The sequence below is a fragment of the Lytechinus variegatus genome, chromosome 12, assembly GCF_018143015.1.
Source record: "Lytechinus variegatus isolate NC3 chromosome 12, Lvar_3.0, whole genome shotgun sequence".
NCBI classification, from domain to species: Eukaryota; Metazoa; Echinodermata; class Echinoidea; order Temnopleuroida; family Toxopneustidae; genus Lytechinus; species Lytechinus variegatus.
The window spans coordinates 3,489,026-3,633,204 of NC_054751.1; the positions used below are offsets into that span (position 1 = coordinate 3,489,026).

A 144,179-nucleotide genomic window follows, 5' to 3' on the forward strand; every position below is an offset into this window, starting at 1 on the left:
CCGCCGCCTATGTGTACATGTACATAGGGAGTGCATGTATATGTACCCTTGTTGTCAGATTCTGTTGGTTTTGCCCAAATAATGTATGCATGTACACCCCCCCCCCTCCTAATTTTCTTTTCAAGTAGAAAAAGGAAAAGAGAGGCAATTAAAATGAAATGAAGAAAAAGAAAGTATAGGAAATTTACACTATTGGGAGAGATTTGGGTTCTTTGAATTTATGTAATATATCCCTATTTCATGTAGTCATTTGAAAGAAAAAAAATTCATTGCCCCCCACACACATGCCATCAAAATACCCTGGCACTGCCCCTACATGTACATATATTCATGTGTCTCCTTTCTCCAGATGTTCTGCGGGAGTTTCTGAAAAACCCTACCATACCACTCCCAGTTCACGTCTACAAGACAGGGTGGTTCAACAATCCCTATGTCAGGGGGGCATACTCCTATGTTGCAGCTGGATCCAGTGGTGCTGATATTGATGCTTTAGCTGAACCCGTGTGCATTCCTGGGAAGAATGGCCTTGATCGGCCTGCTGTAAGTTGATTTTAAAGCTTCATTTTTAGACAGTGTTTCAGACAATCCTGAAGATTATTTACAATTTGAAAGAAAATTAAATTCATATAATTAATTAATTTTCAGTCCAGACAGAATGACTATATTCATACATGTAAAACACTGACAGTGATTATAACTGTTTTTGTATTTTCATTTGTTGTATTTTGCCCCGTTATTATCATATTTTTGGGTTTCGGTTATCATTAGCGGAAATACAATGATTATTCATAATTCTTACCAGTAGGTAGCCAATACATATACATTACATCAATACCACTTGTTGTTATACTTATTTAGAATTTTGAATATAAAATAGTTCCTATCAACTTTACACTTAGGAAAGAAAGATATATTCTCTTCTCAAGTTTATTTGTACAAGTTGAAACTATAGATTTTTTGTATGTAATCTAATCTGGTCTCGTGTACACTCTCAATTTTTTTTTATGCATGCATGTACTGTCAGTCTTGTGTGACTGGACTGTTAAAAATGCACAAGTGCAGAAGGCAAAGGCATCCTTTTTTCCCCAAAGCAAACTGGTATTCAATTTCCCAGGTCCTGATTTATGTATTTGGGGATTTAATTTTGATGTTGACAACCTGTTGAACAGATTTGATCGACTGGAAGTGCACACAAATATTAAACATGGAAACTGCTTGGGACATACAGTTTTTTATTGAAAAGACAGCTATTAAGAAATGGAGGCATGGTTGGTGAACCGATTTATACCAATCTGTAAATTTATTGGGGCAAGACACGATCTACATGTACATGTTTGTGGGAAACACATTGATCTTTTCATATGTTGTAAACTTATCATCACAATCGCATTCATTTTTAGTAGAGTATTGTGTCTCATGGTGGGGGAGGAAGAGAGACAGGCAAAGAAAATGACAATTTAAAAAACAAATTCATTAATCAATCTTTAGAGATACATGTACACTGTTCTGTGCGAGATCACTGAGATGTCACCACACTTAAAGGGAGGAGAACTTCAGAAAAGGAAGAATAAAAAGGGGTAAAAATAGGGAAGAGTAAAAGAAAAAGAGAAAAATTTTAAATGCATGTATTTTGAAAACAAACTGCTGTTAGAATGTGGTGAAACTGCATTATATCCAGAAAAATTGTGTGATTATCTGTCTGTTTTTTCCCCTGATGTGACTGTAAACTGTATTTCATGTATGATGTATCCGTCATCATTTTTATTGTAATGCACAGTTGAGTACATGAATATCCAAATACAGAAATCATTATTATTAATTCATTTTCACATTACATCAATATCAAAGAGAATATTATATTCAGTGTATATTGTCTTACCTATTTGAAAATTATTATTCTTCCATTTATGATTGTTCTTATTTAAATGTAAACTTTTGTCCATGATATATATACATGTACATGTACCTGTCTTTTACATACCTGTAGATGTCAATGCATATGAGGATGGCTAACCATCCTTGTCTCATATCAGGATCAGTGTTTTTCTATAGAATTTGACCGGAAAGAGAAAAAAATTGTGAAATATAAACACAATAAAAATGCAACTTCAGCTAATGTGTCAGTTTGAAGGGCAGTCTATTAGGAGATTACAGATGATAATGATCTTAAAGTGATATATATGATCATTTTCTGCCCCTGACATACATGTACATGTAATGTGTACTTTTACAATAACATGACAGTCTCTTTTTTATTAACTCCACTTGTAGATCTGCTTTGCTGGAGAGGCAACCCATCGTACCTTCTACTCCACTACCCATGGTGCAATGCTGTCCGGGCAGCGTGAGGCAGAGCGTATTATCAGCGATGTCGAGCTCTGCGCTTCATCCAAGCCTGTGATGTATGATAATGATGAGAACATACCTAAGAAAGTCTCCATCGATGTGAATGATATGATGGAAAACCTGGCTGCATTTTGAATTATACCACATTCTCGTCTTTCAGACCTTCTTACACAAAGCTTAGCGATTGATCATACAGTTGGATTGTAAGATTGATTGCATATGATGATCAATGTAATCATTCTTGATAAGATTAAGCCCTATAATTAATACTAAGTTTTGTGTCACAGGGTCTATATATAGATAGAAAGGACATGTATTCTAATTTTTTTCATTAACACATTAACAGTATTAAAGATTATATATGTTTGATTTTTTTTAAGAATAATCTTGAAAGATATAAGATGTAAATATAATTGAAAGATAAAATTTATTTAAAACAAAATTACATTAATATGTTGTACTCGATTAGCCCCCTCAAATTTGCAATGTAGGCTTAGAAAAGAAAGCAAGAGGGTGTATTTTGTTACAAGGGATAAAAAAGACCCCAAGATATTGCACAGTGCATTAAATATCTCATTTGCCCTTGATAATAATTAATTTTCAAACACAGACTTTTCTTCTCATGTAAGAAAATAAGTATGAAAATAAAAGTTGGTAAAAAATTATTTTTTCAACTACTTTGCATTAAAAAATTAAGATAAATACACACAATAACTGAGGCTGTACAACTTCCATGTAACTGACAACAAACAATATATGATTTTTCAATTCATTTGTTTTTATTCATTCTGTTATTGTTTTTTCTTTAAATTGCCGTGTATGCCTTTCACTGCGGTTTGCCCCGGAAAATTTATGCACTTTATTGAGAGTTTGGACAATTTATTTTCAGTGGTAATGATAATCTACAGCGTTTATATCGTGCCATATTTCAGGTAAACACATAGAAAGGTGCTGGCTCATCCAATTAATTTAATTACATGTAATACTCATCTGCTGTAATAAGTGAGTATTTAGGGTCGATTTGAAGAGTTCAGTGCTTTCAATTTCACTGGTTTACAACAAGATGTGTGTTGCGTTGTAAGGCAAGCTCAATTCAAAGGAAATTATAAATCATTGTAACCCACTGAAAGTGACTTGGCCAAACTCTATATCAAAAGACTTCGATTTCAGGGGCAAAGTGCTGTGATCTTAACTAGTGATGTAAGATCTCCGCATTAGTTATGCAAGATTTTGCATCCAAATGGTGACCTGTTGTTTGAAGGTTTGCATGGTGGCATGTACAATTGCTGATGTGGTTTACGGTACACCATGTGGAGTGTTATAGAAACAGTGGATAGAAGAAGAGAAGAAGTGGATAGGCGAGAAAGTGGAGATTTGAGAATAGAGTATTCTTTTTTGAAAATAGTCCTGAAAAGGACTGTAAACCAGAAGGAATGTTGAGTGAGAACAGCTTGAGTAGTAGAGCTGATGAGGAGATGCTGGCTTGAGTCGGCGAGTAGAGACGGTGACCTGTTTTCTTGAGACCTAATAAGATCCCCAGTCTTCGTGATTTCCCATCAGCTAAGGATGAAATCATTTTAGATTAGAAATTTTGCTGCTATTTAGCATCTTAATGCAAACTGTGATATTGACAAAATTTTATGATATGATGATTGAATTTGAAGATGATATTGATAATGTGAAAGCCAAATCCACCCTGTAGAGCGCTCAAGTCGCATGAGGAATTAACAGTTGAATGAAAAAGGTTTTGAGAAAAATTTGGAAAGACTTGATAGAGACATAATAGGCTACTATTAGGGCCATTTTTTTTATAAAATTCAGTTATGTTAAACACAATACAGAAATTTTGTGAATTTAGATAAAGAACCAGTCACTAGTTATGCTTCATCATACTTCAGGAAGTTCCACCCTCCATTTGGTAATCATACAATGTTTGTTTAGTCATGCAGTGTTTGTTCAGTATGTACAGTTGAGGCCAAAAGTTTACATACACCCTTGGAATTCAGTGAAATTTGTTCGCTTGCCAAACATTGTAAAATTTACTCTATCTTCAGAAATATAAATACTACCATGACAAATTTTGGTATCAAATGAAAGAGCATCTTAAGTTCTTTCACATGATTGGGATGCCGTTGGGATTAAGATACTGTAAATTTTATGATGTTTGGCAAGTGTTTACTTTTCTTTGAATTTCCTGGGTGTATGTAAACTTCTGGCCTATACACTGTACATCTGCTTTGGCCTTGATTTACAAATTATACAGATTTACCCCAAAAATGCCCTGCCTTGTAGATTATTCTTTCAAAACTTTTGTTCACAGTAGTCTTGCAGAATCTGCTTTTAAGAGCAGCTTCAAATATTTTTATTTCAACAGTTGTTTTTCAGCCTGTCAGTTTGTAGAAGATATTTGTTTGAAATTTTTGAGGATGTATTGATTGCCTTTGATGTCGTCTTATCTGATCGATCTGATAAGATAACCATTTAGCGGTAATATGATCAAATCGCTTGCATTCTATTTGACCAAATGACCAAATTTTTTTGATGATATATATGTTGTGATTATTCATTTGCTGTTATTATGGCTATTGTGTATTCTATGATAAGGTTCAATATTAAATATATTATGTGTAATCAGATGAATGGTTTTATACAGATGTATTTGATGACTTCTTAATTCAGATCCATGAATTCCAGCATAACTCTGTCAAGTTGTAGGCAAACTCATCCAAGTATCATTTCCAAAAGAATAAAAGAAAGTTTTAATTTCAAATGACCCTTCAAAAAAGGAAAGGAGTTTCCTATTATGTCACTTAGTTTTTAGTGAAGGAAGATCTACAGATTTCTCATTATTTTGATCACTTATTCCCTCCCCCTTTCCCGGTCACGCACCCCCCACCTGGATGTGCCGAAGTCAAAATCTGCCCAAAACCAAAAGATCAGCAATGAATAAGAAGGCAGTGAATATTAACACTGAAGAACAAACATGATCAGCGACAAGTGAATTATATAAAAGTATGCCCAAACATGATCATAGATAGTTATTTTACCTCTTTCCTTGCTTGTTCATCATTTTATCGCACAAATCACAATCACCTTGACTGTATGGTACTTGATGTTGGAAGTTAAAATCACCGGGAACGATAATTGTTCCTCGGCATTTGTTATCTAGTCACATGATTTGTTAGGCTTACGCATGGATTCTGTGTACAATAGCAGGAAGGATGTGGGATGATGTAATGTATAGGAACGCATTTAGGAACAGCAGTAATTATGTGTTTATCCTTGTCCAAATGACTTTCAGTGCTTGCTATACAAGAATCAACTATGGATGGTGATGTGTGTGTGTGTGTGTGAGGGTGGGTGCGTGTGTTTGTAATTGAGTTTTTAGAGACATCTATCAATCAGAAATGGATCATATGAATATTCATCTGTGTTGGTTGAAAATAAGGGACAGTTGAACTTTTGTTCTTAACAGGTAAATAGAAAAATGTCTGAACAAATGGATCCTGTGTCATGAAGCTTTGTTTTAATAACAAATGCACAAATTGTATAACAAGTTTACTATCTGCCACTGGAATGGAATAGAAAGCAAATTTTCATCAAAACAAGTTTGATGAAACTAGCCCATGATTGTTGTTGGACTATCCAAATTATGTGATCAGGGCTTTGAACCCGGGGCTCAAACCTCTGCATGAATTTGTTACTTTCCCTATGTAGCTTGGATTTCAGGCCCATTGTTTGATTGTTAGATAAGAAGCTCTACCTCTTGTATGGATGCCGGGGGAGGGTACTTACGAAACAAGGCATACAGGGATGTGCCGCTTGAATGGGTTGCTTTTTTGGAAGAAATCCCTTAACATGGTGTATGGTTTTATTCTGGAAAATCCCTAAATATGGCCCAATTTTTAGATACTGGCTTTAAACATGGGTCCATATTCTCCTCCAATTTGGGGTGATATAACCTTTTTTTTCTTGTCAAATTTTATGGATGACTCCATCCTGGTTTATAGACAAAAATGTTGTTAAAGGGGAAGTTTACCTTGAGGATAAGTTGCATGGTTTTAATAAAAGTAGATAAATTTGAGAAAAATATTGGTGGAGGTTTGATGAGAATTCACTGGAGAAGAAGAAAGGAATGAAATTTTATAATCTTTGATTTGTGATGTCATATGCAACCAGCTAACCCATATGATAATAATAATGATAGCCAATTTTTATATAGCACTTTTCCCAGAATGGCTCAAAGCGTGTTACAGCATATTAGTACCCCGGTCATTGGATTCATTTCAATCCCGCACGAAAAGTGCACAATTTCCACTCCCTGGCGCTGGCAAATATACGATGTCTTTCGCGTCCTACCGGGTACCTATTTAGCACCTGGGTCAAGAGTGGCAAAGTGTGGATTAATGCCTTGCCAAAGAAAACTAGACCACAGAGGGATTCGAACACACAATACGTCATGTAATATAAATTTTATATATAAATGGAATACCAGAATTTCATTTTTTTGAATAGATAAATGAATTTTTTTCTTACAGTAGAGGATATGAGATGATGTATCTGATGATTTATCCCTTACAGAAATGAAATCACTTTCATTTTCGTTAAGAAAATGACATTTAAAAAAAAAGTTATATCACTTAAGATATGACGCAGCTGCTCACATATTTATAGATTTGGCAGTTTGGGGGTATTTACGGAAGCTGCTCGCAGAGACATTACAAATTAAAAACCTTATTATCCTCTTATTCTTAGGTGAATGTTGACCTACATTTTGTGCTTTTATCAAACCAAATTTCCGTCAGGGTGAACTTCTCCTTTAAGCAAAAGGCCTTGTCATTGGAATTGGATGACCATATTCACACATAAAGCTAACCTTCCATTTGAATCAGATATGACAAAAGGGCACACGAACTTGCTAGAATTTTCACACAGGGAGTAGTCAAATTTACCCCCAAAGCTGATTATTGTCGAGCACATCATGTTCAGTATCATGGACAAGTTTGAATTTAAGAGCTTATCGTAGTGACATCAAAAGGGATAATAGTTTGCGTTGGCAGAAAGAAGTAATAAATAAATTGAAATGTTATCCGCAATAAGACCAAGCATTGTGTTTTTTTAATGTCATGAATAACACTTTTGATAAGTCTGCCAAACTTGTTCACAGTAGGGGCCTCCATGAACAATGTATAATCTTTCCAGAAATATACTTTTAAAAATTAAATGTGACTACTGACAAATACTATAGTAACACTGTGGATGAACTCCAATATAAAGGGAAATAGAGCAGCTTTCTTATGGATTCGTATCACAATACTGCCATGTAAATGTTATGAGCTGGTGTCAACAACCTTTCTTTTAGTTTAGGATTTAAGGTGGAAGGGTTTGGGGGGGGGGCAAATTTATTCAATCAGACGCCTTGTGGACATTGCTGTGATTGATAAAAACCGACAAGTATGGAAAATATTTGTAATAGACGATAGTGTAGAAGGCAAACACATGCACATAAAATTGACCCATATAGGTATTGTATTTGATTACCAGAGATTAAATAGATCAGATAAAATAAGCAACTTGCTTGTAGTCTATAGAGGGCAATTCGGGCAAACCACAGCGATCAAGCAGGGAAAGTACATATAAATCTGTTGAATAGAAGGACTGCTAAAGATCATATGACTTAAGAAGTTGGGCAAGGTATGGGGTAGCTTGTTCGTCTTGTGTAATGCGAATATTGTCTAGCTATTTAACACTCATACTCATTGGATTTGAGAGAACTTGGAAAGAATATTGTTTTAAGCTTGAGTTTGACAATATACATGTATACTTCATGATACCTCTAAACTAGTTTGTATTTAGATAAATGAATTCCAGTAAATCTCTTTGAAATGTTTTTGGTCAATGAACAGTACTGAACTGTACATACCAGTGACTGTGAATTTCATTTCCTTGATTATACCTACACCATAAACATTTATACAATTAACCAAAATCTTCTGTTGACCATTCTTCCATTTTATCTTTTTTTGAAATGAATACTGTTGCCCACCTTTCGACTAATGAAGTTATTAGATTAAATCATTACCGAATGCATGTATAATTTACTTTCATTATCTGAGTGGAAACTTTTTTATTTTTTGCCATGTTTTTTCCTGTAAAATGTTTATATCAATAGAATGTCGGCTTGATATTTCTCAAGTACTTTTTTTCATGTGCTTTGTTTATGATTTGTTGTTGCTATATATTTACAGATAAACTGGGACTTTATATCTCAGTTTTATGATTGAAACTCTATTTTAAAGAAAATCATGGTGTATATGTATTTATGATATAGGTTCGTGAACTGTGATTCAAGATCATATTTCCCATGTGTGGAAAAATGTAAAATCTGTATGAAATGATCAAGCTTCACCAAATTTATGTTATCCATTCTCGTTTCTCTTTATTAGAATTATGTTTTTTGTATTTAGCATCATAGTCATGGTTTTGAGCTTTAACTGTCGGGAAATCTGCTGGTGAATATAGACGTGAACATGTATGTCATTTAATTGGTCAATCTATAGAGACTATGAAGTGTATATACATGTAGCATAAAAACATTTTTCATAACATATATCATTTCTATGTACAACTGTTACTCTGTTTGTAGTAAGCCAGCAGCTTTTGTTGTATTATCTGTTTATATTATGTAAACTATATGCTTTTGAAAATCATGCATATTATTGTGAAAACAATCATATTGTAGATTTACTTTTTATTTTCATTACACATATTTGTTATAGTACTCTACTGATGATGAAGTGATCATAATACAAATAAAACTATATATTTCTCTAGTGCACATATATTTTATCATCTTGAAATTATACAATTATTATTTTGGCTTTATTGTCACTCTGTTTCATAGGATTTCTTCCACTGGCATACAGATGGGAAGGGGGGGGGGACTTCGGGGACCATGCCCATCCTCCCCACCCCCCCCCAAAAAAAAAGTTCCACAACCACAGCTTTAAACCCGACTTCAGAATACAGGCTGCAATGTATGAATAATTTTCAAATGTTTGACCATTTTGTTCAGCCATTCCCTACTACTTAGACAACACATATAGTGCTTAAATGTATTTGGCTGCCCCTTGCTACATGCCCTCTTTTCAGAGTATTCATAAGAGGAAAGTGGTTCATGAATGACTATTTATTAGCCAGCTAATTAATTAGAAGAGAAAATAGGAAGTGTTAATCACTGATGTACGTCATCAGTTCATATGCACCTTGTATAGTAATTAACGTACCTGTTCAATATCATAAGAGGCTGTAGAATTAGAATTGTAAATGTCATTAGTGAGTGAGCATTCACTGAAATTGATATTATGGATGCTTCATTTCGAGGCCTTACTTACCCATCTTGTGAAAGGAGCTGGTATACCTCTGGCTTGTTTCATATCGAGTGAAGTGTGACTTATGGATGGGGTGTTGCAAAAAACTTGCGATCAATTGCAAGTCTATCTTTAGTCCCTAAATCAATCATATGTCTTGCAGTTAATTGCAAATTAGTGATTGATTGTTAATCTGCTCCTTGAAACAAGAAGTTTAATCTGATTTGATACAGCTAATGTTGATCTATCGGCTGTAAAATTGCAACATAATATTTGTAATTGGCCCTGGTAATTACATGTACTGTATTAACTACTGCTGAAGAAGTACATGTATGTCTATCAATTCTTGTCATTGTACTTTTGCATATTTTAGAGATGTCATTTCTTTTTGGTCCATACAATCATGTAAGTCACTCTTGTACAAATTTGTGAATGATTTTCAGAACTGTTTGCAACTTCGAATAAAATTTGCGCTTTGCTGATAAAGACCACTGCCAATTATGCTGCATGCGAGTTCTACTTATTGTTTTGTCCTGTAAAATATGTATGGTATGTTTCTTTATATAGTATATAGGATAGATATCAAGCAGATAAACAGATAACTATAAAATCCACTACATACTTTTCATTTCAAACACAAGTACATATATGGTATCTGTCTAGGTAATAGAAACTTGTCAGTGCCAACACCTTTTGTGAAATTGGCTTGTAAAAATGACGGTTGATTTTGTAATAGTCGAGGTGTAGAAAGGGAGAATGAAATTGCAAAGAGAGGGAGAGAGCAAGAATGAGGTTTTCTTGAAAGAAAAACTATGAAGTTTTATGGTATTTTATTTTTCAGATATGATGTGTGCAAGTGGAAAATGATGAGTGAGAGCTTGACTGAACATTCTTGGCAACTTGAATGTCATTATACACAAGCATTGATTAAATTTAGTGTTGTCTGAATCATAATTAGCAGTGCTCAAAATAACGATGTTCTTTTTCTTTCTTCTATACTTAAAGTAACTCCCTCCTCTTTCAGACCCTCTGATTTTCTTTGTAATGTAGGACACTTAATCATGCATTTATCAGATCAAGCACATACAATATTGCCATTAATTAATATCATTTTGCCCCATAAAAATTCAGCTGGATAAAACGGTCAAAGTTCACTCTCTCTCTCTCTGCTTTCAGCACCCATGCCAGCAACCAATCAGAAGGAGATGCAATCAAACACAACACCAAAAATTAAGTTACTGATCAACTGATTCACTAATTGAGAAACAAACTTGTATTTCATCTCTTGTAACTACATTGACATGCATTGAATAAACTTACAATCTCTTTTCACAGGTTGAAGATCTTTACTTCTCCATAACCAAATGATCCACCTCAATCCTGTTTTCATACTACACCTCCATCATTTTATTTCTCAAAATAAGGAATAAGCACTGATGTACAAGTTACTATGGTTTAAGCAAGGGAAAGAATTTATTCTCAGTACATGAACCACAGCTGGTTTATTTTCATATTTTTGAGCAAACAAGCATGCAATCTTATATGTTTATTTTCATTAAACTAGATACATTAATATAGAATTGATTTTTTTTATACCATTGAAAAGAAATTATAGCATTGTATGGGATAAAATGTATAAGGATCTTGTTACATTTCTTTTGTGGCAAGCTTGTTGGTTAAGTAACACTTCAGTTTTCTATTATCTAGAAATATATTGTTTTTTTTGAAAGAGAAAACAGTTCCCAACCTGAATAATCTGAAGATAATCCATTGATGTTCTGCTTATTTATTCATTAAAAGTATTCTATTCATCTCTACAATGTCAACTTATATTTAACATTACTATAATAGATGTCAGTTTAACTGCAGTTGTAAGCAAATTTATCACGGGGGGGGGGTAACATTTAGATATACAATTACTAGTAACTTTTTACACATGGTTTGTGTTGAACAGGTCTGACAGGAGATTCTCACCTCACCTTCAAAAAATAAATGTAAATACAATAAGTTATTTATCACCACAAAGAGACTTAGCAATTTTATAAAAAGAAAAAAATACAAATTATGAACGCTATTCCCTTAACACAATAAACAAAGTTGAAAATGTTCTTATATTCTAGGATACTGCCATATTGCACACTGAAATATCTGTCCCTCAAAGCATTACAAATAGAGGTGATGAACTCTCTTAAGGTCTATTACTAGGCTTTGACTCCTAATGGCAAAAACAATTACTTTTCTACCCTTTTATTTACATAATTGGTCTAAATAAATAAGGTCACGGCATTTGATACTGTACATGTACATATACGTTTGCTTTGGGAAGCATTTAACCTATTGCCAACCACAATCTGGAGGTTACTGAGCAAAATCCTATGGGAATTACAGAATTAACAAGTCAACAGATTTATGCAGGAGCAAAATTATTTTGTATCAAATCTTCAGACAGGCTCTGTATTATAAAGCATGATGTATGGCCTTGATAGTGTAGGGATCCTTAGTTGAATTACCATGAGGTCCATCTATATCACGATTAAAGATCTTTTATTTTTGTTGCCTATTCCAAGATTTCATCAAAGGTATTTGTACTGAGAGATTCATTTGTTAAAAAATCTCCCACAATGTCGATAAACCCTATTAAAAAGTGAATATTTTCTTCTTTAATTTGCTGTTTAATATTGGTACACATATTGTATACATACAGATAAAGTGGTGTTGTATGAATTCTAATTCACAAAGTCCACGCATTACAAATTGGTCTGAATTAAAGAATCTATTTCATTTACATCAAACCAAAGTATGTATTCCTTTGATTTTACAACCAATATATTACTGTTTCATAATCTTAATTTCTACAAGATTACATAATACATTTTTTTTTATAAATCACCTTTTATTCATAAAAAGAGGGAATCAATTACAATAAAAGGCCCAGGTTATCAGTTTTAAACAAACGTAATACAGGGCAACAATATTTTACATAATTCATTACAGCTATAAATCAACTGTGCTACAAGCTTTAATGTGGCACGGCCAAAGTTGTGTTATTTCTTCTCAATAATTATATTCGTTAATTCATTTTGTATCCACTACAAAAATAATAACATTTTGGGTGGTGAAAAAAAATCAAAGTTTGAACTTTAATCTCAATAAGAAATAAAGCTTCACAAATGTGTCTGCTTTATTCAATCTCCTATTATTCATATTTTTCTTTTTTTCATTTTCTTATACTTACTGATTTGGAAATGAACTCTGGAAATCTGAAAAAACACATAATTAACCCAATCATAGTTTTATGATTGCTGGGTAATATAATATACCTATGTAAACATGACTGAAATGGCTTTAAATCACTGATTCAAGCGGGGTGAGCACATGTGGGTAACACAATCGATTACTTTAGTTGAACAACTACACATAAATACATTAATCATCACATGATATAAAGCATGTGGGACTACATGGACATGCTTTATGTTGATAGGACCCTAGCATAGAGCTGTTTGAGCTGATGGGGCTGTAGATTGAGGGAGTAAGACGTCGGTTGTTGTCCGGACGCTAGAGGGATGTAGACTTTACCTAGATTGGTTGCTTGGTCTTTCTCCTCTTGGACCTGACATGACAACAAAAAAGATGAGATAAAATGCATAAATATTTCTGTGAGTGTATCACAAAAAGTTAAGTCAGACTAAAAGTCACGCTCAAGTGTTTATGCTTGAACCGACTAATGTGGTAATACAACACGCACTGGAAATGTACATGTTTAGGCTATTCATCATCAGCAGCATCAAAACCACAATATCATTATCATTACCAGCATCATCATCGTCATCATCATCATCATCATCACCACCAAAGACATCATCATCATCACCACCACCACCACTACCACCATCACCAAAATCTCCCCCATCATCATCACCAACAAACTGTTTCATTTCATTACCTCCATTATGGATTTCCATTACCCCTATCCAAATGTTATTTACTTTGCTCATCAACATCACCACCATCATCATCACCATCACCATCATCACCATCATCATCATCACCATCATCATCATCACCATCACCATCATCACCACCACCACCACCACCATCATCAAAATCTCCACAATCATCATCACCAACAAACTGTTTAATTTGATAATCCGCTTTTACATAGCGCTTAATACATCGAAACAACGTGTCTAAGAAACTTTACAGATATATTATTACCCCGGTCATCAGATTAAATCATTGCCTCCATTATGAATTACCATTACCCCTATCCAAATGTTCTTTACTTTTCTCACCTTGGAATATTCAGTTGAAGTGAATTGACTGAAGGCAGATTTGACATGCGCCCCAGGCTTCAGTGATGTCACCAACTTCTGCACCTCAATTTTCAACTGCAAAATCAAAAAAATAAATCAATGACAGTTTGCAGTTTCACTCAAAACTGATCATCACTACTACCACTTTCATCTAAAATGTTTTAGTTTTTCCTGTGATAAATCAAAACAGAGTTCAGGGCCCTGTCTTACAAAGAGTTGTGACTGATCCGATTGACTGTAACTATGGACGGCCAGCAATGTCAACATCTATTATGCATGTTTGTTCAAAATATTTTCTAGATATGCTGTATATTCATGCATTCATCGTTATCTTGAACATTCTGTGTGCTTCTCTTTGTTTACAAAGGACATTGTGCACATTTCTTTTAAAAAAAAATTATGACCCTGTAAGACAGGGCCCCAGAACAGGGTTGGTTTCCTCCTGGGGGTCTTCAATCAATCTTACAATGGATTTCAAAGTCAATTTTAGTTCACAAAATGGATCATTCTAAATTGATAATCATTATCAAAAGTCATGTTTTAGTTTTTTTTCTAGGATATTCAAAAAGACGTAGTGAAGATACTATGGCCAACTCTTACAAAGACTTTCAATCGATCACAGCTGAGGAAAGCCAACACTGGCAACATCTGTGTTAGTCCAAAGTGTTTTCCAACTATAAATACAGAGCATGCTTCGATTTCTTGACAAATCTTTCTGCTCCTCTGTTTCCAAAGGGATGTTCATAGTTCATAGCGTGCATGCTGTAAACTATGAAAATACTTACCTGATTTTCTTATTTACGAGATAACTCATACATCTACTTGATTTGCTAGTTCAGCCCTCTGGACTGCCATACCCGAATAGAACTCCCAAGGATTTAAAAAGCGCGAGCGCGCCCTCTCCCGTTCAGGCTTACTACCCATGATCACCGCGCAATTAGCGTCCATCTTCCTCACCTTTCGCAAGCCCATACGTTGAAACATGTTGCTACGCAAGGCGGAGGGTCGGTGGGAGGGTATCAAGTAGATGTATGAGTTATCTCGTAAATAAGAAAATCAGGTAAGTATTTTCATAATTTACTTCAATAACTCCATACATCTACTTGATTTGCTAGACCAGCACGGACTCAAACCGTAGGGAGGCATGTTTTCAATTGTAAGCCTAAGAAAATTTAAAAGAAAAAACAAAAACAACGAAATTTAGGGAGAGGGGGAAAAAGCCGCAGCTGCTTTAAGCGCCGAAGCAGCAAATCTCGCCTCGCTGGACGGAATGTCCTTCAAGTAGAAAGAAGTGAAGGAGTTAGTTGAGCGCCAAAAGGCGGCCCTCAAAAATGTCCTCGAGAGGAATGCCCTGTATACTCAGGAATACTAAGTATCATGGGCCCTCGGCCTAGTGTCAGGAGAACAACATCACCTGCTGACTAGAGCGTAAGAATTGAAATTTGTTGAAAATTTCAACAAGAATCGTGATCGGAAAACTGAAGCTTTTAAGGCTCAGTAAGTGATCAATCGACCAATCTGAGAAGGCGAGATATCTCAGAATAAGCCTCCGCGTGGGAGAAAGCGCCCAGAATTCGATATCTGTCTCAAATGCGTGAGGGCAGAAATCTGCAGAATTCTGATAGAGAGCTGTGGTAAAAAGTTACTAGCGGTCCGAAGGGGACTAGGAACGACGGAGAGTAGGGATTTAGGAAGAAAACCACTCGTAAGGCAGACAAGGGTCGAGAAAGCGACTGAGTGCCATCCTGTTAATAAGGAATGCCGCGGACATGTTGCCTATGTAGAATAGAGCAGTCTGGTCAAAACAGCTCAACCGGGCGTGTCAGGGATACAGCGCGGTACACATCACGACAAAAGTGTGTTAGACCGAGTGATCGAGAGAGAACTCAGGATCCCCTTTCTCCCATACTGATTGAAGCACCCATCTGAGGGTGCAGTGCCCGCGGTGGAAGAGGTGGCTTGGCTCAAGCCACCATCGCCGAGAGAGCCCGTGAGGCTAGGCTGCGATGGCTGTCCGCTGGGCGGGGGAATCCCTAGCAGCAGCAAGTGTACGCCAGAGGGAGCTGGCGAAAAAAAATCTGTCACGATATTACGTGTAAACGACCATCAAGAGATGCTCTAAACGAACAGACATCGCCAGATATGATACCTCAACCGTTACATTCCCAACGGAATCGAATGAGGTAGCAACGGCCCTGTCCTATCAAGTTAGGGACGGAAACTGGCTAAGAGTGTCGAAGTCCTCGCTTGAAGAAACAAGCGAAGGAGACTTGAGGAAGTAATCACAAAATTTCCATCAGTCTGCGGTGAGAACCAGTTGTTTATGAAAACAGTCACAAGGCCTGTTTCTCAGGTGATCGTAAGAGCGAGCACCGCCGGCGCCGGTTGCGGCAGCGTGGAACAGTCCGATATCGGTAAGATAAGGAGCTCCAAAAAGCTGCGGGGGGGGGGCGGCAAAAATGACGCCCTAAGCAGCGGGGGATGAGAATCTAAATTTCTAAAAGAAGAACTCCAGTGAAGTAAATCACTTACATGGAGAGGCTCATCCACAGTCGGCCCGAGAGAAGGCGGGTCGTAGTGATCGTGGTTAGGAAGGCATAAGCATACATCCATCCACTGTTACATCATCCTCGGTCGTGCGGTGACCCTGGCCACATGCCTTGCATGGAAGGAGGATGAAAGCAGCATGCGGGGCGACTCGAGTGTGCCGTGAAAAAATTTCTAAGAAAGAAGCCGATTCGACTAACGGGCACGGTAAAGACATCCACCGTAGACCACTCCGCACAAGGAGGGAGCGGCGGAGACGCCCGCAAGATTGACCCACATAGAGGGCAGTCTATAAGATAGACAGTTAGAGCTCGACCGATGGTCTGGCGGTGTACAGTTTGGTGTGAACTCGCCGACCCGGTACGGTGGGTGTGCCCAGAAAGTAGGCATAGAATGCCGACAGAGAATCCTGGGGCTTTAAACAAGTTTGAACGCGCGTACATAGCCAACAATCTCATGAGATGTACGGCGGTTACTTTCCTCCGAGATGATGTTTACCCAACCGGGAAAGACTCGGGGAACAGCTGTGAATGTCAACAGGAGGGATATCTAGCATATGAAAAGCTGATTCCTTCCACGTATTCGGTGCGGGTGCTGCCGGCGGTGTCCGGGGGGACGACCGGTGATGGCAGCTCGGGCAGGGTTCGTACGAGCCGCCCGAATACGAGACAAATAGGTTAACATAACCATAATGCACCGGGTGGTGAAGGCATAGCGATTATTAAGCACAGGAGAACTTTTAATCGCCGTGACATTCAGATCCGATATACATACTCATAAGCTCGGAGAGCTATGAGATAGTGAGACATACCGCTGAGCGGTGATGGTGCTCATATCAGAGTCGCCCTCTCTTCAGCGGCGATCGCTGGAGAACGGGTGTCTGTACTAGCCCTGACTCTGGCGTTGCAAGGGTAGGAGCTAAGTAAGACAGGGCACCCTTACTTTCGAATAGAAAGTGAGGTTCAGGCCAGAAAAGCGACGGTCCCGTCGCCTGGGCGGACGGTCCGCGGACGTGATAGGTTGTCCTCTCAAAGCAGCCAAACATTCTCACGAGAGAAGTGCGGCATGCGGTATGTAAGAGATTCATACCTCCAATCTACGGGCCCGCTTAGGGGGAAGAATGGAGAGAGTTACCGCTGAAGGAGTCGTCGCCGTATGTGAGCTTGACGTAGAGGGCGAATTCGGGAGTACCTGCATAATAATCGCCCCCCCCCCTGCCTTCTCGCTAGCCTCGAGAGGCTTGAAAATTTCGAGACGGCGGCGCCGGAGCCTGGCGCTTCCGGGCAGCAGCAGAGCGGGGGTGGGTTTACACCCACGGAGCTGGCGGCTTCCTCGTCGTAGGAGCCGCCTCGTCTAGAGCGACCCCGTCACTCTCCGAGACCCCCAATTCGGCCGATTGAGCTCGGAGCGCCTGAAGAGGCGGGGCGAGAAAATATGGACTCCCTTGCTTCATCAATACCCCCGCTCGGAGGGTAGATGTGAGGTAGATACTTGTCAAGCAGCGCCTGAGCGCTTACTGAAAAGTCGACCGCGGGATAGGGGTTGTCCTCGTAAAGGGAGTCTCGCTCTATGGACTGAACCGGGGGGTTGTCCAGTAAGCGCCGGGGTGGCCCCGCGTGTCGGCTGGGACACGTGCTCTGAGATCGACGAAAATGCTGGAAAGCACACGCGATCTTGGGGCACCCGGTTAGTCGGTGCACTGGCTGGCGATTTAACAGAATCGCTCGAGGATTTCCCGGGTGTCTGGTGGTTATTGCCCACTTGTCTCGCTTGATGCTCAGGGGCATCAGCGGGGTGAGTAGACGTCGAGGGTGGGGTGAACCCGCACTACTCGAAAGCAGAATGTAGCAGCATGAATAGCTGTAACATCTGACCAACGACACAAGGGTCTGAAGGAGGGACGCCCATGGCAACAGGGCTGGCCGACCTCACCTTCGACCTCTTCTTCTTCGTGGCCTCCGCCGGTGTGGCCGGGGCAGAAGAAGGCACAAGAGGCACGGGTGATTTCTTACGATTTGCCGCCCCTGGCAGGGCGGCCGTCAACAACGAAACTTCACCCGAATCTGACGGGGTCAGATTGTGGTCACAGTCTGATGTGTGACGCCTCTCGCGGTAGCAGAATGTAGCAGCATGAATAGCTGTAACATCTGACCACCGACACAAGGGTCTGAAGGAGGAACGCCCATGGCAGCAGGGCTGGCCAACCTCTCCTTCGACCTCTTCTTCTTCTTCTCTTTCTGCGGGCTCCGCCGGCGTGGCCGGGGCAGAAGAAGGCATGAGAGGCACGGGTGATTTCTTACGATTTGCCGCCCCTGGCAGGGGCGGCAGCCGACAATGAAACTTCACCCGAATCTGACGGGGTCAGATTGTGGTCACAGCCCGATGTGTGACGCCTCTCGCGGTAGCAGAATATAGCAGCATAACATGTATGACTGTAACATCTGGCCACCGATAAGAGGGTCTGAAGGAGGAATGCCCATGGCAACAGGGCTGGCCGACCTCTCCTTCGACCTCTTCTTCTTCTTCTTATTTTGCGGGCTCCGCCGGCGTGGCCGGAGCAGAAGAAGGCACAAGAGGCACGGGTGATCTCTTACGATTTGCCGCCCCTGGCAGGGCGGCCGCCAACAACGAAACTTCACCCGAATCTGACGGGGTCAGATTGTGGTCACGATCAGATTGTGGTTACAGTCTGTGTGACGCCTCTCGCGGTCAGGGGCTGGGCGATCTCTCCCGATGCTGTCAACGGAGGACGACTTATACGGCAGAGATCCTGACCTGTGCCGGGGGGAGAGAACCGCACTCTCCCTCCGGACTTCTGGTGACCCGGTAGCCGGTGGGTCGCATAGCCCTATGGGTGCTGCGGCGGCAGGACCTAGTTTAGGCTTGGAAGCCTTGGCTACCACTTTTTCCTTTGTCCGAGACCGTGGCACCACAGTCTCGGCCTTCCTTCTCTTAGCATCCGACCGCAAATTCGGAATGCTGATCGACGCACCCTCATACTCACCGCCGCTGGGCGCTCACCGCGGCGTCCCTCCTGCTCGCCTGGAGGCGGCCGACTTCTGTAACTTGCAATCGGGGCGGTCCCCGTGGAGGGCACCAGGTCCTCTGGGGCTGTGTTAGTCCCATTCAAAGATACCTCTCTCTACCCTGAAAAAGGAAAAACAAGAATTTTTTTTTTTTTTTTTTTTACAAAGATCTCGCTTAGATTAAAAGTGGAGACCGGAGTGGTCTTTCCCTCCTCCTAAAAGGAGTTTGTTTGAGCAAACAGAACAAAACAAGAGGGGAGGGGTAGGGAGGAAGAAGAACCTAAGAATAGTTTAGGTATCTGCCTGTAAGAAAAAGGAGGTCGGAGACTTTGAAAAAAGAAACTCCTACAAGGTTCCCCTACTATATTCTCTTTTTTTTTTTTTTTGTGCCCGAAGGAAAAATTCGAAACAAAAATTCAAAAATGAATGCAAGTTCAGAAGAGAACGAAGTTTCCACCTGCAAAGAAACACAAAAACAAGCATTTCAGAGCAGGAAGAAAAGGGATTGAGAGACAAATAATTCCAGATAAGAGAAATTTTACGATAATTTCCAAGAGGAAAAAAAAAGTAACCTCCTGTGGAAAGGTAAAGAAATTCAGAACAGGAGGAAGGAGGAACGTCTCTAGTAACGATTCCAAGAGGAAGAACGACACAGTAAATCCTCAAAGGGAATCGTAGAGCCCGCCTGTCGAAATAAAAAAATATATAAGACTAGGAGGGAAGAGGGAATTGAACGAAGAAAACAATTCCGGGACAGGTCAAAAAAATTTCTAACAGGAAGGAGACCCCACCTGTAAAGAACAAAAATTTTTTTTTTTTTTTTTTTAGGGGGGATTGAATAACCGAACAATCATCAGGTATAATTGCGTAAGCCGAATTAAACAATCCCCGAAGCGTCTGTGAATAAAATATTAATCAAGAATTTTATTCAGAACAGAAAGGAAAAGGAATTGAGCTTTAGGATGCGCCTGTGAATAAAATATCAATCAAGAAATTTATTCAGAACAGAAGGAAAAGGAATTGAGCTTTAAGATCCGCCTGTGAATAAAATATCAATCAAGAAATTTATTCAGAACAAAAGGAAAAAGGAATTGAGCTTTAAGATCCGCCTGTGAATAAAATATCAATTAAGAAATTTATTCAGAACAGAAAGGAAAGAGAATTGAAGAATTAATCAATCAATAATCAATCGAAAATCTTAATAAATCAATTCCAGAAAGCAAGGAAGGAACAGAGTTGAAGATCCCAACCTGCAAAAAGAAATAACAATAACACCCTCGACAACAAAGTGTAGAGGCTGTCTAGAATTTAATTCAAAAACGGCACCAAAAGCCACCACGCTTTGAACGTGAAGAACAATAACCATGACAGGTGGTGAAGGCTTGCTGCCACGTAGGCAGGCCAAGCCCGGTGCCTCGCGAACGCGCTAGCGATGCGGCGCGACGAGAACTCAAACGTTAGAAAAACAATTTAAGTGTCTCCAAAAACACGTCTAAAAAGTCACGCCAAGTGTAAATTCTGAACACAATCTTACACACAAATGGAAAGATTGAAATTAAAAGGGAGAATGCACCACAGATAAGCGAAAATAATATACCAAAGCTCAAAAAGATTTGAGCTCTTAGGAGACTTATCTGAGCACGTCTTGACAGGTGGCTTGCCGAAAGCAAAAGAGGAAGATGGACGCTAATTGCGCGGTGATCATGGGTAGTAAGCCTGAACGGGAGAGGGCGCGCTCGCGCTTTTTAAATCCTTGGGAGTTCTATTCGGGTATGGCAGTCCAGAGGGCTGAACTAGCAAATCAAGTAGATGTATGGAGTTATTGAAGTAAATTTTGATGGAGGCTAATTCTGTTATAACTTGTCGTAGGTTGATCAACATATCAAATTACTCAAAATTATATTATCGATGCAGTGATATAAAGAAATGGCGATCTTATGCTCTATAGTGCCGTGCGCGCGCAAATTTTTGAAATTCTTAAAATGGCCTGAATCATACTCTACTTTAGTCAAAAAGTGATTTTGAGCATTTTTTAATTTTGACAAGAGCGTATGCGCACGTCGTGACCTTTACATGACCTTTGATGACATGGACAGTCAATTCTTGACCTGAAGTTAATGTGATTTTACAAAATGGCATCTAGACGTTATGATGACCTTTTGATCTTGAACTTGTTTTATATACATGACATGATAAGTTCCCATATCTGATATTTTGAAGATAATTGATGATGTAGATTTGGAGATTTTGTGCTAACAAGGGCGGAAAAATAGAAATAAAGAAATAAAGAAAATTTGTACGAAATTAATAGTTGATCTGTCACCTAATTATGCAACAACAGCGAGGAAGAATTACAATCAATGTTACCTGAGTGAGGTTCTTGCTAATATCTTGGATGCGGCAGTTCCTATCAACCAGCTGGTGCTTGGGCGTGGCCTTCTCCAGGGCCGGCACGGTGCCTGGTTTACGGTGGCTTATATCAACCACAGTAGGACAGGCAAGGTTGTGTAAATCCTGCAAATGTCAAGATCGACATTCAAAGTTAGTTTAATGTTGAGATCTTACAAGTACAGATATCCCTATCTCTAACAGACATGTCAATTTATTTTGTATATACCCGTCACTGAATGAAAGCTTATTGGACTTTTTTACAAAGAATATCGATCTAATATAGTTAAGTCACATAATCATAATCCCTTAAAATTATATGCGTGGACTGTTTGTTAAATTAGAGCTCTTAATTATCAAAGAATGGCAAAACATTTCTCTATTATATTCTAATAAAAAAACCTGACACTGATTTTAACACAATTTTTACAAAATTACAAACAGGGCAATGTAATTTTTTCTACCTGCAACCTGGGGTGGGGCATTAGCTTGCAACAATGTATACACTAAAAGTTGCCAAAACACAGATAAGCACATGTGGAACAATGTTAGTAATTGAAGTAAAAAACCTGGGCTAAAATACCATGATTATTTCTCAGTAAATACACATTTTCTTCCAGATTATTTTCAATCATGGGCAAACACTTGGGTGATCAATTCTGATCAAACTCATTTAAGATTTTTACCACAAGCTCCTGTTTCATAAAGACTTACAACTATTGTAAATTTGCCACAATTATAATTACCATGGAAACCTTGATTATGATAGGCTGCTGAGCCCTGTTACCAAGGGAATAGTTTACGAAACGGGCTACAGACCTGCATGAGTTTGCGAGTGTTCCTGGTAAGTTGAGCCACATCTTTGCTGGGTGATGCAGTGGTGTCCTCCTCTTTCTCTGAAGAAGCCTCGGTCTCTAGCTTCACAAACCCAGTAGGGCTGGCTATACCAACAGGCTTCTTGGGGACTTTCAGAGGTGGCAATTCATCCATGATACTCTACACCAAAAAAAGAAAAACAAAATTTAAAGATAAGTCCACCCCATCAAAAAGTTGATTTGAATAAAGAGAGAAAAATTTAACAAGCAAAACAATGACAATTTCATCAAAATCAGGTGTAAAATAAGCTAGGAACTTTTTAGGTTTTACTGAATTCCACAAAATTGTCATATGCACATCCTGGTCGGTATGCGAATGAGGGACTGATGATGAAATGAGAGACCACATACAGTGCTGGTCAGTTCACTACCCCTTGAAAGCTACATAAAGTGAAAAGATATGAAGTCTCTATATCAGATGACCCAGCACTGACTCAACTAAAACATGTACATCCCTTCTCAAATACAAACTTTAAATGATGGCAATATAAGGTTCATCGCGAAATAACAAAACATACCTTCATTTTCTGAGCCCTCAATCTAATATTCTCATGCTTAACATGCCTGAGGGCATAGCGTAGTGTTTCCATCTGACAAAATACAAAGATGAACATAAATATTATTATTGACAATCTTTGAAATGTTATATATATTTATATTAATGCAACAATCTTATCAAGATTAAATAAAAAAAAATCAGAATGTGTAAAACCATCAATAGAAAAATTTAGCACTCCATGGCCCCAATTCACAAAGGTGGTTTTGAAAACCATGGGTTGAATCCATGGTTTATACAGATTTCCTATTAAATTATGCTTATTTACTGCAAATATTTAAAAATGTCCAATGCCAATGCACACTTTCATAATGAGTAATGAGTCCACTCTCAAAACGGTGAACTTAAGAATAAAATAGAGAACTTAACCATGACAACAGGCGTCAATTTGGCGAACTTTGACAAAAGCGTGCATTAGCATTGGACATTTTTAATGTACAGATGTGGTAAATATGCATAATTCATACAGGCAATCTGAATAAATCCTGGGTTCAACCAACGGTTTTCAAAACCACCTTTGTGAATTCAGGTCCATAAGTCTGTGATCAACTTTAGAAATAGCCTAATCAGCTTTTCATAAAGTTATCAAACCATTTATAGCAAATAACTGATAAATGCTCAGCATAAATGTGTTTTTCAATCATTTCAGTTGCATCAGCTTAATTCAAAATATTTAGATCTTGACTGACATTCTTTCAATAAACACACACTTCAATTTAAAGTATGTCACAATTCAATAGATATTTTGTGAAATATAATCAAACTTCGATCTCATTACACAAGTCATACAAATATTCTACATGTAGCAGTAAGATGAGATATAATCACAGCTTTACAATGTACCTCTTTGACAGTTTTCACACATTTTACCTGTTGCAGTAACATGGGAGAATCTTTGACCATGACCTGACCTCCGCCCCCTGACCCTACTGCAGGGCCGGCAGGTGAACCAGAACCTATCACAGAAAACAAAACGACATTCCAGTCTGAAAACTAAAACTGACAGATTTATTGTGACATTTGTTTTAATATTGTTGAAGAGAGTGATCACGAATTTCCTTGTTGACCATAGTAGATTGCGAGACAAATGAATATTCTCTAGCGATTATTGTTGAAGTACTTTAAGCAATCCGCCTAATGGTTCATTCATTGAAAATTTACATGATTAAAAAACCAAAAGCTGAAACACAAATGTTTACAAAATAAAAATTACAAATACAGTGAAGCCTACCTTTAATGACCAACCACAGGAAATGCAAAACATGACCTTTAAAGATTGTTGACTGCTATAGATAGGTTCTTAAATTCATAATCTGACTTCATGGGAATCAGTTTAAGTGGCCACTACAGGCAGGTGGATGCAATAGTCAGGTTAACACTAACACAGCTTTGGCTACATATTAGGCGGTTTCAAACCGCCTCGATCACAAGAATCCCCGTTAAATTACGAGAACTTTTTAAGGCTAAAAAATACCCGTTAATTATTCCTGCATTCACACCGCCCCGAAACACATCCTTCAGGATAAGTTCCCGAAGTTACGAGCATGCGCAGTGTGGTCTGATAAGCAGGCAAGGCGCGAGATTCAAAATCACTAGCCCAGCAGCCACCCACGCCGCCGCGCCCAACGACACGCTGGGCTAAAAGTTCCCGTAATTTGCTTTCACATCGCCAAAATACCTGCGACCTTGGAAAAATCCCCACGAAAGTTCTCGTAATTTCGCCAAGTACCTACTATTTAGCGGGTATTTTCTTTCGGGGAAATTACGCGTAGTTTGCTTTCACATTACCAAAATACCTGGTATTTTCTGATTGGGGTAAATTTCCCGATCAGAGAATACCTGGAACTGGCGAACTTCGAGGCGGTCTGAAACCACCTAATGAAATGATTAATCAAATTATGAATATAAATAAAGAGATGAAGATAGAGATGTAAGGTCATCAAACACTGCAAAAGACGAATGGAGAGTGTCTATACCTTGTCCAGCCCCTCCTGACATAGCCACAGCGACACCAGACTGTGGTGTGGTCCTGGTAATGCTGTCAAGCAATGTCCTCTTGGATAGTTGAGTCAGCCTCTGCTTGAGTTCACTCTTCTCTTGCTCAAGAGAATCAATGTCCACCTGCATATGGTCTAAGGTAGCCTCAAACTCTCTGCATTGAAAAAGGAAAATAGAATAAATGAAATATCCATTTCTGTTAACGTCCTGACTTTTTTTAGTGATAAGTAATATACATGTATAATGATCCGCATATGCATTATCAAGGTTTATTTAGTAAACCTTGAATACTCTTCTGGTAAAGGAGGGTTCCATGCTAAAAGGAGGGCTCCCTGCTAAAAGCGGGGTTCCCTGCAAAAACCTGGGAAAACATTACTATGTATGACACATCTTTGTATTATGCATAATATGCATATGCATATATGGTCTCAGGTGTAGACTAAAGCCTGTCTGAAGGTTGGTAAAGGCTTTGTAAGTTGAATTATTATTGAGTATCATCTAACATTCAGGTCATTAAAAAATGTATTGGAAGTTTATTTTACATGATTTTTTTTATTTGAATTATTGGATATCTCTCTTGGTAATACTTTTATTTTCACTGATAAAACAAAATTTCCTTTAAACACTTATCTTCTTAAATTACTGAGTATCAGAATGTTACAGACAGTGATTAAATCATGAAGGTTTCAACCAGTTCCAGCTCGAGACGTGGCTCTATATCAATATAAGCCTGACTAAAATGGCATAGTATGTCCACTAAACATGTTATTTCCTATCATGATCTACACCATGTCACTTTTCATATTTGTACAAATTGTAATAATGTAATAATTGACTGTCACAAGACCAGTGACTTGGCAAATTTTTGTAAATTTTACCAAAACCTGAGAGGCTTTGAAATTCTATGCATGAAATGAAATTGAAAAAATATATAGAGTAACAATGTCATTTTCAGTTGCTCCTCCCACAAGCTTACTTTTCTTTTTTCTTTGCCTGTTCTTGAGCCGAAGACAGCTTCTGCTCAACCTTGCGGACCTTGTCCTCAGCATCACGGCTTGCGTTCTCTAGTTTCTTCTCAACCAGACCAAGACGGACCTGACTTGTACTCACTTCATCTTGCTGTAGATAGAAAGGAGTAAAGGGAATGGTTACAAATGGTTTGCTTTTTTTCACCATTCTCATAAAGTTTGTGAAACTAGCTCACTAAATATTGTATTGAGCCCTCACTTTTATAGAGAGCTTCAATATCAATGACAAAGATAATAGTCACATAATTCATTCCTTTTCTTCTCATTTTCAGAACAAAAATGGCTTTTTAACAAATTATCACTGCATCATACATGTATAGACGGCAACCTCCGCCTCGATAATACAGGAAGGCTAGCCTAAGCTTAAGTAAACCACAGCTATGAGATTACGAATCACCTTCAAGTGGATCATGCATACCTTTTGTTTGAGTTGTCGTTTCATTTCTTTCATCTCACTTTCCTTACTCTCGAGTTTATGACCAAGTCCTTCGGCATCACATATCTCTGACTTCACTTTTACTGCACGGCGTTCAACTGGGGGTTGGATCTATTTAAATAACAAATAATGAACAAATGGATGAACTGAATTTGTTAGGCCTTTTAATCCACTGTGACGAGACATAAAAAGTTACTATCAATTTCACTTTCACTGCAAGTCTTGAAACCAAGTACCCACACATTCATTTTCCTATCCCTCCTCATCCTTCTAATTTTCATCATCATCATCACCATCGTCACCACCATCACCATCATCATCATCACCATCAACACCATCACAACCACCACCACCACCTTTATCTTCTTCATCATCATCATCACCATCATCATCATCACAATCGCCATCACCATCACCATCACCATCATCATCATCATCATCAATCATCATTACCATCACCATCATCACAATCACCATCGCCATCACCATCACCATCATCATCATCATCATCATCATCATCATCATCATCATCATCATCATTACCATCATCATCATCACAATCACCATCGCCATCACCATCACCATCATCATCATCATCATCATCATCATCATCATCATCATTACCATCGCCATCATCATCACCATCACCATCACCATCATCATCACTATCATCATCATCATCACCACCACCATCACCATCATCATCACCACAATCACCATCATCATCACTATCATCATCATCACCATCACCATCACCATCACCACTATCATCATCATCATCATCATCATCATCATCATCTTCATCATCATCTTCATCATCATCATCACCATCATCATCATCCTCATCACCATCATCATCATCATCACCATCATCACCATCATCATCATCATCATCACCACCATCATCACCTTGTCTTGTGGAATGTTAGCATCATATTCTCCCTCTTGCATTGCTGTGCTGATCTTATTCAGAATCACCATGGCCTTTACCAGGCATTCCCTACAAAGACACAAATAACTGATATAGTATACAATCTCTAAAAAATGTCCATTATCAAGCATTAAAAGGGATACTGCAGTTGACTTGAACGAAAAGGGCAAAATACAAGCAAAAGCTGTGAAAATTCCATTTTGGAAAAAAATATCAAACCAACAAAATGGTAGTTTGTATATTAAAAAGCAAAAAGCAATGATAACAAAATAATTAACAAGTAATCAAGAGTCAAACAAAAAATGCAAATATCAGATTTAAAATTGCACAAAATTTATATAAATCACCTCTTTATTGATCAAACATATAAATTATATAAAAAAGGTCATAAAACCCAGGCTATCGGTTCTTACCGAACATGATAAAGGAGGACAATAACATAAACTTAAATGTAGATGTGAAAATAAACTTAAATATGAAATTAACCCCCCCCAAAAAAAAAAAAAAATAATAATAATCTAGAAGCTAATGGGAATAATGACATGTATTTTGGGTGAGATTTACCCCAAAATAAAATAGGCTTTATATGAAATATCAGTACTTCACAGACTTTAACAGTACCTGAAGCTCTGGTATGGTCCCTTGTCAGCCTTTCCAAAGGCAAGTTCCGATGACCTATCGGCAAGTTGTTCCAACTTCTTCACAGGTATACCATCAGTATCTGTGGGAAAAATGACAATGAGACAGTCTTAAAATATGTTTCATGCTTTAAATAATGCTCATGTGTTAAATAAAGGGTTTATGCATATATGAGCATACGCAGGAATGTGTTGGTATGGCCGTGACACGATGTTTCCTCCTACAACAATTGCTCCAGTCTTAATATCTCAGAGGGCATAGGTTTGGACTTAGGTTTTAGAGTTTTCGGTCCAGAATAATGCAAAGATAAGGATTAGGGCTTATTTACTTTGGGAGTATTTAGGTTTCATATTTGGCTTAACGTGCAGGTTTTCCATCAGAGCAATTGTCGCCAGAGCAAATGTCATGGAACCGGTATGGAAGTACCCCACACCAACGACAAAAGCAAAGCGATCCATGGGCTAGATGTTCCTTTGACTGAGCAGGAGCCCAGATATCTCAGCAGGTAGCATACTGAACATGCAAGCCAGGGTCCTGGGTTCACAACCCAGTCAGGACATTGCGATTTACTCAGATCCTTTTTTTTCAATGAACAGACTGTGTTATACTGTATGAACCTTGTGTGGTAAGTATTACAGGAGTACATATAAAATCTTTCTCTTTTTTTAAAGGGAAAAATAGGATTGATAAAAGAGAGAAAGAGAAAGACTAAAGGGGATTGGTAGGATGTAGATTGAACTTCCAGGGGAGAGAAAGGGAAAAATATATATTTGATGGATTATACCTGACTGACCCTAGTAAAACCTGGAAAATTTTGTTCCTTCATTTAAATTTGATTGCGCCCCACCAAAAAAGTGCAGATCAATCATACTTGTCATCAATATTCTTTATATTTTCATCATTTTTTTACCTCTATATAAAAGATCTACATATACATGTATGTATTTCACATTCCCACCCCCCCAAAAAAAATTGATCCATGGCTTTTCCTGTGTTTGTTTGGAAAACATTTTATTTTTGTATTTTCTTCTATTTTTCATTAGTTATTTTTTATTGATTTATTTACTTTATTTATTTTTTATTTATTTATTTGTTCTTTTTTTTTTTTTTTGGGGGGGCTACATGACAACCTTAAAGAGATAATACAAACAGAAAAGAATACTACATATTAAGTGTAAAACAAGTGAAAATATAAATCTCATACATTTATCAAGTATTATAATTTTCATTAAATAATTAAAAATAAAATCTGAATTTGGCAAAATTTCAGAAACTGGTTTCAAACCTAATGAAAGGTAATGGATTAAATTCTAAGTCTTGATAACTTTGTTCAACTTCCAATAATTTCATTCTGTAATGATACACAAGGTATGTAAATCATTTACCATTAAGCTGAAAGGTACATGTATGTGCAAATACTTATCAACATTATATTGCATCTTACAAAGTACTAAAGTGTGTGCAAATATATATCATTGCAGTTATTGCCTGTAAATTAGCAAACCCCATCATGAATACATTACTAGCAACCAGCATCTGTTATGTGCAGCTAATAAATAATGCAATAATGGGCAAAAGTGATATTTTAATTGCAAAGTTAACTGATATTATCATAATATTGCAATCATAAAATGCATTGTAGCGAGCTGTACAATATGACCATTAATGCCATAGTGGATATATGTAGTTAGTATACAGCATTCTTTGTCCATGAATAATTAGGGCCCTGTATCACAGAGCAGTGTGATTGATCATGGGGTTCATCTTACGATTGATCATAAACACAATCAATGCAATCACTTGTAGAAATCAACCCAATGATCAATTGCTAAGCTTTATGTTACAGGGCATAAAGTGCATGACAGTTTTCCAGCTGTTTCATTTAGAAACAGAATTGACAAAGTAATTTCGATTAAATTGCCACTTTTTATTTTGTTTTCCATTAAAAGTAAATTGTGCTTTTGATTACACGTTTATCATGCTAAAAGAAGTTACGCTTGACAAATATATCAAGACTTAGGCTAATGAGGTAAACTTTTATAAGATTTTTTTCTCTACTCGAGTATAAATTTGGCATAAATATGGTAATACATGTAGGCCTACATCATATTTTGATAGAAATAACAATTCTTTCCAATTACATACAACAGAGTAAAATCACTAGATAACAATCCAACATTATCTAACTTTATAGAAAGAAAAAAAAACAGTGCAATAGTCCGATAAATAAGAAAAATAAAAAGCATCTGAAGTGTACATTATGGTATTGATTCTCTAAATAATTCCTTGGAAACATCAAAATCTGCTTGCACTGCTCTGTAATAAGGACTGGGTCATTATAAAAAGAGGGGTGTGAATCAAGAGTTATCATGCAGGGACATGGCATTGGTAAAATAAGTCATGAATGCCTGGCAGACCTATACCCACAGCGGGGTGATTACCACAATTTACTTGTTAAACGGTTGGGATACCGCTTCTGAAACTCTGAAAAATTGCAACCAAGGACACAGTCCCATGATTCAATTTCCTCATTAAAGTGGACCAGTCCAGAAATGATGTTGCTTGCTGAGAAGCAAATAAGGATGTTAACATCATTGTTTATTTCCATACCCTTCTGGCTCTTGTGGCAAACTTGAAAAAACCAAAGCAAAAGGTGTCACTGTTCACAAACTTACTTTCCTTTATTTTATTATTTATTTATTTTTTTTTTGGGGGGGGCATGGTAAATCTATAACCAAACCTAATAATAATAATAAAAAAATTAGTTTGATTTACCAGTAGCAAGTTTTACTTGTGCTAGGCTGGTGTGTAAGACCACTTTTTGATAAAAATTTCAATACAGTTACTTGAAATGATTTTTTTCCATCTTTGCACCATAACACAAAGTGATCTAGAGCCGCCCATTAAAAACACATCTTTTTCATTAGATCCAGGGGCCCGTAACACAAAGCTTCAATAGCAATGATCATAGAACACACTCTACGATTGATTCCATTGACTACAATGTACAATCAAGCATGAAAATCAAGTGTATGATCAATCAGTAACCTTTGTGTTCCGGGACCCAGGTGTGCTGATGGCAACAGCAGATGAAAACTAAGGACTCCTCTTCAGCTGGCCATCTGCTCCCCACACCCCTGCGGAACAAACTTTCAACCCTCTTTCAGATGGTCATTTGTTGCACCCCCACCCCTCTTCCCCCTTCCTTACCAGGTCTTAAATCAAGAGCACTGAGCACAAGGCGACATTGGACTTGAAATCACAAGAATGCCATTATCTCAAGAGTTTGGGGAAGGGGAGGGGGGAGACCACACCCTTCAATTCTTTGGCACTGTACATCCTTAAACCTGTCCACACTGCATTGTCTGGAAACCTGATAAATCCATTCAAAAAGGCCTTAACTCCGAAGTATTGAGGGGGGCATCCCCCCATCTCCCAACACTTGTTACATCCAGAGTCACCAGACCCTACTTTAGGAGGGACTTGTCTGAAATCCTAATATGTTCATTCAAATTGACCAAGATGCATTTTGTGAACTAAAAATCAAGGAAGAGTGAATTCATCTATAAAAGGGAGAGGGGAACAACACCCCTTTCTTCTTGGACACTTGTTACACCCTTACACGGAAGTCTGGAAAACTAATAAGTTCATTAACAATCGGGCATAAGCACACAAGTATTGAGCAACAGGCGATAGTGTGGGCTAGAAAGAAGGGAAGAGGGCACACATCTCTAGGTGGGGGAGCAGCACCCCTTCCTTCTCTAGAACTTGTTACCCCCTTCACCCCTGTCCATACTGCATAGTCTGAAATCCTAATTCCTAATGTTCATAAAAAAAAATCAGAACTTAAATCATTAGAATTGAGTAACAGGTGGAGACAAATCAATGCAGAGAGTGCACTTATCTCAAAGGAGAAAATGGAATCACCCATCCCTTCTTGGGGGCATTGATTAACAGGCAATGGTGGACTTGACATCACTGGTTGTCACCCTTCCTTTCTTGAGCACTTGTTACACCCCTACACGTGTCTACGCAGTCTGGTAACCTAATAAGTTCATTAAAAATCAGGTCTTAAATCACAAGTATCGAACAACCGGCCATGCTGGCGTGGACTCGAAAGAAGGGGAAGAGAGTGCGCTCATCTCGCCGAGACCGGGCACTGACATCAAACTCAGAACACTGAACTGTCCTCACCGCAGATACGGGGGTTCGTTACCGACTGCCTCAACCAATGTCCGGCAATTGCACTCTGGCCGAGTTCAAAGAACGAGGATGAGTGCGGCGTGACATCGAGTGACGCCGCAGACCGGCAGCTCCTCCAGAGCAACAAACCCAGACGGACAAGGATGCAGAGAGAAGAGATGTATCCTCCCCCCCCCCAGTTCTTGACAAAAACATGTTTTTCAGCTCTCTCTCTTTATCTCTCTCTTAAAATCTAAAGGAAATAAGCAAACCCTATCCTGTCTTATAGATTATGCTAAGCTCCTTTAGGATGGTTCTCAACTTCTCACTCAATTACTCACTCTTTTCTTCCTCTTTTTCCACTCTTCTCTCTTCTTTTTTTTTCATTTATCCTCCTTGAACCACAGCATGCAATCTAAACCTTGCCCTACTTTTCTCCTTCCCAGAAATAACTATTCTCCATAACAACTGTACAATATTCTGTCTATCCTACTTGTTTCTTTCATTCTTACTTCTTTCTCTTCCCCTTCTCTCCCTCTCTCTCTCTCTCACAAACACACACTTAATCAGTCTATCCCTCTATCAATATCTCCTGTTCTAATTTGCATTTCTCACTTTCTCTTCTCCGAAATATGGTGATGTTGTTTGGTTGTTTTTGCTGGGCCAGGCGGTTGCTTTTGCTCGCGGGGCTGATCGGTGGTGAAACCGAACACCAGTGCCTTTTCTCTTATTTTTCAGACTTGTCACAAAGTTAAGCGCGGCCACAAGAAATCCCAATATCGTTTCCTGTTCAGATAAAAAATTCTTACATGGAGGCAACTTGTTTTTGTAAGAGTAAATATAGCCAACTCCTGTTGGAATCAGATAACACTTTCTTGATATCAACCCTTCTAAAAAATTATTCAAATATATATATTCCATTCTATTTTAACATGATGGGGTAAATATCTGAGTCATTTCCAGTCTCATTTTGCTTTCAAAATAAGTTAGAAAACAACATACATCTTTCCGACAGAGGTAAATTGTCTCCTTTAGCTTAGCAGCCGCTACCCATTACCATGTGGTCCAAGTTGGGTGATTAAGCACAGGCAAGTCCAGGGTTCAAACCCCAACCAAGGCAATCATTGCCCCTTAGCCTGACATTGAGTCCTTTTGGAATGTGATGTAAAAGGTTGGTCCCAGACGTAAAAGATCATTTCAAAATGATACATATCCGTAAAAACCCGAAATAAACATCCACTCTATTAGATATTTGTCAATTTTCTCCTTAAGTTTATCCTTAATGCTAAAAATAACCCTACTAATTGAGGATGTTCATGTACTTTTCCTCCCATATCTGGTATTAGGGGGTGAAATCTTACCACAATACTGCAAGATATGGGGAAAAAATAGAAAAAAAATCAGATATGAATTGCTGAAAGAGGGGTAATCCATTTCATGTTAGAGGGGTGGTTGAATAATTCTAGCCCATCACTGTATTAACTACAATAATTCTCTTCACCATGTCCTCGTCATGTACTGCCTAAAGGCAATGAATTAGTTATGAAGCAGACTGACTATCCATCCATCTACACAAGACATGACCCTGTGTATGATCATGGCATCAATATTCATGATCATATCAAGGTAGTATTTCATGAAACAAGAAGTCAATGGTTTTTCACTGACAATTGTTATAAGCTACTGAAATGCTTCTATCTGATTGGCTGAGAACAGCAACGAGTCAGTGGAAATCACTGACTGATCTTTTGTTAAAATGCTCCCTAGCCCAGGACATCAAGATTGGTCAAAACAGACCATGTTTTGGAGAAAAAAAACTAGATTATGAATAAAATTAAGCATTTCCAAGTACGCTCCAGAATGCCTGAAGAAACTAACGCTTTATATTTAAATTTAACGAGCACTGTGTATGCCTACATCATTGCAACAATTCTGTGCAACTCATGGTCTTTAAAATGATTTGATTAATCATGACTTCATAATATTCTGACCATCACCTATAGCTCGTGGACTGACATTTTCCTAAAAGTTTAAATTTTCTTTTGTTTTCATTTTCATCAAAGAAATCCCTGGAGCCTACTTAAACCACCCCCCCCCCCAAAAAAAAAAACCCAAATTGATCCCAAATATCTGAGTAACACATAAGTGACAAAAGTTTGCTAATCTAAAAGAAGGTTACATCGATATTTATACTCCCTTGAAAAAAGCAAAATACGAGAGCGCTCAAAAATAGAGAAAATTTGGTTGATATAATAACTTCGAGACAATTAATAAGCCATAGAGTAGAGCTAATCCTATGCTTGAGATATTCCATTTCCTCTGGGTGTCTGGACATAGAGAGGCTTTAAATCACAGACAAAAAATGAGAAAAAATAGTGAGAAAAATAAAGTAGAGAAGAAAAGGAGAGCAGTGAGAGAAGGTACATGTACAGGTCAATAACATGCAATAAGTCCCTCCCTCATCAAATCACAAACACCCCTACGAGAGATTGAACTATCCATCAAAGTTGTATTTCATACAAAGACAAGCTTCACAGCTGGGTCGATCCATGACAGAGGAGAGGGGTGTTGAAACCCAACTCCCAGAAGTGTGCCATGGAATGAAGTGAAGTGAGTGAATCTCGCATAAATGCATCAGCAAGAGAGAGATGGAGGATCTTGTTTTTTGATCACTCTAATTTCATCCTCCATCCCTTTTACCGATCATTTGCCCGAGGCTTGGACAGCATGGGGAATATTACATTCAATGAACCAAAACTTGGCCTAGATATGCCTGGGCCATGCAAAAACCTCTTGCATTTGTTGGTTTCTCACTGCAAAATCATTTCTCACGATCCTCCTGCTACAAACAGGCTTTATGCATGAAGATACTGCTATTCATGAGTAAACGAAAAGTCAGATCTAGCATAATTTGTTGAAATATTGGGTGAGTTTTATGCAAGCTTCAAGAGAATAAAACACTATGAGATTTGTTTGAATTAAGTATCATTTGGGAAATGTTAATTTTCCAAGTAATAATGCTCAGTTCTCAATTTCAAATAATCAAATATAATCTCCATAATAGTTATGACTACATGTTAGTACTTCTGTATTACTTTAAGAAAAATAAATGAAACAGAACAGGGTAATTCAAAACCTATTCATAACATATAGATAAATCATGAAATGATGTAGAAAAGAACGAAACATCAATCAAATAAACATCTATAGAACTCAACAATTAATTCAGGAAATGTTTCACGAAAGTGAGCATTTTCTGAATGAATACCAGAAATAAAACTATAGTAAACAAAAAATTATAACATAACATACAACAAAATAAAAGCAATTGTAACTATAATCTGGGACATAAATCATGCATTGCAAGTCCATTTCCAAATAAAAAACAAAACAAACTTAAATACTGCAATCAACATGCAGGGGAGGAATACATTGATATCAAAAGTTCATTTTCATTTTAACCTGTCACCCCCACCCCCTTTATCCCTCGACCCCATGCCCCAGCTCCCATCGTCACCCCTACCACCCCCCCATGTCATACTCTCCCCAAATATTGTTTAACATTCCACATTCTTTTAAAAGCCTAAACTGTATTTTCAATACCAAAAATGATAGTTATGACAAAAGCTGGATTTACATTTTACATGATACAAAGCACAAATATTACTACCCCAATTTTTTTTATTTCGCATATAACTTTGAGAGATATGCTGTATCTTATTTTTATATCAAGGCGGGCAACTATCTAAATATTACATTTTATATATACTATTACATTATGAAAGATGGTATGACCCAATTCATTTCAATAATTTTGAGAGAACCTAACATTTACATTTTGTTTATCAAAACAATTTTCCAGAAAGGCCATCATTCTGTTCATATGTACATGTATTGACCAAATTTCATGTGTTTTTTTGTTGTAAGTTCATAGTCTCTTGATCTGAATGATGTGTACATCTATCACCTATTCTTTAGGTAGAATTATATGAATAATATATAGAATAATATGATACCAATTATCAAAGCGAAGTAGAGTATATGCACATAGTAGCTGCGCTATATAAATGGACCTATTATTATTATTATTAATTAAGGTTTCAAAAAGCAATTCAAGGTACTTATAGCAGATACATATAACTTCAAGCAGGTACATGTAATTGTATTAATCAAGGGTTGTGAAAACCTTTTTGAATTGCACAAAGTTGTGCAATTTTTTCTGTGCAATCCAAAGTCTATTTCTTACAATAGAGATAAAAACGATGGAGTTTTGATATCACTTGGAAAATGCTCACATCCCCTCCACTGCATTAGGCCATCAGGGGCCTGTAACACAAAGCTTAGCAATGATCGTAGATTATTTTTCTACGATTGATTCCATTGACTACAATGTACAATCAGTCGTGAAAATCAAGAGTATGATTAATCGCTATTCTTTGTGTTATGGAGCCCTGGTCTATGCATGTATTTAGTAGATTTCCCCAAATAGCATTCTTACAAATTTTAGAGAACGGTACACATTACCATATTCAAGAATAGCATGCTCTCACAAGCTTATGTACAATTGTATAGTAACATTGCATTCCTAATACCAATTTCAGGTAATTAAAACTGGGGGAAGGAAAGAAGCCAATATCGTTACTTTGAAATCCAGAACCAAGATAATGTGAGAGATTACCATTTTGTAACAAATAGATCCATCAATTTATACTGTTTCCAAACCATAATCACACATTTACATGTATGATTAGGCATTAATACTTTATACTTAAGCTGCACAGACTCAATTTTGTGTTCAGGACATTTACTATATAAATGCCCTGCAATTAACTTCATAAAATGATTTGTACATTTTGTGTTTATACTGGAAATTTGATTATTCTCACATATCAGATTACATGTAATTGCATAAAACAAGATAATAATATTAAAACACATGTAATGTATCTCAATAATTACAACAGCTGGCAAAATGTTAAAGGGGTGGTCCAGGCTGAAAGTATTTATAGCTTAATAAATAAAGCAGAATTCACTAAGCAAAATGCCGAAAATCGGACATCAAATAGCAAAGTTATTGAATTTCAAAGTTTAGTAATATTTTGTAAAAACAGTCGCCATGAATATTCATTAGGTGGGCAGATGATGTCACGTCTCCACTTGTTCTTTTGTATTTTATTATATGAAATTAGGTTTATTCAAATATTTTCCTCCAAGAACTAGAAAAATTGGATTGACAACTGATTAAGATTTAGTGCATTAGATATTTATTGCTGTAACTTATTTCATTATAAGGGAGACATTTTATTCACACAAGTATAAAATAATGAAAAAAATATGATTTTATGTAATAACATAAGAAAACGGAAAGTGGAGATGTGACATCATCAGCTCGCCTAATTAATATTCATGACGACTGTTTCCACAAAATATTACTAAACTTTAAACTTCAATAACTTTATTATTTGTTATCCGATTTTGATGAAACTTTCAGCGTTTTGCTCAGTGAGTTCTACTGTGTATTATGCTATAAAGACTTTCAGCCTGGACCAACCCTTTAACTTGTCCTGTAAATAAGCTTAGTAAACCTTACTTAATGTGGACTATTAAGACACCAATTTAATTCTGATGAAAATGGGTAATATATCTTATAGAAATTGAACAGATGATTCCAATGTGTAATTCAAGCTCCTGATTGCTCTATGAAAATCCAGGTTTTACATGCATTTAAAAAAAAATAAATGCTATTAATTATCAAAGGTAAAAAGTGTACATGATTTATAAAGAGACTAATGTGGTAACAATAAACATGAGTAGTGTAGACAACTGACATCTCTCACTTCAGTTCTGGAGAAAAAAAATAATGACAGTGACTTCCAAAGTACACTTTATAAGTGTATTTTTTTCTTTTCTTTTTTACAATTGAAATGGAGATGGGGGCGGGGGGGGGGGGGGGGGGTGGTGTTACTCCTTGGCAGCCATCTGCATGCTCACAATTGTATTCTACTTTAGAAACATGTAGCATTTCATATTGTCATAATGGCCTGAATTCACAAAGTTGGCTTTTAAAACCATCGGTTGAACCCATGGTTTATGCAGATTTCCTGTATGAATTATGCTTATTTACTGTGTATATTATTAGAAAATGTCCAGATTGACACCTGTTGCCATGGTTAGTACGCTATTTTATTCATGAGTCCACTGTTTTGAATTAAAGAATCCATTCTTCAAACAGTGGACTTGTGAACAAAATAGCGTACTTAACCACGGCAACAGGTGTAAAATGGGGGCACTGTGACAAAAGCGCGCATCAGCATTCAACATTTTTTAACCTACACAGTAAATAAGTGTAATATATACAGAAAATCTGCATAAACCATGGGTTCACTGATGGTTTTAAAGACCTCCTTTGTGAATTCGGGCGATTGTTTCCAGAGCTACTCAAAAATACTTATAGTGTACATGTAGTTTACACTAAAGCTAACCTCCTCAAAAAAGGAAGAGAGAGAGAGAGATAGAGATAGAGAAAAATAAGTCTGGGAAGTACATGTAACTACATGTAGAGTTTGCTGGCTTTTTTTTTTACTTCTTCAAACCAATCGCTTAAGTCGATTCCACACAAATATATGAAATCTAAACAGCAAATCAAATACTGTATTTCATTGTTTATCAAGTTGTCTTGATATCTGAAGAAATACATATTTTAATACAAAAATAGTTTTGTAAATAACAAATAAAAATGTTCTTGTCATATCTGCCAACACCATACCAAGCAGTTTAAATGTCATCCCTATTGCCTCTATTAAACTGATTAATCATTTCCCCGCCCGATATTTTTCTTTATGCAGAGTGGCAGGTTGCACCTTTGCAAACCAGATATAGTATGCAGAATACATGAGCTGTATATATCATGTTTGCTATCATATTATTATTTATCATGGGAGTTACCTGGTGGATGTTTCATAAAGCTGTTAGTAAGTTAAGAACGACTGTGATCCTTTCTTGTAGTAAATGGTATACACCATTGCATTGGCGATCCTTTAGCGCGTAAGAAAAGTTCACCAGTCGTTCTTTAAGTCGCTCTCAACTTATTAACAGCTTTATGAAACAGCCCCCTGGTCATTTTTTTTCTCAAATAGGACCACAGAATATTGAAATAGTTGATTGATATCTGTCATTTGCTGCTTTGTGAGTGACAATGCTTAACTCCATATGGAACCAATTCAGCACTAGCAGGAAATATTAAATTCAGTACATTTGTAAGTCAATCTCATCTATTCCAAAGTATACATTTTGCAAGTTTGTTGTCCAATTTGAATGTGTATCCATATCTAATAATAATAAACTGTATTAGCCCTAAATCTCCCGGGGTATTTTGATTTTTGTCATTCCCGGGGGAAGGGGTCATTATGGCCCCCCTTAAGATCTCGGCCGCGGATCACGCGATCACAATGAAAACTTGCATGATGGTAGAGAATGACGTATAGTTGCATCTAAATTTCACTGAATTCATATATTTTTATTTTATATGAATTAATTATGCTAATTTATTCATGAAAACGTACTTTTTGCTCTGATTCAGTAAATAAAGCTCCTAGATATGCTATTTTTGGGTGAAAATATTCTTTATAGCCTCTAACAATTGTGAGTGAAAAATATTCTGGTATGAAGACCGATTTCTTATGTATTTTATTGTTTTTTTTTATTTCTTATGTATTTCTTTGTTTTTTTACTTTTTGTTTTTTCGATAAAAATCGTTCCAGACTTAATTCTGATCATAAACAAGGCAAAATTAATTAAGTTTAATCAGTAAAAGTAGAAATAATGATACATTTATGAATTTTGGCTAAATACACAATTTGCATCAGATTTGTACATGAAATCACGTTTTTGAGCAATTTTGGGTCTGACATGCACTTACATAATGTTGCGTATTGTCGTAACCGCGTACCCGGGCGTCACAAATTTGGTCTCAAAATTTGCGCGAGACTTGAAAGTAAAAAGTCAGCAAGCGGCGAGGTCAGAAAATATTGCGCAGCAGATATATTGCGAAAATTGTCCCCCCGGGAGAATTAGGGTTAAGCATTTTAATAAGAAAATAAAACCCAAATCAAAAATGTGACGTCAATCTTTTATCAAGATCTCAAATCTATAATTGCACAATTTGAAATGATAACATAACAAAATCATAAAGCCCAGATTTCTGAGTCAATCAAGATTGATTTTAATCTTTTGAATTACTATTTCATTTAAAAGCAAATCAAACAAAAATAAAAGAAGCCTAAAATAAAATCATGCAAAACTAAAAGATAATCAAAATTCTAGCAACTGTTTTAAAAAAATCTGATGTATCTATCGATACAATACTGGAATTTTAAAGAAAGTAAACAAGCCTTGACTAACATTTTTCAATTACAAAAATTGAAATGTATTTGTAACCAATGAATATAAAATTAGACAAATTTCCTAGAGTACAATATAATTTTAACATACATCACTTTGTAAAGACTGACTGAACTATTAAGAGAAAAAGAGCTTGTAAAAAGGGGTTAGTGTTAGCGGCTCTGGTATCTGTATGGATAGTTGACATGACCTTTGCTCTGATGAACATTTCCTCCAGGATTCATTTCTCATTTTGACACAAATAGACATTGAAAATCAAAATTAAACTTTCACTCCAAAGGGTTTACAACTGAATTTTGGTGTTTCAGATACACAGTTAGATCTCATAAATGCACCTGTCAGCATTTAAAAATGAAAAATCTTACACAAACAAAAATATCTTTACAAACTAAAAGTATACTGCACGTCCTTAATATATGAATTTTGCTTTAAAAGTATCTTACTTGTTGGCAGATATGAGTCTGATCTAAACATAATTTTCAAGATCAGACTAGAATTATGACTGAAATTGTGTTTCAAATTCAGACAAAGGTTAAGAGTGTCAATGACATGATTAGGTTTTGATTTCATTATTCAAGTTGAGATTGAGAAAAAGTTGAGACAAAGTAAATTACCATGATGGTAACTTTTATGCAAACCATTCTGGTTTGTTTGTTTGTTTATTCAACAAGTGGTAGCCCATTCAACATCAGTTGATCTCCCATGGGGCCCCTATACACAAGAAGGTAAAAAAAAAATATTTACAGATAAAAACATTCAAAATGACATAATATATGCAAGAAAATGTAAGCAGAATTGCGAATACATCAATAATGGACATTGTAAAATTAGAGAGATTATTTCAAACATTCATATACATAGATTTTGCAAAGTAGCGGGTGCCATCGAAAACCTTAATTATCAATCAACCTGAGATGCTTTTTAAGATTGTATTTAAATGACTGTAAAGATGATGATTCACGTATGGTAAGGGTTAGAAGGGTAGTGTCGAATCTAATTTTAGTTTGACTTTTAGCAAATATCCATTATTCACCCTAAGGAATGGTCACCAGAGCATAAATCATTCAATCATATGATAGGTGGAAGGTGATTGGTTAATAAGGTACGCATGCCAACATTCCATGATGCAAAGAATGCTCTGATTGGCTACTTATCCGACCTTTGGCCTCCTCTTCATCGGACTTGTTTTTGTTCTTCACTGCCTCGTCTGTGTACAATCAAATTCAATCCTCTTACACATACTTTGAAAAGATCCATGCAAGTACATGTATATTCATCTTTTTAACAAAAAATTAATGTCTCTTGTGGCTATTCTGAGCAATTATGAATGCATATTGCTGGTACATGGCATGTAAGATACCGGAAAAACTGGCCAAGAAACCAGTTATAACCAGTATCATTCAGTACTAACAAGGTACACTGGCACAGCTTGACATCCCAGGCTGTTAATATCTACCTTGTGGACTGGCAGGTCTCTCAATACAGATACAATGAATCATGTACATGTAGCAAAATATAAACAGTATCAATGACCATGTTCCAGAGACACCACATCACACTGCTTATTCTGTACATCATCAACAGAAATCACCTAAGCATTTTCATAATTCAGAATCCTACAACACAATACTTAGGAATTGATAGTAGGAACAATTTTTTTATGATTGATTGCATGAACCAGAGTATACAAACAATCCTAGAAATCAATTATACAATCAATTGATCGGTTACTAAGCTCTGTGTTAGAGGATTCTAGTGTTGGACCACTATAGATATCAGCTCATACAGCATTGTGGGATACACCTTCAGGCCCGTATTCTGAAGTCCAGTTTAACTTAGACCCCGATCTAACTAACTATGTGCTAAAGTTATGGGAAGCTGAAAATGTCAACATTTTGTTTACACTGTATTTCTTACATATATCTTTTCTTATGCTTTAATGGGGAAAAAATCAAACCAATTTGAGTCATCATTCCAAGACAAGGTCCTGTTTCATAAAGACTTGTTATCATAATAAATGCAGAATTTCTATAACAACTTTACTATCAGCCAATCAAATTGAATGATTTCAGTAGCTTATAACTGTTGTTGCAATTTTAAGATTAAAACAAGATTTATGAAATAGGCCCCAAATCTGAGTGGTTCCAGCATCAAATGAGATGATAAATTGAACCTGTACTTTAAGAGATCTTTTATACATATTTATCCATTTTCATAGTTAAACCACAACTCAAGACCAAGTCTAAATTTAACCCGACTTCAGAATATGGACCGCAGTGTATAACCTTATCAATTTGAGATCAGGCATGCTTTAGGACATGGTGACCAAGGCCCTTCAGAGCATACATGTACAGCAGATCACGTACGGGCAATACCATCTATCAAACAATACACAACCAATCAAAACCAGACCTCCACCAGTCAACAAATCACCCTGCACATTGGTTACCAAAGCTCTACTCATCACTAAATCCAGGGAAAAAACATCCTTGAAAGAGCTATTTCCTTCAAGACATGGTGTCCATAGTCCTTCAAATGGTTAAAATCAATATCAAACCAGCAATGATGAAAACCAAACATTCAACAACCAGTCAAAATCAGATCTCAGTAGGTCACCACCACATTAAACATTTGGTCACCCAAGCCAATCTTTTCAAAGAGATAATGTAAAACCTTACCTGCAAGGGAGCTAGCATACTTCATGGCATGCTGTTTGTAGTCCTTCAAAGCAGTTATAATCAATCACATACCAGCAGTGACCAGTAACAACCAGTAAGAACCGGTCACAACCAGATCTCAAGAGACCAGCACATCATCCAGCCCATTGGTCACCCAAGTCACTCTTTTATTTTCAAAGAGATACATGTAATATAACTTGACCTGAAGGAAGGCTGGCATGGTTCAAGAGGTGGTGTCCGCAGTCCTTCGCAGCAGATACAATAAATCACATACCAGTAATAACCAGCACTAACCATTAAATTTACCAGTCAGAACCAGTCACAGCCAGTCAAAACCAGAACTCAATAGGCCATCAACCACATCAGTCACCTAATCTAACATTGTCAAAGTGATAACCTTACCAGCAAGAGAGCTAGCATGCTTCATGGCATGGTGTCCACAGTCCTTCAAAGCGGTTACCACCTTCATCATAAGATCAGCACTCTCATAAAGCGAGTTTTGAACCTGCAATAAACAATGATCAGAGTAACACCATGAAAACATGTTTATAAAAAAATAAGTGTATGTACTGATCCTCTTCTATGTGATTTTTTTTTTTTTTTTAATTAAAAATTCTTTTTGTGATAGACATATTGTACTCAGGGCTGAACCATAAAGCAGTGTAATCAATGTTTGCAATCATTTGTATCCCTTTGAGCATTGTTTCCCATGGATTTATATGGAATAACAATAGATTGAACTGTTGAACTTTTACATTAGGTGGCCCTGAAATAAAGTTATCAAGTCCCAAGCCATATGCAACTCGGATTTTACTTTTGAAACAAAAAAAACAAAACATCTAAATGATTAATTCAAACAAATATGCTACAGATGCAGGCCTCTACAAAATTTTTTTTCGTCACTTGCCCTGTTGGGCAAGTGATGAAAAAATTTGCTTGCCCGATAGAAAAAACTGCTTGCCCGATTTTTTAAATATTTTTTTCATTATGACGGCACTACTCTTATTTTTATTAAGGTATACAAAATAACAATTGAGAATCATGTCCAGTATAAAAGAACACATTAAAAAGGATATTTTCAGCAACGTAGGCTTGAGTCTTAACGTTTATTTTGGAGAGAAAAAAAAATCGATATTTTATGGGCATTTAAGGTTTTAAAAAACCCTTCAACAAAAGTTGCTAATATTTCATATTTTGCATCTTTAAATCCACGAAATGGCTAACTGCTTACCATATTTCCTTAGAATTGCTTTCATTTACCGTAGTTGGAAACTATAAAGAAAGCCAGTGAAAAATGTTCAGCTCTTTATTGTTCAGCTCTTAATTAGTTGGAAACCATCAAGTCTTTACTTCATCATTTTATGATGTTGCACTCTGTCAATAATTTTTATCTACATGTTTTCACATGCTACTTTTTTTCTATTTTGAGGAATACCTGTTCACTTATTAATGAATTATTACTAACATTGTTTAATATTGTATGATTTTTAAGTAATTTTTTCACTATATGCTTAGAATCTTGGGTGTGGGTGTGACTGTGAGTTGAACTTTGATATAAATGAATTCAATATCTAATTTCTACTTCGCCTATTCCAGTACAATAACCTGTACTCGGCCATGTAATAAAGGCCCACATACCCTAACTTTTCCTGAAGTTCTTTGAAAACGCAGACTTCTACGAAAATTGCATTTCTCTATGGGGGAGTCTAAATTCGGTGAGAATGTATTCATTAATAACTTAAATATACATGACATTGAAGAAATCATCAAACTTTATTGGAAGTTTTGAATAATATACCCGAAATGTAAACTCTGTCTGAAACAGAAAATCACCATATTTGAGGCCTTTACTGAGCGAATTGTCCCCCAGAGCTCTGGCAGAGAGACAGAGCTCAGACTGGCTAGCTAGTATGCGCACGTGCGTGAGCCTCCCGCCGGCCTTGTAAAATAGATGGAGCTTTGTTTGATGATTTATTGTCTGATATTTACCTAATCCCCTCAAAAAGGGAAACAAATGAATTTTAAGTTATAATTAACAAATACGGCAAGTTATTTTGGATGTTAATAGGCCGTTTTGAAAAGCAAAGCCGAATGACAACTCACCAAGGCGAGGTTACTCGACTCTGTGATTTATTTCCTGTGTAATTCTAATTCTTTTATCACAGAATTGTGATATCGGAAGGGGGAAAATGTGCATTAGAAATTGCACATGGTGGTATTCATAATGGACCCCTATACTACATTCAACTGTTTCCCGGACATTGCGTTGATTTTTTTCATACCTGGTACCATGTGTATGGAAATACGTGGTACAGAAAAAATAACGCAATTTCGGAATTTGAAACTACGCGACTCGCTATTTTTTAAGGCTTATTGTTATTCATGATTTTGAGTGTGGATTTTGGATGATTTATGGAAAAACGAGGTACGGTACAGAAAAAAAGACCCAACAACCACTTGCCCGATCGGGCAATTGACTTTGAGAAGTGCTTGCCCGCACGTCATTTTCACTTCACCTGCAGATGTAATATATGGACTTCTCTATCCAGAAGAGAAATTAGATTTTAACTGGTTGCATTGATTTTCGATAGATGCAAAAGAAATATGAAATATTTTATTCAAACCATAGAGAATTACAAAAAACACGCACATAAAGTTACCTGGGTATGAGGACTGAGGTCTTTTCTATGTGCTTAAAGGTCAAGTCCACCTCAGAAAAATGTTGATTTGAATCAATAGAGAAAAATCAGACAAGCACAATGCTGAAGATTTCATCAAAATCGGATGTAAAATAAGAAAGTAATGACTTTTCAAAGTTTCGCTTATTTTTAACAAAATAGTTATATGAACGAGCCAGTTACATCCAAATGAGAGAGTTGATGATGTCACTCACTATTTCTTTTGTTATTTATTGTTTGAATTATACAATATTTCAATTTTTACGAATTTGACGATTGGGACCTCCTTGCCTGAAGCACAAAATGTTAAAATAATGGAATTCCATGTGTTCAGGGAGGAATGAAACTTCATTTCACATGACAATGACGAGAAAATCAAAATATTTCATATTTCAAACAATAAAATACAAAAGAAATAGTGAGTGAATGACATCATCGACTCTCTCATTTGGATGTAGCTGGCTCGTTCATATAACTGTTTTTGTGAAATTAAGCGAAACTTTGAAATGTCATAACTTTCTTATTTTACATCCGATTTTGATGAAATTTTCAGTGTTATGCTTGTTGAATTTTTCTCGTTTTATTCAAATCAAGTTTTTGTTGGGGTGGACTTGTCCTTTAAGGATAGAATGGACAGTGTATTCAGTTAGGCCACTCTCATCATGCATCCTACGTACCTCTGGATGAATTGTGACAGAGTATGAAACGAGGAATGATTGATTGATGCGCAAAGGAATGAAAGAAAATGTTATGACTTACATCAACACCATAGGAGATTGAGGTTGGGCCTGGACTAGGACCATCCATGGTAGACTCCAAAGCTTGGCTTGGTAGACGTCGACGAATCTGAAAAACATCAATTGGCAGTGAGAGGTTACATTATAAATTACGGAAACCTTTCTCTTATGGTAATAATTGATGATGATGATGATAAGAGTGATGAGGGTGATAATGATGATGACGACAACGACGATGAGGATGGTGGTATGGTGGTGGTGGAGGTGGGGGTGATGAAGGTGGTAGTAATGATGGAGGTCTTGGCGGTGGTGATGGTGGTGGTGGTGATGGTGGTGAAAGTGATGATGGTGATGATGATGACTGTGGTAATGGTATTGATGGTAGTGATAACTATGGACACATCATCAGAAGTGTTTGATGGTGGTGATGGTGAATGATCATGATGTTGATAACGATGACAGTGATGACAATGGTAATGGAGATGATTGTGATAATGATGATGTTAATGATGATAATAGTGGGGATAGCTTTCGTGAAGATGCTGATAAGAATAATGATGGGGAGGATGGTGATGATGATGATAATTATGGAAAAATCAATAGGAGTGTGTCACAAAGCACCTGGAGATACAGCATACATGTCCATAACATAAGAATAGTGTTGTTACCAGTAACCAATGGTGAGAATTTCATTAACAGAAACCTTGCCACAAGGGTTCAGGGGACAAACTTCTAAGATTTCAAGACTTAAACATTAAACATATCATTTTTCTTTGTCACCATCAGGCCATTGGGCAAGATATTATTTTGATTGATAATATTTTGACTGAACAGTAATTCAGTGTAATGGAAAGTACTGATCAGATCAGTGATGAAAATATGTATGATAAAATTCAATGAAGTCAAAGTTATATGAAATTCTACCTCTATTTCATGTATAATATGGTGACAAATCAAGCATGGTTGGATAATATATTTCAAGTATGGTATTATTTGTGCTCAATGGTCGGGCCCTTGAAACTACATGTATAGGCCTGTATTCAAAACTCCACTGTAATTTGAACTCTGGTCTAAATTTAGCTATGGATAGCCAACTGTGAGACTAATCTGTAACAGCTACAAGTTCAACTTCTCAGCTCATTTAACCCTCAAATCATTCATAATTGTCAGGAAATAGTAACTAAAATTGTTTTCTTCACCATTTGAGGGGTAAGAAAGGTAAACAAAAGATACAAACATTGTAAGCAAACCTGGAAAGTTAAGCCCTGGTCTAAGTTTAAACCAGACCTCAGAATATAGGACCTTGTGTCTAATCCAACTTGATCCGGGCCTACATTAGGCTTCACTCTGGGCTTAGGGCAAGGTCTGATAGGGAACTAAGCTCTTACCATTCTTGCGAACTGTTTGAGATCTGTGTTAGTACTCTCCATATCACGCATCAAGATTGAGAAATCAGCCGTCTCTTGATTGGCCTGCGTAAAAGATGCATAAAAAATAGCAATATGATGTACATGTACCACTCTGAATGAATTGGAAAACCAATAGAGGGGGGGGGGTGAAATGACCAATGCTGTGTGCAGTCTTTCATTGTTTGTTTGTTATAAACAGTTGGTCTTAAATCTAGCATTTGAGATAACTATCAATAGTATGAATAGCCTTTAATTTTATTTGCATAGAGAAAGTAAAATGTTATTTGAGAAGAAATTACTTGTTTAGCTAATTGGTAGCATAAGTATTGCAGTAAGAATGTATCAAGTAGTGAATTAGCATGTTATCATTAAAGTGGGTCTGTATTACCAGACTACACTACTCAGAATGCTGCATTATGGGGAAGGAACCTGGCCAGATTTTAGTAGTTAAGGTTTAGAGGTGATGCTACAAAGGCTGTAGGTTTGTACCTGCTTTAAAGCATTTCATAATATGCACCACCAATATCCATTATAATGAGAGGCATAGTTTTCTACTTGGGGGTTGACAACTCTTTCCTTGGTAGCACGCGGCGAGAGTTGGAATGGAATTTTTTTTTTAATATTTAACTGGACACAGAATCGCAAGTTCAGGGAGACTAAGGATTAAGCTGTAGAACTAGCAGTGAGAAAATGTAGCATTGTAATCATTTAGAAAAGGAGACTAATGCAGGGCGTTAAGAACACTGTTGTAGACCTATCCCTCAGGATTAGCACCAAGGAGTGATGTCATCATAGGGTCTGTGCACAGATTGTGAAATATGGGAATTCAGGATCCCCCTAAACATACAGCTACTTTTTATTTTGGATATTGTTGATAAATCAGAATAAAAATTAGAATTGTAATAACAGTAAAGAACTGATATAATGCCATTCGAATATTTCCATCACAATCACATCTTTGTTATCCCAGACTTTTAATAGGTAAAATCCTGTATTTTGATGTTGTTGGTACACCACTGTATCTGCAGCCACCACACTTCTTATCCATTGGTTCTTTACCCATCACTAGATTTTCATTGATCAGGAATTTCTTTTTACATATGAATCTTGGAAAATGTTGATATGAAAAAACTAACCTGCATGAGAACTCTTAATTTCTTGACCTCGAGGGCGACACAGTCGGATCCAGACGACATGAAAGAAATATGATTTGCCATGAGGTTAGTAGTATCAATCTCCTCCTGGAGAAGATGAACGCTGTAGAGATGCTCTAGGTATTCAATGGCTCGCTCCAGGGACTCCATGGAGACATTCTCGTCAAGCTAAACAGAGAGAGAGAAGGGGGGGGGAGAGACATTCAAAGATGGTTAGCCACGGGGGTAGTAGTACTGGCCTCCTCCAAGAGAAGAATGCTGTAGAGATGCTCCAGGTAGTCAATGGCTCGCCCTAGGAGTCCAGGGACTCCACAGAGACATCTCATCAAGCTAAACAGAAAGGAATAGTTGTTTTTAAATCAGCAATCTGTTGAAGGTCAGATGGCATACCCAAAGCAAGAGCCGAACTTGCAACCTTTCAAAATACGGCACCAGTCCCCACATCTTGACACATTGCCTAACACACTAGCCCTAACCATGACGTGCCAGGCAAGAAAGATCCTCAGCTGATTCCTCCCAGGTATCAGGGTTGATGCCAAAGCACTTCAGGTAAGCTTTTAGTGTGTCTTCAACAAATATACAATACCCGAAAAGACAGTTTGGCACTATTTCTCAGAACATCCATAAAATAATGTATAGTATGTATCATCAAATCCAAATGATATCACTGCTTATTAACCGTTTCCACACGTACTTTGCACCAATGCACACTCGGTGCCGAGCGAACTATGGATTTCACGCTAAAACAAACAATCCATTGTTTACCTCATTGAAAAAAAGTTCAGCACAAAGGGGTACATGGCCCAGCACACAAAGAGTTAAAGGTGTCACACCTGTACACAGGACAGCTTCCTGAGTAGTAAAGAAGACTGGTAACTTACCTGATCCTTTTTCAAGAGATCTAGCATGTGATCAACACATCGTTCATGTGGTGCTATCTCAGGGAAAAGCGTTCCAATCTTGCAGAAGAGCTCCACACTGCAGGTACTAAGGGCACTATTTTCAAAAAAATAAATAGAAGTTCTAAATGTTATAATTTTCCATATTTCCCTTTAAAAATTCACAATGTGCATTTGAAAAAAAAAAAATATGAGGGGGGTGGTATTTTACAAAAAAAAATCATGACTCAAAAGAATGAGGAAATGAATAAAGGGGAATTTAACCCTGTCAAAAAGTTTGTTGTAAAAATACCAGACAATAAATAATATTGATAAAGCCTATTATCAGTGGTTGCATCTGGGCACATTGAAAGGGGAATCAAGATCACCAACCAGAAGACTATTCTTTCAATACATAAAAGGAGTTTTGAATATTTAAACAAAAAGCCATCTCATTATTCCAGTATTAACTGTCTTATTCTGTTAAATATGGGGACTGTTTCATTGTAACTTTTAACATTGGCAAATTGTTATTCTATGACAGTTACCATGGTAACAATCAGACAACATTGCTTTTCAGCCAATCAAATCCAATAATTTCACTAACAGAATGGGAAGGGGGTATTTCACAAAAGTTTGTCAGCACTGATTAACTTGTCAGCTCTGACAAATTCAGTGAAATCCTCAGATTTGATTGGCTTAGAGACACCAATCTGACTGTTACCATGGTAACTGTCACAGAATGACAATCTATCAGTGCATACTAGCTTCATAACATGGTGCCCTTGTCTAATCCAACACTGCCTGTTCCGCCATTCTTCTTGATCACTGAAAAAAAATCATGGGGTTTTAATTCAGATAGACTTACGTATGATACTTGTTGAGGATCGTCCTCAGTTTATGCATCATGAAGGTGAGTGAGTTGAAGAAAGAGAGCTGCTCCCCATGGTTATGACGAAGTACCTGCTCTCGGTTCATTGTCTCCGGTATATCAGCCTAAGTGTACAAGAAAACAAATACATTTCGTTCTAAACATTGAAAGATTGAAATTCCAGAATCTGTACAATATGATTGGATTCAGGGAAATTTACCACATGAAGTGACAACAGCACAAAATCAAGCTACTAAATTTTTATCTGACTGGAAATTGTTTGGTATTCATACTTAAGCTTTCTCAAAATTTTGTCATTCAAATTCAAACCTTGCATTAAATAATTGACTGCGATGATAACTTGAATTTACTGTAGCTTTGAAATACGAATAAAGAGTGGTAGTCAAGATTGAAAATCCATGGCACTTTTTTTGGTTGTTTTTTGTCATATTCAAAGCCCATCATCAATTTATTGGAATACCATGTTGTTTTTTTTAATCCAGAATAAAAAAATAATAATAATACGCCATAACTGAGACTGAGAATAGTAAAAGATTCAGAAGCTAACTAAACTTCAAAATGATCTCCATTTAGTATTTCATGAGGTAGGAACTTATGATTAATCTCAAATCAATATCTATTTTCAAATTAATCCTAACACATAAGGGCGGCCCTGGATCCGAACAAAGTGTCAATCTTTATGAAACATATTGCATATTCATATTTTAAGAAAAAAATTAACATAACCAGATACCATTCAGTTAAATGTGCTGAGGAATTCCACACACTGTATGTTTTAGATGTAACTAGACTGTATGTTTTAGATGTAACTAGATAAAAACTAGAGAAAATCGTTGAATGAATGAAACCAATTTTGAATATGTTTTCTAACAAAGGGATGTTGGTCATTTCCAATTTGAATCTATTATCCTGCAATCAATACCATATTATTTTGTACATTGCACAATTAATAGTTTTAAGACCCCCAAATTTGTATGCTATGTATTCAAATATCTTTAATCTTCATGCCAGTAAGCATCTAACAAGAATGTCCATGTATTCATCATAAAATATGAGAACACCTACAAAGATGGTCATGTGACAAAAAGACGAAATCACATGATTGTCAGGTGACAAGAAATTTGCTCCTGCGACAATTGCTATGGGCTTGATTTCGTCTGAGATATTGGGTTAGGGTTGCCGTATGGTTAGACAATTAGTGTGTGGAATTTAGAGTGGAGCAATTGTCGCTAGAGCAAATGTCATGGAACCGATTTAGTACCTCTCTAAATATTACATACCTTATCTTTAATGTGACTGATGAGAAGCTTAGACTTGGCCAGCATGCGAGACACCAACATCAGTACATGGACACAATCATGGTCACCTGACAGTTAAAGATAGTCACATGATTCTTGACACTTACATGTATTTATGCTTTATTCTCCTAGTATATATTAACAGCTAAACATGACATTAGTATTTATACCTAGATTCTTGATTTCATTCTGCCATATTAAAACCCTTTTTTATGTCACACAAACATACAAGAGCCAAATAGTATTGTTTACACTTTAAAATTATTATCATAATTATGATTATTATCTTATTTGGCAAAATGAAAATTATATAAAGAATAGAAACAATTGAAATATCAAAGAATGAACAATAAAAATAGAAATTAACCATTTGAATGCCAGGGGGCAGAAATAGTTAACTGTGACAATATGCCTTCTGTCCCACTTCCAGTGGTTATAAACATATACATACATGAATTCAAAATATCAAACTGATACAGGCATGAAGTGTTGAGATCTGTCTATGAACTTTAGAGCCGAAACACGACCAAACCAAAGTCATTAGCATACATTGCTACCATCAGGCAGTCAGAAGGAAATCACTAACAGAAAACTTGTCTTCCCTGGTATTGACCTATCAGATTTGCTCTACACCTGTTTTTAGTAACTAACAGGGTTCCCAGCTTTTCAAGAAAACAAAATTCCTTGATTTTTCCCTGATGAAGTTTTAAAAATTCCATGATAATTATTTAAACGCATTCCCAATTTCGCATGTTTTCTAAGTTGTTGCAGTGAACTACATGTATTTTCAGTAAAAAAAAATAATGTAAAACTAATTAGTACCACCATAACCAGTCATTCAATGGATGTTGTTTTGATATGCAACAAACTATAAAAGAGTCTGAATGACTACCGTGCTTTCCACTTTTGGGCTAATCAAAATTTCCTGATTTTTCCCTCATTTGAGGCTTTTTTCCCTGATTAGAGGCATTTTTAAAATCATATTCCCTGAGTTTTCCCTGATTGGAAAAAAGTAAAATAATTTTCCCTGATGGGCTGGGAACCCAACTACCCAGCTTAATCAATATTAAAGGTTTTGTAACACAGAAATAAATTTGTTTCTTGCAATTACAAGCTCCCTGAAATAAGAGGAAAATAAATGTAAACTGTTAATTGTTGATATCCACTTGAGACATTTGCCCCTCAACTGAAAATTGACAATGCAAAAAAATTTCTTGCTTCAGAACTTGATACTAACCTCCTCTGCGTAGGAATGAGTCTGGCATGAAGGATGTGAGGAGACGGATATGCTCGTTGGCTTGGTTCACCTCCAACTTACGAAGCTCAACCTCAATAGTCTGATAGAGATAGGATATACATAAGGTGGGGAAAGAGAGACAGAAGGAATGTGGGGGGGAGAGAAGGAAAGAAATATATTAATAAATAAATGAAAAATATTTCATTTTACATTTTTTAAGAAATTGCATGGTACCCACAATGATGCCAAAGGATCTTCAGCAGTTAACTGGGACGATGTAGTTATTATAAGGCTTAAGTTTTACTCTATGTAAAACAGACTATTTAAATTTTGGAAGATAATTTTTTGCTATTAAGCATACCTGTTTATGATTTTCAACCTTTTCCATAAAGAAACAGCATCAGACACCCCCGTAAATAATAATAATAGCTGGATTTATAAAGCGCTTTTTGCCTGAGGATACAAAGCGCTGCTATCATTATCCCGGCTTTAGCCCAAGCTACCATCACCGTCGCTCAGTGCATGCAAGGAATTACTCCTGCTGGGTACCCATTTACCTCACCTGGGTCGAGTGCAGCACACTGTGGATGAGTTCCTTGCTGAAGGAAAACACGCCATGGCTGGGATTCAAACCCACGACCCTCTGTTTCAAAGGCGAGAGTCAGAAGCACTAGACCACGACGCGCCCACAAATAGCATCATCAAGATGTAGTGTTTTACATTCTTACCTTAGACTGCACTTTTGCTTCAGTAAACTTGGTAGTGAAGTCATACGCAGGAGCCTCGGATGGGGAGCTATCGGCTTCACTGGACTGGGTCTGGTTCAGCAGATCACGATTCTTTTCCTGGAGTAAAAAAAATTAAGAAACTGGTGATTATTTGTTCTAATCAAAAACTCACAAAGCATTGTGAAATAATGGACAAGAGAGGATGGTGTTATATCAAGGATAGTGATGAGAATTATACGGCAAATCCAAAAAAAAATTAATAGGCATTTATATAGCGCCATCTATCTAGAAATAGTATATTCCGAGGTGCGATATTATTATTATTACCCCAATAATCCAACTTTTTTGTTGGTCTGACCCTCAAATTTTCTATAATCTTTAACATCACTACATAATCTGTTCCAGTTATGATACTTTCAGAGAATTACAAGTTTTCATAGGAACTAAAAAAAGACAAAAATCATCTTAGGAGGTCCCACTAATAGGAGGTCAGATTTATATTTTATGGAACTGTCGCAAAACAATGACAAGTAGAGTGTTTGCATCAATTATGTTTTGACACTTGTAGTGCTTAGACAAAATGCATCATTAATGGCTGGGGACCAAGTGAATACAATCTGGTGATAGAAAGAGGTTTCAGATCCAGAAAATGAAATATTAATGATAATAGGCATTTATGTAGCACTATCTATTGAGAAACATTCTATTCTCAGGCGCACAAAAAAAAGAAAGAATGAGAGAGTTTGGATGAGTGTCAAAGTACCAAGAACTAATACTGGTTAGATTTAAAAGTCTCCAGTGATGATATAATTCTTAAATTCAATGGCAAATTATTCCAAAGAGAAGGTGAGGAGGCAGAGAAAGCTCACTCACCATGGGCTACTCGTGTTTCGGGAGTCTTAAGAAGATGCTGTTGTGATGATCTCAGTCTACGAGCTGTGACCAACACCATTCTCCTGCTACAATCTACCTACAAATACACTGAAATGTTGATGAGGAGCCTTACCTGAAGGGAAGCAGTGAGCTGCCTGAACTTGGCAATGGTCTCCTGGTGATCTTGGATGTTCTCCTGGAATTGATTTATCTTGAGTTGATATTGAGAGATCTGGCTCTTGGACATGTCTAGCTCCTCCCTCAGCTCCATCTCTGTCTCCCTCGCGTTCTCCTGGAGCTCCTCGTTCATATCATTCATCGCTTCCTGTTACATGTGCGAGAGGTGATGACTCTTTAAACCCAGGGCACTGAAAATTGCATACACAAACCTTTTCCTACCAATGAGATTTCTGAATTAGTTGGCTAAGTCTCCCCATTAGCCTTTACCTAGCCTAATTCATGAATCAAATACCAAAGTCGGCCATGCATTTCTACTAAGCAAAATTCTGATACTTAGTTTTCCGAGTCAAGTATTGAATTGAGAAACAGGTGGGTGTTTCATAAAGCTCTTCATAAGTTAAGAGCAACTTGAAGAATGACTGATGAACCTTTATTATGCAATAATTAATCACCAATTGAATATCATTTACCATTAGAAAGGATCACCAGTCAAAGTCACTCATAACTTACAAACAGCTTTATGAAACACCGACCTGTACTGAATTATCAAGAAAACAATGAATGTTTGAATGAATATACATCATATCTAGAAAATATTTTGAAAAACAGGCATTTAAGATGTTCACGTTGCTAGCTTTCTAAAGATTGCTATTCTTTGTAAGAGAGGGCCCAGGTTTGTTCAAAATATTTTCCAGATACATGTATAATGCATATTCATACTTCCAGCATTTTCTTAGTGTACTTTTCTTTGTTTACAAAGGACATTGTACAGATTTCCTGTGGAAATGGGGTATGACATTGATGGATTTCCATACAGTTGAGGTTGACCAGATCAAACGTAACTCTTTGTAAGACGGGTGCCAGGTCTACTTACGAGATCAGCCATGGTGGCCTCTAGTTCCTGGAACTTCTCTTCCATCTCAAGATTCTTTTCAGTCAGGCTCTCCACCATCTCCTCTGCTCCTAGTGCAGCATCCACCTATGTATGGTAAGTACAACAGAAGATGGTTAGCCTCAGTTTGCTTTCCACACTGCATTTCCTTAACCCCATACTATCCTTACACCTGGACTATCCTTAACCCCATACTATCATTTTTTTTTGGTTTCACACTGGTTCTTAACCCAATACTATTTGCTTAACTGGGGTTAACGCCTTAACCCTAAAAATACTGGGCCCTCAACATTTTTCGCGATAAATCCACCGCGCGAAATTTTTTGACCGCGTCGCTCGCTGATATTTTACTTTCAAGTCTCGCGCAACTTTTGAGACCAAAATTGTGACCCCCCGGGTACGCGGTTCCAAAATTATGCAACATTTTGTAAGTGCATGCAGACCCAAAATTACTCAAAAACGTGAATTTGTGTATAAATCCAATGCAAATAGTGTTCTTAGCCAAAATTCATAAATGTATCATTATTTTTCCTTTTACTGCTTAAAATCAATCAATTTTATCTTTTTTATGGTCAAAATAAATTCCCCAACAATTTCCATTGAAAAAACAATAAAAAACAAAAATTAAAAAACAAAGAAATACATAAGAAAACAATAGAATACATAAGAAAATAAATGTGATTTTGAAATTTTTTTAAAATCAATTTGATCAGATGCCTATCTAGAGTACATGAAACAAAAATTAGCATTTCAGGGGCATTATTTTATTAATTAGAGCAAACTTATGATTTTACGCATAAATTAGCATAATTAATGAGACATGAGGTTTTTTGCAGAATTCGATGTTATAGTTTTGTAGATAATGCCATGGGTAACGCGTGTGCCAATTTTCGTCGCAATCGCGAGATCGACGGCCGAGATCATAAGGGGGGGCTGAATCAGCCCCGCCCCCCGTCTTCTTAGGCGTCGAAATAGCCCAGTCTATTTAGGGTTAAACCTGGACTATTGCACAGCTCATGAATATTGATGATTTTGCCACACAGAGCGTGATTAACGTGCAATTTCGACTCCTGGTATTGGCTAATGCTTAGCCCCACCTTTCCTTAGCCCTGTTTTGTTTCACACTGCATCTCTTAGCACCGCAATAAGCTGGCTAACCCTGCTTTTTTTTTGCAGGGCCAGATAGTACTGTACGATTTACCGTGCTAGCCCACTTTGTTAAACGTAGTGTGAGACCAAGGTGGGCTAAGCTTAAACCCCAGGAAAAATGTGCAGTGTGAAAAGCATATAATAAGGTTTATCTTTTAATAAGATTTATCTTTTTAAGGTTTATCCTTTTTTTACCTTTAAAATCTACAGCAAATTCACAATCTCATACTTAACGTTAATTTTTTTTAAAGTTTATTGACCTAAAATAATCCTTAACCCCTTGTGACCTGAAATACATATCAAATGATCAGGGCTACTAAGTGTAGGTATACCTAAAAATGCATTGTTACCAAACTATATTTCAGCTATGAATTGGGTTTACATTATCAGACATTGGAAACAATCATTTAATTTTTTTCATTACACATGTATGCTTGTAAGGCAGTTTTACTACATCAAAAAGGCAAAATCAAGAATAACAAATTATAACTTCTCACCTGTTCTTTCAGTTCAATGATGGTATTTTCTGCATCCTGGAGTGAAGAGATAAGAACGTTTTCTTACTTTGGCAATTTCAGTTACGATGTGATACAACACACAAAGACACATACATGTACTTCCAGTCAATATTATCAATGAAATAAACATTGTCATCCCATCAATACAATAATCATTGTCATTACTACCAGCAAATCAATTGCAATTTTTTGACACTTTTTTGCTGACCATACTTTCATGGCCCAAATGCTATGAAATATAAATAAGCGATGATGAAAACTAACCATCATCTGTTTTATCCTATTCGTAAAGTGAACCAAAATTGTTTGCATTTCTAAACAAAAGTTCTATATATCATTACGACCCAGTGTTTTTTTTTGTGTGTGTGTGTTATGAAACTAAGTTTATTTAGGGGCTTGCCTTTTGTACAAGCTATGCTTTTTTTTGGCAAGACCCTCCGTTTTACTTTAAAATACAAATGTCATATTAGGTTATTCTATATATTGAATTGTGTTCCATAAGTCTAAGATTATATATTTTTTTATGTTTTGCAGTATTTTCGTCCTTGTCATGTTATATTTATCATACTTATGTTGTGAAACGGAAATCAATAAAATCAAATCTTCGAAATTTGAGCTATTTGCTATACTGGAATCAATTTTTTAAAAAATATTGATACTTCCAATATTATTGCAGAGTTGTAAAGGTCAAATGTCAAAACTCTAGGTGGGATTGGGATTTGGGTACATCCATGAGCTAAACTATCAAAGTGCATGAAACTGATGGGGCCAATTTGACTTGGCAGCTGATCTGGCTAGAGTTCACTATTATATTTGCTTTCAATTGTAAGACAAAATATGATTGATTCTAGTCTCCCCAGTGTCTTCAAACCAATAGGGCGAGTTTCGGCTCACATACCCATTCATGAGGGATGGCTCTGAGACCAAAATTCCAATGATAATTGGCTTTTATATAGCACGACATCAATCTACGACTGCTCAAAGCCCTTCACAATTACCCGGTCACTGGATTCATAGCCTGTTAGGGGCACACTTAATAAACAAACCACAATGATGGTTGTTTCCTACCGTTACCCAATTAACACCTGGGTGAGAGTGGCAAAGTATGGATTGATGCCTTGCCAAAGGATACAAGGCCATGGTGGAATTTGAACACACGACCCTCTGATTATAAGGCAAGAGTTAGAACTGCTACACCATGGCACTTCCATAAAATCACAATACTCAGTCTGCAGTGCAAAGGCTATTGAATGAAAGCTTAATCAGACATGGGATTGCCAGAATTTTTTTGGGGAACTCTCGATTACCTAGCCTGGTGGCTGTATGGTCAGTAGCACATATCATCTTTAGAATATCCTCGGTGACCTACCTTAAGAGCTTTGTTGGTACTGTCTTTCTGTGCCTTGATGTCTTTGAGTTCTTGAGACAGCTTCTCCTTGTCCTTCTGAGCTCGCTGATGCTCCTGTTTCTCAGTGTTTGACAGGTCACGCAGTCTGTACAGAAATAGGTTAAATCCTATTATTATCTATATAGGGTGTATTAGATGTGCATTATCAGAGTGAATTACACAATAAGCCAAACACTGACAAATTCCTTTAAGGCCTATGCACAAAACATGTTTAGCAATATCAATAAATTGACTGGCTTTGAGGGAGATACCATAAATATTTCCCAAGGCAGTCTCACAATGGGTCTACTGATGGTAATATAAATGTATGATATCTCCCGAAAATGACTGCCAGTCAATATTATTTTTTGTAATTTGTAATTCAAGCTATTTTTTGTAGCAATTTATATGCCTGTTTGCCTGTCGGTACTTCTGGGCCTCGACTTACAAAGAGTTACAATGGATCAAATCAATCGTAACTCTATGGAAATCCATCAGTGTCATAATTTTTTCTACAGGAAATGTGCAAAATGTCCTTTGTAAACAAACAAAGGAGAACACACGAACTGTCAAGAAATCAATCAAATTATGGATATACATTCATATCTAGAAAAAAAATTGAGCAAACATGCATTTTATATGTTGACTTTGCTGGCTTTCCAGTTGATTGGATCAATTGCAAGTCTTTGTAAGACGGGCCCCTTATTTCTAGTTGCTCATGTACATGAAGAGTAATCCTTTATTTGTAATGTTAACTGTCACTGTGCAAGTGAGCACCAATGTCTGGCAGGCATGTACACATTGAAATGTACACAAAACTGGGATTGATGAACTATGAACATGGATTACAGATTGATTGATTATAGATTACGTAAGCGCAACTTCAAGGAGGCGGGGTGTATGAATATCATGGTCTCTCATCACACAGCTGTACCACTGCTCGTTTATTGTGACACATTTCACAAGGAGGTAATCATTTTCACAGACAAAATCTTGTGTTTATAACTTGTCTCCAAAATGCCTCATCGAGGTAATAATGCGCCACGGTCTAATGAATTATGATCATCAAAGATAATAATTCATATTGGATGGTTTTTTCCATGGGATACCAGAAATAGTCCCATTTCGAGTCATCCAAAATGATTGTATCAAATGGAAAAGCAGCGCCTACAGTCTCATTCTGATATGCAGGCGAGGCAAAAACCTTGATTTTTCTTTTGAGCAAATGATACTATTGGCAAATGATAATAATACAACAACTGACGGTTTGTACTTTGTAGGTTTTTTGACGAAGGGGACCTGGAAAATAGTCTACTTCCAGTCTCTGAGAACACTCACTTGACTAGAGCTTCCTTGAGACGATTGTTCTGCTGTTCAAGCTGCTTCAGTTGGTAGCTGGCTGATGCACCTTCCGTTCCTGCATTTCAAAATGCATTACAAATATTGTCACATCAAAAGAAGGAAAATCTGTAATTTCATGTACAAACTAAGATAGTAATGTGACTTAGAAAGTGCCATTTATGGTGGTGATGCATCATCTTGCAAGTATTAAGATAAACACCACATTTAATCACATTTAATCTTTGTGAAACACCAATGGTCAGTTATAGGAACATGAAAATAAAATCCTCAATGACTATGCTTAGCATCATAAACTTCAATATCACCAGGAAAATCATAACTTTCATCTAGGTAAGATAATTGACATCATTACTGTTAAAATGTGATTGAAAATGTCCCTACCTCCTTCTTCGATCTCACTACGCAACAGCTCAAGGTCAAGGGTCAACTCCTCCACACGCTCTTTGAGCGAGTCCACCTCTTGTTGGAGGGTGTCAGCTTTCTCCTCAGCCATCTCCTTATCGAGGGTAGCCATTTCGATGGTCTCTGCGACACCAGCCATCTCCTCTGCATGGCGCTCCCTCTCCTCCACGGCCTCTCTGGCTTCGTTCTTGGCCTCCTGGAGCTGGCGTTCAAGATCGACCTTGGCCTCCATCATCTTGGACTTGAACTCTTGGAGCTGAATAGGAAATAAAGAGCAAACTCTTTTGAAGAATGCTTTCAATAACAAATCGAGCAATGTGGTCAAACGTTATAAATAGATCATCAACATAGTACATCTTAACATTATCTTCTCCATCCATCTTATCAATGTAATCATCTTCATCATTATCAGTGTTATCATCATCACCACCAACATCATCATTACAACTACTGCTTTCATCAACATCACCATCGCTACCAATACCATCACCATTATCACCACCATCACCATCATCACCACCACTTACATCAATATCACCACCAATCAACACAATCACTATCTTTGGTATAAATTTTCTTCATCCTCGTAACCCCCCCACCCCCATCTAATAAGATTTTTCAATCATTAAAAAATTCTTCAATTCTTACCTGTTGGAGCTGAATCCTCATCTTCTCCCCTTCCTTCAGCTTGGCCCTGTCCTCTGCCCTCTTCATCTTCAACGTATCCAGCTTCTCCTGGAGATCCTTCACCTCCAGCTTGAGGATCTCCGCCTCCTCCGACGAGGATCCATCACCCTGGCTACTCACTGAGGCCAACGGCTCGGGGGCAGGGGCCTGGGCTGAGGCCGGAGTTGGTGAAGGGGCATTGGAAGAGGAGGAGGAGGAAGATGCAGGCTTTCCGATCTTGGTGCCTGGCTTGGTCGACGGGCGTTGGATAGACTTCGGCGCTTGGATACCAGATGGGGAGGAGCTCTGGAAAGTTCAATCAAGCCAGATTCATATTAAACATGGCCCTCTAATTGTTAGTGTAGTAGAGCTTAGCGATCATGGAGCCAATTTTCATGATTGATCGCACACATACATACATGCAATCAATAAAATCAGCCCTGCAATCAATTGCTAAACTTTATGTTCAGGGCCCAGGTTCTTTTGAACCAACTTTGTATAATGTTACACATGTAATTGTACACAAAATTTAAAGGTAATCATTTGCATGGTGATCTGAAATCCAGTTATTTTAAGCACTTCTTAAAGCACAAGTCCACCCCAACAAAAACTTGATTTGAATAAAAAGAGAAAATTAATAAGCATAACACTGAAAATTTCATCAAAATCGGATGTAAAATAAGAAAGTTATGACATTTCAAAGTTTTGCTTCATTTCACAAAAACAGTTGTATGAACGAGCCAGCTACATCCAAATGAGAGAGTCGATGATGTCATTCACTCACTATTTCTTTTGTTTTTTATTGTTTGAAATATGAAATATTTTGATTTTCTCGTCATTGTCATGTGAAATGAAGTTTCATTCCTCCCTGAACACGTGGAATTCCATTATTTTAACACTTTGTGCTTCAGGCGAGAAGGTCCCAATCGTCCAATTCATAAAAATTGAAATATTGTATAATTCAAACAATAAAAAACAAAAGAAATAGTGAGTGAGTGACATCATCAACTCTCTCATTTGGATGTAACTGGCTCGTTCATATAACTATTTTATTAAAAATAATCGAAACTTTGAAATGTCATAACTTTCTTATTTTACATCCGATTTTAATGAAATCTTCAGCATTGTGCTTGTCTGATTTTTCTCTATTGATTCAAATCAACATTTTTCTGAGGTGGACTTGACCTTTAAGTTTCAATCATTTGAATCCAGAATCAAACAATATCTAACCACAATTGATAATAATGAAATACATGCATTTAAGGTCAGAAGGCTAAATCTTCAACATAATCATCACTCCAAAAAGGAAGAAATACAACTTCATAAGTTCATAAGACACATGATTTCATCATGTTGAACTTTGAGCAAAATAATATATACATTATGTACTCAGCATATAAGAAATTAAAAATTCATGCATTTATTAGTAATTTATCAAATATTAGCAATAATCTTTACAAGAATTTAACATGTTGAAAGAGGTAGTAAGAATAAACATTTAAGTGGTAATCATTTTGCTACGATCAAAAATTATAATTTGTTAGGCAGCGAAAGAGCTAAAACTTAACTGAAGGAAAAAGGACATCAAAATATTGTAAATCAGTTAAATGATATTGAAGCTGTCACTAAAAGTGTACAAATTCACACAAAACCTGTTTTGCAAGTTCTTAGATGTAAAAAAAAATGATTTTTGTACAAAATAAAACATTTTTTATTTTTTGCAAATGCAGACTGCAGAAGTGCACTTTTTTTATACATGTTCATAAAAAAATACTTTGAGGGATGAATATTGCCAAATAAAAGTTCATTTCAACAGACCTATATCCATATGGCCCATTATTCACCTTTCATCAAGGCAGAAGAAACCAAATAAGGACAGAAGTTCTTCCCAATTAAATCAATTTACTTCATTCTGAAGGGAAGTTTCTCAAACATTTCTTTTTGAGAGAGAGGTTAGAATTTTGATTTCAAATCTGTTCATATTCTCAGCATTACATGTAAATTGACTTCATTATAAGTATTAATTAACTTGAAAATAAAATATTATTTTGATCATACAAGAGCCTTGCCCCTGGAATCCTCACTCCTTACAATCATGAATGACAACATGTATAATTATGATTTTGGTGATTTTGTGAAACACAACATTATAACATGTTACATGTATCATAATTTCATTTCATTCAATATTATTTACAGTAATGAATTACAAGTACATATAAAATTTTAGTGGTGAACTACAAGTATTACAATTTTAACAGTGAGGAATTACTGAAAATGTATTATAATTTTACTGTGATGAATAACATGTACACGTCATGTTATGTTGATGAATTACATGTATTACAATTTAACAGAGAGAAACTTTATTGAAATTTTTAAAACTATAAAGATTATGCACCCCACAAATGCAATTAAAGCAGGTAAAAAAACCCTCTGATTAACAAAGCCTAGACTGACAATGCACCCTTTTCGAATGTATTCAAAGTATCTTTAATAAAGGGGTCTATATACATGTAGAAATTATTTACATGTAATTCCCATGTTTAATAAGATATATTTCCAGAGTAAGAATGTGAATTGCCTCCATGATGTATTGATAAATTAGGCATACTTTTCTATTTGCCCAACAAAGCAACAAGATTGCAATCTACAATTATCCTTCATGTATTAGTTACTATGCAACCTATATTTAGCTTTTAAAGTTAAAGGACAAGTCCACCCCAACGATTTGATTTGAATAAAAAGAGAAAAATTCAACAAGCATAACACTGAAAATTTCATCAAAATCGGATGTAAAATAAGAAAGTTATGACATTTTAAAGTTTCGCTTTATTTCACAAAACAGTTACATGTATATGCACATCTCGGTCGGTATGCAAATGAGGGAACTGATGACATCACTCACTCACTATTTCTTTTGTATTTTATTATATGAAATATGACATATTTTAATTTTCTTGTCATTGCCATGTGAAATGAAGTTTCATTCCTCCCTGAACATGTGGAATTCCACTATTTTAACATTTTGTGCTTCAGGCAAGTAGGTCCTAATCATCAAATTTGTAAAATTGAAATATTGAATAATTCAAACAATAAAAAACAAAAGAAATAGTGAGTGAGTGACATTATCGACTCTCTCATTTCGATGTAACTGGCTCGTTCATATACACTATTTTCTTAAAATTAAGCGAAACTTTGAAATGTCATAACTTTCTTATTTTACATCCGATTTTGATGAAATTTTCAGCATTGTGCTTGTCTAATTTTTCTCTATTGATTCAAATCAACATTTTTCTGAGGTGGACTTGACCTTTAATATGTATTAAGTTCATAATCACAATTTGAATTAATGACAAAAATGGCATACTAAAACTACCAAGTGAGCGACTACATGTATAAAACCCAAATTAAATGCTGAATACATTACTAATCACAAATGAATGGAACTTTTTATAGTTATATGAGATGACTTTGTGCTGAATAGAATTTTCATTGCAGAAATTTTTATAAAATACCTTGAACTTGATCAATGTAAACAATGTTATAATTGTGTTGTTTACTTTTAATAAATAAGAATATATCCTTAAAATGATGTGATCTTTTTAAAGATCACCTGGCATTTAGAATATTATTCAAGTCATTTGGCTTCAGGAAGGTACATGTATTTCGGCCTATTGGGTTCATGGGTTAAAAGGCCTCTTTTACACTACCATGGATTAATCTGGATCATCCCGTCGCAAATGGGGAGGCTCCAGCAAGGTCAATAAAGTAATATTACAGTGTATTTTTCAACCCATAGAATAGATAAAGTGAGCAAATATCATAGTAATGTACCTGTAAAGGGAGCGACAGTTTACAGTTGATACATAATATTAAAACAAATTTAATTAAAACAAGTAGGATACATGAATATACATGTATATTGCATCATGAAATAAAATCTGACATGAATACTTAAAAAATATTAAAATGAAATGGTCTGGTAAAAAAGAATGTTAGAAACAATACTGAACAATGAATGTGTTTAACACTTTAGCTTGGGTGAAATTATCGGGTCGGGTTTAAAGGAAGAAATAAGGGCATCTTAAGAGCTGAAGATTATGTTAAATTTAAGAGAGATTTTTAACAACTGAAACTCAATTTAACTCGATTTGAGTATGGCGAAAGCACAAAATTCTGTTGACTTCAAAGATTTTGACTGAAAAGATCACACATTTTTTAGACGATCTGATCAATATAATGCATTAACTTGGTGACCATTTGACTTGACTTCATACAGAAAGTCAATTGCTCCAAAGATGTGGAAAAAAACAGTGAGTAACTTGCTATTTTATAACCGTTTGTCTCATATTTTATAGCTCTGTTTTGATGCCATATGAAAAACAGATATAAAACAAATTTTAGGTAAAATGAATAGATGAAACCATTTTTCCCCCCATTTTCACAGGGATTAGTACAGGAAACAGGCTACAAAAGGGGGTACATGCACTGTGTAATAACATGTTGTGAGCATGAAACGTATTTCTCTTTATAATATTATCATTGCACTTACCTGTATGTCAGCATACATTTACATATTTTACCTTGACATAAAAATGTTAGTTTTCCATAATAAAAGTTTTTTGTTTTGGTAAGTTAGTTATAAAGTGTGAGCAAAATTACAGGATTTTGAGCAATGTTAGTACTTCTGGGTTAGTGGAATGCAAACACTTTGAACAGACTCACTCTTCGCGGGGTTGGAATGTCGCCGGACCGCCGCATCAACGAAGGAATGGATGACTTTCTACCACCATTATTGGCCTGTTTATTTGAAGTTGGGTGTTTTTATGTGCAGACACAAGAAAAATCACACACGAATATCTAAAGCTACTGCTACACTATGAAGGAATCATCATAACATGACTATTGAAAGCTAAATCATGCACAGTATAGGAACACACATGGACAGCATACAAGACTGAACAATTTGGGGGAAAAGATCTTTCGAGACATGTAATGAAATAATTTCCAATAAAAGAATACTTTCAGAATGGACATGAATTGACTTATATTTTCCATCCATTTCTGTTCTAAGGGAAAATAGATGAAATTAAATTATTTTTGAAGGGGTGAAACTTAGAAGGAATACAATACGAATGTGGTACGGTATAAATGAAGTGCATTTTATTTTCACAAGATGCCATGGGTGTGCATTATTGCTTTTATACAGTATATAAGCACATGGTAAACTGAATTGTGCACCTTTTTTGGTCCTTGATTTTGTCCCTTATTCTGTAGAATACAAATGAAAGAAAGTTACAGGCAAAATGCACAAAGAGAAATTCTATTATTCTTTTTTTCTTTAAACTTTAAAAGGCAATCAAATGATTACACTGGTTTATAAATGCATGCATTCAGTTGTAAACTGTATGAATCATGAAAAAATAATCAATTGGAAAATGATATTACAATTTTATGAAGGATGATCATAATTAATGATCTAAAAGTTTGTTGAAAATGGTCATGCATCTTCGTTTGATAGTATCCCAGCTTTCATACACTTTCAATCACATGTAAGTTGTGTACATGTAGTGCAATTTGCAACTTTGCAGTGTAAATTTTTCGCATGCTAGAAAACTAAATAAATATGTGTATAAAATGAAAAATTATAATTTATATGTTTAAACAATATATTCCATATGCAATCTTGAAAAAGAAAATGTTAAAGGAAATTGAGGCCAAAATAGGAAAAAATCGGTGTCCATATTAGTGATATTGTAATTGTTAATATCAAGTATTTTATATCAAGTATGTTCAATTGCTTAAAGTCATCTTTTGAAAAGTACTTCAATAGGCTATTTTAATTTGATGAATATCATTTCCAATCAGTCTGACTGCAATAATTTGGTAGTAATATTGTACATCATACAGGTATAACGATCAAACAGTTTTGCTTGGATTGATAGTAAATTGAATTATCTGATCTTTAATTGGTAGAAAAGTAGGGGAAGGCGGGGTAAGTTGTGACAGTTTTTGCTTTTTGCATGTTAGAATTGATATGATTAATAATCTTGTCGAAATAAGTACCTTGCCTTGAAATTTAATTCTTCTGAAATATTTTCCACCTATATATAACTTTCTATCCCCACACTGAAAGTCATCGTGACCTTTGAAAAAAACGATGTCAAATGGCTCAACTTGCCCCATATATGGGGTAAGTTTGAGCCACCTTCTGGGGTAAGTTGAGCCACAAAAACTATGTACAAAATGTATGAGGGGAGAACCAGCATGTCAATTTTTTGTTTAAATTTTTTTCACTTGCTAATTCTCTATAAATACTAACATCCTTTAAAAGGAAAAGAGCAGTCATGTAAATTTGCTCCTTTCAGCGAGCATTTCAATCAATTTTTATGGTTTGTTTGTTTTTTAAGATACATTACCATAGGAATTACCATGGCTCAACTTGCCCAATGCTGTTTGGCTCAACTTACCCCAGTCCGAACTTAGTGCGATAATTTTGTATCCACACATTTATTATGCATCCATCATATAAAAGACTATGACAAGAATGAAGATCCATACCTGGACTAATAATGTTGTTATCATGTCTTTATTATTTAAAGACATGTGTATTTATAAAGCACTTATCTATTTCACACTCTTTTTTACTTTTTTGGCTGAAATTCATATTTTTCCCTCTAAAAAACTATTTTTTGTTTCAAAGTTGAAAACAATGTGGTGGGGTTAGGGGTTATGCTATGGGTCATCAATACATGACACCACCACAATGTCTGACTCATTCATTATTGGCCTGGGGCTGGTGGCTCAACTTGCCCCTATGCTCAACTTACCCCGCCTTCCCCTACAGTAAATGTATCACAAAGTTTGACACTGTTTAAGCTTTAATAACAACAAAAAAAAATCTTATTCTATTTGGGCTGGTCATGAATGAGATATGAAATTAATGAAAGATAAATATGTGTGGATCATGAAGATAAATTTCAAAGAAGATATTTTTGTGATGAAAAACAGAAAATTTGACATGCCATGCTTGATGCATTCTCCTGCATATGCATGCCGACTCACACTTTTCTCTAAATTGCGTTCTGTCAACTTTTTGGCGTACATTGCAGCTCTCGACTGCTTGGACGCTAAGGCACTCTGTAAAATTATTCAAGTATCTGTCATGATCTGATGACTATTCAGCATTTTTATTGTTTAAAGGATAGAAAAATCAAATTTTTCCATTTTCAATTTTATCAAATATATACAAGGTAAATACATGTACATAATGCACAAGTAGAAAATATTAGAATTTTCTTACAAGAAGCCCCCTGCCTATTATAATCACTTATTTTTTTATCATGGATTCATCCTACACTTCAACAATCAGCAAAGTCTCTCTTTTTTTGTTAAATCTTACATGTTTCATGAACTAAAGTTAACACCCAGAACAAGTTAGTGTGGTACCGATAAAATTTATCCAATTACCACTTTGATCCACAGTAATAACCCTGTTTTGAGAAGTACATTAATGCATAGTGTAAAGAAGAAAAGGCTTTATCTGAAAGAAAATATTTCAGAGTCTCCATCGTGCAAAGTGTCAGAACACACACAAAGTGACAGAGAAAAGGCAATAGATCATTAACATACAGGTTATCGGGTGATTCAATTCAGTGTAGAATATCACAGCAAACACGGTGTAACAAATCCCGACACATGTCTTCTTTTTATAGAAGTAGAGGAGAGAACATAGAATATGATAGCACCCAAATAGTCCATTTATCTACACAAATGAATAGGGCAAAACTCACAACAAATCAGATGTTAAGTTAGTGAAACAGTCCCACCAACATAATCGATTCCAAAGCAATGAAAGCTATCGTGTCATTCACTGGTCTGGGCCCCGGTCACACAAAGGTTAGCCATTAATCGCTAATTGAAATGGCCTATCAGGATTATCGTTGCATGCACATTTTGCTTACTAGACTGACTAGGAACCAATCAGAATTGGTCTTTCAAATTAACAATTAATCGCTAACCTTTGTGTTACGGGGCCCAGTTTGGAGTCTGTATCATTGGTGTGACTGTGAACACAAGGGAGAAGGGGAGGGGTAGAGGATAGAAAATGCAAAAAGGACTTTTGATTACATTCTACCTACAGTACAAAAAGGGCTTTAAAGAGAGAATAGGATAAGGACAGCTGCAGGATTACCTATATAAAGAGAGAAAAACAAGGACTTACATCAACCTTGCCCTTGGCTGCGGAAGGTTTCGGAATGCTGCTAGATGAAGCGGGCGTGGTTACGGGTGAAGGGGTGCGGTCTCCATCATCTAAGATACTGACCTGGAAGTAGTAATACATAATAGAAGATATCAAAATTAATAATAATACAGTATAAGCTGAATTTTTGCAGAGGTTCATGTGCTTGCTGAATTTCAAATCAGTATAATGCATGCATGTTTATTAAAAGTAATAAAACAAGCACAATTCAAATCATGAAAATATGTCAAACTAATCCCGATTCACTAAACTATCTATACACTAAAATATTGGCCTACGAAGTATAGTGGCTGATCACACTACTGCATTGTGATGACAAATGACAATGCAGATTAAGAAGATGTTGTCTATCTAGAAATATTGTAATATTATTACTACAAAGGTTATATGCGTTCGAATCAGTGATACTTCAAAAAGCGATCACATGACAAGAGCTTCAAGGATCATGTTGGTTATATTCTAGATTTTTATGTAAGCACAGTAATTATAATGGCATTATAATCAGGGTAATGTCACTCACTTCTTACAACCTGCATAAATTTGTGGTTTGCTCAATGTACGCATTAGCTACGATTCTTTTTTTATTATGACATAGACTGTTATAAATAACACTTCATCTCCCCTCCTTTACTATATTTTCCCCTTGGGAATATAATTTCCTTCAGCTCCAAGTGCCAATTGGGCAAAATATTTGGGGAAAACTATAACTCCCTCAGGAAAGTGAAATGTTATATTTAACTTCTTTCTAGGCAGGCAGTATCTGTGTAATATTCCATTATGAGGCACAACTTGTTATTATAATATCATTACTTCCTTGGGTTTAGAAAACATGCAGTTATTCTCAGCACGAGTTGCATTCAAGGAATTAATCATAGCCCGGTGCCCATTCACTGAGCCTGGATGCAGTGCAGCAAAATGAAGACTAAGTTCTTGATAAAGGAAACCAATAGCCATATATAATATCAATGTTAACTTTTAGGTGTTCAATGTCGAGTTTTAAATTTAAACAGCAACATGAATCATGATTGAAAACTCAATTTTAAAACACCGAACACAAACACCATCAGCATTGCACTATTCAGTGTCAAAAATATAAAGCTGTTTACATGTTGATCGTCTTAAATTTGTCCACTCTTTTTTTGCGCAGTTTGACCCATCACAATAAAGTTCAAATTGGCACCTGCTTGTGTATAGGCTTCCACTGCGAGAGAAAATTTAAAGACGTTTCAAAACTCAATTGTGTTCAATGTTGCATTCGTGATGTTGAAGGTCATACAAACTGAGGTGATCGCATTTACAAACGCATCTTTTTCGACATTTAAATTTTCCTCCGAATAGTAATTTGAAAGATGTTTACTTTTACGACCAGGAATGGCCGACATTGAACACACCCTTTGTTTCTCATTATATCAGCGTTTTGTAATCATGTTTTCAGTCATGATTCATGTTGGCGTTTAAATATGGAAACCGACATTGAACACAACCAAAGCCGTAGCAAACCTTCATGATACATGTTGTTCACCTACCTGCGATTGTCGAATAAGAATCCCATGATTATCAGGACATGAGAAGTACTTCTTGCCTTGCACGGTTCCATTGTTCTTTCCCTTCGGTTCATCCAGTACAACACCAATCCATTTGCCTCTGTATTGAATATTTCATAGAATGAATAACAATTAAGATAATTAAATTCATTTTTTTTTTCTTAGTTCATAGATGTAACTGGCAAAAAGGGAACCCTAATCTTTTTTCAGGTGTTTTTCTCATCTTTTCTTCCAATACTTCTATAATTACTGTTTATTTTCCTTTTTATGCTTTAAGATTATATTGAAGATTTGTATTGCCTAAATGTTTAAAACACCTTTGTTACACACATGTATGTACAGAAAGACTTATTACATCTACATTGTATATCAAACTGAATAAATGGAGTGAGCATTAAGGTTGTTGTATTGAAATTGATTAAAAAGAAATGAATTACATTTTTTTTTCTCTTTATTGCTACACATGTATGTAGGTCAACAAAATAAACACTTTAAACATAAATAAAATGCTCCTTGCAGTACAATGTGGGCCTTTTCACATGTGATTCATGAACATAATTGTAATGGTGATTGCTATTGTAATCGTGACTGTGATTAATAGCATTTGTGATTCTTATCATGTTCTAGTTTGGTTTCACACATGCTACATATTCGTTATTAGCCGTATTTTTCACTGGAATAATTCAAATACGATTTTTTTTTACCTTGTGAAAGGGTTGTGTTGAATGTAGGTGAAGGGCTGCTTCTTGTAATAATTTCAATAGTGCTATACCTAGGGAATTAGCTTTAATGTACGGTAATACGAATTACTGTACTTTGCGATATCCTCATTGGATATTTGTGCATTTATAATTGCATGCACTGATAATGGCATTGGGATGCTGTGTGACTTTTATTTGTAAAAAAAATAACATTACTGTACAATAATTGATTTCTTGCCCCCTACCCCTTGAAAGACAATTCCCCCCTCCACAAAAATATAAATATAATAAAAAATACAATATTACTTACGCTGCAAAAGTTGTTGTTCCAACAAATGCTACCTTTCCTAACCATCCTTTCCCGATGATCTCTACCCGGGTGCCAATCTTGACTGGCTTCTCAGCCATGCTCTGTCTTTCTCTCTGCAAATAGAATAAAATGAATTTTCTTGTAATTCAACCAGGTTGACGGATTTAAATCACGTTGATTTAAATCGTGATTTAAATCGCGATTTAAATCACCATGATTTTTTTTTTAAATCATTGATTTAAATCACTTCCATTGAAAAATGTACAAATCATGGACAAAGTATTTGTTCAATGCAGTTTTAATTCTTCAAGTCAACTGAAAAACTTTGAATTAACTTTATATCAACAAAAGATCAACAAAGTCTTCATATCTACTTAAAACAAATTAAAATCAAATTAATAAAATCAGGTAATTCCTTAAAAACTACAAATGTATGTTGTCAATAGGTACTCATTTTTTGTAAATTATGTCGAGTTTTTCTTCTGAAATTTTACATTCTTTGTCAGTTATTATTAGTCAATTTCTTTCTTAACATAAAGTTTTCACATAATCCAAAGACTTTTCAGAGAGCAGTTTGTAAAAAAAATATAATATATAAAAGTCAATGAGAAACTTCTGTCATGTAAAATAAAACATGATACCTGCATGTAATCAACATATTTAACATGCCTCTTATTTCGTATTGTTACATTTATCATACATTTGATGTTTTAAATAACATAATTATAAAAATCACATTAACATAATGTAGTACAGTCATAATTTGACTGTTGAGAAAAGCTTTCTCTTATAAACCTTTTAAGTCACTGCAGCCCATTTTATGTTCAGTGCTACAAATAATGGAAGTTTTGTATCTGCATGTAATAATGGAAAGAGCTCTATAACAACAATTTGCAAAACTCAGAATAAACATTTAACACTGCATTTAATTGTTAAGATGCAGGTACTTCAGTTACAATCATTGGCAGTTGTAAGCTGTGTCTCATTTAAAATAAAATACTTCTTTTTGTAATACATATGTTGTAATTTAAGCAGTTTTGCAGTTTTTATCCTTTAAGTTAAAAGTAAGTAGATTTTTTTTTCATACTTCATGGATCAAACAGATTTTTTTGTAGAGAATATGGGAATAAAAATTGTAGATTAATGTAAAAAATCACAGTAACATAATGTAGTATAGTCACCCTTTGACTAAGCTATCTCTTATATTGTTCTCCAAAACTGAGAGTTTTGCATCTATAACTGTAGCAAGAGAAGAGCTTTTTATCAACCTAAAAATATCCTAAAAATATACAGTTGTAGTCTCTCTTTGACTATTGTAAAGCTGTGACTAATTGAAAAAAAATCATTGATTTGAATTATTTCTCTTACAATATACATGAATACTAGTAATTGGCAAAGGGTTTGTTGGCAGTTTTGATAAGGGATTTTTTCTCTTGGATTTTTTTAAATATATGAATGAAAAATCCCAGAGGGAAATTTTCTCTACTCACTGGGAATTCCCTATGGAATATTCCTTCATAGGCCTATGTGTGATAGAATTAAGTTCAGATACATGATTCCTCAAATTTATTTTTGTCCATTTTTACTGGATTTTAATTACAAAATATGTGGTTAAGAACAATATTAGGGGTGAAATGTATAACATCAATACTGATGTCATTGTAAGAGTAAGGGGGAGGGATAATTACCCTTTTTTCGAAGGAACTTTTGAAAAATAAAAAAAATCTGATTTAAATCATAAAAATCCGATTTTTAAAAAAAAAATTTTAAAAATAAAAAAAATCGCCAACCCTGACAACAAATTACAAATGTGAAAAAGTTGCCTTTTCCAGTCAGAAGTTAAAAAAATATAATATATAGAAATATAATTTTAAGTATATTTTTTTAAAAAGGTGAAAAATACAAAATTGCAATAGAAATGTGGATCTCAATGACTCCAAAATGTGCCATTCTAATGATTGCTTTGTAAGAAACTGAATGTTTGAATGTTTTAATTTGAATGTTTGTACACAAAAATAAAGTTGAGTTAAGTAAGAATAAATGAAAATACATCCATATGCATGACAGATGAAATTCAATATTACATGGAGTAACCTTCTAGACTCCTTATAGGACAGCATTCAAAAGACATTATATAGGAAATATCTTTATTCATCAAATGTAATGATCTATAAAATGCATTTTCCAGTCTTCTATATTTCCTCATTTTGTTTAAATATTTTGGATCTTGTTATATTTCAATGTCAATGTATCTTCAGTTTAATCAAATTCTTGTTTTCAATTTGTATATTTATGAAGATCATTTCCAACAAGTCATTTACACTGTATATGCTTTTTTAATCTTGAAATCTAGCTTAGGATCAAGCATTTTCTCAAAACAATTTCATCATTTCATAAAAAGTTGAAAAGCAAATAAGTATGGCATCAGACACTCATCATCCCTATAAATTTAAGGATGTTGACAACGATATCAAATTATGCAAATTCTATTATTTTCCAGTTTTTTCTCCAATGCACAACTGCTCTAACTTATAGCTCACACAATGAATACAGTAATCATCACAGAAATCATATAGAGATCAGGCTTTCCAGAAAGCTGCACCAGCACAATGGAATTCTCTCCCACCAACTTTACAAAATATTACCAGCTTGAGCAATTCAAAGTAAAATTAAAAACCCACCTATTTCAGAATGTAGCTTTAATCTATATTTTAACATTCTTTGATGTTAATAATATATTTAATGTTTAAATTATATCTATAATTCTAAACATATTTCCCATTTCCCTCACACATAGAGACTTGTAGGCATTATGTGTTTATTGAGAGCAGTATTATTTAAATGTACTCACAAACTAACAAACAATACGACTAACAGACCAAAAGAAAAAGTGATCACGAGGTCTCTGCCAAACTTTGTCCAGGTGAGACAAAAAGTGAATGGAGGTGCAAACAGGGAACCAGTGCTTGTGACTGAATAAAGTGCTGCTGTACGAAGTGAACGGTGGTTTCCCATTTCACCATAACGCCAACTAATTACAAACAGTTGCAGTTTCCCTAAATTGTCATCTTTAAATGTAATCATTTACCAATGAAACCTTCGGAGTGGACTGGAGAGTAGAATCTGGAAACACATCACCCTGATCATTTTCCTGGGTTGCCATATTCAAACACGATTTTCACAAACTGCACTCGTAAACTTGAACCTGAACATGCACAAGTCAACTGCTGACAATACAGTGGATATATGCCCAACCTAGTGTAGTAGTGCACAATGTTTGAATTGATGCTTGAATTGTAAAAAAAAAATACACAGGCTCCTCTCTGAATAAGAATGAGATTACCAGAACCTCAAAAGGCCATTTACTGGAATAAACCCTATTCAAATTTCATGCATACTTTCCAAACAAATGTTATTCAAGTCAACCTTGTAATCTTTGCAGACATATTGTAGCAGCAAGTACATATATTGTATAGGTGTAGTTCATTCCTTTAACACATGTAGTAAAATACCTTGTTACTAGGTGTCAGGCAATGAATAAGTATACTGAGGAGTTATTTCATGAAAAATTGAATGACTTTCACTGACTAGGCTCCCGGGCATCCTTGTGTATCTAATTGGCTGAAGGCAAATACCTTAATATACCGGACTGACAAAAACTTTTCATGAAGTGCTCCCTTGGACCCCGTTCTCATTATGCTTTCTAAAACTCGTTTACTGGTAACTGATTCAGGAAACAAGTTTGGGAGACCGCTTTGCTAGCATTCCCATTTGATCACATAAAAAAAGTGGTTTTCAAAACCACTTCATGTAAAGCGATCTTGTTGCTATGGGAACGCTCTCAGTGGGTTGACATGTTTCAAGCGAAATTTAAAACCGCAGCACAGGCATTCTAGACACAGTGTGTGGAGTAGCTCGCTCAAAATCTGCAAAAACTGTTCTGTCCTCACGCTAAAGTCAGTTTAACAAGGCAAAGTGATCTTGAAAACTACATCGCGAGGTAGTTTTATGAACCGGTTTGGAAGATCACTTACAAGATCACTTCGACCGTTCTCATTACATGTTAAACTAGTTTCCAGTAAAATAGTTCCAGGAAGGTAGTGAGAACGGAGTCTTGGTCTATTTGTAATATGCACTGGTACCTTGGATTGGTATTCACACACGCGCGCTTGTGAGTTAATACACATTTATCTTTGTCATACATGTAGGGGAAGGTGGGGTAAGTTGTGACAGTTTTTGCTTTTTGCATGTTAGAATTGATATGATTAATAATCTTGTCGAAATAAGTACCTTGCCTTGAAATTTAATTCTTCTGAAATATTTTCCACCTATATATAACTTTCTATCCCCACACTGAAAGTCATCGTGACCTTTGAAAAAACCGATGTCAAATGGCTCAACTTGCCCCATATATGGGGTAAGTTTGAGCCACCTTTTGGGGTAAGTTGAGCCACAAAAACTATGTACAAAATGTATGAGGGGAGAACCAGCATGTCAATTTTTTGTTTAAAGTCTTTTCACTTGCTAATTCTCTATAAATACTAACATCCTGTAAAAGGAAAAGAGCAGTCATGTAAATTTGCTCCTTTCAGCCTGCATTTCAATCGATTTTTATGGTTTGTTTGTTTTTTAAGATACATTACCATAGGAATTACCATGGCTCAACTTGCCCCATGCTGTTTGACTCAACCTACCCCAGTCCGAACTTAGTGTGATAATTTTGTATCCACACATTTATTATGCATCCATCATATAAAAGACTATGACAAGAATGAAGATCCATACCTGGACTAATAATGTTGTTATCATGTCTTTATTATATTTAAAGACGTGTGTGTTTATAAAGCACTTATTTATTTCACACTCTTTTTTACTTTTTTGGCTGAAATTCATATTTTCCCCTCTAAAAAACTACTTTTTGTTTCAAAGTTGGAAACAATGTGGTGGGGTTAGGGTTATGCTATGGGCCATCAATACATGACACCACCACAATGTCTGACTCATTCGTTATGGGTCTGGGGGTGGTGGCTCAACTTGCCCCTATGCTCAACTTACCCCGCCTTCCCCTATATGTACATTCACCCTTACCATGTGCAAGGAAATTTCATTAATGAGAAGTATTTTATGTCCAAAGCAGGAGGGATAGTGGTGGGGGACTGGAGATTCCGCTCCCCCCTTCTCAAAATCATTCCACAGTTCCCCTGTAAAGGAATTTATCAGCAACCTCCAATGGTAACAGGGGCCGTGGAACGGTTTTCAGAGGGGGGGGCGAGCCAAAAGTGGGGGGCTGAGCCAAAAGTGGGGGGCTTAGCCAAAAGTGGGGGGCTGACCATGCTAACAAGTGGAATGCCTCTGGCCGTCTCACCTGCATCACGCGATTCAACATAGCAGCAGTGCTGACTTTGAAAACTACTATAACTCGCACAAGATGTTCAGTGATACATGTACTTGGTTACTCTTATTTCCACGTTTTATGAATTAGACAAATACACTTACAGAGATAGGATGGTAATTCAACAAATACCCCCAATGCGGCCAAAGTTCATTGATCTCACATGACCTTTGACCTTGATCATGTGACCTGAAACTTGCACAAGATATTCAGTGATACTTGATTACTCTTAGGTCCAAGTTTCAAAAGTCAGATCAATAAACTTGCAAAGTTATGATAGTAATTCAACAGATACCCCAATTATGGCCAAAGTTCATTGACCTTTGACCCTGGTCATGTGACCTAAAATGTGAACAGGATGTTCAGTGATACTTGATTACTCTTATGTCCAAGTTTTATGAACTAGACCAACACACTTTCAAAGTTATGATGGTAATTCAACAAATACCCCCAATTCGGCCAAAGTTCATTGACCCTAAATGACCTTTGACCTTGATCATGTGACCTGAAACTTGCACAGGATGTTCAGTGATACTTAATAACCATTGTGTCAAAGTTTCATGAATCAGATCCAAAAACTTTTAAAGTTTTGATTGTAATTCAACAGATACCCCCAAATCGGCCAAAGTTCATTGACCCTAAATGACCTTTGACCTTGGTCATGTGACATGAAACTCTAATAGGATGTTCAGTAATACTTGATTAACCTTATGGCCAAGTTTCATGAACTAGGTCCATATACTTTCTAAGTTATGATGTCATTTCAAAAACTTAACCTCAGGTTAAGATTTGATGTTGACGCCGCCGCCGCCGTCGGAAAAGCGGCGCCTATAGTCTCACTCTGCTATGCAGGTGAGACAAAAATCACAATCATATGGTCAATTTTAGGTTTTTGTACATGGTTTTGGAAAAAAGTGGGGGGATGAAGCCCCCCACTAACATCTCTAACATCTCTCTTGACACTATTCATATTGTTACCTTTCAGTGGAGAGCCTGATAAAAAAGTTTTAAATTGTGAAAGATCTATCCCATGAGAGTAAGGACTAAAACATTTGAACACCACTCAAGCAACTGCTACCGGTAATCCTTTTTTCCCATCTTTTAAAACTGTTTGACCGTATGAAGAAAAATCCAAAATGCTGCTAAAATTTCACATTTCACCTCTTTACATGAATGAAACAAATTTAATGACCATTGATTATCCATGAATAAGTTATAGAATAATTGATAATGAACCTATTAATGCTTTTCAGGTCCTTTTTCCTAGACTTAAAAAGGTAGGCCTATCATCTTCAAGATGAAATGTGCACCAAGTCCATGAACTTTACCCCTACTATCCCATGCTCAATCTTAAAACTGAAACAATCTTCCTTCTTCTTTTTAAAAAACTTTGCCGCAAACAATTATTGCATGAGAAAGTCTTTAAAATCAAAGCTCATATTTACCAAATCATTGTAGATGTAAATCTGTATCATTTGTACATTCCTGTTTGAGGATTGTCCCAGAAAACAAGGATATCTTTTCTTAAGTTCCAGGGCTCGACACTAGCGGCGGTCCGACGGTCCCAGACCGGTAAAAATCACTGTCGGGCCGGTAGATTTTCAGAAATAGGAAGATTTACTGGTCCGACATGACCAGTAAAAAATATCATTGTCGGGCCAGTAATTTTTCCAAAAATAGCAAGATTTTAAGGGTCCGACATGACCAGTAATAAAAACCATTGTTGGGCCAATAACTTTTCCAGAAATGATCAAATTCACTGCAAACCATTCCCCCCCCCCCCCCGCTAAATTCTGTCATTCACACACAGAATACACACGGAATGAATCGCACGTAATTGCTACTAGAGCAGATACAGTGTACATATGTAGCTAGCCAGCCACACAACTCACGTGGTAAATTCTTTACTGGCTGCGCGAAAGGAAGCTTGGCTATAAAACTCTGGCAGAAATCTCTCACAGAACTGTCAAAATTCAAGGTTCATACTCATGAAAGGCTCTTATAATGTCCATATTTCCTAAAAATTGGAGTAACTCTGTCATTTGTAAGCAGTAAAAGGATAAATTTTCACTTCTGTTTGGTTCAAACAGATCGGGTTTCGGGTGACATCGTCTGGATACAAGTTGGCCCCACATATGCATTTATGTGTGTGTTGATACACTTGGTTTCTGACTTTCTTTCGTAGCTATTTTAATTGAGCCAAAAAGAAATTGATAAATTATTTATGATGATAGTTTTAGCTTTCTTCCTCTGTTTTCTTCCTATCTTTCTTTCCTTCTTTCATTTTAATCTTTCTTTGTTTCTTCCCTAATTTTTTTGTTACTATCTTTCTTTTTTATTTTCCCTTTTTTCTTTCATTCTTCCTATCCTTTTAAAAATATTTTTCTCTATATTATTTTTTTTCTCTCTCGCTCTCTCTCTTTCTTTCTTTCTTTCTTTCATTCTTTCCTTCCTTCCTTCTTCCTTTCTTTTTTGATATTTTTCTTTCTTTAATTCTTGAGTCCATCCATCCTATATTCATCTCTTCTCTTCCTTTCTTTCCTTCCTTTTTACCCTTTTCTTTCCTTCATTCTTCGTTACTTTCTTTGTTTCTTTCTTCCTTCCACCCATCATTTATTTACCTTTTTTATTTCTTCTTTTCTCTGTCTCTGTCTTTCTTTTTTATTTCCTTTCATCTATTGTTTTACCTTTTCTTTTTTTATATTGCTTGCATATTTCCTTCCTTTATTTATTTCTTTCCTTCTATCTATCTATCTATCTATCATTTTACCTTTCCTTTATTTCTTCCTTAATTCCTTTCTTCTTTCTTTCAATGCTTCCTTCCTCTCTTTTGTCCTTTCCATCTCTCCTTTAACCCTTTCTTTTTTATTGCTTCTTTCTTTCCTTTACTACTTTCTGGATTAATTTGTTCTTTCTTTCTGTACTGCTTGCTTCATTTCTTTCCTTCATTTGTTTTTTTCTTTCTTTCTTCTCTCTTTCTCCCTTTTTTTCTTTCTTATTTTTGTTCTTCTTTATTCCTTCCTTCCCTTCCTTCTTTAGTTCTTTCTTTTTTCCTTCCTTCACATCTATCCTTTCTTTACCTTTTTTTGTTTCCTTCCTTTTTTATTCTTTCTTTTCCTCCCTTTCCTTCCCTCCTTCCTTTCTCTTATTTTTTCTTTCTTTTCCTTCCTTCCTTCCTTTTTTTCTTTCTTTCCTTCTTCGCTTCTGTCTTGCTTTCTTTTTGTCCTTTATTTCATGGGGGGGGTAACGAAAGGCTAGACAAATAAACTTGCGCCTTTTTTTAATGTTTTATTTTTTGGGACCAGTAGATTTTAGGTTCGGACCAGTAAAAATTTGAAAAACTGGGTATCTACTGGTCCGACATGAATAGGTTGGACCAGTAGAAAAAATGGGTTAGTGTGGCCCTGTCTTAACAAAGACAAATCCCATGTTAATTGAGATTGTCCTTGTTTATGAGCAGTTTTTTTTTCACTTCGCCCTGCAGAAGCAAATACAGGAATTGAGAGTGCTTAAAATATAATCTGTCACCTCTATTCCCTCTAGTTCACCATCTACAAGTATTTTTCATGAACTTGCCGTCTTCCTACAATTTTGTTATGAAACCTGATATTTACAGTGACTATGCACTCGATTGACGTCAGCAAACATGTCAGCACTTGACAGGTGAATGAAGATTCCTAGATTTCTCGTGTAGAGAAATCATTACATAGACAGTCCCTTTAAACATGGAAGATACTCGTTTTCAGATTGGCGCCTCCAAGTTTTGTCCCAACTCTTGGGACAAGCCTTGTCGTGGTATACAGCTGCACATTATTTTTTATTTATAAATAGTGCGCCCCTAACGATAGTTGTTTACAACGCGGCCAAATTTTCATATTGGCGCCTCCAAGTTTTGTCCCAACTCTTGGGACAAGCCTTGTCGCAGTAGACAGCTGCACATTATTTTTTATTTATAAATAGCGCGCCCCTTACGATAGTTGTTGACAGCGCGGCAAAATTGTTAGTGTTCAAGGTGTATCTTTTAATTGTAGAGATGTATAAAATATTTTATTCTAAACATATTTTATATCAAAATTCACAATTATTGACGTCTCACGAAAGTGATAACCAACTGATCAGGTAAACGAGTATCATGTGACCTGAAAATCAGCTTTGTACCGCTTCAATTGCACTCCACAGTGACTGGACCGACTGCTAAGAAAAGCTGGAAATAGGACTGGAAATGTTAGTTTCTCTTTATTTTATTACATTTAAACTAGAATAACATAGGCAATATTACTATCAAAAAATTCTATTTCCAGCTTTTCTTAGCAGCTCAAGATCATGAATATTATATTCACAAGTCGAGAGATCTATTCATAAACAAAGGCTTAAGTCTGTAACTGTACACTATAATGTAGGTGTAGACCAAAAGCTTTCGTCTCTGTTATGTTGGCTGTTCCACTGAACTCCCATGGCTCCACTCACCAAATACAGACTGAAATTCTAGCTCGATCTGTACACAGGGACTCAATGGCCATGTTTATGTATTAAGTTCGGGAAAAACAGGGAAGTGAAGTTGCGCAGCAGTAGAAGTAAGTCACTGTTTTTCCCCCTTTTAAGTTTATTTTCCCCATTTTGGTGCAATTCAGGCCAAATCAAAATAATAATCATTTTGGTACAGTTCTTCTTAAATATTTATAATTATATGAAATAAGACAAAAATCAATGAGCCCCGTTTGGGGATTTTGCATTGGTAACCCCCTAGGCTAATGCCAATGCCATGGTGGCTGCACGATAGCGAGCCGTCTGTGTACGAGGAGAAATTTAAAAAAAGTAAGAGTTCCATATGCATCCCCCACTAAAATTGAAAATAAAAGCATGGAGAAGGTTCAGAATATATCTAGACCTAATATAGAACATATATGATGGGGGAGTGGAAATACATACCAAAATATGGCTTTTCAAATTTCGAGCAGGATCTAGCGCGTGTAATTGTCCATAGACATCAGTTTATTCTTCTTATTCTGGAAACAGTACAGTCCACCGTCTGGTGTATTGTCGTACTGGTGAAGTGCAGCGTGCAAGTGTATGTACATTATCCGATAAAAAATTGCTTACAGCGTGCAAGTAAAAACAACCACCGTTATTAACAGAGCTGGGTCTTTGTCAGTAAAGGGTTTGTGAGTCAAGACTAGTCAAACTATTGACTGATAATCATTAAAATACGCGACAACTGTCAGCGCTGACAGTTGTCGCGCGACAATATTGATGAAACACCCCCCTGGTTCAGTGGTTGAAGCGGGACATTTTAGCACTTGATTTTGCCGCCCTCTATAAGCGTCACGTAACTAGGTTGCATTAACAATGGATCCAAGATGGCGAAGACAACAAATGTGAGTAAACTCTCTTCTACTTTTATTTCTTCATCCCATTTCTGCGATTTTTTTCCCTTTCAGTAAATTTTATTTTAACCAAACGTTGCTAACCGATATTTTTACCCATGTACAGAAGTGTTAACGTCAGATTCAAATTATAAGGCGCTGTTTGGTGCATTTGTATAGTTGCATTTTCCCTTCCGATGTAGGACCCTATAGGCCCAAGCGCCAGGCGTTAGGGGGTAAAGGTACGAATAGTACTATGATTTTTACCCCCGAACGCCTCCAGGCTACTTCCGGTATCAGCGCTTCTCGCTAGCATAGCGGGAAAAGTCTTGACTGCAGATAAATCGAGGTGAGTTCGAGTCCCAACTAAGGTAACAACAGTAAAAACAAGTGGAATGCCTCTGGCCGTCTCACCTGCATCACGCGGTTCAATATAGCAGCAGTGCTGACTTTGAATACTACTCTAACTCGCACAAGATGTTCAGTGATACATGGTTACTCTTATGTCCACTTTTTATGAACTAGACCAATAAACTTACAGAGATATGATGGTTATTCAACAAAAAACCCCAACATGGCCAAAGTTCATTGACCTTACATGACCTTTGACCTTGGTCATGTGACCTGAAACGCGCACAGGATGTTCAGTGATATTTGATTACTCATATGTCCAAGTTTAATGAAGTAGACTAATAAACTTTCAAAGTTATGATGGTAATTCAACAGATACCCCCGATTCGGCCAAAGTTCATTGACCCTAAATGACCTTTGACCTTAATCATGAGACCTGAAACTTGCACAAAATATTCAGTGATGCTTGATTACTATTATGTCCAAGTTTCATGAATCAGATCCATAAACTTTCAAAGTTATGATGGGAATTCAACAGATATCCCCAATTCGGCCACAGTTCATTGACCCTAAATGACCTTTGACCTTGGTCATGTGACGTGAAACTCATGCAGGATGTTCAGTGATACTTGATTAACCTTATGTCCAAGTTTCATGAACTAGGTCCATATATTTTCTAAGTTATGATGACATTTCAAAAACTTAACCTCAGGTTAAGATTTCGATGTTGATTCCTCCAACATGGTCTAAATTCATTGACCCTAAATGACCTTTGACCTTGGTCATGTGACATGAAACTTTAATAGGATGTTCAGTAATACTTGATTAACCTTATGGCCAAGTTTCATGAACTAGGTCCATATACTTTCTAAGTTATGATGTCATTTCAAAAACTTAACCTCAGGTTAAGATTTGATGTTGACGCCGCCGCCGCCGTCGCCGCCGCCGTCGGAAAAGCGGCGCCTATAGTCTCACTCACTCATGGTTTCAAATCGTCTCGTGTGTGAAGGATTCATATGCACCTGGTGCACGCGAATCTTTCACACCCTTTTTACTAAAATAACTATGACTTTACATCGTAGCTAAGCATTATATTTATTCTATGACACTTACCGAACCATATGGATCGTTTGTTGAATTCTGTTTGGTGTTGTTTTTAATAAAATAAGAGCATTTTTCGTGATCTTCACGTAGATGCCTCTTGATCAGCGTTGATATCAACTTTTGCCTAAAGAGGGCACGCGATATTATTTCAAAGTCGGTAGGCACTTAAGAACCAAGTTTGAAAGGATACTCGTAAAATTATGTCACTCTCGCCGATGAATATTCATTAGATCGTGGTCGTGCGTGTTCAATACACACTGAGTGCATGCATGCAGAGATGTTTGGCATTTTTTATTCCCTCACATTCGTGTGATGAATGAAAACGTCAAAGTCCACTATGAAACCACATGCGTTGTGCGAGGTTAGTATTACTAACCTCGCATGTTGTGTGAGTGAGTCTCACTCTGCTTCGCAGGTGAGACAAAAATGATAGAAAAATCTGAAGTGAACTTTGTGGGGGGTGCATATGGAACTTTCCTAAAAAAATTGAAAAAACTCCTCGAAACAGACTGCTGCCAGCTGTCTAATGTCGGTGTTACATTCACTTAAGATCGAGATCTGATTCTGAAAATGAATAAAATTGCAAAATGGTACGATCTCGATTTAAAATAAACATGATAAAAGTGCCCATTTCATAATTAACACTGACTTTTGTTAGATTCAAATGTGTTGAAAACATGAACAATACAGTCAAATATAAACCTAATTAACCATATCCAGTGTCTTGTAACAAAATGCTGAAAGTGGCCTAAAACATTAAGATTTTGTCCTTCAAAACATTACACAATATCAAGGATGTGGGACCACAGCTTATTATTGGGAGTAAGGATGGGGTAACGCCTTCTCTCAAAGCCGATATTCAGACTTTTAAGTCTTGGGTAGGACTGCTATATACCAATATAATAATGACACAATAGTTTCTGCTTATTAAATAAGAAATATGTGAACAAAAAGTTACCTAGTCACGAACAAAATCCACTTTTCCGAAAATTTTCTACTCCCTCAGCTCCCTGTCAGTTCGTCGGAAATCAAGACAACGTCATTAACGTACCGTAGATGGCGTCAACTTCTTCTTCTCAAGGCCCTATATAAATTAGCCCAGCCATATGCATTTTAGCCCAAATTTTGACCAAACTTGGAACAAATTGCAAATTGCAACAGAATTTTTTTCACAATGAATTTCTGTGAGGTCCCTAGTACAACATACTAAAAGTCCCAAACTTTACGAATAGGGGAAAGGCATCTAATTTGCATAAGTCCAAGATGGCTGCCAAAATTAATTGATATGCCTTATCCTTAATATTTTTTGTACAGATAAAGGAAAAATCTTAGAATGAATATACAATTCACTATCATTAAGATATCATAAATCAATTGCAATCGTTTTCGGGACTGTCCGCTTCATATTTTTCGAAAATGTGAGAATTTATGCCAAATTTCCGTATTTTCGGTCAAAAATTTGCATGTGCATTGAAATCTTTGTTTTATCATTAGCATCAACAGCTAATATAAAATACCAGCATTCGACAAGAAAGGGGATATATCAACGAGAAAACTGCATATCAATTTGTTTGCGCTCCTTTTTTGCAGTGCGTAGCGTGTTAAATTATTTCCCTATGGAGAATAATAGAAAATACGCAGTTTTTGAGGGATTTGCTAAGATATCTCCCAAACGCGTCAACAAGGTGATCTATCAAAACAGAATAGAATAGAGCAGATTCTCACCTTGAACATGATATGATTTTCAGTCAATTTTAGTCAAATTAAGTTCTGTCACTTTTGAGGTTTTTGGAACCTTTCTTGATGATTTTGGAAATCCATTTGTACATGAGCCAATGGGCAAGTGCGGGAAACGAAACGTTTGGTGCGACTTCACATTGTTGTAAAAAAATATATACGTCACAATAGACCCTATCAAAAAAAGACATTTTGCAGAAAATGCTGTAGATTGCGAATACCTAAGAATGATTTTGATTGGATAAAAAAAACCTCTGTCACTTTTCACATTTGCAAAAGCTTTTGCAATTTTGGTCACTATAGTTTGGCGGCCGGTTCAGCCGATGGCATTGTGTGTACACAGTAAACACGCATAGCTAGGCAACGCAGCGCGTGAAGAATTTCACTATTCGTACAGCGACGACTTGAGTGTATGTTGGATAGAACCGTACCATTTTTGACTGGGGGGTGTGCCAATGAATGCAAGTGATCAAGAAGAGTTACAAAACTGAAGGGAGTGAGAAAACAAGGAAAGTGAGAGGGAAATTTATGAAAACAAGTAATGCGAGGAAAAATTACAAGAAAAGGAGAGAAAGGAGAAGAAGTGAAAACACGCAGCTGAGTGCGCTCACGATATGTAAGTTGAACACCCCTGCACCGCAATGTAGCAGCCCGCCACTATACACGTAGACTGCCTGCACGATGCGAAGACAGCGGCGCGTATTAGTGACTGTGCGTTAAACGTCCCATTTCTATGCCTTATAAAAGGAGCGTTTTTTGTACACAACAAATTGATATGATATGTTTCATAACAGTATTAATGTCTTAACTTGCTTAGATAAAGGGCAAAATTTAATACATTCGAATGTATTATGCGATATTGCGATAAAATGACACCAAAAACCAACCTCCGTGTCCCAGTTATCCTTTTATATCGACTACAACGCGATCGCTGGAATGCCTTTGAAGATGAAAAATAGATTTTCTTCTATCACCTAAATTTAAAGAAGTGCTGGCACACACAAAGTCTATCCCCTACGGGGTTTGCTAAAGTCAATCACCCCTTTTCCATATTTTGCCAATTTATGGAAAAATCTATAAATCCGGAGCCCTCATTGAGGCAAAAAAGATGTTTCTGCTACAGTGTAAGCCAGTTTTATTGTTTTAAAACCACTTCGAAACAAAAGAGTAGCCTTTCCTCTATGTGCTACATATAAAGAAGTGTTAGCACATCAAAGCTTACATTTAGGGGGCTGCTGAAATCACCCCACCACTTTTGCGTATTTTGCCCATTTGTTGTAAAATTTGTGAGCCCCATTGAGGTAAAAGGCGTTTCCCCCTTTGCGGTAGACCACTTTAATTCTTTGGAACCACTTGGAGATAACAAAACTAGATTTTCCTCCATCAGCTACATACAAAGGAGTGTTGGCACAGCAAACCCTACCTCTCAGGGGTTTGCCGAAGTCACCCATCTCTTTTCCATATTTTGCCTATTTATGGAAAAATCTATCAATTCGGAGCCCTCATTGATGTAAAAATGTTATTTTTTATATATATAGCAAACAACTTTCATTGTTTCGTAACCATTTGAAAAAAAATATTTTCCTTTATCAGCTACATAAATATAAAGAAGTGCTGGCTCAGCAAAGCCTACCCCGTCAGTGGTTCCCTGAGTCTCCCCACCCTTTTTGCCTATTTTCCCCTCATTTTATTAATATAAGTTATGGGGAAATCTGCCAATTTGGAAACGTTGTTTCTGCTCTACAGCAAACCTATTTCATTGTTGGTAACCACTTGGAGATGAAAATGTAGATTTTCTTCTATCAACTACAATAAAGAAGTGCTGGCTCAGCAAAGCCTACCCCTTAGGGATTCCCGAAGTCTCTCCAACCCTTTTACTTATTTTCCTCTTTCTTAAAACAAAATCGTGAAAATCTGCCAATTTGTAGCCCCTATTGAGGTAAAACGTTGTTTCTGCTCTACAACAAACTTCTTTCATTGTTTCGTAACCACTTGGAGATAAAAAGTAGTAGATTTTCCTCTATCAACTACAATAAAGAAGTGCTGCCTCAGCAAAGCCTACCCCTTAGGGATTCCCGAAGTCTCTCCACCCTTTTTTGCTTACCTTTCCTCTTTCTTAAACAAAATCGCAGTTTTTGACCCCCCCCCCCTTCAGGCAAAAGGCATTTCTGCTATATTGTTAAGTCACTTTTATTATTTGAAACTTAAAGATGAGTAGGTTTAGTCTATCAGCGCATCGACCCTTCCCTTTTCAGGGACTCCAAATTGACAGATTTTCCCATAAATTGGTAAAATACGGAAAAGTGTGAATTCGGTATATAGTTTAATAGTAGTATAATATGATGTGGCAGGTTTAATAGCTACATCTTATTTTTCTCTTTAACTCTGAGATCGAGTAAGCAGAAAATGTCATTATTTTGGTGTACAATGTCACGTGACTAGCATATGATAGTTTCCGTGCCTAGACCCTTTAATGTTTGAGGACTGGGCAGGAAGCAAGGAAGTGGGTGGAGCTTTCTTCCTCCGTTGAACAAAGTCTATACAGGTGGCGCTTGGAGACTTGCCTATGGTCTTCAGTCTTGTTGTGTTAGGAAGGTGCTGTAAGAACCCGGGGGGGGGGCACTTCCATTCATAGGGTGCTTAATCTAAGGAAAAGCAGTGTTTTATTGAAAGCCGCGGGGAGGGGGGGTGTCACTGTGAATGTACCTCCGATAATGCAGTGCGGTAATTGCTAATTCGTATACTACCAACTCGTCCACTCGCCACATGGTCTACTTTTATTTAGCCTATAATGCCATTCCGTCCAGCAACATTTCGTCTAACAACCATTTGGTCCAATCATCACTTCGTCTTATCACCATTTCGTCTATGACCATTTCGTCTCATAACCAGTTGGTCTATAATCTTCACTCATTTTCAGTCATTTTGCATAATTTAACACTTAAAAAAGTACAATTTGACCAAAAGGTATATATGAAACTAAATGACCATTGGACCAACTGGTTATGAGGAGGAATGGCATTAGACTAAATGAAAGTAGACCATGTGGTGGGTGGACGAACTGAAGGTAGACCAAATGATAGTAGACAAGCTGGTAATTGGACGAATTAGCATTAGACGAAATGGAAATAAACCCCAAGTGCTACCAATCCGCGTCCACCGGCAAATTTATGCTTTAAAACAACGAAAAAAAAATCCCTCCTTTTTGCAAAAGTCTTCGGCGACGCCATCTGCTGAAAAAGGGGCTAGATTTGATATACTTTGGAGCAAGATGATTTAGAGAAGTGATCTAATGCGCTCCCTCATAGTAAGGTACCAATGCACAATAAATATTCATCAATCTGTCAATTGTATCAACAGGAATCATGTAATGTTTATTACGTATATTATCAGTAATCTTGGAACAGACTCTGGTGTAAAATTTCTCTCAATGAAACATTCGAATTAACTCATTTCTCACATTACTTTTTTTATTGTATCTTATCATTCATGTATGTTTTTGTAACTGACCTTAATTTCCTATGTCCACGATTATTATTAAAAGAACGTCAAGAAGCCATTACCGTGGTGAAGAATATTGATGCTATTTTAATCAATATCCTTTCCTTTTCCATTTGGTTTCACGTGCCGTTAAAATAGCTTTTTTTTTCTAAAAGCTCAAGTCCACCCTAGACAAATGTTGATTTGAATCAATTGAGAAAAAATTAACAAGCATAACGCAAAAAAATTAAAATCGGATGTAAAATAAGAAAGTTATTTCTACATAAAGTTTCGCTTATTTTTCTCAAAACAGTTAGTCCTATATGCACAACTCAGTGTTATGCAAATGAGAGAGTCGATGATGTCCATCACTCACTATTTCTTTTGCTTTTTGTTGTTTGAATTATACACTTTTCCAATTTTTACAGATATGACAATAATGTAAAAATCTTCCTGAACCACATAATGTTAAACAATCTTAATTCCACGTGTTCAGGGAGGAATAAAACTCAATTTCACATGACGAGGGATAGGGGAGAAAACCAGAATATTTCATATAATAGAATACAAAAGAAATAGTGAGTGGATGACGTCATGATTCGCATACCAACCAGGATTTGCATATAGCTGTCTAAAATTAAGCGAAATTTTAAAATGTCATAAATTTCTTATTCTACTTCCGATTTCGATGAAATTTTCAGTGTTAATTGTGCTTGTATTTTTCTCTTTTTATTTATAACAACTTTTTGTTGGGGTTGACTTGTCTTTAATGTAGGCCTATATATTCTCTATTTAGTTATTTGTTTTATCCTTGATGATAATTTATTTTTAAATAATTACAATTGTCACTGCCATTGCGTTATGTGGCTACATCCCCATCAAATGATTATGTCTATCTACACTGCTTCCCCTTTAAACACACCCCACCCCCACACACATACACAAACGCATAATCGGCCCGTATTATTGCCACCGATTGTGGTCAATAGTGGGATATATTTTGATAACAAACGGCATCAGCAGTCTTTGTATTTGAAAACAAAACCCACAATATTTACCTTCCGATGTTTGCCCAAAGAATTACCAATTAATTGTTGTATTATTCTGTTTATTTCTATCAATGCGATTTCTCATTGTCTCCTAATATTGGTGGAATATGGCACATCTGTTTAAAAGCCTAAATCCGATAGATATCTTGAAATCATCTTATCAATTGTTTGAGAATTATCAACAACGTCATAAACACACATATCATCTATTTATAAATCATTTAGTAAAAACGAGCCGTTGCAATTTCAATATGAACCAAGCAATGAAAAGTATATAAATACCGCAAAATAGTGTCCCAATGTTTCACATCTGAGTTTCAGTCAGCAGCCGACAGATCTCATTCACAGTAAGTAGTTTTTATAATGATTTTGGTCTTCTTTATTGCTCATGAACTTTTGTTTTGGACATGTTTCATTTATTTCTGCGATCAAATCATTGTCATTAAATATTAAAAAGCTAAGAGTGGACGTTAACCATAGATGAAGAGGAGTAAGACATCTCATATACTTTTATCATAAATTGTGATAGATTTGCATACTTAAAGAACATCACTATGTCAGCAAACAATGCTGTATTTTTTAACTGGTGGTAAATTTGATAGAAGGTAGTTTTCACACCGCCACGCAGAACACTTCCAAGAACATAGAAAATGTATTTTCAAATGCCCTTCATGACAATGAACAGCCAAGCAGTCTTTGTCGAAAATTGGTGAATCAAACAGCATTTTCGTCCTGGACTCTGGACAAACAACAATATTTGCAAGTTTTCGTCATCTCCGAAACTTAGGACGAAACTGCTGTTCCGGTTCAGCAATTTTCGACAAAGACGTCCTTGATGTTCATAAGACGGACATTTTCAATAGATTTACTCTGTCATTGAATCTGTCCCCGTTGCAGTTGCGAAAATAAAACCCGAATTGCAAAAGTAAGACACACCTCAATGTCTGTTCAAAAGGCAACAGATACGTTGCTTACTGACCAGTTTATCTAAAGTCTTCTCTTTGTTTTTCTTTTCTATTCTCTAGAAGATGCGTGCTTTCACTCTGTGCCTCTTGGCCTGTATGGCCGTCTCTGCCTACGGCATCGCCTCATACAACACCGCTGCAGAGAAGATCAAGAATCGATACCTCGTCGCTCTCAGTGTAAGTATGATGCTTCTTGACTGACCGTATTCATTTATTCTTTTTCTTTGAATCACATCTGTGCGCTTTCATTATAACGTCACAGTCAGCATTGAAGATTTAAAATTTTAAGATTTAAGATTAATATTTGTTCGTTTCCACAAAAAAAATACACAATAATTATTAGATAGCATACATTCACTGCAATATCGTCACTAATAATAAACAAGGTATACAAAAAAATAAATTATTATATTGATTCATCGCAAAGAAAATCTAATACACAGTATGATGCTTTAAAATGTAAATATCTTTGGAAATATGCATATCCACTGAAAGAGAATAAATGTAGATAATAAAAATGAGAAAGAAGAAAAATAAAACGGAGAATGGAGTCACGAATGAAAGAGGAAGATTGAAAAATGTATACATTATATAACGTTAAGATTATCTTTCACCTTTTTTTATTTGTTGTAACAGCCAGCTAGTAAAGGGAAAGCAAATATGTTACTTTGTCGGGACTTCTAAAAATCAAACTGATGGAAGTGAACATTTTAAACATTCTTTTGCATGACAAGCAGTCTTTTCAATGATATCGCAAATTGGAAAGGGGATAGTCTGCGAGATTATTCAATGCTACATTCTCCCGGACAGGCTGAATATGGGTGATATCAATGCCCTTTTTACTGTTTTATTTTTAATCATGCTTTATTGATTTAAAAAAGAAATAATTCTTTTTGTTTTGACTCGCAGGATGACATCGAAGTAGGTGATTTTGCTGATCGTCTTCAGAAGGCTCTTAACACTCGTCGATTCAAGCTTGGTAAGGTCCTCAAAGTCTTCCGTGCGGTCAGGGCTCTCTCTCTTGAACTCAGCGATGAGGCCGTCGACTTCGTAAGTAAAAATTTAGTCTTGATAAAGGGATACTTTAGATTACCCATCCGCGGCCCGGGATCTTCTGATTTGGTAAGGGGGGGGGGTTGAGACTTACTTATAAGGAAAAAAACAATGCGACGTTAGGTTAAAGAAGAGTCCTGGTAATGGGACCTCGTTTCGTAAAACTTGTTATAATAACAACTTGTCAATAACATTAAAAAACAACTGGAATCTTTCTATCTGACTGGCTGTGGTAAACAAAATGTTTAAAATCCCAACAAAAAATGTTCTCCTATTAATTGCAAAAGAGTCGCTGATCATAATGATCAAATCTCGAAAAAAATTGTTCAAATATGAACAATTTTAATTTAAGTTCATAGGATAAACCAAATAGGATAAACCAAATAGTAAACAATTCATATACATGTTGATTTTTTCTGTGGTACGGTGTAAACTGAGAGAAATCTCGTCGGGCCCGCTATGATTTCATAAAAATGGTAGCCAATGTTCATGTCGGTCCTGAAAGTTGCTTGACATCCTTTTCGATGCTTCGATGTCATTGACAGGTTCGTCGCTTTGATGGAATCGTAACCGTTGAGGAGGATGGTGTTGTCCGTGCCCAGGCTGTCTCTTCATGGGGTCTTGATCGTATTGATCAGAGGAACCTCCCCATGGATAACAACTACAACTCTGCCTGTAAGTCCAAGGACCAGGTTACATCAAGGATACGATTAATTGTACAATTAAACGTAGCTAGAACACTAAACGATTGATTGTGAATATCGAGCGTATCTCTCTATCTTAGACTCCTTATTATTGTTTTTGTTTGTTTGTTTTTCCATATTTTGCCGGCATTCCTGATGACTGGATGAGTAGCATATTAAGCGTGATAATCAAACACTCACTCAGCTCCAAATCTGCATCAAATAACTGACATTTTATTGTCGATTCCCATTTAAAACATACCCCACTGCTGGGGTATAATAATAAGAATAATATTTACTTATATTTCAAATCGTTTCTTTGATTAAAAAGTATATATATTAAAAAAATATTTAGGCGGTTTTGTTTTTGTCAGCTTTTGTAAAACTTAACAAGTTCAAAACAAATTCCGGTCATCTACTTCAGCGGAATCTTCGTTCGTCCTAATGTTGACCTTGAAAAATACAATTCTAACTGTTTAATCCGTTTCCTTCACAATGAAAAAAAAATGTGATGGTTCTGTTTTTTTAACAAGTTCAAAACAAAGTCCGGTCCTCCGATTTAATCTGTTTGTTTAATTAATCGGTCGGTTCTAGACAGTACCCATTAAAATCGTGATTGAAATTGACACTTTTTCTGCTTCTCCATATTTTCGACATTCAGACGATGGTTCTAACGTCAACGTATACGTTGTTGACACCGGTATCTGGGCTACCCACAACGACTTCGCAGGCCGTGCCACCATCTTTTACGACGCTGTCGGAGGCAATGTAAGTTTGTAAAAAAAAAACTCAGAGTGCATATCTTAAGTCTTTACTGACGTACTGTTGCTTTTGAATTTTACGGAATATTCCTCACATCCCATAGCAGAGCCAGACTTAAAAGCTGTATGTGGTTTCATGAAAACGTGAGTGTTTTGCATGAAATGCGGGTGTCGAAAAGTGAAATAATCTGACATTCCTATAAGGCTCCAAGCTCTCGCGGGGTCATTGTTGTTCAGGGACTTGTGCAAATTGAGACTTCTCCAAGAGTCAGAGAACAATTGACAACGCTTCCATTTTTAAAAAAAAGATTTGGGGAACGTCCGATTGAGAATTAGAAGGGGCTTCGGCCGCTTCACACGATTCAAGATTTTGAAAATTAGCCAGAACGATTTACGAGTCCATTGACGGGGAGCATTCGGAGAAAGTCTCCTCCAAATTTGTATCTTGAGGTATTTTTTTCTCGTTTTGTTTTGCTTTTACTGTCAAAGAGTTAATTCATATCAAAGATATTCACCAAGAAAATCTTTATTTTTTTTAATGTTCATAGGGCAACGACTGCAACGGACACGGAACTCACTGTGCTGGTACCGTCGGAGGAACCGAATACGGAGTGGCCAAGAATACCAACCTCTTCGGCGTCCGTGTTCTCAACTGTCTCGGATCTGGATCATACAGTGGAATCGTTGACGGTATGAAGAACATGATAATACTTGATATAGAAACAATCAAATCTCAGAAAATCATTTTGATAAAGTTAAATTCAACTCAAGCTAATTGACTGGATTATAACGGCGGTGGTGATAATGGTGGTGTTGCTGACGACGACGACGATGATTATGATGATGATGATGGTGATGATGCTGGTGTTGATGATGCTCGTGATGATGATGATGATGATGGTGGTGATGAAGATGATGATGATGATATCAATTCTGTGGTGGCGGTGGTTGTGATGATGATGATGATGGTGGTGGTGTTGATGGTGATGATGATGGTGGTTGTGATGATGATGATGGTGGTGATGATGATGATGGTGGTGGTGTTGATGATGATGATGGTGGTGGTGATGATGATGATGGTGGTGATGATGATTGTGATGATAATGGTGGTGGTGTTGATGGTGATGATGATGACGATTCGTGGTTAATATGTGGATGCTGATGATGTGGTTGGTACGACATTGATTGTCGTCACTAAAAGTTAACGGCTGTCTATGTATTATATTGATTAGGAGTCAATAATTACTACTGTAACTCTAATTCTATGGCGATCAATCCCCATTTTTGTTATTTGGGGACTATATCATGATTACGTCCAATTTTGAACTTCCTACTCATCCTTTCTGTCTTTCAGGTATGGATTACATTGCCACCTACGGAAGCAAGCCAGCCGTTGTCTCCATGTCTCTCGGCGGAGGAGCCTCCTCCCTCATCGACAATGCCGTCAGGAGCCTTTACACTCGTGGATTCTTCGTTTCAGTAGCTGCAGGAAACAGCAACGACAACTCCTGCAACTACTCCCCAGCTCGTTCTGGCTACGTAAGTGCTTGTTTTTCTTCACCTTCATCCAAAAGTACATCAACCAAGTAATTCCCATAATCCCGTCCCCTCCAACTCTTTTGAAATTATACATAACCCTAAGGAAAGTCAAGGCTATCACTTTACATAAGTGTCGGTATACTATTCATGACTTCAACCGAACGATAGATAAGTGAACAAGGTATCTGGGGAGCGCGTTGATCAAAAAAAAATCCGAAAGTTGTCAGGGCCCGTTGCAGAAAGAGTTGCGTTTAAACGCAAGTCAAAATATCAATCGCAAGTCCAAAATGTGCGCTGTTAATTGGTTGAAAATGAAGTTGCGATGCGTTTGATGGCAACTAACTCTTTCCTAGATTCTGATTGGCCGAGGGGCATTTTTGCTACGGTAACTGTCGGATGAAACAGGGCTTGTCGGATAAAACGTCTGACAAGTCCTTTCATGAAACGCTCCCTTGGACTACAATAAAAAGAATTGCTTTGTCAGTTTGGATTTGGAAACGGCGTTGGTAATACGAATTTGGTCGTATGCATCCATATAGATAATGAAACACTTGAAGCAAATAAATCATCAGTAAAATTATCTCGTTTGAAATTTGTTGCTAACCCACAGCAAATTCGAGGTTATCATGTTTATGGAGTATGCAAATTCATATGAGAACACGAGGATTGTTTGATTTCTCAACCATTGTTCAACCTAATGATAACAATTTGATAACAGTTTGTTATCACAATTGGATATCAAAATAATTCAAATGATTTCATTTTTTGTCTCCATGCAGGCCATGACCGTTGGTGCCACCGACCGTAGTGATTCCCGCGCTTCCTTCTCCTGCTACGGCTCCTGCGTCAACATCTGGGCTCCTGGTGTGGACATCACCTCCGCCTGGATCCGCTCCGACACTGCCACCAACACCATCAGTGGTACCTCCATGGCCTGCCCACACGTCTCAGGTAAGTTTTTTTCCATGAGCAAGGGGAGATCGATGGAAAACTAGTACATGCAGTTTCCTCTACGCATTACCCCTTTCCTGATGTAAAGTTTGTAGAGTGAAGAATGCAGATGAAACAAATACAAAGCGGCATGACATGTGTATGAATAGCCCCCCCCCCCTGCATGCACGACGAAAAGAATGTAGTGTTAATGTTCTCGACATCGATGTCATCCTCGTCGTCATCGTCGTATAAAAACCCGACCTTCTGTTATTTTAGAAAAAGGCGTGTTATGATCATCCACCCTTCAACGGATTTCAAATTTGAAAAAAATATTGTGTTCCGGAAACATATAGGGCGTATAGGTCCAACCAAATTTTTTGACGAAGACTGACGAATTTCATCTCATTAACACAGAAAATGCGAGCACCAGGAATGATGAACACAGGCCCAAAGCAAATAATATTTCATAAAATTATGAAAAAAAATCCTATGCAATGTGATGTAATACATTTAATATAATATGATATACAACAATTTCTTCTTCTTTCCCCACTACATTTCTTTTCCCCCCCTTTCTCCCTTTTTTTGCCAGCCGATTAGGGAGGCACGTGCCCCCGTCCCCCGTAGTTACGCCACTATCCCGATACATGTCATTGTAATCAAAAGGTTTTAGAACATGCAGAAACCGTTATATATCTTGTCTAAAAATCTGATTTTCGCCTTTCTACAGGTGTCGCAGCCCTTATGCTCCAGGCAAGCCCCAGCGCCGCCCCCGGCACCATCGGCAACGACTTGCTGAGCACCGCTACCCCTGGACTGGTCTCAGACATTGGCTTCCTTTCCCCCAATCTCCTTCTCTTCACCAACTAAACTATGAAATATGGATGCTTTTTCTGATTGGTGCAATAAATTATATAAAATGATTAAAAAGTAATAAATTTTGTGTAATAAGACATATATGACTGGGACGTACGTTTATTTGTTACTCGTTGATTTTCTGTGTTGAAGACAGAGTCAGAATGAGGCCGATAAACATCGAAGAGAAAGAAGAGATCAGGAAAGAGGTCATGAAGAGAGAGAGGGAAAACAAAAGTGAGAGAACGAAATAACGAGAAATTACAGAATGAGAGAGAAAGGTGGATAGCTGACATGAATGAAATATGGGATACCGGAGAGGGAGGGAGAGAGAGAGAGAGAGTGGGGGTGGGTGGGGGTAGGGGAAGGGTGAGATGAAGCCACACATAAATTATGTGAAATTTACCTTGTTAAAATAATTTTGTAATCCAATTTACAATTTAATTGTCAAACTGCGAAGGATGGAGATATGTATACTTATTGTTTATACGTTTCTATTCGAATAAAATTTCTATTCGAATGAAAAATAATTGTTCGGATTATCCATCCATCTATCTATCTATCTATCAATCTTTCTATCTATCAATCTATCTATCAATCTATATATCAATCTATCTATCTATCAATCTATCTATCTATCTATATATCTATCTATCTATCTATCTATCTATCTATATATATCTATCTTTCTTTCTTTCTATCTATCTATCTATCTATCTATCTATCTATCTATCAATCTATCTATCAATCTATCTATCTATCATCATCTATCAATCTATCTATCTATCTATTTTATAAAGAGTGTTTCCATGATATTTGCTCCAGCGACAATTACTCCTCTGCAAATTCCACACACTCATGGAATGGTCAACCCTGGATTTAACGCTATTCCCTATCCTAAACTTAACATAAAACCATATTGCAACCCTAACGAAAAAGGCCCGTATAGGAGCAATTGATAACAATAATATGTCCATTTATATAGTGCAGTTACTATGTGCATATACTCAACTGCGCTTTGATACTTAGTATCATATTATTACCCCGGCTGTAGCTGAGCCGCCATATTAATAGGCGCTAAAGCGTTCAAGGAATGAATCCTACCGAGTACCCATTCACCTCACCTGGGTCGAGTGCGGCACAATGTGGATAAATGCAAGAGCAAATGTCGTGTCACCAGAAAAGGAAGGAAAGTGGGGAAGGGGTTTAGAGAGAAACTATTTTTATTTTAAAAAATGAAAGAAAGGGGGAAAGAAGTAAGGACAGAAATATAAATGGACAAAACTGAGAGATATATACGTATGAGATCGTCATCATGAGGGAGAGGGGAGAAAGAGTTGAATATCATTACTATCATTATTATACAGTGCGTATCAAAAAAATGTTTACACTTTGAAAAAGCCCTGGGAATTAAAGAAATATACAACATGTGAGTCATTTTTTCACGCATAATCTTGGGTTTGGGTCTCATCTATCGAATGAAAGTAAAAGTTTTGACAGAATGTTACACTTGAGTGAGCACTGCCTAGTTTTTGTAAAGCTCGCAGAAATCTGTTTGCGCAAAAATGCTTGTTTTCACGCTGTGTCAATACAAGGGGAAAGGGCGAAATCAAATTTACCCTCCGAAACATTTCTCATACATATCTCTTGCACTTTTAATCAATTGAAATAAAATGGATACATTCAAGCATTTTGTAACAATTTTGCCACCCAAATTGAAATTTCAACACGTAATAAGCTGCACAACCTTTACCCTTTTTGTGCCAGCTGGATCTGAGGACATAACTAGATCTGAACAAAAGTTAATATCATACATCTCCAGCATTTTTCACTAAGTTTTTATCATTTAAGTGGGTTTACATTTCATTTTTTATTTAATATTTGTTTGACAAGCTTGACAATGATTAACAAAATGAAAATCAAGCCTAAGCCATGCCATGTAAATCACAGCTCAGTGTAAAGCAATTATCGTCACGATTGCCTCGGTGTGTGGGGGAGTGGGGTGGAGAGCAATGCACTCTTCAAAGTGTGTTGGGCAAGGAAACAAGGTTAAATATATCTTCAAATCAATTTTACTAGCTAAATTCCACGTGTTTTTCATGATTACATTCTAATTTTCAAAGTTCTGCGCAAATAATTTTTCACTAACTTTTCAAAAGTAAGTGGTGCTCACTCAAGCGAAAATATTTTTCAACAGTTATATCGTCATTTGCTTAAATGGAGCTGTACCAATGTTAAGATGTGGAAAAATCTTCAGGATATTACAAATGTATAATTTTACAGGATTTTGTTCTAAGTGTAATCTTTTTTATGATACGCACTGTATACAAGGTGGTGTAAGTGAATATGTTTACTCTAGATAGGGTACTTCAGCTCATATGAACTGTTCTCTCATCGGGGCCTGTATAATGTTATATCATGATATTAACAGTATTACTCTTTTCCGTTCCAATACCCCGATCGCCTGGCTGGAAAAAAGGAGGTCCCATTTCTGAAGTTATTTTTGGTTATGATTCGACCGAGTATCGAACCCACAACCTCCCTTTCATAATTCTATAACTTTACTGATTAAACCATCCGTTAGTAGCTCCATGATTAAACTGATATATTACAAGAGATTGTCATTACATGTAGTGAGAGGAGAGGGTGATTGATACTAGGATTAGTGAGGAAGGGAAAAATAGAAAGAGGAAGAGAGTGAGGAGGCAGGAGAGGGGGAAGGGACAGAGAAGGAAAAAACAGATAGGGGAGAAGAGGGAAAGAAAGATGGGATGAAAAACAGATACGACAGAAAGATGCAATCTTGAAAGATAATAGCGAATTTTTGCAATCTCAAGGGAAGTGGATTTTTCAACAGTAAATAGAAAATCTATTGAAATGCCCGACAAATCAAATTACAGAGCTCATTGTCGAAAATCAGTGCACCAGGACAGTTGATCGTCGTAAAATTCTGAGCTGACGAAAAAAAATCAAATATTTCATTTGTCCAGAGTCCAGGAGACATGGCTGCTTTGATTAAACACCGAATGCTTTGTCATGGAGGGCTTTTGACAATAGATTATCACTGTAAAAACTGTGGTGTTAAAACTATGACACCAATTGGTGTTAATAGAGGACCACACCCTGAGGTGTTAAAATAACACCCTAGAGATTGAACATAACACCAAAGGGTGTAAATGTAACAACCATAGGTGTTGTAATAACACCTATATGTGTAAAACTAACACCACCAATTTAACACCGGTGTAAAATAACTGGTGTGGTCCTGTATGTACACCGGTTAACACCACAATTTTTGCTGTGTATTGTCAATACAATTATGGTAAACGAAGATAGTTCAGTGAGTGTGATGGGTGAAACAGAGGGGAATACAAAATAAAAATACAAAGGATAATATTTTCACATTTAAATTCGTGTTTATTTCAAACACAAATATGATCTCCAAATCGTTACATTATTTACAACCGATAGCATAGACCAACATAGATGATCATTTTGCTTTATTGAATTAAACCAATGTCATACAAAAAGAGATTTTTAAATATCTATGTCAAAATCACTTACGCACTTATGTAATGCATAAATCTACAAATAGTGGACTTGATAAAGTAGGTAGAGACAATGGTTTCCAATATACGCCAAGAGACGAGAAAAAAAATCCGCACAAATAGCATAAATATAGTCTAATCTGACAAGTGGCGTGATTTGAGGATGCAAGACACAATGTGACCTTCTTAATACAAAAATATAACTTTGTGATAGATTTGACATAATATTCAGAAAATGATATATTTCACACTTTTTCTTTCCCTATCCTTTCCTTTTCTCTCCCACCCTCCTTTCCGTCTTTTTTTTTTGGGGGGGGGGGGGTGGAGATCCTTTGCCCCCAAAGCCCCCTATCTGAACGTCAGTGAACCTAAAATCATTAAGTCTTCCTCTACCCCCTACCAACCAACAAACCTTGAACATGCTGATTAAACTTAGGGTTTGCAATGATCTCATAGATATTATTACCTATACCTTAATTGATGTTCGTGCAGACTCCACTTCACTATACCGCTACACCTACCCGAACATCAAACCCCAATACTTGCTCCGATACTCCGAATGGCAATATGGGGGGAATGCATATTTCATGTAAAAATCCTACACCGACACCAGCTTAAAAAGAGTAAGAAGCTTAATTTCTCACTTTTAACCCTCATTTAACTCCATGTCCAACATCGAGTTCCTCACACGTATAAATAATTCGCTGCCGATTAAAAAAAAATCTCTACTGTTAAATTGTACGTGCATGTGATTCAGTCATTCGTTTGAATAAACATTTATATATCTTTTCATTTAAAAAATTGGGACATGAATTAATACAAAATAAGATTTGCCATACAGAACAAACATACCACAAAGAACACAAACATATCTCTCAAAAATCTCAAAACATTCATTTGTTTTACATCGTCAATAAAACATAAGTATTAAACAGGGACTATAACTGTCCCAATGCATTATTTCGTGATCATAAATAATCGATTTTTTTTTCGTTAATTCATTAGGCCCACATAGTTCACATTCATATGACGTTCATAGGGAATGATGCAATCTAAATCTTTAGCTAGAATAAAAATAGTGAATCAATTAGCCTGAACCCTCATAATCACCTCAAGCTTCGTGAAAACTGAACATCTGGATAATTCTATAGCAATCTTGGTCAAATGGATTCCATTGGCCAGGCGGCCAGAGGGTCCGGCAGATTAAAATAATAACAAACGTCAATGACTCCTGATTTGAATATTACGACATTAATCCTCTTTGTTTCAAGGTAATCTTTTGTTGATTCTAGTATGTTATTATATGATACACGTCCCCAGCATATAAAGAAGAAATTTGGTATAAATTGTGGTATATTTTGCCATTTTATACACTCTTCTAGTTTTAGTCAGCGCAAGCGGGAAGACATTACCAGGTCACGGTAAGTACAACTCATTATTTTTTACTGGCGTTTTCTTCTAATTAAAAATCCCTGATTTTACAGAAAAAAAAAGATTTTGCAGAAAGTAATAACAGAATCATTCTGTAAATTCATAAAACATGATTTTTTTCTGCAATTTCACAGAACAGATCTGTTTAAAAAGGGGAAAAGTTATTTAAGGAAATTTATAAGGTGCCATACACCAAATACCCTGTAATTTTACATGATATAATGTAAGAATATACGCAATATGGTAAGATTACAGGTGTTCTCGAGACTCTGCTGCAAGAACTTCTTTTATTTTACGGATAAATTTTCTAATAGTGTATCTTGTTTCTTTCATAATTGCCATTTTCTTAATAACGGTTCACTTTACATGAGTAGGCAGTAAATATATATATCGTAGAGTTGGGTAATACTAAACTTTCAATAAAAACACATAATATTAGATAAATTTAGAGTAAATACTTATTTAGCTGGGGTTTTTTAATATATATATTTTTTTTTACATTTTTCAGTTTTACAATTTTATTTATTTGACATTTAAAAAAATATTTGAGAAAAAACGTAGTTTTATTAACTATGACTTAGTACCCGATGTAGGTTAAGCTTTGCTGGAAATTTATAAGGTCCATACACCAAATACCCTGTGATTTTACATGATGTAAAACATGGTTTTATTAACTATGACTTAGTACCCGATGTAGTTAAGCTTTGCTGGTAAATAATTTCTGTCATTTGTACACATACAGATATGTTTCTTGCATATCCTCCGAAAAATATCACTGTTTCAATCTATACTGGAAGTCATTTTGAATAAATTGCAAATCCATCTGATGAAGTTAAAATGTACTGCCTCTAATAATTAATTTCAGTTTCTTGACCAGAGAGTAAATATTTAAAGCGATACAAAGTTAGAACATCGCTGCTGTAAACCCTAGTGATCTACAGAGTGTACATAGTATATAAAAGAATGTCATGACTATTATATATAGTGTATAAAATTACACTATATTATATACAGTGCGTATCAAAAAAAAGTTTACACTTTGAAAAAGCTCTGGGAATTAAAAAATATACAACATGTGGGTAATTTTTTCACATATAATCTTGGGTTTGGGTCTCATCTATCCAATGAAAGTAAAAGTTTTGACAGAATGTTACACTTGAGTGAGCACTGACCATTTTTGTAAAGCTCGTAGAAATCTGTTTGCGCAGAAAGGCTTGTTTTCACGCTGTGTCTAGGAGAAAGGGTGAAATCAAACTTACCCTGCAAAACATTTCTCACACATTTCCCTTGCACTTTTAGTCAATTGAAATTAAACGGATACATTCAAACATTTTGTAACAGTTTTGCCACCCAAATTGGAATTTCAATACTTAGTAAGCACAACCTTTACCCTTTTTGTGCCAGCTGGATCTGAGGACATAACTGAATCTGAACAAAAATTTATATCAGACATCTCCAGCATTTTTTCACAAAGTTTTTATCATTTAAAGTGGGTTTACATTTCATTTTTCATTTAATACTTGTTTCTCCACACTTTTCCCAAGCTTGACAATGATTAAAAAAATGAAAATCAAGCCTGAGCCATTTCATGTAAATCACAGTTCAGTGTAAAGCAAATATCGTTACGATGGCCCTCGGTGTGTGGGGAGTGGGGTGGGGCGCAATGCACACTTCATTTCATTTTCATTTAGGTTTTATTTCCACAAATCCGTTATGTTACAAAACTTTGATATCTTGCATAACTAAGCTGAACAACCATTACACACGTAGGTTATATAAGTATAAATAGCAAGCATTCTTAATCAATACATATTAATACATGTTTAAGTATACATAAAACGGAAAAGTGGAGGAAACCTTAGAAGCAGAATGCTTGTAGATAAGGTTCCCTTTTTATACATTACTTTTAATATAATTACTTTAGAATAATACACGTGACAACATTTTATAAATCAAATTATACCGACAAAAACAACACAACACAGAAACGTGACAAAAGAAAGAAACGAAGAAATAAAAGAACAAAATAAATAAAACAAGCAGCTGCCATCCAACAGAATTTAAGAAAGTTCTTGATAAGCTCTGTGGACAAAAATACAATAGAGCATGCCAATAAAGAGCAATTCAGTTTGTTTCATTATATCGAAGAAGAAGCTTTGCTTTCAAGTGATGTTTGAAAATATTATAATTTTGTAGTTGCTTAAGTGTCATATCCAAGGAATTCCAAAAAACTGGACCAGTATATACTATCGTCCTTTTCCTAAGTACTGTTCTCAACCTATGCAAGTGAAAGAATGACGACTGTCGGGTAGGATAAGTATGCAAATGTTGATTCTTTTGGAATAGTGATGTAAAAGCATGAGGAAGAGCATTTGAGTTCAATTGAAACATAAAACACCCTAAAAAGAAATTATATAAATCATGCACCTTTAATACTTTATTGTTGAAAAATAAAATATTTGTGTGACTTAACCTGTCAGAATGGCAAATTATTCGCAATACCCGTTTTTGAAGAATTAACAATTTATCCAGTTGGTAATTAAACGAATTACCCCATGCAAGTATACCGTAGTTCAGATAAGGTAGAATAAGTGTTGAGTACAAACCTTTCAAGATATGCATAGGAAATGACGATTTTAGTTTATTGATTACCCCAACATTCCTCGCAAGCATTTTACTTAAATTCAAATTATGCTCTTTCCAAGAAAGTTTATTGTCAATAATAAGACCAAGAAATTTTAACGAATCAACTATATTTATAACAGTATTATTAATGTAAACATTACCGGGTAACTGTGCAATAGAATTACTGAAAAACATACCTTGAGTTTTATTTATGTTAAGGGAAAGTTTATTAGCGCATATCCATTCTGCAACAAGTCTGAGTTCAATATTAACTGTTTCTAATAGGATATTTGGGTTTTTATGGGAAAAGAAAACGGAAGAATCATCAGCGAATAGGGTAAATGACAGGACCCGAGAAGAGTTTTGAAAGTCATTCATATACAAAATAAAAAGTAAAGGTCCAAGGAGGGATCCCTGAGGGACACCGCAAGGTAGCTGTTTAAAAGACGAATTAACACCCTTAATAGAAACGAATTGAGACCTTCCTATGAGATAGCTTCTAAACCACTCCAAGGCCTTCCCACGAATACCGTAATGAGAAAGTTTATACAGTAATATTTGATGGTCAATGGTATCGAAGGCCTTGGAGAGGTCCAAAAATATTGCAAGTGTATGACAATGATCATCATTAGCAGAAGCAACATGATTAACAAATTGTAAAATTGCATGTATCGTGGAATGTTTTTGTCTGAAACCAAATTGCGAATCTGCGAAAATATTATTACTTACAAAGAACGACATAGTACGATAAAAAATAAGTTTTTCTAGCACTTTGGAAATTGACGATAACAGTGATATTGGCCTATAATTATTGGAGTCTAAAGGATCACCTTTCTTCAATATCGGAATAACTTTAGCGATTTTCATTGCGTCCGGTACGACACCTTGACTTATAGATAAATTGAAAATGTGCTCTAGAGGTTCAGTAATTTCATTTATGATATGTTTCAGCAAGAAATTACTAACTTCATCATATCCCATACTTCGCTTGTCTTTCATATTTTTTACAATTCGTAAAATTTCTGATGAATTGGTTGGATTAAAAAATATTGAATTCTGATTTTTGTTCTTCAAAAAATTATGAAAACTTTTTTCTGCGTTAGGAATTTTCTTAGCCAAATTTGATCCGATGTTTGCAAAGTATTCATTAAAGTGATTGGATATAGATTCATTCTCATCTAAAACTTTATTTCCCTCACGGATTTGGGTTATATCTTTAATGAGACTCCTCCTATTCAAAGCATTATTTATAATACCCCATGTTTCTTTTATGTTGGACCTTTTCTTTTCAAACTGATTACAATAATATTTCCTTTTCTCAATCCGTAAAATTCTTGTTAATGTATTTTTATATCTATTATATTTCTCACGACGTTTTGGAGTAGGATTTACTCTAAGTTTGTAATACATATTGTTTTTTCTGTTAATGGATCTCAGTATAGACTTGGAAACCCATGGGTTACGAGGTTCATGTTTGTAATTTGAAAACTTACACTTCTCCGATGGAATACACTCATCGAGGGCGTCTTTTAGAATGTTATTAAAATTGTTGTAGGAGCCGTTAATATTATTATTATCCAACACCTCTGACCAACTTGAAGTTTTGAGTTTCTCTTTTAAATTATCAATTTTAGGAACCGTAAATTTCCTTATCATTTTTAAAGGAGGAGGCAGTTTTGTAGTACCTAAAAAACTATCAATTTTGCAGTAAACTGGACAATGGTCCGAAATATCAGAGAGTATAATTCCTGATTCTACCTTAATGTGATCAATATTTACAAATATATTATCAATAAGAGAACAAGAGTGTGACGATAACCGTGTAGGTTTTGATATTGCAGGAATAAATGAGTAAGAAAGCAATGTGTCCAAAAAGTCACGAGAAAATTGATTGTCTTTACATTTTATCATGTCAACATTATAATCACCCATTAAGATACAATGTTTATTTTGAAGGAGAGGATGAACAAGTAAGTGCTGGATTTCGAGTAGAAATTCGGGGTGACTAGAAGATGGTGGGCGATAAATGGTTCCAACAATAATGTTCTTCTTGTTTTCAAGAACTATTTCAATGAAAACTGCTTCCATAGTTTCATTCATGATATTGAGGTCACTAAGTACATTAAAGTTAAAATGATCAGGAACGTACATTGCAACACCCCCTCCCCTCTTATTGACACGATTATTAAATACGAAATTATGATGTGGTAGAGAGTATAATGAGTGAGGCTTGTCATGCAACCATGTTTCCGTAAGGCCGATAATGAAATTACTGGCATCAATGTTGTCCAGCAGTAAGGTTAAATATTCAAAGTTCTTACTTAAACTTCGGATATTCAAATTCAAGAAATGCATATCGTTTTTTATAGTGCTTTTATGCATACGGATAAATTGATTTTGAGTATAGTATTTAGACTCATTTATAGCGTGAATATCATTGGGATCAAAATCAAACAGCATTTCATCAAATTTCTTATTAATATTTTCAGAGATATAATTTTCATATGCAGTATTACATAAAGGATCATGATCAGCAGTTTGCAACGAATTAAACAGAATGTCCAAGTCAAGGTCGTTTGTTTCAGCAAAAGGTAATTCAGCCATTACAGTATTCATAGCTCTTTAATCTCAACAATAAATTGCAACAAAATATGGAAATAATAAGACATTGTTGGCTAGCTGCATAACAAGAAATAAAATCAGACAAGAAACTTAAAAAGGTAACATGAAAACAAGACATAACAAGAACATGGAACAAAACAATCATGTTTGGCAGCAATATTATTGGAATAACCTGCGCTAGGTCCTGAATTCAGGATAAAAAAAAAAATGCAACAAAAACACTTGGTATACCTAACAAAAAATTATGCAAGAGTTGGGCTCGTAACTGTTAGGATTATCTGATGTTAAAAGCATCCAGCCCTATCATTAATATATAATTATAAAACTAACTGCTGTACAAACGTACTTTAAGATTTAACTGAATAATGTTGAAGTACGACAAAGTGAAGTCTGTACACTTCGAAGTGTTTTGGGCTAGGAAACATGTTGAAAAGGTAAAATATATATTCAAATCAATTTTAATAGCTAAATTCCATGTGTTCTTCGTGATTAAGGTCTACTTTTATTCGCATAACTATTTCAAAGTTCTGCGCAAATCATTTTTCACTAACTTTTCAAAAGTAAGTGGTGCTCACTCAAGCGGAAATATTTTTCGACAGTTATAGCGTCATTTGCTTAAATGGATCTGTACCAATGTGAAAATGTGGAAAAATCCTCAGGATATTACAAATGTATAATTTTACAGGACTTTTTCTAAGTGTAAACTTTTTTTGATACGCACTGTATAGTGTATAGTATAAAATATGAGCATTTTTTAACAGTATGAATCATATTTTTACTATATTATGTGAACAAAGTGTGAGTACTCACGAGATGTCCCCTGTATGAATAAATCTTCAACATGTTCACACTGAATTTTCACATCAACTCTGTGAATCTCATCTTCAAATAGTCCACTATGTGAACACAGTTCTAACTCTCACACTGTTGATGTGTCCACAGTGTACATATATCTTCACCACGTTGTGAACTTTCACATATAACTGTGAGGATCGCATCTTAAAATGGTCCATAATGTGAACTCTCACCTTAATTGCAGAGGGGTCTACAGTGAGAAAATATCTTCAATCTACTGTTTGATTTGAGCATTCTAAAAGTATTAATCGCAATTTTACAAATTCCATTATGTGAGCACACTGTGAAAAATTACACTGTAGAGGTATCCACAGCGTAAAAATAATAATGACGTTTTATTTACCAAGGGTAACCACTAAATAACATGATTATGTTATTACCCTTCTCTAATCTAAATGCTGAGTGCCTAGCAAGAAGGCAGAAGGTCTCATTTTTAAAAGTCTTTGGTATGACTCGACCGAGGGTCGAACCCACGACCTCCCGTTCATGAAGCGGTCACTCTGCCACTGAGCCACCTAACTGTGAATATTGTAATACTGTGAATCACATACAGTCCATTTTAACCTTACACACTGTGAACTCTCAAGCTGTATGCGTTCTTTCCATCATGGCTTCCATATCTATGTGTTTATAAACTTCTTTTTTTTACCTGAAGATGCGTGCTTTCACTCTGTGCCTCTTGGCCTGTATGGCCGTCTCAGCCTACGGCATCGCCTCCTACAACACCGCTACAGAGAAGATCGAGAACCGATATGTAGTGGCAATTAAGGTAAAGCAGTCTGAGTTTTCACATAGACAAGCACGACGAACTCTAGAACACAGTAAATGTATTGAAAATGTCAGTCAAATGACAAACAGCTGAGAGGGCTTTGTCGAAAATTGGTAAACCTGGTGAAAGTTTGGTCCCAAGTTTCGGAGCTGATGTAAAATTGCAAATGTGTCGTTTGTCCCGAGTTCAGGACGAAACTAGTGTTCTGATTGGCCAATTTTCGACAAAGACTTCTTGGTTGTTCATTGTCATGAAGAGTATTTGATAATGTATTTTATGTGTTCTTGAAAGCATTCTGCATCACATTGCGATAACTGTCTAATAACAAAGAAATATGTACAATCGAAGTTTTCCAACATACTTTACCCAACACAGTAAACAGTATGTTGCCCAACATTTTAAGTGTGTATAACACCTTATCCTTATAAAGTAAATAAGTAAATATACTTACCATCAGCTTACGTAATAAAAGCTTATTCCCTTTTCCAGATGGCTTGATATTTAAGGTATTGTGGTTGTTGCTTGTACCGACATATGTTATGACGTAAATTGTAATACAGCTCATTATTCAAATACCATTATCACAAATGATCACATTTCAAATAACCCAAATACCAAGTATTAGACTGAGGAAATATTATTTGGTTTTATATCATGAGTTAATCCTTTTTCATTATAATTTCTTTTTTTTATTTGTTCATTTAGAAATTAATTCTCTTGTACATTTGCTCACAGATTCTCTTTGTGTGTGTGTTGTATATGTGTGGCACACACTGCATATCAAACAGACCTTCCACCAATCTCCCAACAGCCACATACATGTTAAAGTTACATTCTTAAAATGTTGGGCAACATACTGTCCACACAACAATTGATTAAAATTTTCATCCAACTCTGTGTGTAGTTTTCACCCTAATCACACAATATTGGTTTAAAACTACCCAGAATTTGATAAAGTTTTAACCAATTGTTCTGTGGACAGTGTGTTGCCCAACATTTTTAAGAGTGTAGTATTATGTTATTATGTAAGAATCTATTCAGCGAATCAAATTATAAGCTCGAAATAAACATCTTGTTCCTCGATTGAAAAATATATATAATAGAAAATTACTTCAATAAAATGAGCATTTTTCAGTGTCATCTTTTCAACTTAACATTCTTTAAAACTGAGTAAATTAGATCATTAGGTAAAAATAACGATTCGACTTGGCTTCCAACTTTGGGGCACTCGCATTTATGAGACAACCAGCTGACTGCCGAAGGGTCACCAAGTCTTGTTCACTAAAAACGAAGTAGGGCCTATTATCGATCGTGAACATTTTTCTGAAAAAAAATCAAGAATCGTTATTTCAACGCCCTCTCCTATTTTCTCCCTTTACAAAACCAGGATGACATCGAAGTAGGTGATTTTGCTGATCGTCTCCAGAAGGCTCTTAACACTCGTCGATTCAAGCTTGGTAAGGTCCTCAAAGTCTTCCGTGCTGTCAAGGCTCTCTCTCTTGAACTCAGCGATGAGGCCGTCGACTTCGTAAGTAGCCGTATTTCTTCCACGACAATTACATGTATATTTTACAGGGAGAACATTTGGCATACTCTAGCCTATGGTGTAGCCTAATCTGAGCACTGAATTTATGATGTATCATTGTAAATAGTGGGTCCGACTCCAAACTGACATATGATAGTCCCATTTGCGTACATATGGGCGGGTCATGATCAAGAAAAAAAAAACATAGAAAGGAAAAGGGATGAAATATGATATCTTCCTTTTTAGAATTAAGTAATATCTACCACACATCTTTAGCCCTATAAGTACACTCTTAGAATGTTGGGCAACATACTGTCCACATAACAATTGGCTAAAAGATACCAAACTCTGGGTAGTCGGTTTTTAACCAATACTATGTATAGTTTTCGCCCAAAGAACACATTATTGGTTTAAAACTACCCAGAATTTGATAAAGTTTAACCAATTGTTTTTAGAACCGTACGTTGCCTAAAATTTTTAAGAGTGCCGGCTTTGTTTGACGAGACCCATTACACCGTTCCATGAAGATTATCAGAAATCAGTTCTCAGTCACTTAAACCAAAGATTCTATATACATCTCAGTCAATTTAACTAAGGATTGATCAAAGCTGAGAGTAAAGTCAGAGTCAAAATCTTTCATGAAATAGTGTCGAAACGTCATATTAGAATTATGAATACATCAAAAACAGTCTCTGGACTACCGTTTTACCCGTTTAATCAAATTTACACTTTATAATGTAAAACCTTTTTTTTCTTCGATGTCATTGACAGGTTCGTCGCTTTGATGGAATCGTAACCGTTGAGGAGGATGGTGTTGTCCGTGCCCAGGCTGTCTCTTCATGGGGTCTTGATCGTATTGACCAGAGGGATCTTCCTCTTGATAACACCTACAACTCAATTAGTAAGTTAAGGGGGAAGTTCACCCTTGCAAAACGTTTTTTTAAGAATAGTAGAAAAAGTATTTAAAAATTATTGCCGAAGGTTTGAGAAAAATCCCTCAAAGAATAAAAAAGTTATTAGAATTTTAATTATTTAACTTTGACGTCATATTCGAGTAACCTTCCTACACATAGTTTGACAAAAATTCAATGAAATGTCATTATCTCTGAAAATTTTCAAATGGCTTTTTATTGTACCTGACATTACAAATCCAAAACTTAAGATTCAAATAACTTTCTTAATGTTTAATGGATTTTCCTTAAACCTTCACCGATATTTTTATTATATATTATTTCTGCTATTTTTACAACAAACTTTTTTCAGGGTGAAGTTCCCCTTTAAACTTCGCGATTTAGTTTCAACAAAATATGTTTGATTGAATAAAACTTAAGTTATTATCGAAGTTACACCAATGAAAGTGACTCCATACCGATCAAATGATGTCAATGGCATACCTTAGTTCGTTTTGAGTTATTTTCTGAACAAAAGAATAACACTAATGATAGCTGGTTACCAATGACAAACCTTTACTCCAACAATGTTTCCCTACCCACGTGGCTATTTGAGATGACTGGTAATCTTGGGTTGGTAAAGGAAAATAGTGCAGGGAAGATTGTTTGGCAAGGGTAATAATCTTCCTCACATAGCAAATACGAAAAAAAATATAGATATTTATTCTTATTAGAAGATATCTTTTTAAAATACTTGACAAACTGTGTATCCGTATAAATGAAATTGTGCTATTACAAAACGCGATCTCATTTTGGAAAATGATAACGTAATGTCACAGACTTTTGGTGAGTTTCTATTTGCTTTATCCAATATCAATCTCTTGCGAAACAGACGACGGATCAGACGTCAACGTATACGTCGTCGATACTGGTATCTGGAACACCCACAACGACTTCGGAGGGCGTGGCTCCATCTTCTATGATGCTCTTGGAGGCGATGTAAGTCTTCTTAGTTACAAAGTGCGGTTGGCGTATCCCCCTCTCATGTACACTTCCGATAAGGGATAATAAACAAAATGGTACCCAATAGCGTTTATTTAGTCAGACTACGCCTCATGAATGTTCATGAATATTCATAGAACAGAATATAGCGTAATTTCCAACGCATCGATCAGCTCGACTGGTGTGGCGGGATCAAGACGATGCGCTATTAATTGCGAGTTTACTGCGGTTAAGATCATTGACCAGGGCTCCGTAACACAAAGATTAGCGATCAATCGCTAAATGAACTGACCAATAATGTTACACGCGGAGTTTGTTTAAAATTATGACCAGAACCAATCATTGCGGTTCTTTTCTATTTGCAATTCATCGCAACCCTTTTTGTTACGGAGCCCATGTTTGGGTCTCGCTTTGAACGATATTTCAAAGTTGTCTTTTTATCAAAACTGAGACAAAACTCTGAAAAAAAAAACAAGTCCAAGATTTGTAGTCTGATTCAAAGTCTTCTGAACAGAGTGAGCCCTTATCGTAAGTGGGGTAAAATAAGCATGACGTTGATGGGTGATATGATAGGTGAAGAGAAGATGGGGGAGATAACTGGGGAGGCGCCAGGATATTTCACAGGAAACAAGTCGTCTTTAGGGTGACGGCATTTCTTAATTCAACATAGGAACATGAAAGTCTTCCAAGACCGAGATCTTTTGACATTCTTCTTTCTTATGTTTCCTTTCTCCCTTTCCTCCTTTTTATTTTTATTTCTCCCTTTTCAATACTTTAAAATATTAAATGGTGCGGTTACCCCTGACCCAATTTGGCACCTCACCTGGGAGAAAAAGAATATCATTTAAGACCAACACCAACATGACCAAGGTACTTTCGTTTCAAAAGGTATGGATGCCTAATGATATTGGATGTGAAGAAATATGTATGTAAAACGTTTTACGAGAAATACAGTCATTCCTTACATCTAATAAAATGGCAGAATTAGTGTAAATGTTGATAATCCGCATAATAATGTATTACGATTTGATAATGAAATCAATTTTTGTCCTGTCTGCTTTTCGACCCATCAACTAGGGTGTTGACTGCAACGGACACGGAACTCACTGTGCTGGTACCGTCGGAGGAACCGAATACGGAGTGGCCAAGAATACCAACCTCTTCGGCGTCCGTGTACTGAGCTGCCTCGGATCTGGATCATACAGCGGCATCGTTGACGGTAATACTGACTCATCATCATCGTCACCACCACTACCATAAACAAAAAAAAAGATCTTTAAAATTGTTATTGTTCCGGAAAGTTGAATTTCTTTCATGCTGAAATAGTCTTTGGCTTGAGACACCTATCTTCTACCATGGAGTTTGTTTTGCCAGTCCACTCTTTCTATAGCTGTACTATGCAAAACATATTTATAAACAATTAACTAAATCTAGAGAGGTCCCTTTACAAAAGATACGTATGTAATCAATTTTATGATAATAATGATAATAATATTAATAGTAATAATAATGTTAACGGTATATTCACCCAGGGTAGCCACTTCAGTTCCAAAAATTGTTCTCCCAGCGGGCCTTGCTATTATTATTACCCAGCGAAGCTAGGCTACCGATTCAGGTGCACACAGCTTTTCGAGGAATTATTTCCTGCCGGTACCCATTTGACTCACCTATAGTCCGGAGACACTAGACCAAGACTCTTCTGCATCGTATTCTTATCATTTATCAGGTATGGACTACATTGCCACGTATGGTAGCAAGCCAGCTGTTGTATCTATGTCTCTTGGAGGAGGTGGATCTGCCCTTATTGATCAGGCTGTCAGGACTCTGTACCGCAACGGCTTCGTGGTCTCCGTAGCAGCCGGAAACAGTGACGACAACTCATGCAACTATTCCCCCGCTCGTTCCGGCTATGTAAGTACTGAGGGTGCAGTGCAAGTTGATAAGATATCTCTGGGCATATCTAAAGCACTCTAAATGAATGAAGATTCTTTGATTACTTTCTTCCTCACAAATATAACACTTGGGGAAGCCAATGCACATCATTTTTATACCGATACACAGTAAATTTAGAGCCTTGTAACACAAAGGTTTGCGATGGATTGAAAAATGAAAGAATACTTCTGATTGGTTTATGATCGGTCTGATGACTAGTAAGCGAATGCAACAATAATCCTGATTGGGCAGTGCTTTTAATAACTGTTTTTAAACAATGAATGTTTCAAATCGAGCCCAGGGGTAGCACTGTAAGACATTTTTGGAAGTGTGTTAAAGCATGAAGTTGTCGTAATTAATAATAACGATTTGGGCAATCATCTACCATGTCCAGAGCTTGTACATACTGTATGACAAATATATCCAAGGTAAACGAGTTAACTTTTGTGATTTCTAAACTAAGCATCAATCATAGTTGTGAAATGACATTGAATAGCGGACTCTCTTTGGCTAAATACCCACCATACAAGGCTTTAAAGTTTAAACGTTTGTTTCGTTCTCCACCACACAGGCCGTAACAGTTGGAGCCACCGACATTAATGACGCCCGTGCCTATTTCTCCTGCTACGGCTCCTGTGTAGACATCTGGGCTCCTGGTGTGGACATCACCTCCACCTGGATCCGCTCCGACAGTGCCACCAACACCATCAGCGGTACCTCCATGGCCTGCCCACACGTCTCAGGTAATTTTACTGCACTTCAGTGCAATAATTCTGTGTGCTTTCAACTCTTATTTAGTTAGCATCAGCGTACCTGGGGGGGGGGGGCAGACTGCCCCCTGACGAGTCACAACCCATGCAAGGGACGTATCCCTGGCTCACTCCTTTGAACGTGAAGACTTTTTTTAATGCTTTTCAAATTTTTTGGCTGACTAATTTGCCCCCCCCCGTGGTACGCCACTGGTTAGCATCGAATTAAAGTAAACAAGTAGGTTACCAAGACCAACTGATTTGATGGTTAATAATTGAGAATAGTATAAGGTGAATAAAACAAATAAGGTCGACGTATCAAAAAACAATATAAGCATCACAGGAAAGAAAGTCTGAATATTCAGTTCTTTTGTTGGCATCACAGCGTTAAATTTGTATCCCCATTCCGATTTATTATTTATATTTTTGCAGAAATATGAATTTCCACCATTGTTTTACTTAGCATTACCAGACCTTAGTCTGAACGCATTTGCATTCTAACGATGTAACCATTTGTGATAAAGATATTGCATAAAGAGAAAACCGACTCTTCGACCCCCCCCTCCCTCTTCTCGATGAAGTCACTCTGCATCATCCCATAAAGGGGCTTTCACAATAGCTCTTTCGATCGTTTGCGATCACTTGGTCACTATATATTTTGCACAGAATCGCAACGGTTGTAAGCTGTCACACCGCCAACTGAAAGGGGCTTAACCTCCCCGCTATCCCTGTCTGCATTAATTCGCTTTCCATTCATTCTTTCATCTTGTGTTACTTCGTAATAAATTCTCCCAGCTTTGTAACTAATGATTCGTTTCCTCATGTCACTTTTCCCCCTCTCCTCATTTAGGTGTTATCGCTTTGATGCTCCAGGAAAGCCCCAATGCCTCCCCAGCCTCTGTCACTAGCGCCCTCCTCGGCAATGCTTCTGCAAACAAGATCAGTGACGTCAGGGCTCTCTCTCCAAACCTCCTCTTATATACCAACTAATACCCGATCCGCCCCATTTGTTAGATTATTTTACTAACTATCTGCCAGAATCTGTTTGGATATGTTTAAATGCTATAATAAATGCAAAACAATCCGGACCCAAATGCAGTAGCTTCTATTTGAAAGCTTTGCCTTTCCACACGCATATATACTATTTAAATTTATGTAGATTTTCCCCTCATTTTTGAGATTCTGTTACAATTATTTACCTTTGCAACTGTAATAAATTGAGTTTCATTAAAACAAATTGTCAGCTGAGATGGTAATGTTTTAGTGAGATGATATTTTTCAAAAGTGTGTGGAATGATATCTTACATTTGGGTGTAGTGACGAGAATGATATCATACACGAGGGTGTGGTGACGAGAATGATATCATACACGAGGGTGTGGTGACGAGAATGATATCTTACACTAGGGTGCAGTGATGAGAAAGATATCTTACACGAAAGTGTGGTGACGAGAAAGATATCTTACACACGAGGGTATGGTGATAAGAATGATATCTTACATGAGGGTGTGTTGACGAGAATGATATCTTACAGGAGGGTGTGGTGACGAGAATATCTTACACGAGGGTGCGATGACGAGAATGACATCTTACACGAGGGTGTAGTGACGAGAATGATATCTTACACAAGGGTGTGGTGACGAGAATGATATCTTACACAAGGGTGTGGTGACGAGAATGATATCTTACACGAGGGTGTGGTTACGAGAATGATATCTTACACGAGGGTGTGGTTAGGAGAATGATATCTTACACGAGGGTGTGGTTAGGAGAATGATATATTGCACGAGGGTGTGGTTAGGAGAATGATATCTTTCACGAGGGTGTGGTGACGGATTTGATATCTTACACGAGGGTGTGGTGACGAGAATGATATCTTACACGAGGGTGTGGTTAGGAGAATGATATCTTACACGAGGGTGTGGTTAGGAGAATGATATCTTATACGAGGGTGTGATGACAAGAATGATATCTTACACAAGGGTGTGGTGACGAGATTGATATCTTACACAAGGGTGTGTTCACGAGAATTAAAATAAAACATTTAAGTTCAAAACGTTCACCAAAATGCGTGGATTTTACGGAAAAGTATTTACTGATATCAATAGTTGGGCAGTTTTAAAGGTTTTTATTTCTAAATACGAGATCTTTTTCCAACGTTTACTACATTCCCTGGACAAATTTCAGTTAGCTGAATAAAAATTAAAATAAATGTAGGATTTCCCATTTTCCTTTACATTTATTCATTCACTCATTTTGTTTTATAAAGATTTACTTAAAAGTGGTAGACAAATAACATGTGTCAATTTGAAATTTACACAGGATTAATCCATCTGTGTATTTTAATCTCTTATGAACATGTCATAATTCTATAGTGAAGAAGAGGATTAACGTAGAAAGAATTACACAAGGCTCTGATTCTTCCAAATGCAAATGTCATTTTATTCGCAAACATGGAAGTAGACATTAAATCTCAGCAGCTTGAAAATAAGACATCAGATGTATAATAAATGTTATAAACAATAATAATAAATCACAATAATAACCACTATGATGTTATTGATCATATTATATAATTATTCTGTTGGATAAGCCTATTTCTTTGACCTATTATTCAAAACAGTGATATTGTCATTTTAGTCTGGGTAACTTATTCATGGAAGATTAGACACTTGTGCCTTTTTGATGTACTTGAAAGTGTGGCTATAGATATTTTATCTTTGGTACTATCTTTACATTAATGAACCTGATCATTGGTAATAATGCTAAAACTTTTACTTTTTAATAGAGAAACTGATTTTAAAAATCAAATTTAATAACGAACTGCAAGCTCATTTGACTTTATATCATGAGGGTACGGTGCCAGAGCTATTTGGAGAGTTTGGTTTGTTATCAAAGCATTTCCGACATATTTGGTACCGACCAAGTTACACTAAACCAAATGCCAACCGAATTTAATAGTAAACCGGGTACCAACCGAATTCACATCATACAGGGTAGCAATTGAAATAACGATATACCTGGTGGGTGTTTCATAAAGCTGTTTGGAAGTTAAGAGCGAATTTAGGAGCGACCGGTGAATCTTTCTTATGTGCTGATAATTACCAATGAACATTCAATGGTAAATATCATTTACCACAAGAAAGGATAACCAGTCGCTCTTTAACTTACGAACAGCTTTATGATACGGCCCCCCGGGTTCAAACTGAATCTATGACGTATCCGATGGGAACTATTACAAAAGTTTGACTCTGAATATATAGATCTGGAAAGTTATTTCACTGGAAGGTAATTCTGATTAGTCACCGATTCTACACGACGCCTACAACACACATCTTCATCTTTTAGAAATTAGGAGCATAGTATATTTTCTAATGATATCAAAGTTTTGGTCTCTTTATACTTGGTTTATACTTCGGCTAGGAGGTCAGTTATTTGCTGCATAAGTTCCATTCGGCGTTTGGACACGTCATCTGCGACCTCATCTTCTTCTTTATTCTCAGGAACTTTGTCGGCTGGAGAAAGAAAAAAAAGAAATACCCATTTTATTTAAATATATTTTAAGTTGTTTTTAGAAACATTTGCTTTATCATTACCGTCGCAATATTTTATATGGTATGGATACACATGAGGGCTTTTGTTAGCTCCTATTCCTCGCTTTCCAACATACTAGCAAGGTAAATATGTATCTTTCCATTATCTGTGCGTATTTTGGTAATACAGATAATCAATTTCGGGTTTCGTCCTTCAAATTATAAGAAATTCGTTTACGCTCAATAAGGTTGGTTTAATTGAATACCCCCCTGCATTTTTACGTGCCAAAGCATAAACATTGCACAGAGAAACAAAGGCCACCCCTGACCCACAGCGGCTGTATAACGTTATTTTGTCCCTTTCATAAAGACATCTAAAGACATGTTTAAGTTGGTGTAAAAATGTTGATAGGTCAATAAACTTTTCAACTGGCAATCAAATTTGATTGAATTCACAATGGCCCCCAGACTTGAACTATGGAAATATTTCCCATAATGCCACATTCATACTGGTAGAACCAATCCAGACTGACCAAACTGTAAATTAAACTTATTTATAATACCATAGAATCGCTTGGTTTGGAAACGGTTTTGTTGGTGAGCCTCTATCATTATGGTAATGATCACACAATAACTGTTGAATGATATACTTACGTGAGCATCCACCATACAGGTTATTGCTGTAGCCTGTGTTACACCGACAGATAAATTGTCCAAGGTTACGTCCGAAGGTACTTTGCTTGCACTCACCAGCCCCGTCACAGTTGTTGGTGTCAGCGTTACACTGGCGCAAGGTGTCACGGGCTTGCAGTTCCAGTTGCAGATCGCGAGAGAGCATGGCCAGAAACTCAACCTCACGTTCTGTTTGGGCTGTATATGTCGGGAAACACAAGTAGGAATATTGGTCAAACGATTCTATAGTAATGAGCAACGTTAAACAAGGAGGGTCCGGTCAACAAAGCGGGGCGTTCTATTAGGATATTCGTAAAGCTAGAAATCAATCAAGTCAATTGGGTTCATAAATGAATATTACTATATAGCTACCGAAACTCTAACAACCCCCTCCATCCCACCACCCCCCCCCCCGATGCCCAGCCCGTTTATATCATATTTTCAAACTATCTGTAACTTTAAATATGAATCATTTTCATTTAATGATAGCAGCAGCAGTAGTAGTTACAATTTCTGAGTATGTTGAATAGGTAAATTACCGATAGATCTAGATAGACCAGCTTTGTTTTCTCTTCGTTTGTTCTTATCCCACGTGGTCTAATCCGAGTTCGTACACTCTAAAAACGAAATGGCAAAAGGCTGGTAAGGGGTGGAAAAAAGCCAAGGAATTATAGCGTTTTCCAATCTTATAAAAAAACACCACCCATTAACTATACTATACTACTATTTGATCTGATTACCAGTCCATGCGTAATTTTGTCGAATTTCCCGTTAGGCCGCCTAACAGGAAACTATAAACCAAATAGTGACAACGTTTACCATAATGAGTAGACGAAGTGGTGATGAGAACTGTACTTTAGCGTAGATGAGAACGGTCTGAGTATAGGATCAAGTGTATTATAGACCAAACAGTAAATGTGATGGTAGACCAAATGGAGTTAGACCACGTGGTGTATGTGAGAAGTAGACCGACTGCTTGTAGGCCAAGTGACAGTAAAGATGTTGAATACTTACGGGAGGCGCGTTTCCGTTTTACACCCTGGCGAAGGCATTTTCCGGAAAAGTAGCCAAAAAGCGACTAGTGAAGAGTCTACGTCTACGTTTGTTTACATAATCAGCTTGGCGCGCGATCCAAAGTCCGCACCGAAGTTATCCGCAGAACATACCGTACTTGATTTATGCAGCTGAGCTTATAACTTTCCAGGTCGATCATTTGCCTTGCCGATTTGCTGATGTCTGTCTTTCTATCTGTCTATATATCTATCTCTCAAATTATATCTCTATCTTTGTAACTGCAGTATCTATCTATCTAATAATCTTCTCTGTCTCTCTCATTCTTTATCTAACATCTATCTATCTCAAATTCTCTATCTCTCTCTTGATCTATCTATCCATCCATCTGTCTGTCTTTCTCTATTTCTCTCTCTCTACCTACCTATGTAACTACAGTATCTATCTGTTAATTTGTCGCTCTTCTCTCTCATTCTTGATCTATCTGACCTCCAGCTCTCTCTCTCTCTCTCTATCCATCTGTCTGTCTTTCTTCTATCTATTATCTATCTATCTATGAAACTACAGTCTTCTCTGTTTCTCTCATTCTTTATCTATCTAACATCTATTTATCTCTCAAATTCTCTATCTCTCTCCCTCTCTCTTTCTATCCATCTGTCTGTCTTTTTCTCTATTTCTCCTTTTCCGTCCATATATCTATAACATATCTCCATCTCTCAAGTTCTCTCCCCCATCCATCTATCTATCTATCTTCTATCTATTTTTGTAACTACAGTATCTATCTATCTGTTAATTTGTTGATAATCTTCCGTCTCATTCTTTATCTATCTAACATCTATCTATCTCTCAAATTCTCTCCATCTCTCCCTATCTATCTATCCATCTGTCTGTCTTTCTCTCATTCTCTCTATTTATCTATCTATTTTTTTAACTAGAGTATCTATCTATCTGTTAATTTGTTAATATTCTTTGTCTCTCTCCATCTTTATCTATCTAACATCTATCTATCTCTCAAATCCTCTATCTATCCATCTGTCTGTCTTTCTATATTTCTCTCTATCTATATATCTATCTATGTATCTATCTATCTGTAATTTGTCTATCCTGTCGGCTCTAGTCATTCTTTATCTTTCTATCTATCTAACATCTATCTGTCTCTCAATTTCTCTATCTCCATCTCTCCCTCTTTCTCTCTCTTTCTATCTATCTATCCACCTCTCTCTCTCTCTGTCTCTCTCTCTATTTCTATCTATCTATCTGTCTATCTTGTCTCTATCTATTTATCAGTCTTCTATCTATCTTTCGGCAGGCTTCTAAGTGTATCAATCCATCAAACTTCAATTTGTCTTTCCATTATAAGTATCTGTTTATTTTGATTTTGTCTGTCATTCTATTCATTTTAATTTATTTTTAGAAAAAAACTATCATAAACAACGCGACTGCAAGAGATGTATATTGATTTCACTCCTGACTGCCGCTCTCTCTGTACATGAAGTCCCGAGGAACTATGTGCTCTGATCAGTAACTGCAAATTGCATGCGGTGGTGGACTCGCCTGTGTCGCACGCTTGCATGCAACCAGCGACGTGTGTAGACTCTTCACTAGTCGCTTTTGGCTACTTTTCCGGAAAATGCCTTCGCCAGGGTGTAAAACGGAAACGCGCATGCGGGAGCAGCCTCCATATGCATTGTTCTTGAAGCCAGCGTCACAGAGACAGATGTATTGTCCGCTTGAACGGCCGAAGGTACTCTGTGTGCACTTGCCGTTCCCGTCACAGTTCTGTGTGTCAGAGACGCAACGAGACATGGTGTCACGGGCCAACATCTCCAGCTCCATGTCGCGGGCAACGTTGGACAGGTATTCGATCTCTCGTTCAGTAAGGGCTGCAGGAGTAACGATAATAATATCAATGATGTAGAAGATGAGGAGGAGGAGGAGGATAATGGTGATAATGATGAGGAGGTTGATGATGATGATGTGGTGATGATGATTGTAATGATGGTGGTGATGATTATGGTGATGATGATGGTGAAGATGATGATTGTGATGATGATGTTGTTGTTATTGATGATGGTGATGGTGTTGCTGATATGACTGATGATGATGATAAAAGGTGACGATGGTGATGATGATGTTGTTGATGATGGTGGTGGTGGTGATGATGATGATAGTGATGATGATAATGATGGTGATTGCAATGATGAAGGTGAAGATGATGATGGTGATGTTGTTGTTATTGATGATGGTGATGTTGTTGATGATGATGATGATGATGGTGAAGATGATGATTGTGATGATGATGATGTTATTGATGATAGTGTTGTTGATAACGATGGTGATGATGATGGGATGATGATAAAGGTGACGATGGTGATGATGTTGTTGATGATGGTGGTGGTGGTGGTGATGATGATAGTGATGATAATGATGGTGATTGCAATGATGAAGGTGAAGATGATGATTGTGATGATGATGTTGTTGTTATTGATGATGGTGATATTGTTGATGATGATGATAAAGGTGACGATGGTGATGATGATATTGTTGATGATGGTGGTGGTGGTGGTGATGATGATAATGATGGTGATTGCAATGATGAAGGTGAAGATGATGATGGTGATGTTGTTGTTATTGATGATGGTGATGTTGTTGTTGTTGATGATGATAATGATGATGGTGGTGGTGGTGGTGATGGTGATGATGATTGTAATGATGATGGTGAAGATGATTGTGATGATGGTGATGATGATGATGGTGATGATGATGGTGATGATGATGATAGTAAGTAGTAGCGGTAGGGCACCCAAGACGCAATTAATGAAAGTATAGAGAGAAAAAAATCGTAATGGTACATTAAAGAAGGAGTACTTGACACTTAGACGTGCCTTCAGGTAGATATACCAATAGAAGTGAATTCTTGGATAATCGGGAGGTATAGTTCGGGAAAACCGGGTCAATAAGCGCAAATACCTGTATCCTGATGCCTATGTAGTTTGGGCAAAGGAATAGGAAATATTAATATCATCAGCGCGTGTTTTTAAAATCATTCAACTATCATGACTATCCTGTCGTGAATGCATCACATTAAGGCGTTTTACAATTTGGGTAAACAATCTCATTTGACTAAAAAAGTTTGTTGTTTATCCTCTTTTTTGTGTGTGTATGTTCAATACAAGTGAAATGTTATTTCTTTTGTTGTTAAAGTGCGACTGGAACCTATTTAAAGCCTCGCTGGATCTGTTTTAATTCTGAGAAATGCGTATTTCTAATCCATTTCCCTCTTCTCTCCTTTTTATTAATTACTTGAAAATCATAGTCGCCCCATGACCCCATATCTTGATACCTACCACTGCAACCGCCATCAAAGTTGTTCTTGAATCCAGCATCGCAACGGCAGATATACTGTCCAGTCCTTCTACCGAATGTACTCTGAACACAAGTACCGTGTCCATTGCAGTCGTTAGTGTCTGTCATACACCTGCTCTCGGTGTCTTTGGCTTGCATCTCTAGGTCTTCCGACTTAGTCTCAGGTGGCGCTGGAGATAAAAGGAAAAGACATCAGAGACAAAAAGAGTTTTTTTCTATTTTTTTTTATACGGAACGTGTGTGAGAATTATGACACTGGGGTCGAAACGAGAAAAAATACATCGATGAGACAAAAAGACATTTGCTTTTCGTTTTATAGGGAGCGTGTACATTTTGAAATCTTCCGAGCTAGTCTCTTATGCCCCTGGGAACAAGAAGAGAAGCTATCATATGACACTCGAGACAGAAAACAAGTGTGAGCAATTATTCTATGAAAGAAATAGAGCAAATCATGTACAATTTTGTTCGTTTGTATACTAACGATAGCAAGAAGAGTCGGATCCTCCATATCTGTATGGCAAGGTACACCTGCAGTAGTAAGATCCCCATCGGTCTGCTACACATGAACCGTGGTCGTTGCAGTTGTTGGTATCCATCATACACCTACTCTCAGAGTCTCGGGCTTCCAGACTAAGCTCCTCATCTATCACAGATGGGAATGGTATTTAAAGGACAAGTCCAACCCGACAAAAAGTTTATTTGAAAAAGGAGAAAAATACAACAAGCAAAACACTGAAAATTTCATTAAAATTGGATGTAAAATAAGAAAGTTATGACATTTCAAAGTTTCGCTTAATTTCACAAAACAGTTATATGCACATACTGGTCGGTATGCAAACTGGCAGACTGATGACGTCACCCACTCACTATTTCTTTTGTATTTCATTATATGAAATCTGAAATATTCTTATTTTCTCCTCCTTGTCAAGTGAAACAAAGTTTTATTTATCTCTGAACATGTAGACTTACCATTATTTTAACAGTTTATGGTTAAGTTGGTCTTTTCTTGTCAAATCTGTAAAAATTGAAATATTGTATAATTCAAAAAAAAAAAATGGGAGTGATGGACATCATCGACTCTCTCATTTGCACATTGCTGAGTTGTGCATTTAACTTTTTTGTGAAATATAAGCGAAACTTAAAAATGTCATAACTTTCTTATTTTCATCCAATTTCGATGAAATTTGCAGCATTATGTTGTTTGATTTTTTTTATCGACTCAAATCAACAATTTTCTGTGGGTGGACTTGACCTTTAAAATAAGCGCCATGTTCGGGAAGGGTCTTAAAAAATTATAACACATGGTATTTGTATAGCGCACATGATTTTTCCCGGTTAAGGAAGTCCAGTTTTTGTTAAGGAAATACTTCCATACTACCATTCATCTCACCTGGGATGAGTGCAGCACATTGTGGGTCATTTTTTTAGCTGAAGGAATTTACCCCATGACTATTGGATTTGTACCCACGACTGATTTTCTGTTTTGAACACCTGTGACTATTGATTGATTGATTGATTGATTGATTTTATTTGGCAAGTCACCATAACATATATACAGTAGCATTAAAACAACAGGCTTGCACAGGATGACCCACGAAAGCTCGAAAGCTTATTTCCAGTGGGGTCCTGAATTAAGATAATAAAATGGTTCAATTATACTATTTACATATTAAAAATGAAGGAAAAAAATCAGAATTTAGTATTACCAATAAATAATATATATAGACAAGAAATTAGATATATACAAGAATATAACGAAGAAGAAGAAGAAAAGAAGGAGAAGGAAGAGGAGCAACAGAAGAATAATGGGGACGAGGAGTAGAAGGAGACGGAAGAAACTGATAACGAAGGAAAATAAATAAGGAGAACAACAGCAAAAACGTTGACGACAATAACAACACGAAGAGGAGAATAGGAAGAGATAAAAGAAATAGAAATAGAAGAAAGAACATATCGAAGCTTCAATCACACTATGTAAAATACATAATAATACCTGGTAGAGAAGAGAAAAGACCTAGGTCAGTATTCAGGCTTAATCAACCGTATAACATATCATTTGCATCTTCTTTTTGACTCTCAAGTGAAAGATATTCTTTCAATTTCCTCTTAAAATGCAAAAAGTTTCCTATTTCCTTTATATAATTGGGAAGGGAATTCCAATGTTTTATAGCATTGTAATAAAAGGAGTTACCAATACTCCCTATCCTTTCTGGTAAGCAAAAGTTGAAATGGCTGTTTCTTGTATTATAGTTATGTATTTCGGTAACGAGATTAAAGTTTGATCCAATGTAATGGTTCGATCTATTGTGATAGATTTTATGCACGTGGTGCAAAATAAGCTGCTTTGATCTTTTGTTGACTTCAAGAAAACCTGCTCCAGTGAGTTCGGTATAGCCAACATGGGTTCTGGGACCAGAACAGTTAATGAATCTAACAATTTTATTCTGTATAATTTTCAACTTCTTTTTATCGAGTTCGCTTATGCCACTATACCAAGCAGGGTTAGCATAGTCAAATAAACTCTGAATAAGTGCAAAACAGAGAATACGCCTTGCTTTTTGATCCATACAACTTTGATACCTGTACAAAAATTTCAAACGGGCATTCGCCTTTTTTACGATTGATTCTACTAAAGATGAAAATGAAAGGGAGCTAGTCAACTCAATGCCTAAATACTTTACAGATTCTTTCCTCTGAATTATCTTATTATTGTATGATACTTCAAATTCAAATGAAGTTTTATGATTACTTTTAGAACAAAACAGAATGCTTTCGGTTTTGCCTAAGTGTAACGATAATCTATTATCAGTCATCCAATCGACACATGTAGACAGCTGTTCGCTAAGTTTTTCCTCAACAAATTTTGGGTTGGAATTTGAACAAAGTAGTACGCTATCATCTGCATACAATAATAATTTACAGCCAGCTTTTATACAAATAGACATGTCATTGATATAAGTTGAAAATAGGATTGGGCCTAAAATACTTCCCTGTGGAACTCCACACGTTATAGGCATAATTTTGGAACGAATATTGCGAATAGCCACTACTTGATGTCGATTCGACAAGTAGGATTTGAACCATGCTACAGTAGCCTGGTTAAAACCCAATATTTGTAATTTTTTTAATAAGATGCCGTGATTAACTGTATCAAAAGCTTTTTGAAGATCTAGAAGTACCATACCAACGAATTGTCCCTTAGAAATATTTGTTCTCAGATAATCAGTCAAGTGAATAAGGCATGTCTCGGTCGAATAGTCATGTCGAAAACCTGACTGATATTCGTAAATCATATCAGTTTCTTTAAAATATTTTTCGATCTGAACACATACCGCCTTTTCAAGAATTTTGGATACTATGCTTAAAACACTGATAGGTCTATAGTTTTCAACAGCAGTTTTATCTTTCTTCTTATGAATAGGAGTTACTTTTGCAATTTTCATATCCTCTGGGAAAGTGCTAGTAAAGATAGATAGATTTATCAAGAAATTTAATGGTTTGTACAAACTCTTTGCTCCTTCTTTTAGAAATTTAGCAGGTATCAAATCTAAACCAGTGCTTTTTGATACATTTAATTTACGCAACTCATTAAAAATGAATTGATCACTAACAGGTAATAATTCAAATTTATCTTGGCTTATATTTTTTTTTTCATAAAATTCACGAATCTTTTCACTGTCTGCACTAAAAATGTCTTTGCAAGATGGAAGTTTATCTACCAACGTAGCTGCGACATTTGTAAAATAGGAATTGAATTCATTGGAAATAGTTATCTTATCATGACATAATTCTCCATCAATTGAAACGACTAATTCTTGGTCCTTTCCATTTTTCTTTTTTAATCCCAAACTTTTTAGATTCTGCCAAAGTCTTTTAGAATCATTTTTATTTTCTTCTATTTTATTTTGAAGGTACTCTAATTTGGCCTTTTTCACCTCTCTTTGAACCATATTTCTTAATTTCTTGTATCTTTTGGAAAGCGTGTCATAATCCTGATCGCTTAGATTTTTCTTCATTTTTCTATACGCCACATTTCTTTCTCGAATAAGAGAAATAATATCTTTAGTCATCCAGTTTTCTGATCTCTGTTTAATTCTAATCCGTTTTTGAGGCGCTATCATATTCAACGTTGAAATAAAAGTATTTTGAAAAATTGACCAAGCCTTATTTACGTCAGTGCATTGGGTTAAATCTGACCAATCAACGGCAGACAATTTAAGATTGAAAGATTCTTCGCTATATTTTTTCAACGATCTAATATCAGTGGTTCTGTGAACACCTATAGCCAGCCTAATTTTCTTTCGTGTACAGAAAGTAAAAGAATGGTCACTAATACCAAGATCAATAACACCACTTTGACTTATTTTTTGTTCGTTATTACAAATCACATGGTCCAATAAAGAAGAACATGTGTGTGTGACACGGGTTGCATCTTTGATGAGTTGGCTAACTCCATGAAGACTCAATAAGTCAGTATATTTTTTTGCCAGTGGAGATTTCTGAAATAGACAAACATTCATATCGCCTAAAAGTATAATTTCATCATCTTTCTTTAATGTATCGAGAATATTTGACATCTTCTCAATAAATTGATTGCTTTTCGGAGGCCTATAAATGACGCCAGCAATAATTGGTTTTGATCTTGGTAGAAGCAAATTAATCCACAGTGACTCAGAATCACTTGTACTTAAAACATCTATGATATTGAATGCAATATCATTTCTGACATAAAAACATACACCACCCCCAGAGCCTAATAATCTATCATTGCGAATTACTTTGTATCCATCTATACTGATTTCTTCATCGTTCACCGAGTCATTTAGCCATGTTTCTGTGAAAGCAATGACTGCAAGATTCTTTCTCTTAAAAAGAATTCGAAGTTCTGAAATTTTTGGTAGAATAGATCTAACATTTAGATGTACAAAGTGAAGACCTTTTACAGCAAATATGTTTTCAAAATCTTGATAAAGTAAACTTGAATCCTTCGAGTTTTTTTGTTGTAAATTTGGCTCTGGAATGTATTCGGGTACCCGAATTTCTTCCTCACAGTTTACAATAGTATTATTGTAGTCATCAAATAAAGATTCACAGAAAGATGGTAAAAAACAGGTTGAACAAAACCATTTTTCATCTGGGCTCAAATACAGATTTGAATATATTTCCAAGCTTATTTCTTGACAGTGAATATGATACCATTTTTTACAAGTGGAACAAAGAAGGCCGCACTGATTTGATTTTACTGGTTTTTCACAGTTTCCACATGGAAACTTAAATTTTGGGCCTGGGTTTGATTCAATATCACCAGACAATAATAAGAGAAGGAAAACAAAGATTTTGGTCACTTCCATATTCATTAATTCTATGGAAGGGATCCATTTGTTTTGAAAATAATAAAAGTACAAATTGGGACATATCATTCTGAAGTTAATTTTTTCATAACAAGTCGTTTTGCGGGTAAATTCGTGCATAAACACAGAACTCACCAGGTCAATCAATGTGTTATACAAATAAAAATTTCCCATTTCCATCTTTGCCATCGTAGTATCATATTCTTCTATCAATCTAATAGGTATTTATGGAGATACATGTCTTTAACCATTTAGTAATGATCTCACTAACAGTAAATAGTCCTGCCACTCTCTTGTCGAAGTCCTCGATCTGGTTGTCTCACCATGCCTTCTAACATTTCCGTGTATGTTGGTCGTAGGAGAAGCTACGTCAGCATAGGACCTTCCATCAAAATGACTAAATGACTAAACCACTTGTCCACAACGCTCCAAGGAAAATTTGCATTTAAAACTGTTTAACAATTGAACGAGCGTGCCATTCACCTACGAAAGTGAATCTACAACGACCATTGTCCAGTTTGGTTGCGTTAAAGGGAAGCTACTCTCCCCTAACCCAAACTTAATTACATAGAGGGGGGCTAATAAAAGTAAAAAGAAACTCGAAAGCGAGGAAGCAGAGCAAGCGATCTTGTCATGGGGGAGCTTTTGCATTAAGTGATATTGAAGGATTTCGTGCACACTCTTTAGTAGACTTGTTAACTGCAAAAAAAGGGGCGAACGCTGCATTTTTGAGTACAAATGTCCCACTTGGCACAAATGTTCCTTGAGCCAAAAGAAAAAGATTCATCCAAAAAAAGGGAAAAGGGTATCCTAGGCCCCCCCCCGCGTTAGCGACCATGATCTAGTTCAGTAGGCTTCCCACTCCTAGACCGACCGAAGCTATTAGGTCTTTTCCTATAACGTGTCATATCGGTCGGTTTCGTTGGTGTGACTGTGCTTTGGCGAGTTTTCGCAACCACTACACAGACGCTTCCTGGAGCGTTGAAAATCTATTGAAAATGCCCGTCAAATAGACAAGTTCGTAGTTACTTAATGGACAATTTTGGTTACATGACCTTTCTTTTCTTTCACTGAGATAGGCAGACTTCAAAGCAAGATATTATGTAAGGATGCCTTACATAGCAGGATGAAGAAATTGAAAAGACAAGGTGACTAGAATAGCACACCGTTGAACGCTCTAAGAAGGTATTTGTTGCATTTCTACTTTGTATGCATATTATAGCTTGCGATGTACTTGGCAACTGTGAAATACCAGTCGTTCGTGGATGCTTTTTTTATGGATGTAAATGAAAAGCACAATTCAAAAGAATATATGAATGATCAAGACATTAAAGATGGTGCTTACTCATTAAATTTTAAACGACCATGTCACTATAGTACAATGACCTTCCTCTGATCATGCGCAGAATCTTCTGATCATGCGCAGAGTGGAACTACAAAGTGGCTTATTACCATGAACAGATTAGAGGCCATTCAATTGTCAAAAATTCGTGAAACGGGACAGCAGATCGTCCTCAGGCTCGGACCTAGTCCAGATTGGACCTTGTTGTTTGGAAGTGCCCTTTCCCGAAAGCTAACATAGAGGGCACATGTCTCCCAATCTCTAATCAGCGCCAATCCGCTCATCTTGAGTGGATTGGTGCTGATTAGAGATTGGGAGACATGTGCCCTCTATGTTAGCTTTTGGGAAAGGGCACTTCCAAACAACAAGGTCCAATCTGGACTAGCTCGGACCGGACGAAAAATTGCAAATTCATCACTGTCCAAAGACCAGGACGAAACTGCCGTTTTGATTCACCGCTTTTTCAACAAAGTATGCCCGCTTTTTCACGATGGTTTTTTGACAATATATTCTCAACGTTTCAGAAAGCGTCTGTAAAGCTTCTGTAAAGCGTCTGTAAAGTATTTGCGATAACTCACTTTTATGCGAATTTCAATACCTCTTCCCCGGATTCGCCAAACTTGCATCTTGGGTCTTAATTGTCCGCAGGATCGCTAGAATAACAAACTCATTTAAATTCTGCCGAACTCCAAATGGACAGTTTGTGTATTTATTTTTGCCGACAATCAAAACTATGCTTTATTATATCTACCAAAAATATGAAAAATGTAACTATGATATGGAAAAATAATGCTTAATAAAAACAAAGGTGATGAGTTTCATAAAGCTGTTTGTAAAATTACGCTCAACTTTACGCATGACTAATAATTAAATAATGCTAATTCCACATGTTCAGGAGGGAATTAATCGTTGTTTCACATGACAACAGGTGGAAAATTTGAATATTTCATATTTCATATAATAAAATACAAAAGAAATAGTGACTGATGTCATCACTCTCCTCATTTGCATACCGACAAGGATGTGAACATAACTGTTTTGTGAAATGAAGCGAAACTTTAAAATGTCATAACTTTCTTTTTACATCCGATTTTGATGAAATTTTCAGTGTTATGCTTGTTGGATTTTTCTTTTTTTATTCGAATCAACTTTTTGTTGGGGTGGACTTGTTTTTTTAACGAGTGACTGTTCAGCTGTGACGTAACCATTGATCAGTTACAGATCAGTAGACATCACATATTTTGTGATTATTCAACCCCCCCATCAATTTACATTCTCCTTTAAACTTTCGCTGATCTGCTTTTATAGTGTAACCTGGTTCCATTCTCCTTAAGATATATTTCTCTCGGAAATTTATTACATTTTTTCCTTTCATAGAAAATTTTTAATAACAATTAGTTTATACTTACTGTCCTGTACAAGTGATTTCAGGGCCATCACGAGCCTTTCCTCTGAAAAGAAAAATGTATACATGTTTATAATTTGAATAGGATCAATGCACGGCAATTAAATTAACCACATGTAGTTTTTAGGGTAGACTGCCTTATAAGTAGTTGACCACCGTCTTCTGAACGGACCGTTTTCGAATGCTAATTTAGATTTCAGACACTATAAGTCCCATCTTCGCGCTCATCTCTGTGGGATGAAAATATGTGACGTATCATATTTTTTTATTTTCATTTGATTGCAACTTTTCTGCGAGCTCCTACATTTTCCCGCAAGATTTCAACATTTTCTAATGTCATATTTCCCATCCATTTAATCAATAATTCTATGGATATCGGGAGACATGCGGGGATATTTCATTATCCCTCAAACCTACACTGAAAACGCACAACACTTGGCAGTTTTCGCATTTACTACGGAAACACTCTACAACGCATCGATTCCTTTGGAAATGTACGTCAAATCACAATAGAGAGCTGACAGGCTTTTGTCGGAAGATTGTAGACTGGGACAGCTACAACAGATCATCCGAAGATTTGCACCAGACGAACAATTGCAAAATGTCATCGTCAAAGAGTCAAAGAGATTCCGATGCTGTCCCGGACCACCAACTTTCGAAAAAAGCCTCTCAGCTCTCCAATGTGATTTGACTTGCATTTTAAATGAATAAGCCAGTTCGTAGCTCCTTTCTGCGCATGATCAGAGGAAGGTCACTTTTACTGAAGTGACATGGTGATTTAAAATCTAATGAGATAAACACCAACTTTGATGTCTTGATTATTCATATATTCTTTTGAATTGTGGTTTTCTTTTACATCCACAAAAACAACAATGCGTCCACGAACGACTGGTATTTCACAGTTTGCCAAGTACATTGTGCAACATGCTATTGATATGCATTTAAAGTAGGAATGTAACAAATACAAGTGTTCATTGGTGAGCTATTCTAGTCACCTGGTCCATTGAATTTCTTCCTCCTGCTATGTCAGGCAAGCTTACGTAATATATTGCTTTGAAATATGCCTATCACAATGAAAGAAATTAAAGGTAATTTGACCAAAATTGTCCATGAAGTAACTACGAACTGGTCTATTGGTGAGTTGTAATGTAGACAGTGTCTCCGAAGTATATGCGATAAGTCCGGACTATAAGCACAGATACGGATTCTCAATTTTGAAGGAAAAAAAAGGAACGCTTTGTATGATGGCGAAGATTCTACACAAAGGTGATGGGATAGAGAGGAAAAAATGTGATGGAATACAATATATATATATATATATATAAACGCTGAATACTTGGCAGTTATATTTTCGTGGCACATGCCTTTATAAAATAATAGACCAAGTAAAGGTAACCAAACAATAGAAAAAAATCACAAAGCAATACAAGGATACGAACATTACTCGAATAGGGTTATCAACGACGAAAGGGTGACGTACTGCTAGGGCTATATGTCAACAAAACGTTGCCTTTCAATTATCAATTATTATCACTTAGAAAGTGGATATCAATGAAGATAAAATGAAGAATACGTACTCAGATTTTCTTCAGCGACAACCACACCAACGCCAATGATGGCGACCATGAAAGCAAGACATATCTTCATCTTGATATCGTAATTATTCCCGAGGTAGCGCAAAGCAGAAAGAGTTCTCCTGGCCGAAAATTGGTTTAACTCTCAGACAGCCGCAAGATTGTTTCCCTTTTATACGGTTCAGGGGAAAGTGAATGGTTCTTCGTTGGACCGCGCCCAGTTGTACCATGTGCCCATCCAGGCATCAACTTTCCTTGACAAGAATTAGGCGTCGACTCAAACCGGGGGCGAGCGTTAAACCCGTTAAACCGTGGGAGTCTTCAGAAAGTAGCTTTTGCGGATGAGCATTCTTGCTATTGTTGCGCCATTTTATGAGTTACCTGAGAATTCAGGGATTCCTTCTTTAGTGCTTTGCTTTGATTGAAAGTATTTCTTTCTTTTCTTCTCAGATGTATAATCTGGAGGGCGAACGGACAATTATCAAAGATGTACTAAATGAGTCAGGGACTTTGTGAGATAGACATGCCCCATTCAAATTAAAGTAGTTCTAAAGCTAACGCGGATTTAGATAAACATGCAAAGGGGGTGGGGGCTAGGAGAGTGGACGGGGAGTTAATAGACCAGTTCGTAGTTACTTCATGGACAATTTTGGTCAAATGATCTTTCATTTCTTTCAATATGATAGGCAGATTTCAAAGCAAAATATTACGTAAGCTTGCCTTACATAGCATGATGAAGAAATTGAATAGGCCAGGTGACTAGAATAGCACACCAATGAACACTTTATGAAGGTATTTGTTGCATTCCTTCTTTGAATGCATGTCATAGCATGTTGCACAATGTACTTGGCAAACTGTGAAACACCAGTCGTTCGTGGACGCATTGTTGTTTTGTGTGGATGTAGATGAAACCACAATTCAAAAGAATATATGAATAATCAAGACATGAAAGTTGGTGCTTATCTCATTAGATTTTAAAGCACCATGTCACTTTAGTACAAATGACCTTCCTCTGATCATGCGCAGAAAGGAACTACGAACTGGCTTAATACGCTAACCACACCATACACGGAGCCTGACAACAACGACGCGTCACTTGGCGTGTTACGTCAAATTCATTTCTGTTTGCTCTTTTGTAGAAAAAGTGTTTGCTTAGAAATTCGATTTCTGAGGTTCTCCAATCATAAATCAACTTGGACCAAATGAATAGAAACTATACGTGACGTATCAATAAAAGGAAACCCAATGTTTATGATAGTTTAGAAAAAAAAATTATCAAATGGATAATTATCAGACTTGTATTACTTGAAAGAAAAACGCATTATTTTTTTTAAGGTACCACTAATGGGTTTCTACATGACCAAGCTTCATTGAGTACCATTACTAAAAAAAGTGGTACAAAATACTGAACAGAGCTCTGTCACACAAAGGTTAGCGATTGATCGTATGCTTGATTTTTACGACTGATTGTACATCGTAGTCAATGGAATCAATCGTAGAAATGTTCTACGATCATTGCTAAGCTTTGTGTAACGGGCCCCATGTTGTTTACCTCCACGGCACAATAACTAGGGAAATTATATGAACGTGTTCATGAGGGAGCATGGATTTCTCTGAACTTTATCTCCATAACGAGTTACTTCTATGCTTTTGAATTGATTTTACTCAACATTAATGCACTCAGCAGAATGTACTTCAGTGACTTTAAACAAATATAAGAAATGAAACGGAGATGAGAAATGAAGGAGCTGTAAGGTTCTGAATGCTTGCATTTCTTTTATTTCTCAAAGCTCATTGTGTTCACTGCAGCACTGATGAGCAGCAAGAGAACCAAGTTCATTTTGTCAATTTATTTAAAAAATATTTTTTTTCAATGATACGCGGTTTTAGAAACAACATTAAAAGACAATTTTTTCTATTTTAAGGCTAACATATCCCATTTTAAGACTACGATATACAATTTTCTTGCTAATAATTTAAGGACATGTGACATTTGTTGTCACTGATTTTATTCTTCACTTAGGAATAAACATTTCATTTTTTAAACACTGGATTTTCTTAACCCCTAACTAAAATTTTTACAACACAGTATATATAAGGTAACGAATGACACTCCGATTACAGCCAATATATGGGATGCATTTTTTTTTATGTTTTATTGCAGATCGTATTCGAAAAGTGATTTGATAAAAATGGAGCTGGATGTATCAATCAAATTATAAAACTTAAGTTTCGTTCAAATTGAGGGGTAATACTTTGAAATGATTGGAAAATGTGACAGTGAACCAAAAGAATTAACAAAAGCGAATTAATTGGTACACCCACTCCCTCAAAAATAGTTTAAGATATGGGAAATAAAAGTAAATAAAATGAACAAAAGTTGAACGACCGAGTCACCCCCCCCTCTCTCTCTTTATTGTAGAAAAGACCTAATGTAAAGAGTTATTTATATCTTGGAACGCTTTCTTTTTTTAACCAACTGCACTTTTGAGCTTGGATTTCCTTCTTTATTCTTCCATTGTTATTTTCCTTGTGAAAAGACTCAGCCTTAACCACGTCAACCGTTTCTATTTCTAATTAATCCTATCTTAAAGCTAGCGTAACATCTGTACTTCCTTGTACCGTATCTTCTTCAACGAAGAAGCGTGGCGGTAAGATGGGGTACAAATTAGTAGTTTATTCATGGCGACTTAAGTCTGCCTTGTAAAGCAGCAGAAAAAAAATCATGAGTATGCCTACATATCAAATGCAAACCAAATCGAACGTACACAAAATGAAATTAATCTCCCATATTCATAATTCTTTGTTTTAATTGTATCTGATTTCTCTTGCAAGCACATGTTCCAAAACAATGTTTTTCTCTGTATTTTTACATCCAAAAAAATCCAATCTTAAACACATTTCATAATGCTATTTTAAAAAATCCGCAATCGCCATTGGATAGTCGAAAGAAGGAACACTAGCCGTTGCATCCTGCCTTATACCTTGGTCACATTTGATCTACGGCGGTCGTACGGCGAGTCGAAAACAGCCTTTTTAACATATTTTTGTACCAACTACATATAGGTGGTTTGAATTAAAATTGATAAAGCGGCTGTTTTCGACTCGCCGTACGGCCGTCGTAGAGCGAATGTGACCAAGGTATTACTGATGGCGTTGTGGAAACGTATATTCATTCGCTCTGTGTGGGCAAATAGAAAGCAAAAATATGTGATATATCGTTTAAAAAAGATTATTTCCCTAATTTGTATTTGAATGAAAATTGTTTACAAATGAAAATTGTTTATGTTCTGTTTAATGTACTAATATATCATTTTGTATTGTGTTTTTATCGTAGAAATAAATTCAATCAAATTTGTTCTTTAACGTCAACACTGTTTTATACATGTGAATGGAAATGCGATACATTTTGAAAAATCGATATTTATTTAAAAACCCTGTCCAAATTAAAGAAGACTTGAGATGCCGAGAATTACAGAGAGATAGGTGGGAGTGGATACAGCCGGATTAGACACTACACTATAACATATTCAGGCCCATAATGTTTTTGGCACAGTATAGTAGACTTGTTAAGAGGTTGGACGCTGCATTTTTGAGTACAAATGTCCCACTTGGCACAAATGTTCCTTGAGTTAAAAGAAAAAGATTCATCCAAAGAGACACGCTGTATTTATGCATATATAAAGCAAGTAATTTGCATAAATTTGCATATTATGTCTATATAGTGAAAACAAGTATTTCAGATTATATATTTAACAAGAACTGCCCTAAAATTGGAAATAAAGACTTAGGGTAAGAAAGGGAAGAAAATTGTCATAAAATGATTGGGATATCCTTGTTTATTATTACCTAATTTGCATAAATTATGCAAATTATAATTCAAAACAGAGTATTTTTTCATGAATCCTCAACTTTTTTTTATAAATAATAGCAATTAATACACAATGTCAACATTCTACATGAAAGAAAATATATTAGCGAAAACATCGATATGCTTCATGACAGTATTGGTGTCCTAATTTGCTTTAAAAGAGGGCAAATATGTCATAATGTATGACGTGATATTGCGCTAAAACGAGACCAAAACAACCTCTATGTTACAGTCACACTCACGAATCCAACAATAAAGTGATCAATGGTATGTCATTCGAGATAACACAATCCCAACACAAAAGCTTCCATCGGCTTCTCGTATCGCTTTTGTTGGTGTGTCTGCCACACCGTAATCTATGGTACATACGGGCAAAATGCATTTCGGTATCGGTAAAACACCATTTGTTTTACATGTATTTGTTTCTAATTTGTTCCCCTTAAAATTAAGAGGAGACATTGCTTTGCAGGTTACTGCTTTAATGAAGCTCTGACACATAAATCTTGACGAATATACCCCCATCTCAATCCATATTTTAACTGTATTAAAATATATATCTTTTGGAGACCCCGAAGTGGCAAAACTTTACAAAACCAGTTTGACCTTTATTATCGACTTGGAAAAGACAAATGTATGAGACGACAGTCAACATGTTTCCTGAAGAAAGTTTTTTTTTGTTTATTTAAGCCTATGCCCATAGGAGCCCTCCAAATTTACCCCATCCCCTCTCCGTACTTCGACACTAAATAAAAATATCGTGTTTTAAAGATATCGGCAAGGCAAATTGCGTTTTTGGGTATAATAAAGCAACTTTTATATCTATATTTTCAAATCTATATTCCTCATTATTGATATTATTATAAACATTGTTAAAATTATTAAAGTTATTATTACAATTATTATCATTATTATCATTATTGTTATCATTATTATTATCATTATTATTATTATCATTGTTCTGCAGTTTTTAATAATGCTCTAGCACAGTAAAGGCTATAACCCAACAGGAGCATGCCCAGGATACCCTTTCCCCTTTTGGTTTTATGTATTAAAAAATAATTTATTGTCTTTAGAACTCTTAAAAGATTACTTTTGTTTGTATTGATATCTTGGAATAGATTGAGGAGAAAATAATCTACAATTGACATGTAGAGGAGCTGTGGTACATTGAAGAAAAGTCACATGTAAGCTCTAAACTACTCAAAGCCCTTTATTGATTCCACTCTATGTTAAATTTAAATATTTTTAGAGCCCAATCGGAAGAAAGATACATTTCTATATACTGCACAGTAAAGTCGCTTTACGTTCTCATCTTGGAAAAAAAAACATAAAAGGCATTGTTTCATATCGCATAAAATAAGTTCGTGTATGATGACGGTGGCCTGTAAAAAATAAACTATTTTTGAATACATAAAACCAACAGGGGAAAGGGTATCCTAGGCATGCTCATGTTGGGTTGTAGCCTTTACTGTGCTAGAGCATTATTACAAACTGCAGAACAATAATAATAATAGTAGTAATAATATTAATTGCAATGATAATATTAATATTGATAAATATAAAACATAGACATACAAGTTGCTTTTTATACCAATAAACGCAAGTTGCGTTGCCGATGGCTTTAAAACACGATATTTTTTTTTATTTAGTGTCGAAATAAGGAGAAGGGATTGGGTAAATTCGGAGGGCTCCCGTGGGCATAGGCTTAAATAAATAAAAAAAAACTTTCTTCAGGAAACATGTTGACTGGTGTCTTATACATCTGTCTTTTCCAAGTCGATAATACAAGTCAAACTGGTTTTGTAAAGTAGCGTGAATGCCGGGGGAATCCAGTTTTGCCACATCGGGGTCTCCAAAAGATATATATTTTAATACAGTTAAAATATGGATTGAGATGGGGGTATATTCGTCAAGATTTATGTGTCAGAGCTTCATTAAAGCAGTAACCTGCAAAGCAATGTCTCCTCTTAATTTTAAGGGGAACAAATTAGAAACAAATACATGTAAAACAAATGGTGTTTTACCGATACCGAAATGCATTTTGCCCGTATATACCATAGATTACGGTGTGGCAGACACACCAACAAAAGCGATACGAGAAGCCGATGGAAGCTTTTGTGTTGGGATTGTGTTATCTCGAATGACATACCATTGATCGCTTTATTGTCGGATTCGTGAGTGTGACTGTGACATAGAGGTTGTTTTGGTCTCGTTTTAGCGCAATATCACGTCATACATTATGACATATTTGCCCTCTTTTTAAGCAAATTAGGACACCAATACTGTCATGAAGCATATCGATGTTTTCGCTAATATTCTCTTTCATGTAGAATGTTGATGATTGTGTTATTTATAAAACAGTTGAGGATTCATGAAAAAATACTCTGTTTTGAATTATAATTTGCATAATTTATGCAAATTAGGTAATAATAAACAAGGATATCCCAATCATTTTATGACAATTTTCTTCCCTTTCTTACCCTAAGTCTTTATTTCCAATATTAGGGCAGTTCTTGTTAAATATATAATCTTAAATACTTGTTTTCACTATATAGACATAATATGCAAATTACTTGCTTATTTGCATAGATACAGCGTGTCTCTTTGGATGAATCTTTTTCTCTTGACTCAAGGAACATTTGTGCCAAGTGGGACATTTGTACTCAAAAATGCAGCGTTCACCCCTTTTTTGCAGTTAACAAGTCTACTAGTAGTAGGACTCTCAAAACTATTGTGTCCAATCTGGTTAGATCGGCGCCTGAGTAGCTTTTACTTTCTTCAAAACTTTAAAATTCGTACCCATTCATAAGGGGACGTCAGTGTTGTACTTGAATAATAACAAATCAATATCGAGCTTTTTTGTAAATTAAGCGATGGTTATTCATGTGAAAAGATTTGTAAACGTAAATCCCGTTTTAACAAACAACTCTCGTGTGGAATCGGATTATTATCGATATAAAGAAATTCCTTTAAAGCACACAGTGCTCTTTACAGAAAAAGAAGCATGGTTTCTTAAAGAGGAATATGTAACAAAAAATGAATAAACACTGTATAACTTTCTATTTTTCAGGGTCCGTATTGTGATGTATGATAACGAAAATAGGATTTTGGAGAAAGAAAGAATAATGATAATAATAACAACAATAAGAAGAAGAATAAAAAAGAAGAAGAAGGAGGAAAGAAGAAGAAGAAGGAGGAGAATCATGAAGAAGAAGAATATAGTGATGATGATGATGAAGAAGAAGAAGGAGGAGGAGGAGGAAAAGAGAAAGAAAGAAGAAGGACGAATTAAGGATGAAAAGGAAGAAAAGATAAGAAGAAAAGAAAGAGAAAGATGATGATAATGACGATGATGATGTAGAAGAGAAGACGATTATTCCTGAGAAAAAAAAATCAACAAGAAAAAGGAATATAAACAAGTACATTCTTGAAGGATGAATATAAAAACAACTAACACTATGGAGGGAAAGAGGAAGAAAAAAAGAAGGGGGGGGGAGTAATAAAATCCAAAAATATTACAATAGGACCTGAAAGAGTTAGAAAGAAGGAATTTGAAAATCAGAATCAGGAGATGCAAAACTCAAAATATTGATTAACTACCATAGAAATTAAATCGTTTTCTACCCAGAGGTAAATAGATCATAGATATAATCATGCATTCCTACAAATAAGAGAAGAATTGATGCTTGTGGTGATCCCATGGTGGTATTCTTTATGCGCTATATACAGTATGCTAGGTAGACAACGACAATCCCCACACACACTCGCAACACATCCCTCCCTCCAACACACACGCAAACACCAAAGCAAGGATAAAACATTGTAAAAAAATGAACAAAAAAGGGAAAGGGAATGTCCTGAATCACACAAATCGCATTTATTAGATTTCTTTTACTTAGATAAACATTGACGGAATAAATGTGCATCATTTTTTAGTGTGGACGTTTTTAATATCGATGCGTTAAAAACCGTAACCAGATTGTAAAAACACAATCATGTTTTAACGCAATTTTTAAACAGCTCACAAAACATCTTTTCTTAGTGTTATTGCAATTTCTATTCATTAGTTAACAAAAGTGTTTATGATATATTTTGTCATAAAAATTATATAAAACGGTCCACATGATTTAGCATAACCATTACTGAAGATACATGTAAAACAAGAAAATAATGTTTCCAAGAAAACACATAGAGAACTACTGACGACACCAACCTTAATGAATAATCTCTGCACACGACGAGCACATTTTAATCTACTTATACTTTTTTAAAAACCTCTTTCCCTATTTTCCACATCGATATTCCACAATCTGAATCTATATGTATACTGTTTCGTTCTGTCGTTCTGTTCATTCATGTCATGCGATTCTCCTCCGATGAGTGCATGTCGAGAGGCTTAACAATATCTGTTTTAAAAGGCTTTTGACCTAAATAAACCTAAGATATACAATACGTTTTATTAGGTAAAGCCTCGCAGATTTATTTCAAAGGAAGCAATCGAAGACGCCCTTTTAGCCATAGTTTACTAGGAATGTCTTAATTACTAAAATATTCAAGCGCTAACATCCTTGGATTTTACCTAGTCGATTGTTTGTCCTCATCAAGACATTTTCAATGAAAAAAGTTTGCCTTCCTAACGTAATTAGTGTTGATTCAACCTTTATTATTCCATGGCGATAAGTTATTTCACAGAAGTGTAGGATGGTTATTTTGTCATTTTGCTATTTTGTTTATTTCCTTTGACTTGTGTTTTCTTGCGTGTGGAGTTGTTCTTGTAGGCTGCAAACAAGCTTTTCTAGGCAGTCCACACGATCAAATAACTGAAGGACATTACTGTTCATATCAATGAAATTTGTAGGTAAGTTATGTTGTCCTTCAGGATAGCCAGGTAAGCTGGGAGAATCTGGCGTATACGGATGAAGTGGCATGATGAAAATAAACAGTATTGGCTGAAGACTGAAAATAATAATCTGGGCAAAATGGGAGAGTCTCTAAAATTGATAAAGAGTCTCTAGATGAGGCAGTAGCAGACGAAAATGAGAAGTTCAAATGTGTCGATAAACAGTTATAAACTGAAGAGAAGTTCACAAAATAACTTAGTGCTGTAAACAGGAGTATTTATACGTCCTTGTAGCAGATTACACTCACCGAAGTAAAGTAGATTCTAGCTGACGTTAAATAAATAGTCTGTAATTACAGAAGAAGTTGAATCTCCGGATTGCAAAAATTGTAGAAGATGGTAGACTGGAGCAAACAGGAACAGAAGGCAGGAACGGAAGGCTTGAAGAATGCTTGGAGAAGGGCGTGGCGAAGTTCGACCGACGCTGCCACCAGTTGTGGGATTGAAAATAATACAGTTTAAGGGGAAATTAAATAACTGAAGAAGGAGTAACATAAGTCAAAGGAAATAAACAAAATAGCAAAATGACAAAATAACCATCCTACAGAAGTATACATGGCGATATATATTTTGTGGCAATGCCGACAAACAAAATGTACTCGAAATGACAAGATAACTTGTCGTGTAGAATTAAAGTTTCCATTCTATGTTATCGTTCGCGTAGTGGTGGATTATCGGGCATGGGGCCGGGTTCCAATCCCTCGAAAAAGATGTAAAAATTAGTGGAGAAACATAACTTTAGGTTTGATTTAAAACATGAGGCCCCCGTCTGTGGCATCAATGGGTATCGTATCCCCTGTTTTTTTTCTTATGTTCTGTTTATTGCATGGCGAAATACATCTTATACAGGATGATGAGCCCCCTTTTTGCTTGAAAGAGTTCTGTGACGAAAAAAATTTGAGAAGTCCCTTTCCTAGTCAACCCCAGATCCATCGCCATAACCTCGCTTGGAATGACAAGGACAT

General features: G+C 36.2%; 5 protein-coding genes across 13 annotated transcripts in view; 3 read left to right on the top strand and 2 right to left on the bottom strand.

Annotated features, from left to right (window-relative positions):
• Nucleotides 1–2,762, top strand: part of LOC121424690 (peroxisomal N(1)-acetyl-spermine/spermidine oxidase-like) — a 15,465-nt gene extending 12,703 nt beyond the window's left edge. Inside the window, exons 5-6 of the mRNA XM_041620436.1 lie at nt 350–540; nt 2,272–2,762. Of these exons, the coding sequence (XP_041476370.1) occupies nt 350–540; nt 2,272–2,481 (401 nt within the window). The 3' untranslated portion in view covers nt 2,482–2,762. The remainder of the gene's footprint in view (nt 1–349; nt 541–2,271) is intronic.
• Nucleotides 2,763–11,658: 8,896 nt separating this feature from the next.
• On the bottom strand, nt 11,659–86,188 carry LOC121424649 (dynactin subunit 1-like). 7 transcript variants are annotated; one of them, XM_041620385.1, is made up of 34 exons: nt 86,146–86,188; nt 72,978–73,090; nt 71,949–72,066; nt 70,384–70,485; nt 69,225–69,299; nt 66,885–66,959; nt 62,139–62,462; nt 61,470–61,746; nt 61,065–61,143; nt 59,709–59,832; nt 58,319–58,354; nt 56,655–56,759; nt 55,734–55,925; nt 54,728–54,844; nt 54,000–54,099; nt 52,745–52,830; nt 51,441–51,568; nt 50,576–50,690; nt 49,677–49,862; nt 48,520–48,603; nt 47,154–47,240; nt 44,119–44,221; nt 42,198–42,245; nt 28,439–28,538; nt 27,796–27,886; nt 26,869–26,997; nt 26,399–26,541; nt 25,401–25,576; nt 24,295–24,380; nt 23,387–23,458; nt 22,813–22,989; nt 21,973–22,119; nt 14,012–14,107; nt 11,659–13,329 (listed from the first exon to the last, which is right to left on the bottom strand). In XM_041620385.1, exons 2-34 carry the CDS (start codon nt 73,073–73,075, stop codon nt 13,189–13,191), a joined length of 4,017 nt encoding a protein of 1,338 aa, XP_041476319.1. In that variant the 5' UTR covers nt 73,076–73,090; nt 86,146–86,188; the 3' UTR covers nt 11,659–13,188. The 7 variants fall into 7 exon arrangements, with proteins under 7 accessions (XP_041476319.1, XP_041476314.1, XP_041476316.1 ...); XM_041620380.1 differs by lacking the exon at nt 86,146–86,188 and adding an exon at nt 76,066–76,207; XM_041620382.1 differs by lacking the exons at nt 69,225–69,299; nt 86,146–86,188 and adding an exon at nt 76,066–76,206.
• A 5,502-nt stretch (nt 86,189–91,690) lies between these two features.
• LOC121425659 (aqualysin-1-like) lies at nt 91,691–98,340 on the top strand. Of its 2 annotated transcripts, none has more exons than XM_041621802.1 (9): nt 91,691–91,800; nt 92,479–92,595; nt 93,328–93,468; nt 94,017–94,146; nt 94,816–94,922; nt 95,464–95,605; nt 96,270–96,454; nt 97,234–97,405; nt 98,118–98,340. In XM_041621802.1, the coding sequence occupies exons 2-9, from the start codon at nt 92,482–92,484 to the stop codon at nt 98,255–98,257; spliced, it is 1,131 nt and encodes a 376-aa protein (XP_041477736.1). In that variant the 5' UTR covers nt 91,691–91,800; nt 92,479–92,481; the 3' UTR covers nt 98,258–98,340. The 2 variants fall into 2 exon arrangements, with proteins under 2 accessions (XP_041477736.1, XP_041477737.1); XM_041621803.1 differs by having other exon boundaries at nt 91,737–91,800; nt 92,482–92,595.
• A 4,763-nt stretch (nt 98,341–103,103) lies between these two features.
• On the top strand, nt 103,104–117,265 carry LOC121424735 (aqualysin-1-like). The gene is made up of 9 exons (XM_041620495.1): nt 103,104–103,211; nt 109,979–110,092; nt 111,480–111,620; nt 112,389–112,518; nt 113,400–113,506; nt 114,587–114,728; nt 115,236–115,420; nt 116,013–116,184; nt 117,041–117,265. Exons 2-9 carry the CDS (start codon nt 109,979–109,981, stop codon nt 117,178–117,180), a joined length of 1,131 nt encoding a protein of 376 aa, XP_041476429.1. The 5' UTR covers nt 103,104–103,211; the 3' UTR covers nt 117,181–117,265.
• Nucleotides 117,266–118,610: 1,345 nt separating this feature from the next.
• On the bottom strand, nt 118,611–134,691 carry LOC121424736 (exogastrula-inducing polypeptide-like). Of its 2 annotated transcripts, XM_041620496.1 has the most exons (7): nt 134,447–134,691; nt 132,874–132,915; nt 125,253–125,414; nt 124,753–124,941; nt 123,073–123,288; nt 120,377–120,592; nt 118,611–119,704 (listed from the first exon to the last, which is right to left on the bottom strand). In XM_041620496.1, exons 1-7 carry the CDS (start codon nt 134,514–134,516, stop codon nt 119,598–119,600), a joined length of 1,002 nt encoding a protein of 333 aa, XP_041476430.1. In that variant the 5' UTR covers nt 134,517–134,691; the 3' UTR covers nt 118,611–119,597. The 2 variants fall into 2 exon arrangements, with proteins under 2 accessions (XP_041476430.1, XP_041476431.1); XM_041620497.1 differs by lacking the exon at nt 125,253–125,414 and having other exon boundaries at nt 134,447–134,687.
• Between the last annotated feature and the right edge of the window lie 9,488 nt (nt 134,692–144,179).

Bases quoted from the DNA above. Each gene is read 5' to 3' on its own strand.
- LOC121424649 (XM_041620380.1), bottom strand. From the start codon at position 76,140: ATGGCAACCCAGGAAAATGATCAGGGTGATGTGTTTCCAGATTCTACT. The intron at 61,144-61,469 runs GTAGGGACATTT...TTTGAAATGCAG, and splicing joins TAGTGAGATCGAAGAAGGAG to GAACGGAAGGTGCATCAGCC. The intron at 55,926-56,654 runs GTAAGTAGACCT...CACATGTAACAG, and splicing joins AGGCCACCATGGCTGATCTC to GAAGCGATGAATGATATGAA.
- LOC121425659 (XM_041621802.1), top strand. From the start codon at position 92,482: ATGCGTGCTTTCACTCTGTGCCTCTTGGCCTGTATGGCCGTCTCTGCC. The intron at 93,469-94,016 runs GTAAGTAAAAAT...TGTCATTGACAG, and splicing joins GCGATGAGGCCGTCGACTTC to GTTCGTCGCTTTGATGGAAT. The intron at 94,923-95,463 runs GTAAGTTTGTAA...TAATGTTCATAG, and splicing joins ACGACGCTGTCGGAGGCAAT to GGCAACGACTGCAACGGACA.
- LOC121424735 (XM_041620495.1), top strand. From the start codon at position 109,979: ATGCGTGCTTTCACTCTGTGCCTCTTGGCCTGTATGGCCGTCTCAGCC. The intron at 110,093-111,479 runs GTAAAGCAGTCT...TTACAAAACCAG, and splicing joins GATATGTAGTGGCAATTAAG to GATGACATCGAAGTAGGTGA. The intron at 113,507-114,586 runs GTAAGTCTTCTT...CCCATCAACTAG, and splicing joins ATGATGCTCTTGGAGGCGAT to GGTGTTGACTGCAACGGACA.
- LOC121424736 (XM_041620496.1), bottom strand. From the start codon at position 134,516: ATGAAGATATGTCTTGCTTTCATGGTCGCCATCATTGGCGTTGGTGTG. The intron at 125,415-132,873 runs GTAAGTATAAAC...CATCTGTGATAG, and splicing joins GAAATCACTTGTACAGGACA to ATGAGGAGCTTAGTCTGGAA. The intron at 124,942-125,252 runs GTTAGTATACAA...TTTTATCTCCAG, and splicing joins ATCCGACTCTTCTTGCTATC to CGCCACCTGAGACTAAGTCG.